Raw genomic sequence first — 122,423 nt, 5'->3', positions numbered from 1 at the left:
AGAAAGTAAACATAAAATATGATACACAAATATATTGCAATCATGATAAGAATATATATATATATATATATATATATATATATATATATATATATATATATATATATAAATGATTTGTTGGATATATATATTTAAATTTAAAACGTATTCAATTTCTTACTCATAAAATAATTTATAAAATCAACTTAATCCAATATCCATAGGGACAGACGTAAAATTTTATGTTTAGGGGAGAACTTGAACTTATAAAATTTCAGGAAGGACGAACTTGAACTTATAAAATTTCAGGATGGACAAAAGCAAATTTTTAATAAAAATACATAAAAAATCTAAAATATATAATAGTTTTAAATTTTATGTGGTGATTGTTCTCACCCATCCCATCTAAATTTGTAATACCCCAACTCGTACCCGACCCAGATACAAGTCCAAGATGTTACATTAACTTTTTAAAATAATATACTTACAAAATAATAGAACATTTGGACTTATATTAAGAAAATACAATAATATACGGTTGAATATTCGTTATAACAAATTTAAGGAAAGAAACGTTTTTATGAATAGTACTATACTGTATGAATAGTACTGATACTGTGCAAATAGTATTGTGAACAATAACGAACAGTACCATTAACAATGTAACCCCCTCAGACCGATGCGGATAATCCGATCCGATCTGGAGTGTCACATTAGGGCCACCGGAGCGACCCACCGAAAAAAATAGCAGAAAATTTAAAACTTTTCTTAAAACATGTAAACTCATAAAATCATTTATGAGTACAAAATAAAATTTATCAGTATGCAGAAATAAAACAGATTTTCAGACTCATATATAAACCAAAATACAATTACATGCCCTCTAATCACATGTATTATACTCTAAAAACAACACCGGAAGAACTCTCTTATTGATGTCGATAGCTGCACTGATACAATTCTTTTAACCTGCAATGTTGAGTAATAGAGTGAGCTTCGGAAAGCTCAGTAATACAGAACTACCAAATGATGGTACATGACATGCAGATAAATGGGAAGCCATAATTTCCTTATTGAATCATACGTATACCAGTGGGCGGAATAATCTGGGGTTCCCTTAGAAGTTCATCGAGTAGAAGCCATGAATCTCAGTTCATAAGAAACCTTTCATACTATCACGTTTTCATGAGGCCGAATAGGATGTCTAGTATGTTCCATATGTATGATAAAACCATAATAGGTACACTAATCAAATGATAGTTCAGTAAAATCCCATAAATCATACTGTAGTGAAGCTTTTTAAACTCGTATTTTAAAACCATCTTACAAAGAGTTAACCTAAGGGAACATCTTAGGGCCTGAGAGCCTACCCAAGATAGATTTCGGGGCCGTGGGGCCTACCTGAGAACACATCTTAGGGCCGCAGAGCCTATCCGAGAATGATCTCAGGGCCGTAGAGCCTACCTAAGAGTCACATTAGGTCCATAAAAATTTTCTAGCTTGATCAGATATGTACTTTACAAATCTGTATCTCCAAGATACAGTTTATACAATGATACAAATCCATAAGCCATCACCGTTAAGTCGGTGCATCCATAAAATAGTAACCATAGATTTCAGTGTACCACATGTTAAAACAATAAAACAATTTTTCAAAATATAAGGAATACACTAGAGAATCCAATTATTTTTCAGATACATTTTGTAGTTATCAATATGGATAACATGAACTTGTGCAATTTGATCGGATTCCAATAATAAGATCTTATTGAAGAGAATCGATTTCTGACCGATCTAATCAGACATTTCAAATTTATACTTTTAGAATTCCACTAAGTTTCTATATGCATCAGGAAAACGTTCATGAACCTTTATACATAATAATTCTAAATTCAAATTTACTGCGAGTGATTCCATTACCCCAACAATCAGGGGTATTCAGTAATATAATTTGAATTCATAGGATTTTAGCCCAATTGAACCAAATGAGGTATTCCGAATCTTTTCATTTTGCTGTAATTGCGTTTTCAAACATGACCGAAGTGATTTTAGATGAAAATATAGAATTGAAGATTCAAGTCATTTACAATCTATGACTATCGATCGTATTATCAAACAACTTGAGTTACACAACTCCCAAACTGATGCATGTCAACCAGTCAATTCATTATCCTTCTAATGTAATCACTCTTTAATACCATAATACAGATCTATAGATCATCCCCATAAGCATCGCTGAATAGATCTCCCAACTGTCTTTATTTCATTTCCATGTTTCAACGATATCAAGAAATACGGACATACTTGATTCATGGTTCATAACCCATAAAGACAATTCATCATGTAAGTTCAACAGTATTTCCAGACTCATCCAAATCACTTATTTAATCCTCATTCATTGAGGTTATTTAGTTCATTTAACAATCATGTCTATTCTTGTTACTTCAGAGTTTTCCAGAGTAATTCAGATGTTTCTGAATTCCAAATACATATTGCATTTCCATTCAGTTCAATTTAGTCATATACTAGAGTCATTCTAGTATTCGTGGTTGATTTATCTTACAGATATCCATTACTTACTATCGAATATGCTATAGCGTTGAGTTGAGTACTTCCAAAATTATCATCAATTCAAACTTGAGGAAACGAACAAGCATTCAAGTGGTTTCTATGCCATTCAAGTATTGATACAACACTAGCATTGGTTGACCGGCTTAAGTTGTGTTCCATAATCTTTAAGAGCAGTACAACATCCATGTTTATTTGAATTTTTTAAATAAAACATAAGGGTATTTTGGTAATTTTGGTGCTCAATGATCTTCCATTAATTTCAAAGCTTGATAATATCCATTCATTCATGGCTTGGTGATATTCTTTAATCATTTCCATTACAGGGGTATTTTGGTCATGTCACAGATCTAGAATATTTCAATCATTTCCTTCAGTCCGATATTCGAACTATTCCGACAAAATATCACCATCGATAAATTATTATTCTTCATGTACTTACTCAAGTCGGAGATTTCTAGGTTAAATGCCTTCTCAGATGTTACTAACGGATTATCAGGAATTTTCCATACAAAAATAGGATCTCAACAATTCAAATCAATAATTTATCGGTTTAAAAATAAATTCTCATGTTACTTCCTCATTCAGAGTCAACTTGGACTATTTTTACCTCTCAAGGGTATTTTTGTAATTTATTAACCAAATAATTTTGGTATTAACTCTTAACAAAAATAATTATACTTTAGAGATCCAATGGTTAATTGTTTTCCCGAACATTCTTTGATCTCAAAAATATTCCTTAACAGACTTCTAGTATATTGTACAAACACTTTTGGGGTTAAAAATCAGTTATCCAAATTTTCTAAGCAAAACTAGCATTTCTTTTGCACATCTTTAATTTTATCGGATCAATATATCTTTTCAGAGTTATTAACCAACTTTCAGGAACAATTATTATCATCTTACAACGTAAGGGTATTTTCGTAATTTTACCCTACTAGAGTATTCTCATAATTTCCTATCCAAGTACCTTTAACATTTAACCTTTGATTATATGCTACAAATCCATGATAATACCTTTATCACTAATCACATAACTCATAATTTAATTTTAACAGTCCATTCATTTCTTATATTAGTCATCTTAGCCATATTCATTTACCGAATTTTTACTGTATCTGAATCGTGTGTAGAACTTCATTAATTACACATATGAGACCAAACATTTTCATTCATGCATTTACCAATACCAACATGTTCCATAAAGCATGAAAAGGTAGTAATGTATTACCTCGATTTCCGTACAATACTGATCGACCATTAAATTCCATTCGAATGCCTCGATCTTGAAATCATCTTCTAATAATTCCTCAGATGCATATAAACAGAAATTACATCAAAACAGAGCTTAATTATGAAAAACGAATCGAATCGGGTGATTAATCAGTGAAAAACAGCTTATCGGGTTTGAATTTGGCGAAACAGACCTCAAAATCGAAACATCAACAAAACCCAAAATATTAGTCTTAAATTCCAGCTCAATAACTTGATTTCTAGTTTCCAATCTTTTTCTAAAGAACACGGATAATCTATCGTACAAATATGACTTCAATAATTTTCCTCGCCATAAAAATAACTTATTATGATCTAATTAATAATTTGGGGACCCAATTGTTAAAACTAAAAATCTTGTGAAGCCACTATACTACTTATTACTAAAATCAGGGACTAAATCGAATTAATTTAAACTATTTAACTAAAGATAAAATTATGTAAATACTTATGAACAAGGTTAAGTTCTCACCAATATCCAATGACTGAGCTTGCGATTTCCCCCCTTTTTTCTATCTACCTTCCACGTGATTTTTAATGAGATAAATCATTTTTTATCCTTTTCTTTCCCAGTTCTTTCCTTGTTACCATCTCCAGCTGGTTTTTCATCACCTAAATTCTTCTCAACTTCGTTGTCTTCTTCAGTCACCCGAGCAAATTCTTTAGTCTGACTTCCCCAAATTTCCACGACCAGAGCCTTCGCGTTTGAGATCATTTTCGCGTCCAGTCCCACTATGGCGTTCATACAACTTGCGGGGTCGCTCACCATCTCCAACTTCCCCGATATCATCATCACCCAACAAATCAAAGAGGTTCAAGCTCGTCATCTCTTCAAAAAAAACCCAAACCAAACCTCCTCCAAACCCTTTTCTTTCTCCTCCTAAAGATATGATCTTTGGTTTATCACTACAACGAAACCTCCATTGAGATTTTCCTTAAACTGAAATCAAACGAACCTTCGAATAAAATAGATCTAATCTCTATGAAAATGTATATGCAGTTCAGCTTCTGAAATATACAAATTATGCTTTTCCTTGGTGTTGGTATTTGCTTTACTAGGTGTTTGATTGGGCACAACGCGATTATAATAAAAACAATAGAAATACAAACTGAAAGTAGGAAACATAATTGCTATGGCCAAAACAGGTGGCCGACAAGCATTAATTGCCTTAGGTGTCCGAAAAAGACATTGGGCCTAACACACCTAACAAATTATCACTACCAACCAATATATATGTGGCCTTAATAATTGGGGTGTTACAAATAGTGTATCGATGCACTGCTACAGTACCGTGAATAGTATATCGATGCACAAAAAATATCGAACATAAATTGTGTACCGATGCACTACTACAGTGTACTGATGCACTACTATAGTAACTTCGGTAAAACATATATAAAATTCATAAAAACTTTACCTTTCATCAATATAAAATTACCATTTACGTAAATACGTTTAAACCATTACAAAACTCAATTATATGGTTTTACAAACCTATTAGAGCATATCATATTCAAATCCTTATTTACATGCCAACCACTATAAGTATTACAAACTACATACTATTAAACTCTTTTCTGATCTGATATTTGGAAAGGAGAACTGACCTGTCTTGCTTAACTTTTATCGTTCTTCTTCTTCTCGTAACCTACGTGTGAAACAATTACACGCTAAGTCATAGACTTAATTAGACATATAAAAACATATAGTAGAAACCATAAAACATTTCATATATCAAAATGCATACATAAACATATACCATAATTATCATAATCTCTATCATTATCAATATCATTATCATGTAATACATTTCATTCAACAATACATACATTATCACATATAAATCTTGTAACATATTTCATATAAAAAAAGCATATACATCACATACAGTGTATTTATTATTATCTCTTTATTAGCCCATGTATATTATTGAGAACTCAAGGTATGTGAGTACACTGAGGTTGTGCACACATATGCTGTCACCATAGCTCGTATAAATGTCCCGAAAGACCAGTCCATAGGTCCCGAAGAACCTAGGTAAACAGTCCATATGTCCTGAAGAACATAGGTAAACAGTCCATATGTCCTGAAGAACATATGTAAACAGTCCATATGTCCTGAAGAACATATGTAATCAGTCCATATATCCCGAAGAACATAGGTAACCCTCGACTCTTGGCATGTCAACTATACCACTAGCTCTCATATCACATAACATGGACATTATCATTTATAACAATTCATATCACTTGTATCATTCTTATATGATCTCATAGATCATTGTATAGCATTCTTGTATTCATATCGTTTCTGTTATAATCACATGTTCCTTCTCTTCTGTCACATACCACATGTATGTGTAAACATATATCTCATATCATATAACATGTATTATTCAAGTATATTCACATGTCACATGGCTATGTCTTCTCATAGACATATATTCACATATTCACCTATCTTATATTACATATTTCTATAATCAATTATGTCAATACCACATAGATTATATTATAATTCATATATTCATGTAGTTCAGTATCACATATCACATATCACATATACTTGTCATCATGTAGTTCAGTATCACATATCACATATACTTGTAATCATGTAGATCATGTCATATATAATAACATATACCCATTTTCATGTACTCATGCACACTTAAGAATCACAAATCAAATAACATTTTAATAGTCACTTCTTACTATAGTAACTCCGTCACTGGCTCATCACAAACCAATGTTTATTCAATAACATAAGTACAATTAAATTTGCACTCACCTTAGCCTTGCTTACTTTGAGTCGATCCTAATTCTTCGATCGTTCCAGAACGAAATTACGTTCTATATCTACATAATCACACATATAGTATACATATCAGCATTCCACTTGGCATACTCTAATATTTCATTTCTTAAACTAAAATAAAGATTTATTTCCATTTTCCCTTTGTAGTGTATCGGTACACACTATAGTGTATCGATGCACTCATAGCATTCGATGTTTTCATTTTAAGGGGTGTATCGATACACTTCCTGTGCATCGATACACACTGAATAATTTCTGGAAATTTATCCTTGATGCATCGGTACATGTTGAATGTGTATCGATGCACACTAGCCCAGAATTGTATTTTAAGCCCGGAAATTCATCCTTTTCAACTTAAATTCTTCATGTTTCATTCTCTTTTCTATTCTTAACTCAAGTACATATACTTAAACTAATTTCTACTTATTCAATACATCCTTAACCTCAAAATTCCATCTTTCATATGAAAATCAATAATCATACCAAATTTTCAAGATGCTCTAAATCCAATTCTATCACTTCATATCTCTTAATTAAGTTGATGACAAGTCAAATTTAGTTTCAAATTCAACTTATCAACTCTTTTCTAGAAATTCACTTAAAACCCAATTATCTTTAATCTTTCATAACTTTTTCATCTTTTGATTTTATGACAACTTAAGCTTTCTTTAAGCTTAAGTATCACCTAAGGATCAAAACCCACTCTTAAAATCAACAAATAATAAGCTAACAAAGAAACTCACATTTGGCTTTGGTACCTCACGTCTGAGGAAGAAGAAAGCAAGAAGAAGAAGAGAGTTTTCCAGATAACTCCCCCACATGATTTATTCTTATCAAGAGGAAAAATATATTTCTTGTCAAATGACCATTTTGCCCTTTAATTTCTTTGATAATTACTAACAATTTTCAGGAAATATTTCGAAATAAATCATTGAACTATTCAACTATTCCACTTTAAATCACCAGATTCTGAAATTTTACAATTTAGTCAGTAACCCGGTATTGAGAATGTTACAAAATTCATCTGTGAACATCCGTATTAAACTAAAATATTTTATCCCTAACTAAAAAGTTTATACCTTTTTATAAAATCATAAATTATCTAAATTCTTTTTTGTCCATAAATAAGAGGCTAATGTAAACTTAAGAACATTCAAACTCTTATTCTCATATGTTGTAATAGCAACAAATAACAATTAGTTAAGCTCAGCTTAATGCAACTTTTAAAAGTGTTATAAAACTAACTTTAAAAGTGTTGTATAAAAATACAGTTTAAAATTTAATTGTTTGAGATTTTTATTAAAAATGAGTTTAAAAAGATAAAATATATATTATAAGCGTTATGTTGTAAATTAAAAATATAGTATTTAAATTATATTTACACTTATTAATACTATGATATATAAAATATATCAACTTAAACTATAATAAAAATATAAAAACATTTTAAGATAACTCATTAATAATATTTTTATATATGAAACATTTTATTAAGAAAAATATATTATCAATACTTTTTAACACGTGGACATAAAATAATTATAAAATAATAATTTAAATACTTATTTTGACAAAAAGAATATTAAAAAAAACAATAGTAATTAAAATAAACTATTAAGTAATAAATTTATTTTAAGGATATTAGTATTAAATTATTAAATAAAATATAAATACATAATTAAGTGTAGCCCATACATTACTAAGGGTAAAATTTTAATTTGTTTCTAAACGCAAAGTTGAAATTGAAAAAAAATAGAAATCTTAGCTTTTGCGGTTGGTTTGAAACCATTGTTTCGACCATTTTTTTTTCATTTTTACCCTTTAGCATTGATTTTGTGGTCAAAACGAGTTTTTTTTTAATCCTAAGAGTGCTTTTAAAAAGTCACACCAAACAAGGAGAATTTCTAACTTTTCAGTTTCAACTTTGAGTTTGGAAGCAAATTATAATTTTACCCTTACAAATACATGTATTCCACTCAATTATGTATTTACATTTTATTTTAATAATTTAATACTAACATCCTTAAAAGTAATTTATTACTTAATAATTTATTTTAATTACGAATGTTTTTTAAATATTCATTTTGTCACACCCCAAAATTTTGGGTAAAAATATTAGAAATTCATTAAATTAATTAAACGAGTTAAATTGAATTTTTATTAATGATTTTAGGTTAAAATATAAACCAAATATGTTTCAGGGACTAGCCCCATAATTTTCCTATAACCAAAAAAATCATCTGACACAAAAATAAAATAAAATTGTGGTTGGAAGGCTTAAACCCGTAACCCTAGGGTCATGGCTGCCCATTCTCTAGCCCCTAGGCTAGACTTTGGTTAGTATTTTTATTTAATAAAAATATGTATTATTTATTTTGGCTCGGGATATACCTAAAAACAAAATCAGATACCCCCCATTCGTCAAACCCAAAATCAAACCCTCGATCTTTAAGATTTCTCCCATTGATCCATCACGCTCCAACAACTGTTATTGTGCCCTGTGGCCATCATCAGAACCATCGTCCTTCAACGACTCAACCCTGACCCTCAACTCACCCAATTGGTCACCGATTGTCACAAAACGAGGGGGAAACCCGTTCATCGCCCTCATCGTCACTCCCTACTTCGGCCGGTGATGTAGGTCATCACTACCTTCAATCGAAGCGTCAGTTCACTGCGAAGCAACCCCAACCAACCACTGACGCTAAATGTTCATCGTTCGTTGTGGATGGGCGTTTAAAGTTTCATCGAAAAGCCCTGTCACCTCGATTAATTGAGATTTCCGATATCCATCATTGTTTGTTTGTCTCACTGTTGGCGCGGTTGGATTCCTCATCGTCGTCAGCTCGAAACCCAACCCTTGGGTTGTAACTTTGTCGCCGTTTTCTTTGTTGTCGGTGTGGGTAAGCTCAGATTTAATTTTTGGTTAATTTTCTCTCGGTTTTGCTTGATTATTGGTTATGTTTGAGTTGTTTGAAGACTAAGTTGCACCCGGAGTACTCGACCGACTGACCCGACTCATTTTTGTCGTCTCACACGCCGCCACGCACCGACAGTATGAGCCTCTTCCTCCAATAATGGGCCTTCTAGAAATGGTCCAGGTAGACCGAACGGGCCCAACCCAGTCTGAACCAGGTTTGTTTGACCCATCCTAAGTCAACCTGACATGTTGACTTTGACCATTTTAACCATTGACTTTGACTAAAAAGTCAATTTTTTTTGAAAAGTCATATTTTATGTTTTTTGACATCCTGAGTCAAAATCAGAAGTTCATTTTACCAAATTCAAACACGAAAACCTCCGAATTGGCCCGTTAAACTTAAATATGCATATGTAATTTAAGTATTTATTTAAGTGATTTAATTAAGTGCATCTAATTTGAGGGTCAATGACTAAATTATTATGTCATTTAATTAAGGTACCCATGATTCTCCCGATCGTTCGTCTGCTCAGCCCGGTTCCGCCCAATCAGTTTGTCTATGAGAGCATGTGATTACTCGTATAATTTTGCAACCCTGTTAAATACTCAGTTTCGTGTACTACTCCGATAATAATTTTGTTCTGATATGACTTAGGTTCTTGTATAGTCGAAGAACGTAGTGAAGTTAGTGCTCAATAGATCTACCATACTGATTCTTTTTGTGAGATGTGTTCCTTGTGTGCTATATATATGTACTTGTTTTAAATACTTGTTTGAAATATCATGGGCACATGACTATTTTACCTGATTTGTAATATGGTAGCTGATCTGATTTAATTTCGCATGATTTATATGTTTCAAGCCTGATTTCTTATTTAATGAAGTTTTAAGTCTGCTTGTCTGATTCATGTTCTCCAGTTACTCTTTTATTGAATTGATATCTGTTTGAAATGCCATGTACACATGATTATTTTCTCTGATTTGAAATGAATTGTTTGCTCTGATTTAACTACTATATGATTTATCTGATTTAAGTATGATTCTTGATTTACTGTATTTTAAATTATACTTGCTTGACTCATGTTCTCTAGTTATTGTTTTTACTGATAAGTATATATATGTTTGAACTCTAATTTCCTGCTACCACTGGCTAATATCTGAAAAATGTTTTATTCATTTCTTACAACTTTAATTGATGGAATTAAACTTTAATGTTATCAACTATATTTTTAAAGATGTTTATTCATAATATGGTTTTAAACTATTGAAGAATGTTTTGAAAAAAATTATCGTAATATGTTAAATCTGGTAGTAATCCATAGGTCGGATCTAATGGGTTACACTTTTTGTCAAAATAAGTATTTAAATTATTATTTCATATTAATTTTATATCTAAATGTTAAAAAATATTAATATATTAATGAGTTTTTTAAAAATATTTTTATATTTTTATTATAGTTTAAGTTGATATATTTTATATAGGCAAAAGCTGTGTTAGATTGCCCTATTTTGCAATTCACACTCACTCGTATATCTGAGGGTAAACTAAATGTTTAGTATCTAAACTATTATTTTTATTTCATTTTGGTATCCAGATTTTTTTTCAAAATTTATATCTAACGTTTAGTTTAGGCTTCATTTTGATATTAAGTCATTAAAAATTTAACGGGTGATGTTGATGTGTCACCATAAGATAATACTACATCGTCATTGAAAAAAATTAAAAATACAAAATCAATAATTCTATTAATTTTTTAACAGTATATGACTAAATAAAAAATATAAACTAAATATTAAATATAATTTTAAAAAATAAAATTTAAATATCAAAACATAACAAAATAATAGTTTAGATATTAAACCTATAGTTTACTCTGTATCTTATCCACAAATTGGTCAAAAAAGAACCCCCCGGGGAAGAAAATCATAAAGCAATATCCTTTGTTAACTGTCTCTCAATTTTCAGCGAAAGCAGAGAGCTTACGGTAATGGGAAAGTTTCATTTTTTTTTCTTACGAATTCTGGGCTTTTGAGTGTTCGTTTCTCTTCATGAACACTGATATTTGATGGCATTCTAGTGTTTTTTTAGTAGCTATTATAATTCTTGTTTGGTGTTTTCAATCATTAATCCGTGATAAACCGAGAAAAAAAAGTTCCATTGAGTTTTTGATGAATCCATTCCGTACACAAACTTACTTAAAACCCTAAATTTTCATGCCAAAGCAAGTTATTATTTATTAACATCCCATTAGTGAAATTAAGAGGTGGGCTTGAGTTTCCAAGAAGAAACTTTGCAAGTCTGGGTAAAAATTCGAGTGTTAGTACTGGGAAAGGTGTTAATGATGATGGAACGGAAGATTGGGAATTGGAGTTCATAGGGGAGATTGACCCATTTGGTTATCAAGCGCCCGTCCAAAAAGAGGAAAAAACAAGAGAAATCTAGGGTTCTTGATGATAATGAAGGGATAGATTGGTGTTTGAAGGCTAGGAAATGGCACTCAAATCTATTGAATCTAAGGGGTTGACACATAAAGTCGAGGATTCGATAAAAAAGAAGAAGAAGAGAATCGCGAAAAAAGATGTGATTAGTAAAGAAATCAAGGAGATAGAAGAGGATTTTGATTTTGGAGAAGACAGTGACGATGAGAGGTTCGATGACCAGATTGATGATAATGCAAGTCAACTTCGAGATATGGTGAGTTCAATGGCAGATGGGATGTTTTTAGAGAAGAAGGAGAAGGCAATGGAAGAGCTTGTTCAGAAATTAGCTCAATTTTCGGGCCTGTCCGATCGTAGAAAAGAAGTTACTTTGAACAAAGATCTAGTTCAATCGCAAACTGCAGAAGTGTTGGAGATTACATCTGAGATGATAATGGCTGTTGGGAAAGGTTTAAGCCCTTCACCGCTTTCTCCATTGAATATTGCCACTGCACTTCATAGGATTGCTAAGAACATGGAGAAAGTATCGATGCCGAGTACTCTCAGGTTGGCATTTGCTCGACAAAGAGAAATGCCGATGCTGATTGGTATCGCGATGACAGCTCTCCCAGAATGCTCGGCTCAAGGTGTTTCGAACATTTCATGGGCATTGTCGAAAATTGGAGGGGAGTTATTGTTTTTGTCCGAAATGGATTGAGTTGCAGAGGTGGCTTTGACCAAAGTTAAGGAGTTCAACTCTCAGAATGTCGCTAATATTGTTGGTGCATTCGCTACAATGCGGCATTCAGCCCCGGATTTGTTCAAAGAGTTGGCAAAGAGGGCATCGGCCATAATTCACACTTTTCGTGAACAAGAGCTTGCTTAACTGTTATGGACGTTTGCATCTCTATACGAGCCTGCAGACAACTTGCTTCAAGCTATGGATACTGTTTTCAATGATGCCAACCAATTTAAATGCTGCTTAATTAATGAAACCAATGAAGAAACCGGTGCAGAAAACAGTAGAGATATTGAATTTGGAGGAGTTTCTGATCCTCCTGTGCTCACCTTAAGCTGGTATCAGTTTGGGAATATAGCTTGGTCCTATGCGGTTTTCGGAGAGCTGGATCGAACGTTCTTTTCTCATACATGGGAAACATTGAGCCGTTTCGAGGAGCAACGGGTTTTAGAACAGTATAGAGTAGATGTTATGTTTGCTTCACAGGTTCATCTGGTGAACCAATGTTTAAAGCTTGAGTACCCTCATCTCCAGCTATCGATTGGTAGTGAACTCTAGTCAAAAATCATTTGTTCTGCTCGGCTCAAGGTGTTTCGAACATTTCATGGGCATTGTCGAAAATTGGAGGGGAGTTATTGTTTTTGTCCGAAATGGATCGAGTTGCAGAGGTGGCTTTGACCAAAGTTAAGGAGTTCAACTCTCAGAATGTCGCTAATATTGCTGGTGCATTCGCTATAATGCGGCATTAAGCCCCGGATTTGTTCTAAGAGTTGGAAAAAGGGCATCGGCCATAATTCACACTTTTCGTGAACAAGAGCTTGCTCAACTGTTATGGACGTTTGCATCTCTATATGAGCCTGCAGACAACTTGCTTCAAGTTCAAGCTATGGATACTGTTTTCAATGATGCCATCTGAAGATACTAACTTTTTTATCCATTTTTATTTATTTATTTATTATTATTATTATAATAATTATTATTATTATTATATATTATTATTATTATATATAATAATAATAATAATAATAATAAAAATTACAAGCCCAAAATCGAAGGCCCAATCAATCGGCCCAGACCAAAATGAAACCCTAAACATTTAGGGTTTCAGTTAGGGTTTCTAACCCTAGCGTCGCAGCCGCCTCTCCAGCTGTCAGAGACCGTTGCCGACGGTCAGTTGCCAGATGCTCGAACCCACTTCAGCCACGACGTCGCCGCCTCGCTGAAGACTCCAGAAGCTTTGCTGCTTCAACACCCGCCGCCCACGTCGCAAGCTCTATGGGGTGAGTCACCACATAGCTCGGTGACTCACCGAACTCCACCCTTAGGACCGGTCCGAGACAAGCGCCGGTGATGGCTATAAAGCCATCACCCAACCTGCAAAGAAAAACCCACGACAACCAACAAAAACAGAGAACAAAAAAAAAAGGACAGAAAGCAAATCACTAAAACAACAAGGAAAGGAACGAGAGAAACTTACCATGGAAGACAAAGCCTTGATCGGAGTCACCACCGGCTTCCAAACGTCACCAAAAACCTTCGAAAACCGAAGGTATTTTCTTAGATTTGCTCCGATCGAGAGCTATTTAAAATAAAGGAACACCGGAACCGTCATTAGGACGGTCCGATCTACATTGTGGTGTAAAAATAAATTTTTTCAGCCACCGGATGCGGTGGCCGGCGGTGGGAATTACGGCGGCAGACGGCTGCCGCCCAGTGACCGGCTTCCCTCCGATGAGGGAAGCTAAGAGAAGGGAGAGCGTTTTTCATTCTCTCTCAGTTAGAGAGAGAATGATAAAGGGAGAAATGAGAGAGCTGGCCCGAAGGGCCAGCCGTTTCTGGCTTTAAATAGCCCTTCCCGAACGACGTCGTTTTAGGAAGGGCTATTTGTGTAATTTTTAATTGTTAAACCCCGTCCGTAGTCCCTCTATCTTATATGTTTTACATTTTAGTCACTGAATCAAATTTTTGATCCTTTTAATTTGGTTTCTACATTTTATTTATTTATATTTTAGCCATTAACCGTAATATTAAATATTTTAGATAAAATACGTATTTAGTCCATTAATTTTAATAATTAATATTTTAATCCCAAAGTATATATTTTTAATTTATTTTAATTTGATATTCGAATTTTATATAATTTTATTTTAGTCACCAGATTAATAAATAAGGAAAATAGCATGATTAATCCCTGTATTTTTAAATAATTAATTACAAATTAGGTATTTAATTTTATTAGATTATAATTTAGTCACTAATTTGAAATATTTTCATTTATTATAAAGTTTTACTGCTTTTAAATATATAGTTCTAATTTTATTATTGTTTATTTATGTTTTAATTTTACTTGTTTATATTTAAATATTATTATTATTATTTATTATATTTTAATATATATTTATTTTTCAATATCAAAGAAAATGGCAGTCTTAATACAACTGGATGTCATATTCTGGTATTTTAAAATTAAATATTATGATAAAAAATTTATAATTTAATTATAATATTTATTAATATCAAAGAAAAGAGCTGTCTTAAGGTACCTAGAAATCATTTTCTGATATTTCTAAATAAATAAATATTTTATTTATAAATATATATAAATTAATAGATTTTCTTTAAAATTATAGTAATAAATTTGAGATAACAGAATTATAAATTAAATATATTTGAATTCTTAAATTCTATTATTAGAGACAATTTATAATTAAAAAGTACCAATTTTGGGCGTTGTAGGGGTGCTAATCATTCCCTAAACGTAACCGACCACGAATCCCTTTTTATTATTAAAAAGAACAAATTTTTGGTTAAAACGCAGACTAGTTTATCTTTTAAATGATGTTTTCTTAAAAACTCTTTTAAAAGATGATTTTTTAGGTATTCGACCTACCTGACCCAAAAGGCCGATGGCGACTCCCAAAATATTTTTTAAAATCAAAATCATTAATTTATTCATATTACTTTTCCCGCCAAGTAAAATTTCGTGCCCGGACGAAAATCGGTTACGACAGCTTGGCGACTCCGCTGGGGATCCTGGTCATGCTTTGAAATTAATTATAAATTGTCTCTATTAATTAGAAATTAAAAATTTATTTATTTAATTTTTAATTCTTTTTTTCAAAATTTTTATTACTTATGATTTTCATAATATTTTTTATATTTTATATTTTTACTTTATTTTCAAATATTAAAATTTTCATTTAATTGTTTGTTAGAGGTTTGAACATTTTTCCTCACACACAACACTTGCATTGCATAACATAAATCTTTCTAATCAAGCTTGTCCCTTTTTAAGTGGGAGTGAAAGCGACGTCTTCGTGAGAATTTATTCTCCGTGTCAGACCTAGCAAGTAGCTTTCGGGGTTCATATGCTCTATGTCTTCGTGAGAATTTATTCTCCGTGTCAGGCATAAAGAAATGTGTCCCCTCGAATTGAACTCGATCCGCTTAAGTCTGTGATGGACTAGGATTGAGGGTTTGACAGCCCAAGGGGGTATCAACAAGGACAGTTCGAGTACCTTTACTCCTAGAACTGAAGCCCTGCATATATTAAACCTAGAAACTCTCCCGATCTGAAACCATGCCGAAATTTTGTCAGTAGGTATACACAAAGGAGAAATAAGTTCTAGGTTTTATTTCCTTTTCTTTTTTCTGAATAAATGTATGCAAACTAGAAATCATGCGGTTAAGCTAATTTTTCCAAACAAAGCATGGAACTAGAAAGCATGAGGTTAGGATTTATACCTTGATAAATAGATTTTTTTCCATTAATTGGTACTAACTATTCTATTTTTTCTTATTTCTTTTGCTTGCATTGTATGATCATGGCATAATCAAAAGGTGTTGACTTGAAAGACTGTTCATCAAATTGGAAAGAAATCGTAAATGGACAAAAAGTTTTATGATCAAACAAAATATGATGCGGCCAAGGAAAAACATCCTGAAGAAACTACGACGATCGAGGGAAGTTTTGTACATAGAGAACCGATTATATTAATACCAAAAGTGTTACACAAAGATCCTACCAGATTGATACCAAAAGCAGTCTATGGTAAGAACAACAGTCAGGGCATTCAGAGTAGTGGAGGTTTTTATGAAGCTCAAGCATGTTATTTGAAGGACTTGAACGACCAAAACAAGAAATTGAGCACAGAAATAAAAACCATGCATGAACATTTTCAGAAGATCAGTCAAGCCTTTCGAAATACTGGCATAGGAAACACCCCAGAAGAGTGGATCACAGGGGTCACCAAGCTGAAAAAGAACTGCAACATATATGAAGATCTTATTCAAGAACTTCTTGGACAGAAAGGTTCTCTTACAAGGGAAAATGAGCAACTCCGAGAAGTGACACAGAAGATGACAGAGAATGTCATGGAAGAAGCTGCAGTCCAGACAAGCAATATGACCCATAAGCTGATAGACCAACCTGATTTTACGAGGAATTGAAGCAGAATGATAATTCAACTATTGAGCATGAATGGAAATTAACTCGACTTTAGAGAAGTTAGGACTGAAAGATGTCCCATACATGTAAAAGTTTTGTTTGATGTACCGAAACTTTTGTGTTCAATGAAATCTGTTCTAAGATGATCACTCTTGAGAAAACACCTTTTCATACATACATTTGCATTTTGCATCTTTGCATTTTTCATTTTTGCATTTATACTTTTATGTTTGCTTTTGTATTGCACAATTTGCATTTTTATTGTTACATTCACATATTTACATTTGCATTTACATTTGCATTTTTTACATTTGTATTTACATTTTCATTTTTACATAATTACATTTTATTTTAAACTATTTTCCATGCATTTAATCATGACAACGTGGAATAATTCGTGGAGAATTCCATGACAGAATTTTTGAAATCAAAGTGGAGCTAACTTGGTCTTCCTAAAGAAGGATAATAGCTATGAATGAGATTTTAACAAGGGTTGGTAGAATTGAGAAATTGCAAGAGCAACTTATCAAGACTCAACAAGAGATGACTGATCATGCAAAAAAGTTTCAGGATGATTCAAAAGAGCAAATGACCAAGCTGATGAACCTGATGAATGTTGTGATCCATGGAGAGAAACCCTCGGAGGATCCTGTTGTAAAAGATTTGAATGGAATTATGAAGTATGTAGCTGATACAATGAAAACAAATGACCAGAATTTTGTCATGGAATGTGGAAATCCAATAAGCCACAAAAAGTCGGGTATAACCCTAGAAAATACGACAAAGATCAAGTTGAAGAGAAGCATGGAAGAAGTTTCAGTGCCATTGAAGAAAGCTAAAGAAAGCAAAGTAAACAGTTGTAATGAGACAGTGATGTCTGGAGAAATTTTACCCAAGTTTCCTTCAGTTTCATGCATCAAGATATATTACAAGTTGCTTCAGGCCCAGATTATTGCTCCATGTCGAGCTAAGCCTTTGTTGCTTCCATATCCAAGTTGGTATAATGAGAAAGTCTTTTGTGACTATCATGATGGAACCCGAGGACACTCCATTGAGAATTGTGGTCGCTTCAAACGACGAGTTCAAGACCTTTTGGTTCAGGGAATCATAGAAGTGGAGGATCAGTCTGTTTTGATCAAACAATCGGGAATCAAATCCCAAAATGGAGTTGGTAGTATCAAAACAAATGAAGTACATGCTGCAGGGGAAGAAGAAAATGAAGTATTTGAGCCAAAGATAAAACGTTCAATTTTCAATACCTCCCTAATTATAAATGATAAAAAAGTAAAAGGAGAGGTAATTCGAGACTGACCTATAGGTCTAAGAATGAATGAAAAAGATGCAAGTCTGAAGAAACCTCAAACACCTGTATCAGATTTTCTGAGAACAAGTGAGGTAGTGTACAATACAAAGAGTATGGTGAATACTACTCCAATTACAGCCGAAATATATAATCAGAATCAGGACAAAGCTGTCATCCTTAGTAAAAGTTGTTCTGGATCTAGAAATGAGCTCAATCTACAGTCAGGGGAGAAAAAGATGATGATGGAAACTATTCAGGAAGAAGGAAAGAGTTGTGTATCTGAAGGTTTATTGGGGCAAATAAGGATGAAAATCCTGGACCAGTTACAGAAAAGATGTGGCATGATAAATAAATAAGTGGAAGTTGTTATCTACCACTGTAGTACCTTTCTATTTTCAGCATTCTGTTTGAACTTGTTTTTGTTCCTTTCTCCGTTTTTTTTGCAATAAATAAATTTGTGTTGCTTTTAAGGTTATGAACATTGAATCAATTTTGTAATCTTGCAGTTCTTTGAATATCAACTGGATTAAAAATTTTGCATGATTAGAGTCGTAATCTTTGACAAAATATCAAGATTGAAAACCAGAAAAACAAGGACCATTGATCTTACCTTAGAAGAAATATACCCAAACAATATCCTATTACAAATATGAGATAACATACTCCTATTGAAAGGAATTACAAAAAGGCTTGGTATTTATATATAGGAGCGTACAACATGGGGCATCATTGGTGTATTACATTACAAAACTGACTAGAGTATTTTTCTATTGATGACATTAGATGATGAACATAATTTTTTATAAATAGGTAAATCTAGTTTAAATAAGTTTCTTGGGAATTGAACTCTAATGAAGAGATTTTCTGACTTCCTCCAAAACACCTAGACTATAACAGGTTCTTCTTAACAAGCTTAAGAAGTTTGAGATATATACTCATATTATTATTATATACAATAAAGCTTGAGTTATCCCCCTAAAGCAATTGGTTAATAGCCCTAGCTTTATGGATAATATTCAACTAGTCTGTTATGCTTGAGTTATCCCCCTAAAGCAATTGGTTAATAGCCCCGACTTTATGGATAATATTCAGCTAACCCATTATATTATTATATGCAATAAAACTGTTCCTCTAGAGCAATTGGTTAATAGCCCTGGCTTTATGGATAAGTTTCAATTAGCCTGATAAAGGTGATTATTTTATTATATACAATAAAGCTGAATTCAGCTTGCCAAAATGGCAAATGTGTTAAGAGATGGACTAAGGGAGTTGTGAAACACCTGTTATAGTCAACTTCACACAAGCACTCAGAAATTTCATTATTAGACCGATATTTTCGCACTAATTTGGTTAGATAAGCCTAAATGAAGGATTTCAGAGAATTGAAATGGAAGCGTTCTGAAAGGTCTAGTAATTGGTAATCCTAGTTGCGTCATTTTGTATGCATCCGGTTAAAATACAAAGTCCTTAAAGTAAGGCATGTGACAAAGTTCACAGAGAGAGAGGAGTGACATCTTAAATGGATGTAAACATAGAAGATAGGAAAGCCATCCTGAAATCAAACCAAATTTTGATACTTGTCAAAGAGCTATAATTCTCAAACATTAAAGAATTGTTGATTCTTTTGATATTCTTTGAATTCATGCTTATGATTTGATTCTATTATGAACCTGAGAAGGGCATTACTTTGAAAAATTCTTTCATTCTTCGATAAAGAAAGGATAAAAAAACATTTTCAAACAGGATAGTCTCAAATGAGAAAGGTCCTTGAAGCAATTGTTGCTTATTCTACCTCTGTTGTAGAAAAAGAATAAACGAGGCCAGAATGATAAAGCATTTCACTTTCTTGAAAGCAAATGGTCCAAGAAGCCGGAAAAGTCTGGAGAATGGAACTTGTAACACTCTCCTATGACATTATTGGCAATCCATCAAGAAAGATTATCGCTTATTTCATGCTGAGGTCGATAAGCATCACCAAACAAATTATTTTCCCCAGCCATCAATCCATGTTTATGGCAGATTACATCACAGAGATATAAGTCCCAGTAAGATGTATTATGGGAATGAACAAATCACTACATGTACTCTGGTTATACCGTGATGCTGGCTCAAGTCTTGATACATCATTGCTACTTCTTCTAGGCCGATCATTTTTTTCTTTTCAAGATGATATTCATTATGTCCTTCAGAAGATTGCTGAATTCGAATTTGAGAACATATGGCACAGAATAAGACATTGGAACAAATTCTACATTTGTATGCCTTTTATATAGGGTAACATTGGTTACAGGATTCCAAAAGTTGAAGATGACCAGTTTTACTGTCAACTAAACCGTTCCATGATTCGAAAAGAGTGGGATATATTGGAGTAGCTGAAGAGAGAGTTGTCGTAGCAGTCATTGCAAGAAAATGTACCAACAAAAAAATCTTATAGTTCATCCTGATGATGTTTATTTCTTCCAGTAAGGTTGTTACGCTTGATGCCACCGACAACAAGGTCGAGTCCGTTAAATCTACTCATCAATTTCTCCAACTGATTATCATTCAGCTCTTGCACATCTGTTTACAAAGATATGCCAAGACAGTAGAAGGCGACCTTTGCATCACTGATCCCAGAAAAAGACAGGACATTGATACCACCATGGAACATGTCTCTATACAGATCCTCGTGTATGGTTTTTAGGGAAACCTAGAAGTATTTCCACCTCATCAGGTTCAAGTGGAATCATTTTATTCCTTCCAACCCATACCAGATTCCATTTTCAGCACTCATCAAGAACATACTTCTGGACACTCAAAGGTGGCTTATCGTCATAAGCTTCAAGAGCCTTACAGATCATTTATGTCAATTTGGCACTTCCTGTACATATTTGTAAACAGTTCAACTTTGTTCTTGGATCCCAGGAAGGCCATCATTTCTTTGTCAATGGAAAAATATCATGTATAGTGCGTGGAAAAAACAAGATAAGAGGAAATCTGTTCTCAATTGGCAGATTATGAATATAGCCTTTTCAGTGTAGCAGCATGAAAATGCTTCGAATCTACAAATTCTGACTCTACATCGAATCTACAAATCATAGCCCAAGTTTCGCATTTGCTTGTAATTGGGGTCATTGTATAATGAATTCCTACCTTCTACTGGAAGAAATGCGTCAGCAACTTTAGCCATTTGATCAACACATATAAATCTGTCAATTCTGCAATTGATGAATCTAGACCACATCTCTCCATAGTTATTGAAGCCTCAACCTCTGAGTACCCTATTTTCGTCAAGAATAACAGTTTATTCTCCTCATCAGAATCAGAATTCAGGATTTCCTCGGTATCAGAAAGAACTATCAATATCTATGAAATCATCCTGAAAGATCGCTTCATAATCAGATGAGTTGTTATCAGAATCAACATGTTGCATGGGTGTGGATTTTTCAAGAGCATGTACCATTGTATATGTAGTCTTGCCAGTGCATCATATTACTGTTTGCATAAATTGGTTTCTCTCCTATGGAAAAGTATATTTCAGAGATGGCCTTCACTGAAAGATGATAAGCCAGTGTGTCAGCCTGGAACGGATTACCAAGCTATTTTTACTGCTCTGTCTGACTAGATCCCTCCAGATACAGAAAATGGTCACCTCATTCAAAAGACACATATCTCAGACGTTTCTGTCAGAATGATTGAGTACTTCTTAAGTTTGTGACAACATGAAGAGAATTTCTCCAGTTACTTGATGATACTACTATTTAGTGGCAACAGAATGAGAGTATTCAAGATAAACAGATTTGGGGCACGAATAAAGCTACAAGTACATACAACAGTTCATTGTCAAAATTGGACCTCGTGGGGATCATGACATTTCAATCAAACAGATGTCGAGAGTAAACCAGAAATAGAAAATTGAGGCATCTCGAAAGCCCAATTCAGACAGATCTAGAGGGACATCTTTAGGGCCCATTTCAACCAGAAATAGAATATTGGGGCATTCTTGGAGGCTCATCTCAACAAGAAGTAATGTTGAGCACACTTTTAACATATGTATCAGCAAATGTTGGGGCATTTTAAAGGTTCCTTCAGACAGATCCATGTGGGGTATTTTGAAGGCTCAGATTAACAAGAAGCAAATGTCGGGGCATGCTGAAAGCCCATTTCAATCAAAATTAGGATTGTTGATGCATTTTTGAACGTTCATATCAGCAATGCTGAGACATACTGAAGGCCCACATCATCATGTGTTAAAGATCATTGATTTTGAGCATATATTTCCAATCAGACAGAAAGATATGAAGAATGAAAAGGGTAAAACAGTGACAGTCGAGCTATCTATACATAATTGCTTCGTTCATCAGGAAGTTGCATTAGGGTCCTATTGTTGAACAAATATTTACTCAGCAAGTATGGTTTCAAATACCCAATCTTCTTAACCATGTGTCACATGACAGCATTTTCTTTAAATTTGGTCCCCATGCAAACCGTTCGATCCAGGGTTCAGTTCCTCAAGATCTAGACTTTGAATTTTGCATTCTGTGTGTCGGTGATGATTGGAAATATTTCTTTGAGATTCCTGGCAGTTAGTTTCAACCATAATGTTGAGATTATGAAGCTGTTTTTCACATCAGTTTTTGCTTACTTGATGACATTGAAAAGGGAGACTCGACTCTCACTTATATTACTGTTATTCCCGTTGTTATTAGGATCATCATTGCTAGCCAGGGTGAACTGAGTTTTCATCTATTTTGGTTTTATCATGGGTGTTTCATCCCCAGCGGCAAGAATTCCATGAACCTCTTTCTGGACATGGCCCCTATAGCTAATGTGTTTCTAATTCCTACAACGCTCATTACAGAAGAAAACGTGATCAATATCACACTTACCCTTGCCTGAGACAATATCAAGATCAATTGGTATCTCTTATTCAATTCATCACTAGCATATCTTGAGAATTTGATCAACTTTTTGGTCACACCAGCATCTCATTTGTATTCCTATTGAGTTTTGTTCTCAAGTGGTCTTGTGACGTTATACGAAAGTTCTGAGTGCTACGAAAGAGCCTCCCTGACCAGAAATCCGGGCAGAAGCCACAAGAAAGGAAGAAGGTGTTTTCAAATGTTTTACATCTCGACAGAAACCACAGGAAAAGATGAATGTATTGTCAAATATTTTACGAACTAGTGATTATGGTGTTGAACCAATGTTGCAATCATATGGTTTCAATTTATTGATCCAAGATGAAGTTTGTCTTCTTCAACCCCAAGATTAGAAGTGAGATATGATGAAGTTTTCTTTCCACAGAAGGAGAGCTGAAATTTTGAAAACAAGAAACTAGTGGAGCCAACTAAGGTTGAATGACGGGTTGTTGTTAAGCATCTCGACATGATATGGTCCAAGTTGCCTTATTCGAGATCTAATTATATGTGGAGACATGAAAGGAATTAGGATAAATCTTCCTTATGATCTGTTTCAAGAGTCAAATCAGAACAGACTCTACTCTCCTAATTAATCCCCGTTGAGTCAGACATATCTACATCTACACTCTTCAAAGATGATAGATTCTCTTTTTAAAGATGATAGATTTTCTTTTCAAAGATGAAAGCTTTATTGGATTTCTACACAAGTCCAAGCAAAGAAAGTTGGTTTTATCAAAGATAGAATGGTGCATCAAGATCATAGTTTGGACTACGACAAGAGTTCCATAAATGAAACATTTCCTCTGAGACTTTAATAAAGCAAAGAAGACACAAAGATACAAATTGATCAGATGATTCTGCAGAAATGAAAGCTTGATAGCATAAGTTGCTACATTCCAGAGGTAACCTTGGAAATAAATAATGAAGTGAAGGAAGACCAAGTTCACCACTTTGAAGTCAAATGAAGATTGCATCAACATTCATGCAATCATAAGAACATCATTTGCACAATAGATAATGCATTACATTGATACATCTGAGTGCATTCAAACATGAAGTTTTACAGATCTTCGTAAGAACAAGAAGATTCATGATGAAAATACCTTACAAGAAGAAGGTAGAATTCAAAACCACAAATACAGGAATCACGCAAACATCTGAAGAATATATGGACGTAATCCACAAGAATGAGCATTATCTTGAGATTGGGTCATATTACCCAGTCAACATGATATTTTGAACAATAATGAGAAAACGATTTCCATAGTTTCTCATTTTATCTTTTCGAAAATGAAATTGTTGAAAAGTAAGAAAACGATTTTCTTAGTTTTTTACTTAGTAAACTATTTCCAACAACATTATCTTGAGATTGGGGCATGTTACCCAATTAAGATATTATTTTGAAAAATAATGAGAAAACGATTTTCATAGTTTCTCATTCAATCTTTTCTGAAAATGAAATTGTTGAATAATAAGAAAACGATTTCCATAGTTTCTTACTTAGTAAACTATTTCCCATATCTGTAAGTCCTGCAGTGCATGATGTTTCCAAAAAACCTTCGGGAGCTTTTTGATGTTTTCAAAGCCTTAGGGTCATCTGTAAGTCCTACAGTGCGTGATGTTTCCAAAAAGCCTTCGGGAGCTTTTTGATGTTTTCAAAGCCTTAGGGTCATCTGTAAGTCCTGCAGTGCATGATGTTTCCAAAAAGCCTTCGGGAGCTTTTTGAAGTTTTCAAAGCCTTAGGGTCATCTGTAAGTCATACAGTGCATGATATTTCCAAAAAGCCTTCGGGAGCTTTTTGATGTTTGCAAAATCTTCGGGTCATCAGCATTACCAGGTAGAGTTCATAATGAGAATAACTCATCTGAAGAAGGAAGAAGAAGTTCATAATGAGAAGAGCTTGTTCAACCTTTTGCTCAAATCCATCACTTGATGGACCAGCATTTCCAGAGAAAGTTCATAATGAGAAGAACTTATCTGAAGAAGAAGAAGAAGTTCATAATGAGAAGAGCTTGTTCAGCGTAACCGACCACGAATCCCTTTTTATTATTAAAAAGAACAAATTTTTGGTTAAAACGCAGACTAGTTTATCTTTTAAATGATGTTTTCTTAAAAACTCTTTTAAAAGATGATTTTTTAGGTATTCGACCTACCTGACCCAAAAGGCCGATGGCGACTCCCAAAATATTTTTTAAAATCAAAATCATTAATTTATTCATATTACTTTTCCCGCCAAGTAAAATTTCGTGCCCGGACGAAAATCGGTTACGACACCAACCAATTTAACCAATTTAAATGCTGCTTAATTAATGAAACCAATGAAGAAACCGGTGCAGAAAACAGTAGAGATATTGAATTTGGAGGAGTTTCTGATCCTCCTGTGCTCACCTTAAGCTGGTATCAGTTTGGGAATATAGCTTGGTCCTATGCGGTTTTCGGAGAGCTGGATCGAACGTTCTTTTCTCATACATGGGAAACATTGAGCCGTTTCGAGGAGCAACGGGTTTCAGAACAGTATAGAGTAGATGTTATGTTTGCTTCACAGGTTCATCTGGTGAACCAATGTTTAAAGCTTGAGTACCCTCATCTCCAGCTATCGATTGGTAGTGAACTCTAGTCGAAAATCATTCGTTCTGCTAAAACTAAGAAGTTTAACCAAAAGACAACTTCATTGTTTTAAAAAGAAGTCGGCGTCTTCTTGTGAGCACTGGCCTTGATTGGGTTAGAGAGTACCCTGTTGACTGCTACACAGTTGATGCTGTTCTTGTTGATCAAAAGGTTGCTTTGGAGATTGATGGACCAACACATTTCTCAAGGAATACTGGGTAGTATTTTCGACAGTTCCTGTACTCGTATTGTGTTAGTGTATTCTACCATGTCATTATCGCATTGAAGGCGTTTTTATATTTATGTAAAATTTGATACTTCAATAATTCATATTATATAGATTTAGATTTAGCTTTTATAGCTCGAGCTTGGCTCGGCTTGATTACGCCCTTAGATTAAATTACATTGTTCTATAACATGTACTTTCGAGTATAATACACAGACTACATGTATACTTTAACCTGATCTTGATTCTTGATGCATCCAATGATCTTCTGAATCTCTGCAGGAACACCATTAGGGCACACCGTCTTAAAACGGCATCATATTGCTTCTTCTGGTTGGAAGTGCGTGTCATTATCTTACCAAGAGGTAACATTTATATTATTCCAACTTTTCATTTTGCTCAAAGTGTCTGTATAAAACATGTATGTCCGACATATTCGAACATCGGTTCGGGGATATGACTTCAATGATGTAGAAAAACTTAGAAAAGAATGCAACATACATGTGTTCGACATATATCCGAATCCGACACTTATCCCGAATTCGGATAGCATAGTTTGTAATTTGTATTAGACAGGGTATTTCTTTGATGCAAAAGAAGGTGATGGCAGGGTATATTTATTTGTTGTCTTTCTGTTTTCAGTGGGAGGAACTTGAAGGTGAAGTGGAGCAGCTAGAATACCTGAGGAAGATTTTGGAACTGAATTGATTTGAGGCTACCTCAATTTTATTTTTATTTATTTTCTATGAGATTACTCAAAATGTATTTTTTAAAAAACCCTAAAAAATAATTTCCAAATTGGCACATATTAATTCCTAAAATGATACTTTTTTCCTTTCAGCCAATAAAAAATCGATCTCTGGTTGATTGATCGTGCAACAAAGGATAAAGAAATGCCCCATCAGATGCATTTTCATTTTACGTGATACATCCTATCAATGGAAAAAAAGTGTTATTTTAAATATTAATTCGAAAAGAGTGCAATAAGGGGAGCATTCTATGTTCATCAAAACAAACCTGATTTTTGTGAGCTACACGTTGTATGTAGAGGGAAATTGGTGGTCCTCGGTGGAAACATCGATGAAGGGTACATGGGAAAATAATGTGCAGTAGCTTCAAAATTATTTCCAGCATTTGTTGTCCTGGTTTTTAAGTGAAAAGAAGAATGGAGAAGAAGATAACCCTTTTTTCTGTATTTTTTTTAAAATGTCAGTCAAAAGTTATGAGAGTCAAACGTTGGCAAAAGGGTTTCAGGTTAAAAGGTTTCAGGTTATTAGTGTATCGTGTTACATCTGATCCGATTTGTTACAAATCGATGTGTTAGTGACTAATTTATTATTTTTGAAACTTCAATAGAGAAGATGAAAATTTACTCAAACATTAGTGACTATTTATGTAGTTTATCCTGAATATTTTGGGTTTTTTTTGGTAAAAAAAGTCACAATCAGGCGACATATAAATATTTAATTATTTGGTTCATCCTATTTTATGGAAATATGTTATTGTTTAATCAATTGGTTTAATTAAAAAAATCCAAAATAAAATAAAAATTATTTCTGATTGGTCATGATTTTATAACTGAGATAATATATTTGATTTAATTTGATTGGTATTTATATCTTTAATTTTGATGCTAAAAAGTAAACTGCTGTAAAGCTAAAATTTCCATTAGAAAATGGAAATGAATATTGTAAAGCAATTTTCCTTGTCCTTCAATGGATTCACTCTGGCATTCATGGATTCCATTCTATATTTGATTCTATTATGATCCATTTTATGATTTCCAACCTTTTTTTTCTCACATACCAAACATAAATTCAACTTAAACCCCACCATTGACATTGACCAACCCCCTCCTTCAATTAAAAGGAAAACTTTGGTTCCCCTGTTTCAGCTACAAGATTTCAATCAATCTTTCTCACACCACCGTAAGTTTCTCTCTCTAAAAAGCATATGGTAGAATTGAAAACTTGTTTTTTTTATAAAAAAAAATCCTTATGGTTTATGCCAAGTAAATTTCATTAAACCATGAACATGGGTTTTTTTTTTATTTAGCCTGTTTGTGTGTTAAAAATCGTTGCTTTGCTGTCAAAGTTCTGACCTCTTACTTAATTTTTAATTAATACCCATCTCCTCTCATTAATCAGAATTCTTCAAATTCAATTCCTTTTTAATTTTTTTTGTTTATTTGTTTGACTTGTATTTAGTAAAAGCTTTTAATTCTTGTGTAAGTGGGTTGTTTTTTGTGTTGTTTTGACTTTCATGTTTGGTTATTGACTTCTAGTGTATGCCTGGAGATTGTTTGATCTCAATTCTGTAGGGTATGTTTTTAGTTTTTTTTTTCTTGCTTGAAAGTTTGATCCTTGTGGAAACAATGTTTAATTTTGGCAAATGCATTGATTTTTTTGACTGATTTTGATGAATCAGAAAGAATTTGTTTGGTCGTATACTCGTATAGAAATATGGATCCCTCGCATATTCTTCTTTTCATGTCTTTGATTCTTATATGGAGAAAAACTGTTCTACTTTGACGCTCCCACTCTTCAATTTTCTTGAAATACCTATGTTAGGCATGTTTTCACGTTCGACGCGTTTCCTATATATACTTGTATCTATTGTTTGCGTCCGAATCCGAAGAACATAGCTTTGAAATCTATCTTGAATTTTGATATGCCTGTGAGTTTTGGTTTTAGTGTTTCATCTGAGTAGCTGATATCAAAGTAGTACTTGATGTTATGATTAATGAAAACTTCGTGCTTGATTTCGATTTCATGTGGATTGCTCTAGATAGTTAACTTTCTTTGATTCTTCTGAAGCTGCTTTTCAAGATTTTGCTTTCTCCTGTAAGTCAACTAGAACAGCGGAACTCCAATTGTGACTTACGGGTATAGAGCTCAAATTTAAGACATTTGGAGGATTGGAGATTGGTGTCCTTGTTTAAGTTTGACTGCAACTGCCAATGATATTGTGAGAGAACATGGGAAGTCCTTCACTGCTCCTTATTATTACATTAGTTCTCGGGTTCTCATTTGCCACTTACAATCTGGTAACAATGGTAATGCACAATAGATCAATTTCCAAACTGATGGTAGACGACTCCGACGGTGGAATGTTTTTTGATCCAGTCATTGAGATGCCCGAAAGTGTAAAAAAAACAAAGAATGCCAAACTGCCTTTCCATGTTGCCTTAACAGCTACTGATGCTCCGTACAGCAAATGGCAGTGTCGGATCATGTACTATTGGTATAAGAAGCAGAAGGACATGCCTAGGTCGGAGATGGGAGGGTTCACTCGAATTTTACACTCTGGAAGTCCCGACAACTTGATGGATGAGATTCCGACCGTTGTAGTTGATCCTCTTCCAGCAGGACTCGATCGGGTATGTTTTTGGCATCACTATATTTTTAGTTGCACTAGTTGTTACTTTTATATGTGTTTAAAGGCTTAGAATAGTCTTAGACTTCTATTTCATTAGTTTGAGTCATCAATCTTGACAAAGTGAACTATTTTGTTGACAACGTAGTCAATTGACAACTACATTAGGGCATAATATTTTTGAGAACGAAGAGTATCATCATCTCCTTGAAAGGAGGTATTTCTTGGACATGTTTGTATTTTCGATTTGGTTGAGACTGGCTAAATAGTTGACTTTCTTAAGTGAGCCATTAATTATTGATACAAGCAAACTGAAATTTCTTTATATTGTTTTCTTAAGTTTCAGGTTCATATTTGTAGGCACACATGTGTGCTTAAATGGTTTCTCAAATTTAGAATACTTTTGAATCATTGGCATTATGTTCAAATGGATAACCTTCGAATCAGATGGACAATAAAATAAAGAGTCAGAGTAACATCGTTCAAAAGAAGCTGTGGTCTAATAATGGCACCCAAGGACTATATGCATTGATCCTATAGTTGGTACCAAAGCAAATTCTTGGATCAGCCCAAGAAATGTTATTTATCTGATATTCAGCATCATTTAGACTATGTTATGAGTGGGATTAGATTCCTCATAGGTTTGTCATGAACCTTAATTATCTCGAACCAATTATAGATCGATATAACTTGGAAGAATGCATTTGTTGTATGCATGGAAGTTTTCATATTCTGTATAAATGAATGCAGAACTTGTTTGTTTTTGGCAAAATTTCTTGTTTAGTAATTTCAGAAATTCCCTGATTGTCTTTATTCTATAATCCGCATCATGTTTACCTTTCCTGAAGAGACTCCTCTCACTTCTCAGGGATATATTGTCTTAAATCGACCATGGGCTTTTGTGCAGTGGCTTGAAAAGGCTACAATTGAAGAAGAGTGAGTGCTTTTACATTATCATGATTTTGTTATCAGTTTCATAGTAACTTAATCCGTTTGTAGTTATGTTACTTGGATTTGGGTGTGACTGAATTTTTTTCGAAGTTTCTCAATGTATTTGGTGTTCCTTGGAAGGTACTATCTTCATATCCAAATGTGTCGGACATAAGTACTTTGAGAAAAATGAAAATTCGGAGCAATATAGATATGTAAAGCATGCTAACCATTTTCCTTGATGCAGCTATATATTGATGGCGGAGCCTGACCACATTTTCGTCACTCCCCTACCTAATCTGGCGCAAGGAGGATACCCGGCTGCATTCCCCTTTTTCTACATAAAGCCGGTTGAGAATGAAAAACTGTTAAGGAAGTTTTTCCCGGATGAGATGGGATCGGTGACAAATATAGATCCGATTGGCAATTCACCTGTCATTATCAAGAAGGTACAAATTTCCTATTAACTGAGTTATAGTTGTTGATTTTCACTGAAACACTTTATTAGGTCTGTTCTGATAAGGTTTTCAACTTCGTACTTCCTGTTAGATTAAAACTATATATACCGTATGAATTTCTTATGCAGGACCTATTGGAAAAGATTGCTCCTACTTGGATGAATGTTTCTTTAAAAATGAAGGATGATCCAGAGACTGATAAAGCTTTCGGATGGGTGCTAGAAATGTAAGTATTGGCTATCTTACTCAGACTCACGCTAGAGCTAGAGTGTCGTATATGGGGTTGTGTCCGACACCCTCGAAAACTTTTTCAAGGTTTTTTTTTTTGCATATATATCTCCATACCATTGCCTGAATGCATGTTGGACACATATTTTCGGTACTGACATGTATGACAAACCGAAGGTATGCGTATGCTGTGGCGTCGGCGTTGCATGGCGTGCAACACATTCTCCGGAAAGACTTCATGCTTCAGGTATGTCACCTTATTTTCTAAACGTTTTCACTTTTCATGAAGCTTTCCTTTTTCGGTTTAGTGTTACATTGATGCTCCTCGTGGTGTTTTATTATTTGTTCGTAATTCAGCCACCATGGGATCTGGAGATAGGGAAAAGGTTCATAATTCATTACACCTATGGATGTGACTTCAACATGAAGGTAAACAGTTCCGAGTCCAACTTCAGACCTGATTTAGTTTGAATTAACTTGTTCCCACATTGCCTAAACTTTATTTATTTGTCATTTAACTTTCAGGGCAAGTTAACATATGGTAAAATCGGCGAGTGGCGATTCGACAAGAGGTCATTTCTACAAGGACCACCACCACGGAATCTCCCCTTGCCTCCTCCAGGGGTCCCTGAAAGTGTGGTATGTACGTTTAAGTATCAGTGCTAAGAAATGCTACGGACCATAAGAACCGATATAGTGTTTTAGGGTCCGATTCTCCCTGTACCGGCATGTATTGTGGTTTTTGTTCGCTTTGAGTTGTTCTTTGTTTTCTCGGTGACGGGTTCGTAAAGCCGAGGCAAGTCATATCACATTCTTTTTTTAGCTTGACTTGGCCAACCTAAGCTGAGGACCCGTCTGGTCCAAATGTAGTAAATTCGAGTTTTGTTCAGCTTCATAACCAAAGAAAAAACAATTAGATAGTTCAAAGCAAAGTCCGGGTTAGGTTACGGCTTGAATGTATTCGAGGGATTCTTCTTATCGAATACGTTCATTTTAGTTAGTAACTGATACGAACTCGTTTATGAATCGATTTTCCAAGTCCGCTTTAGCCGTCTTCTTTTGCATGTATTTATGCATTTGTAGTTTGATTCTGATACGGTTTCATGTATTCTAATTACCGTCTCTAGGTGACCCTTGTGAAGATGGTAAATCAAGCAACGGCCAACATTCCGAACTGGGATGCGGAATAAACGTAGACGAACACAGGTTGCGGAAAGTTTATTTTCGGTAAAGGACATTTTCTTTTATCGAACCGACCTCGAGACTCTAGAAAATCGATGTTCGAACACCTTAGCTCGATTGAAAGTTTGAGATTTCAGGATGAAATCTTACATTCTAATAGTTTAATGTCTCCAAAATGGTCATAAATTTGTTAAAAGCTATCCCATTTAGCATTAACATTGGTTTTGTTTAGTCAACAATTTTTTGATGAATAATTAGTTTGATAGCAAAATGACAATTCTTGAATCGCGCTCAAACTTAAAAGAAATTGTTTGAGTTTGAGATTCGGTCCAAGTTGAACTATTGAGAACAAATTTGTTAGTTATTTATTTTTGTAACATTTATTCTTGGTCTAATTATGTCTCTAGTCCTTCTACTCTTTATATACTTTTGAAATTTAGTCTCTCAGTTTTTAATTTTAGATATTTAGTCCCTCTTGTTTGATTTCAAAGTTAAAGTCTAATTGATAGTATTGTTAAATAATTTCTGTTAAATTTGAATGTATTTTCAGTTTGACCTTAATTTTTAAACGAGGTATCAAAATAGTCAATGAAATTATTGAAAAATATATTAAATTATTATTATTTGGACGTTATTTCAATGTTAATAGTTTGGATTATAATTTTCAAATCAAAGAATTCAAGTAGTGGATTATTATTTGTAGATAAAAAGAGATTAAATTTTAGGTTATAATATACCAATGATCACTTAATTATTAAAGGGTTTTAAACAATGTCAACCAAACCATCAATTAATTATTAATATTTAACGGAGAGGATGATATGATAATTAAAAATAAGTATAATTACACATTTGGTTTATATGATCTATATACTCTATTAATTCTTAAATATATGAAAAAATAAATTGAAGAAGAATGACATTGAGAGGAATTAAACCTCAAAGCTTGAGGTAATTTGGGTCAATTTGGTTTGGTTTTAATTTGGATCAACTATTAAATATCCGGGTCAACCATTGTTGTTGTTTTTTTCATTATAACTTTCAATGTTGTTCTTTATTACTTATAATTTAAGAATTTTATGTGAATATATATTATCACATCTCAAATTCAGAGGTTGAAGTTTTAATTGTAATCAATCGAATCAATAAATCTTTAAAATAATTTTTTTCTGTGAATATATATTATCACAGTTTAAATTCAGAAATAGAAGATATTTAATTAGATATAGAGATGATCTTTTAACCGAGGAAAGATTATTGAACCATTAAATTATTATTAAAAGTGATGATTAACTAGTAGTAGTAGTATAATATAAAATGAGAAAAAAAACATACATTATTTTACTATTTATCAAAACTAAAAATAGATAATAATAATAATAATAATAATAATAATAATAAATGAATTATTCATTCACTTAGACACAATTATTGAGTCAAAATTAGGTCAAAGTTTAGTTCAGATCAAATATGAGCAAATTAAATCCGAGTTACTTTCAGTTTAGATTTTTTTTTCGGTCCGGATCACTATCAATTTGAGTTACTTTAGATTTAGGTTAATTTCGGTTTGGTTACTTTTAGTCTAAAAAAAGTGAACATTAGAAAATGCAAAGTATAGATAATCTTAGACAAAAAGAATCTAAAAACAAATAGATCTTTAAATCCTTTTGTTTAATTACACTTTCAAATGTAAGTGTAAACTTTTTCTAATATGTGGAAAAGCAATAAATTTTTATAATTAATGAAAGTAGACGTGACCGAAAATAAAACGATGGATTCAAAGAAAATATTCTCCAATTCCACACAACACCATTAGTCTAATGGTAGAAACATAAACTTATGTCAAAAGCGCAATCTTATTAATAGTTCGGTGATTGTGGCTGTAGTTTTTTTTAATTATTAATGGATTTTTTTTCTTTCTAGAGAAATATTAAATTATTTTTATTGCCAATAAATTTCAAACTCCAATTATTTTTTCCCGCGAACCATGGCGGGCCTCAGCCCACTTGCCCCATCAACCACCACCATTTTAGCTCGCACTTCAAAAACCACAATCTCCAGATCTCGCCCTCTCTTTCTTTTCCCTTTCTTCACACAATTTAGTCGGTGGTAGCCAGTAACATCTACTTATGTCCACGGCGGATCCGCCGGTTTCAACAACCGGCGTCGGACTCGGTTACGGCATAGCCATTGCCGTTAGCATTCTTGCACTGGTCTCCACTATCATGCTCGCTTCCTACGCTTGCGTGAGAGTTAAAGCCAGCGGAAGCAACCACAATCGAAGTCGCCGAGGTAGCAACAGCGACGGTACGAATCGTGGCATTGCCGACGAGGAATCGATGGAGATTGCTGCGGTGGTTTTAGGCCTCGACGGTCCGATCATCGAGTCGTATCTGAAGATCGTATTAGGCGAGAGCCGGCGGCTGCCGGGGCCGAACGACGGGGCGTGTTGCATTTGCTTGACGGAGTATGAAGCTAAGGGTCAGATACGGTGCATACCAGATTGCAATCATTGTTTCCATGTTGATAGTATTGATGACTGGCTGCGGATGAATGCCACGTGTCCTTTGTGTAGGAATTCGCCGGCTCCTTCTCAGGGTCCCACACCTTCGGCTACCCGTTTGTCAGTGTTGGTGCCTTTAGCCGTTCATGGTAGATGATTGATTTTTGTAGTAATTAAGATAATTAATTAAGGTTTAATGATTTTTTTTATCTTTGAATTTATTAAAAATATTTTAATTTTTAATATTTTGTCCTTTTAAATTTTATTTTTTAAAAAATTATGTCAATTATAAACAAAGTAACATGAAGTCAAAAACTGACAATAGTTATTAGGTTTATTGAATCAAAATTTTTGTAATATTTTTAGAATTTATCATACTACATAAATAGGGATGAAATAAAAGTTTATGTTAGAGATGTGAATTTATAAGTCTTTTAAAGAGTAGACAAATTTGTAAGATTTTAGGGGAAAATATATTTTTAATAAAGAATATAAAAGTATCTAAAATATATAAAAATATAAAATTTTTAAAAGGGAGGAGGGGGACGTTTTCATCCACACACTCTCGACCCATCTCAATCTAGAGGTTAATTATCTTTTATAAAAAATGATTTATTAACAATTAAATATTTTTAGGAATTCAGATAATTTAATTAATGTTAATTTGATTAGATTATTTAATAATTGAACTGATTATTTAAACCAATATAACAATCTAGGTGAACAACAATATGTTTTGAGAAGAAAAAAATAACAGAAGTTGTTTAACTACCTAACCTAAACTAATTAACTTGTACATAGTTTAGAAATTCAAGCATGAAACACGTGTACGACTTCAAGATTTTATTTTAAGAGGTGACTTGAATTTATAAAATTTTATAGGGATGAATTTGAATTTATAAAATTTTATAGGGATGAATTTGAATTTATAAAATTTTAGGAGGCAAAAATATATGTTTAATAAAAAATACATAAAAATTTAAAATATATGATAATTTTAAATTTTTAAGAGTGACGACCGTTCCCACCTAAGCCCGTCTCTAAATAAATATGATATATGAATTATTAAAGACATATTTCCTAACATATAGATTTAGGGATAAATATGATATAATCACGTTACATAAAGAAAATAATTTACAATTAAATAAAAAAATAATCTACATAAACATTTTCAATTAATAACATTGATTAGTTTCATTGAATAAATAAAGAGAAAATAAATAAAATTATATTTTTAGAAATGAGATATTTATAAGAATTAAAGTATACTGATCACATTAGTAAATTATTCTCCATGAAATCATTAAAGATTACAAATTAATCTCCGAATAATGAAAGTAACATCATACATAAAAGGAAAAAAAAACTCGAAAATATAATAGATTCAAACAAATACTATTATTTACGGTAAATGATAAGTATCGCCAACACTATTACACTGACATAAAAATAAATATAACAATAATTACATATTGATTATAGACTTTATTACGACTCAAGCACGAATTATATAAGGTACTTGTGAACACCTATCAATATGAAGAACCAATCTAAAATTTTAAACTCTAGTTGAATATTCTTTTTTAGAAATCGTTACTTTTATTAAAAATAAGAGATATTCGTTATTATGAGCGTTTATAGAAACATAGAAATCTACGTGTGTTTGATCCAAAGAAGATGAAACGGACAACAGTCTATGAGCAAGGGAAAAGACTACAAACCCAAAGTACCCGGGCTAAGGAATCGACCATAATAACAAGCAGGCCTGATGTCCAACAACAAGCATCACGTTGGGAGGCTCCACCGATCGAATGGGTTAAAGTCAACATGGACGGGACAAAGGATTTAGCGAACGATTATGCTTCATGTGCGGAAGTAATCAAAAATAGCAACGGAGAATGGATGCTAGGTTTCTCTTGAACAATGGGAATTCGTACTGTAATCGAAGTAAAACATTGGGGGCACTAAAGGGCTTATCGCATGCACCGATCATAGGAGAAAGAAAGGCAATCCTTGAGGTAGATAGCGGGGAAGCATATTGTTTGCTGACTCGAAACACACAAGGAGGGACATCGCCGATCATACTTCAGCACATACAAGGGTTAATGAAGAGGAAATGGAGAGTAACAATGTCACAGGTATGACGCGGAGTAAACAGATTGGCCGATAACATGACAAATGACATATCCTCTCAAAGACTTCGACTACTATTAGCTCGATGCTCCATGAAGATAGTTTAGGATTAGTAAGATGATGGCCCCTTAGCTTAGTTTAAGCTCTTTATTCACCCAAAAAAAATTCAGATAATAATAAAAATTATAACCATAATCGTAACTAAATACATAAGGATATAATTCTATAATCATCAACACAAGAAATTAACAACTTAAGACTACACAAGGACCTTACAATGAAAACGTTAACACCTGTAGAATAGACTAGTGTGACCTTAGATATTATTCGGAGACTTAGGTTAGGCTTAGTAATCGACCTAAGGGAAGTTGTTAGCACAAGTGTTACTTTGATTTTGGAGGTGCAAGTTCAGAGACGTGTGAGGACCTTATGAGTATGAGTGGTTGTTCCTTGTTGAGTTGAAGGTCAACTCTAAGAAATGTGTAGTCGCCGAATCTACCATGTAATACTCGATTACTGTCCGGCCTAGTTTTCCTTCCCAAAGCCCAAACATTTTATTGAATCTGATTTTGAAGCCCAAGACATCAATCGACTTGCAACAAATTTTCAAGTAAGATACAAATGTTTCTAGGGTATAATGTCTTCTTAAGATATGATATACTTTCAGTTATCTTTCCATCACATTTTGAAACGCCTCAATCGGACGTTGGAAACTCAAGATATGCTTATTTTAGCGAAGACAGTACGTGCAAAAAATTAGATACGAGCCCAATACGTGAATTTTAATTTATTCCGATTTTTCAATTATTTTATTTATTTTTTGTGAATAAATTCACTTTTATAATTTTCATTATTTATTTAGGGAAATTTAAGATATTTTCATTATGTTAATATTGTTTTTTTTAATTAGTATATTTAAGATTTTTTGATTTCCTATAGACAGGCACACTTATTTTGTAACGAGGGGAGGACTTTTATTAGAGAGATTGTAACTTGGTAGACAGACAATAAGAGAAAACATTTGACTAAAGGTAATTCATTTTGTGTGTGTTTGTTTACTTTGTTCAAATTTCAGTTTTTTTCTTTCTTTTCTTTGTTTTTACTTTCTTAAAAAAATTTATTGGTGAAGAGAAAATCGAGGAACAAGGAAAAATGTTATCTTCATAGATTTCACATTTCTTGAGGTTTTCGGTGAAAATCAATAATATTTTTCTTTTTATTTTTACGGTCAATCACGAACTTGATTTTTCTAAAAATATTCGTTGAACGATAGAAAACCGAAGAACAAGAAACAATGAACAAAGGCCTTGAAATAAATCTTTATAGATTTAGCAATCCTTGAAGTTTTTCGATGAAAATCGATGGGGGATCTTGAATAAATTTATTTTCCCTTTATTTTACCTATTAATGTTGATCCCATTTTGATTTTTATATTCAATTAAATGATCCGAGGACTTGATTCATATTCTTATAAGATATGTATAATTTCACATGGATAGGAGATAATTACAACCTTCGTCTCTTTTTAAAATCTCATTTTGATCATCTTCTCATAATCTATTTTTAATTTATTTTAAATTAACTTTAACTTTAATTTTTTTATTTTAACTTTTTCGTTATTTTTAATTTCCTTTCAAATTTATTATTATTCTACTATCTGTTTTTCTAACTTTCATTTTTCATTTTTATTTTTTTTAATTCACTTAAATTTCTCTCATTTATTTCCATTATCTTTTTCCTTCTAATTTGATTCCTCCCCTTAATTTATGACATATTCTTTTTTTCCTTATGTCTTTTTATTTTTAGATAATTTTTTCTACTAAATCAGGTCTAATCTTCTTCAACATTTTTGTTTACTTTTAATTCTTTTTTATTATTATATGAGTTTTTATTTATTTATCTCTTTTGAAATCTTAATTTTATGTATTTGTGTTCATTTTTATTATGTGTATTCTTTATTTTTGTACATTTATTTCTTTGTTCTGTTAATACCAAATGATTTATAAATGAGTTATATTTTTTATAAATTGGTACCCTAACCCATTTTTTGTTATGTAGTATTTTTTAGTTATTTAACATTAATTTTATTTTTTGAGGAACACTTTTAAAATATCAAAAATTCATCAAAGGTAAGTAATTCAGATCGAACATTTAAATTTGCATCTAAACTTCAATTTTCACAATTAAGACAACCAGGTAATCGTGTGATACTGAAAGGGCAATTCGAGGGTACTCATCCTTCTTCGATTGCAATCGAATCACGAATCCGACAATTCTCTTGTAAGATGCATATCTGCTACATAGGTAAAACTTAGGTGTTTGATCTACCTAATTAGAAAACGATCGGTGAGGACTCCATCACATTAAATCCAAGTCGAGACGAGAATCCATGACCACCAGAAGAACCATTGTGACATACCACCCTTACGTGTTTCCTAAGGGAGTATCCTTGCGTGTGGTCCCGTTAGTTATGAGACTGCAAAGACGTCTTCACGTCATCAATAGAGGATTTATGTGATCGACTAGCAGATATTTAGTATTCTCAGGTTTACTCTTAGAGGTAGAGACCTCCATGAGAGTGTTAAGAATACCCAGGTTAATTTTGTCAGTGTAGCAATCACCTTGTTGCTAGAAATATCAAGATATGTCCAGCTAGTGCCAAGGCACTTCAGTTGCTAACTGGGCGTAGATGCCCCAAGTACTCGCGATGATTAAGTTAGGAGGGTGTATGTTCCTATGTAGTGGTCCCGAAATTTCATCCTATGTACTAAGTGTATTATAAATGCTATAGTGAGTTGTGAGTCTCGAGGTGCAGTGAACCTCGGATGTCACCATGATGTCTTCTTACATGAATAGTAAGTGAATTAGCTAAGTGAGTCACGCCTCGTCAGTGATGTCTTCGCGTTGGTATATGAGTGCGAACTATGCATAACATGTAGCAATATATAACATCGTATAGTATCATGGATCTTAGTGTTTCATACTAAAGGAGATCAAGTATGTTAAGCTTCATTTGACTAGCGTTAGTCGTCATTGAATAGCTCAGTGGTGGTAAGCGATAGTGAGTGCAAGACGTACAACTTCAAAATCCTTAGATCATGGTATGGTTGCAAGAGATCTCCTCTTTGCAAGGCGTACTCTCCAGGAAAGTCATATGTTGCTAGTTTCACTAGGCAAGTGGTCGATTTTCAGTTGTGAGCACCTTAGATGTATCCAGTAAAATGTATGTGAACAACAAGGCAAGTGAGAAACATGCAAGTAGAGTGAATGAGTATCGAATCAAAGTTACGCAGTAGAAACATAGAGATCGACGCTAGAAAGTCATAAATTGTCATCATATCTTCAGTGGACGACATCGAGGTCATGTATGGTGAGTGTTCTTAGGATCTCAACGTATAACATGTCGAGTTACCTATGTTCAACAAGTAAAAGAGGCTATAAGGTTATGCATTAAGTTAACTTGATTGAGTAAGTTTATCCAGGAAAGGGGTTAGCGGTAGCAGTTGAGTTTTGGGGCAGCGTTATTCGTTGTAAAACGTTCTAGGGATTCAGTGTTAGGACAAAAAGAGTAAGACTCGATGGTTTTACGCTTCTCAAAGATTGCTGCTTAAGGTTTGAAGTAGGTAGCGTCCTTAGAAAATCATAGATCAATTTTGCAAATTCCAAGTAACATGTCGAGTTGCAGGGATTTTTTCCCAAAGGATAAAGTCTGATAAGAGTCTAGGTGTTTGAGGCTTCTAAGTGTTTGACTAAAGAGTAAGTGTTAGTTTATCCAAGTAAAATTTAAGGACGTAATTTCTTTCAAGGAAATGAGAGTTGTAACACCCCGAATTATGGGCTAGTTTTTACCCGAAAGATAAGTGGACCTTCTAAAATTCATAATCAAAGTTGTTAAACCAAGTTGGCCTTAATTGGGTTATAATTAGGCCTAGTTAACCATAAAAAGGGGATTTTTAATTATAAGACAAAATGCGAAAGACCAAAAGTGTGATTATCTCATTTGAGAAAAGATGAGGGTTTTATATCCTCATTCATTTTTTTCTTTTCATTTCCTTCTTCTCCATCTTCTTCTTCAAGCTTCATGGATCAAAGATGATGATGATAATGACTTCTTCCATGTTTCATCTAGCTTTAAATCAGTATTTAAGTCTTCTAGTAACATCGTTTAAGGATTTAGAGCCTTGATTTTCTTGTTGGATAGAGACAATGTGTATAGATTGCTCAAAAGAAAATAAAGAGAAGAAAACATGTGTAGATGAAGAAATGAGCTTCATTTCAGATTACTAAGCTAAGGTAGTGTATTTCTAATCCTTTGTTGTGTCATGAAACTCTTAAACATGATGTCTTCTTGAGGATTTGAGCATATTTAGGTATTTTACTTGATTCTTGTTTTAGATGATGGTTTTAGTATCAAGCTTGTGTTTATCCTAAATAAACCCCTTAAGCTTTAGAAGTTGATTTATGACCAAATTAGAGTGTTTGGGAGGATTTTTGGTTAAGGTATCAATATTGGATGAACAATATCGATATTGGTTGAACTGGGTCGATTTTTGGGCCTTTTATAGTGGGAGTATCGATCCCTAAGGGGGTATCAATATTGTAGCCCTAGTATCGATATTGAGGAAAACAATATCGATACTTAGGGTAAAGTTTGCAATCCAGTAGCCATTTTTGGTACCGATATTTATAGGAGTATCAATACTTGATCCCATGGTATAGATACTGCAAGTAGAGTATCAATACTAGCCTTTTTGGATTGCTAGAATTGATCTCGTTAAGTCCCATAAGAGTTAAGGATGATCCGTAATGGTGGAACTTAGTCCGTGAAGGATATAAATGGCCAAAGAGGCCCAGGAAACACTCATAGGAGTGGGTTACAACTGAAGTAACCATAATAGATGAAATACTTCCAAGTATCTTCAATTGAACATAAAGGGGCCCAAAAAACACTCATAGGAGTGGGTTACAACTGATGTAACATACTAGATGAAATACTTCCAAGTATCTTCAATTGAACACGTATTGAGTAACTGTTAATGAAGGATCGTTTCGAGAGATGTGTCAGTGAGTGAGATGATGAACAATTTAACTAGCATGATAGATGGAAGGAGTACTACGTGAACATCCATAATCAAAGATGTAAGAGTTGCCATACCAGTTCAAGGGCAAACCAATGAGAAATGTGACTAGAGCGACTAGGGGGTCTTTGTCAATGGACTAATCCTCGAATAGAGTGTTGGGCTAGTTGTAATATACTAAGAAGGTAACAATGAATATGAATCACCTTAAGGGCATAAAACACTAAAATACTATTAAGATCTTACATAACATTCTAAGAGAGAGAACACACAAAATAGTAGTATGTGAGGGAGTCATCTCCCCTACTGGTGTTATAACTGATAATAATGATAAAATAACATCATTAAAATAATAGTATATGTGTGATAACTATAAGAAATTTATGAGGTAAGATTTCATAAGACTTGGGCCTTTGTTTGCCACTCGGGAAACAATGAGGACACCCGAGTTACTTGTGTGTGTGACGATCATCCAATTATCTAAGAAATATCTAGATATATCCAAATCAGTGTGGGGCACTTTAAATGCTAGTTAGATGTAGGCTCTGATGCTATGTGACCCAGAGACATCCCAAGTACTCTGAGGAATAGACTAGCCAGACAAAGTGGTGATGCTGTGTGGCATGGACCTAACCTAAGTTATTTTGGAGGTGGCGATGTTGTGTGACCCAAACCTCGCCTAAAGTACTTGGGACATGTTGATGATGTGTGACCCAGGTCTTGCCCAAGGTACCTCTATTAAAAAATAAGGGTGTGAGTTTTGTGATGCTATGTGACCTCGAGCTACACAATGATGTTACTTGTTGTTATGTGGTTGTACCTAGAGTCTTTGTGATATTGGGTACTATCATTGTGTTGCATGATGATGTATAGTAGGATGATAGTGAGGTTAGAGACCTAGTATGTGTTTACTCATGACGAGGCCCTTAGTAGAGACTAAGGGAAACATGGGACATATACTAAAGAGGTAAAACTGTCAAGCCTTTAGTAGGTAGCCCTTGATTAGGATCATGCTTGTACCTATTGCTTATTACCATGTTTTCTGGCATTCTTATGTTTATGCGATTTATATGTTGTTCTAGATCATCAGTTATACTACTAGTCTTTATAAGCTTAACGTTCGGATGTTTCCGTTCACAGGTTAGTAAATCGAGTTGTTCGAAGAGCGCCTTCACAGCATGACTTCCAGCATTCCTCACAGAGTATTGTTCTTCCAGTATTCTTCACAGAGTACTGTTTAGTTACATGTAATTGACATGTGTATTCATAGGACCCTTACTTATGTATTTGGGATTGTAAACTTGAGTTGTATTATTTTATTTAGATTATGTGTCATGGAGCTCCGATTTTATAAAAAGAATTTTATTATTGTATTTGAACTATTGATTTTAAATGATGGCTATGGTTATTGATTTTAAAAGAATGGTTAGCCACTTCAGTGGTTCAATGTGACATTCGAAACCTCCGGACTTCGGGTCAGATCGGATTAGGGTGTTATATAAACGAACTGTGCCAACAAGAGTCATGGAAACTATTATCTGATTAGGAAGTATAATGGTGCCAACAAGAGTAATAGAAACTATTATCTGATTAGGAAGTATAATGGAATTATTTTTAGTAGGAATTAAGGTTTCAAAAATAACTTTTAGAACAACAAATATGCACAAAAGCTCCTGAATCAATCATCTAATAGTTATAATTACTAGAAAAAGCTAAGCTATTTATGTAAGATAAAATATTTTCTTACATAGAAAGATTTATATATGTAGAAGGTACATCAGAACTTGGGGCAGTTTGCAATTGTGTGGTTAGCATGGTGATAAGTTGTTGACATTGTTGTGTGATTAAAGAATCAGTTGCAGCACCATTAATATTTTCAGTGCCATTGGTGTTACCAGTATTAATTATTAGTACAAGCATATCCTGAAGAAGATTAAAAAACGACATTAGTATGCGCAACATGAGAATTCTTAGAGCGAGTACCATAACTTGGAGGATACCATGCTTGTATGCCTCGACAAATGACAATGAGTACAATGTGGTCGTGACTTTCTTGCAAGGTAGAAAGCTTTAACAGCAAAAACAACTTCAAGAACAGGAGTAGATAAGGAAATCGATCTTTGATTTTCTTCTTGTAAAATCTAAAATAAAAAAATAAAAATAAAAACCTTAGCAATGGATGATAATAGATCCATCAACAAAATCTGAGCATGAATATGGGCATACGGCTCATGAAGCCCCATTAAAAATTGCATTGTTTCCTCTCTTTGACTATCATCTAACATTTTGTGAATACCATTAGCAGACAACGCTATTAGCATGGGGCGTTTCAAGCTATTGTAATTATCATTGGCTGATGGTTGAGTAACCGAAACCATTCCTAGATGATCAGACTGATGAAGATAGTAAGGATTTTCACTATTATCAAACTAATTAAAATCACCTATGATGAAGATCAAGAAAGCAAAGAAACAAAAGAAATGAAATACTTCTTTATAAACGCGAAAGCGGTGAAGAAAACAAAACTATCGATACCATATCAAAGATAACAAGTGAAAAAAATACTTCTTTATAAACTAAACTTGCTAAGTTTACAAAGAACTGACTTAAAAATTTAAGAGTACAAGTTTCCTACATATATAAGCGGTTAAACCCTAATTAACTTGAACTATCCTACTAAAATATTAGTTGTAACATCATATCAGACATGCACCCGAGTCCGAGTAACCTAACTACTTCCCTTCATGAAATTCTTGTTTTTGCTGCAATTTAAATCAATATGACAGGTGAGGCTTGATCCAGGATCAAAGACAGACTCGAAACCGTCTTGGATCGATTCGATTTCTCAAGATTTTCCAAGTTCCAAACTAACCTTCGTTAGGACTAATTGAAAGTCATAACATACGCTTACATACGTACTACCATCCTTAGACCTTAGTTGTGTTTTTCGTCAAATAGCTTTTTGATAGAGAAGACCTCGCCCATTTTTTCCTCCGAAATTATCGGAGAAGCTCGTTTTACTGTTTACGAGTATCTCAAAGGTGCAAAATTTGATTACAAGCTGTTTAGTATTTGTTTTCTTGGAGCACTTCGAGATGCTATTTGCAGTGAAAATATTCTACTGTTTTTCTCCAGCTGTTAAAGTTTTATCATTTTCTCTTTGTTTTTCCCCCTGTAATGGAGTTTTGTGTTGTATTCAAATAAATAGTTTACTCTATATTTTTTAGGGTAAACTACACTCATGACCAGTTCACTATGGACAAATTTTATTTTAACCATCTATAATTCAATTCTGTTAATCAAGCCACCAATCATTAATATTTTTATGAAAAATTAATATAATTACACATCTAATTCTTATTACTTACACATTCTATCAATCTTGCCATAATTTTAATTTAATTTAATAAATTTAATCTCTAATTAGATTATAACACAGTTCACCACTTAAATTAGACAGAAAAGAGGATTAAACCTAGATTTAGGGATAGCTTTGCACACACATCAACCATCGGTTTAAACTCTCTTTTTAGTAATGAATTACAAAATTTTACAATAATAAGGACTAAATATGTAATTATATTAGTTTTTTTAACATCCACGCCAACTCATCTGTTAAGTGTTAACGGTTGGTGATTTTAACAACACTTAAATAGTTAAGTGTTCTGAATAATAAAATTGAAAGATGGTCAAACTAAAACATGTCCATAATCAAGTGTCATGGGTTTCATTGACCCTATTTTTTTAAAAACCAAGACGAATTATTTCATGTTTAAATATTTAATTTTATATTTAAGTTATGCAATCAATTACTTAAAAAACTTTTTCAGAAGTATGGATTTGGTAGAAACAGTTAAATCAACTACCGACTATGCTTATCAAACAATTTGTTTTAGAGAAGTTGGAATTTTAGTTATTGATATTTAATTTTCGAGATTTTACATTATTTATTCAGTTTTTTTTCTTAGTGTATAAGCCTTGAATTGCTTACATATTAAGTAAAAGCGTTTGGTTCTTTGCTTAGCTCAGGCTAAAGTGTCAAATTCTAATTCAGAATAACGTGAATTCTTCAAATTCATTCGAAAATTTTTCTATATAAACCCAAATGCGAAAACCCAATTCCGTAATCACCATTTTATTCTCCATAGCAATCTCGATTCTCTTCTTCAACATCTCTGTGGAGTCAACCCCCAGTATTGAGCCCATGGCCACCATTCCCGGCCGGCTGTTCTCAGAACAGCGCGGAGGTCGAAAACCTCGGTCGCTTCGCCGTCGACGAGCACAACAAGAAATAGAACGGTGTGGTTGAGTTTGTGAGGGTTGTGAAAGCGGCCGACCAAGTGGTGGCCGGGACGCTTCACCATTTGACGGTGGAAGCCATTGATAACGGCAAAAAGAAGCTTTATGAGGCCAAAGTGTGGGTTAAGACGTGGATGAACTTCAAGGAATTGCAGGAGTTCAAACATGCCGGTGATGCTGCTGATGATCCGCCTTCTTTTACCGCTTCGGATCTTGGGGTCAAGCAAGGTTTGTTCATGACTCAAATTTCCTTTGATTTTAGATAATTCTTGTGGTAAATTCTTGGCATTTATGGGAGAAAGAAAATGAAGATTGATTGATGTAGAGAGTTGGTTATTCGCCATAGATTGAATTTGAAAATACAGATCGAGTACATACTCTTATTTAGTTCTTACCCTCGAAACTATTAAATGAACTAAATGGTAAAAGAAATAGAGAAAATAATTTAGTGACCAAAAATCTCATATAATATATGATTTTAACCAATTTTTTTTGGATTTGCTAAAATAATCAATAAAATCGTAATGCGATCGTTAATTCGCACCGCGATCTCCATTATCACAAATCAGTTTCCAGATTCGCAACGCGATTATGACTATCGCAATGTGATTTTTCAATTTCGCGGCTTCACCTTTTGAGACTGTTAACTTAGGTGATTTTTAAATGCAAACGTTGTATTATGTGTATTTTATGTGTGCACTTTTAACATTTTCAGTTAGACATGTATTAGTAACTTGAGTTTGAACATTGCTATGATCTGTTCAATTGTTATCACTTATTAGACATTCATTTGACTATCGCAACGCGAAAATGACTATCGCAACGCGAAAATGACTATCGCAACGAGAAAATCGCAATGCGAAATGAAAATCGCATTGCGATTTTCTCGTTGCGATTTTTATTTTGCATTGCGATTTTCATTTCGCATTGCGATTCTCTCGTTGCGATAGTCAGTTTCGTGTTGCGCTAGTCTGTTTTGCCTTCAACATAATGCAGATTGAAAATCAACAAATCAACTATTACATTTCAATCAATTAAACAAGCACAAATAAGAATTATGTACACATCAATTAAACAAATCAACATTTACAAATCATTTTTTACAAATCAATTAAACAATCAAAAAATAATAATAATTCTTATTTCCTCATCAATTATTGAATCAATGAATCAACTTTTGCACCCGTACATCCATTTCACGCAGCTCACTTAAGGATTAACCTGCAGAAACCAAACATTTGCTCAAACAAGACTTCCTACACATCTAAAACCTACAAACAGCAAATTATTGAATTCTAGGTACTTAACCAAACATTTTCAAACCAAAAGGAGTATATATGTTAACAAAACTTGCATTTGACTTACCAATTAACAATAGATACTTTTATAACGCGGATGCAGGTAGGCAGCGTCTCGAATATATCGCTCTAGCCATATAATGCCGAAACCACAAGCCTACTGCAGCTCTATCTCTATCGGTGGGAGGTAGAAACTCTATGCTTCCCGTCGTCAAACGCGCCAAGCACATGCATACGAGAGGACCACAATCCCCTCTGGCTCCCGGTAATTGTTGTGGCGCGGTCTCGTCTCTGACAACTGTGACATTGAACTTCTTTGGCTTCTTGTGTCCAGAATGAGTCCAATAATTAATCCCATCCAAGAATTTAGCCAAATGAGAGCTCCATCCCTTGATAATATCTCTCAAATCAGACAGTGATATGTAATTTATCATGCTGTCATATACTATTATCTTCAGGGATGGGAGCTGAAGTTGGACGAGAAGCCAATGACGACGTTCTAAAACAGGGATAAACACCTGCAATCATAAGTAATAATTCATTTATTTGCGCACTTATTTATAAACACCTTTAAAAAATTTAAAAAATAAACACTAACCTTATCGACCTCCCATCATGCAGGATAAAGTTTAGCTTGTCCATTGCCCAACGAAAATGATTCATCTCGTTGATTCTTCAAGTGAACTGCGTGAAAAGCCGCCGGCATTATTGTATATCGCGAATTTTTTTTTATTTTTCCTAAGCTTCCTTATTATTAGAAGACGTGACACCCACGCATCGATATGCTGTTTTACAAAAAAAGACATATATTAGTGAATTACATTAATTTTTAAAAAAACTAATCAAAATCATATATAAGACAAATATAAGACTTACCTCCCCATTGAAATAGCCACTGTCTTCAACCCCTAATAACACACCACACCAAGACCGATTAAGCAACAAATACATCTCATCGTTGAGTTTGCTTATGTCAGTGTAACACCCTTGGCTCCGCTCATGTAGATAAAAATCAACTGCGGTCTTAGCCCAAAGGGTATTATCCAGAATTGTTTCCGGTAGTTGTCTCCTCTCCACTTCAGATACCGGAAGGGTACTAGCCGGTAACTCATACGAGAGCCAATTCTCATCCATCATGTCCGGTAACGGTGGGGGTTTCTCAATAATTCGATATATTACCCCATGTGAATCGGGCTCTGGAATGGTGGGAGGGACATCTTCAACGATGACAGTGGCCTCTTGAACGGTGGGGGGGACTCTTGAGGGATGATAGGGGCCTCTTGAACGATTGGAGGGGACTCTTGAGGGATGACAGGTGAGTCGGGCTTCTTCTTGCGGAGTCTTCGCACCATTGGGGTGAACGGAGACGTAATAGCACGTGCACGCTGTCTGATGCGTGAACTCCGTCGTGCAAGGAAAACCCGACGTAAAGCATCCACCTTATCGGGCCGCTAAAAAAAATTAATACATAAATCAGTAAATAAACAGACATGATATTAAACAAAGACAAATATGTTTCAAACTTGCATTGTATTCACCCAAGTCATTATTCTATCATATTTCACAAAATGCATCAGATAACATTCCAGAAGTAAGCACTTATATAAACATTTAAAAGGACAACATATATAAACATTCCAAAAGAAGAATAGTTTACTTTCGCAACACGAAACTTACTTTCGCAACGCGAAAATGACTATCGCAATGCGGAAATGGCTATCGCAATACGAAATGAAAATCGCAACGACAAAATCGCAATGCGAAATGAAAATCGCAACGCGAAACACAAATCGCATTGCGATTTTCATTTCGCGTTGCGATTTTGTCGTTGCGATTTTCATTTCGCATTGCGATTTTCATTTCGCATTGCGATAGTCATTTTCGTGTTGCGAAAGTAAACTATTCTTTTTCTGCAAATTGAAACTTGAATGGATTGCATTACTTCAACCAAAAGACAAAAACAAAACCAAAAACAAATACTAACAAAAACAGTTTAGCAGTATTGGCAGTAACCGAATGAATTTATTAAGCAATCTAAGTGAAATGGTTAATCTAAGTGAAATTACGAGTAAATTTATCATCAAGTTAAATATGAAAAATCTTAAACTTACCTCGTTGCGTAGAGTATGAACCTCATTCTGCAACGATGCTACCATCTCACGTAGAGCGGCTACCTCACCGCGTAAAGTAGACACCTCAACACGCCATGCACCATCGTCTTTGCGTAAAGTACCGACCTCCTCACGCAAGACATTGACCTCAACACGTAACTTCCCTAACTCATCCCGTGGAGGTGGAGAACAGGGAGATAAACGTCGTGGCAACTTTGTCGGTCGTCTATCTTACGGTGATGGTGGAGAAGAGGCTCGATGATGTGACAGAATAGGTGATGGCTGTCGTTGTGGAGGTGTATAGTCGGGTCGATCAGGTGATGGCTCTGGGTGAGGTGATAGCTCTGGGTGAGGTGATGGCTCCCGAAGTGGAGGCTGCTCATCATCCGTGCCATCAAAAAAATACTTACTAGCTTGCCACCAATCAGTGGCAAGCTCAGCTTCCGTGGGTGTCAGCCTCTGTAATGGAGTATTGGCCTCCTAACAATATAAAAGCTCAAACAATGTTAAACGTGTACTAGTAATAACTTGTTTATAAACATATGGTAGTATTTATGTTAACACATTATTTATTGTCGTATACCGTAGTAAATCTTCCCATTGCAAGGTCCGTTTCCTCTTTCAGGAAATAGCCCTGGGAATATCATTTGAAGTTTTTATTGCATATGTCTTCATGGCGGGAAAGGCCTCAAATATCCAAATCTACAAACATTAGTAATTGTTAAATAATTACTTATAATTTTGGAAACATTATATAAAAATTCTTACCTTAAAGGCCCAAATAAAGCCTGTCAAAGTGTATTTGGAACCATCGTCATGCAAACTTTTTCGATCATCCAAGGCAGACGATAACTTATTCCATGTAGCTTTCCATAAATACGAGCCCCACGAAAACAGGTTCCACGCATTTAGGTCTTCTACCAATTTGATTAGATCATTCGGAATAGGTTGTCTGGCCTCTCTGCCTAAAAAGCCGGCATGCAAAAGTATTAGAAGGCATACTCGGACAACATCGACGTCATCCATCCGAGTAAAACCATCTTTCTTATTCAATAATCTCGTCAAGTCTTCCACGTGTAGATTCGGCCTCTCCAGCTCAGGAAAAACTCGGGATAACCATGATGGGCGGGTAATCTGTCTAGTGTACCGACCTACATCATCGTGTCCGAAGCGTAGACTAGTGATTAAGCAAAACTCCTCCCGTCCAAAACACGTATACGCCGGTAGAAAATCAAATCATATCTCTTCATCACGACGTTGTATAGTATCTGGTAGATCGCTAGTCATGGTTTGAAGAAACAGGTGTGTCAATATCGCATCTCCACCGGGATGTTGTACTTTCAGCCATGGCCCGAAGCAAGTATCCTCAAACATTTTTCTTTGTGCAGGTGAAAGCTTCGACGCAATTGTTTTGGCCAGGCTGACTTTATTTCTTAAGGTCAATTGAGCCGAATAAAAGTTCTACAAAAACAATAAACATACTAAGTTAGATATACCAAAAACTACACTGTGAAGATATACAAAAAACAATAATAAATATAAAGAGTAGTAGTTTATTCTTCAAACTTAAATTTGCAACACTGTGAATTTCTTATTTGTCTTTGTTTTTTTGTTGAAGTAATGCAATTCATTCAAGTTTCAATTTGTAGAAGAAGAATAGTTTCTGAAAATGAAAATCGCAACACGAAAATGACAATCGCAACACGAAAATGACAATCGCAACGCGAATTTGACTATCTCAACGAGAGAATAAAATCGCGTTGTGATTTTGTCGTTGCGATTTTCATTTCGCGTTGCGATTCTCGGTTGATTTAATAAGCAATTTAAGTGAAATGGTTAATCTATTATTGAAATTACCAGTAAACTTATCATCAATTTTAATATGAAAAACCTAATAATAATGCAAAAATTTCAAAAAGAAAATAATTAAAAAAACTAACCCTCGGTGGTTGATTTGGTTGATTTTCCATTTCTGATTGTGAGGGTGGCTCTGAGAGATGGAGATAGACGGATTTCGCCGGAGATGGAGACGGATTTCGTCGGAGATGGGTGAGAGAGTGAGAGATGGAGATGAGACTGAGTTGTGATTTTAGGTTTTAGGTTATGAGTTGCGATTACGGGATATACTGTGGACGGTTCAGTGTTCTAATATATTAATATTCGTGTTTGGAATTTGAAAATAAAATACGCTTTGCGATACTAATGCCACTTTGAAAATCGCATTGCGATTATGTATTATCTCGTTGCAAAAGTCAGTATCGCGTTGCGATTTTGTATTATCGCGTTGCGATAGTCAATATCGCGTTGCGATTTTCCAAATTCGCATTGCGATTTTCCAAATTCGCATTGCGATTTACTTATTTGCATTGCGAATTGGGAAAATCGCAACGCGAAATTGAAAAATCGCATTGCGATAGTCATAATCGCGTTGCGAATCTGGAAACTGATTTGCGATAATGGAGATCGCGTTGCGAATTAGCGATCGCATTGCGATTTTGTTGGTCATTTTGGCAAATCTGGAAAAAATTGGTTAAAATCGTATATTATATGAGATTTTTGGTCACTGAGATTATTTTCTCAAAGAAATATTGTTTGATTCGACTTTCGAGTTCAAGCAATAAAATTTATTTGCATTGTCAATAGACACGAATATGTTTGATAGAAGAATGATTAGACTTGTTTAAATTCTTTCCATATTCATTTGTACTTCGAGGATCTTTGAAGATTATATTTCATATCCATGCGTCGGACATAAACCAGATGTATCTTTTCCTATGCAATTAGCAGATTTTTTTTTATAGTACTGGGTGATTACAAGAATCTCTTTGAAATTATATGTGGTGTTTGGTTAATATGAATCTCTTGAAATTAGGAGATTTGGAATCTAATTTTACCACTTTCTCATGTTTGGTTCAAATTTTCCAAGGGAATTGGAATCCCTTCAATTTTCCATCAAATGAGGGAAAGTGAATTTAATCCAAGAATAGATGTAATTCAATTCTCTTGTTGGAGGGAATTGAAATTTGATCATACTACCCTCATCAATCTTTTGGTAACTTATTCATATATTGAATAAAAATATTTTTTTATTATTTCGGGTCGAATTTCTAATTCATATATTCGGGTCGGGTCGGGTGAAACTTTATTTTGGTCAGGTCGGATCATTTTTTTAAGCATGATATTCGGGTTGAGTTCGGGGTTTAGGGTGAAAAATACCCGACCCGAAAATATATATAATTTTATCTTATATATTTAGGAATAATTACAATAATACCCCTCTCTGTATATAATTTTTTTAATTAAGTCTTTTTTTATTGAATAAAAATAATTTTTTTATTATTTCGGGTATGGTCGGGTTGGATTTCTAATTCATATATTCGGGTCGGGTCGGGTGAAACTTTATTTTGTTTGGGTCGAGTCGGGTTTTTTAAGTTTGATATTCGGTTCTAGTCGGGTCGGGTTTTTTTAAGTGTGATATTCGGGTCGGGTTTGGGTTTAGGGTGAAAAAAACGGGACCCGACCCGAAAAAATATATAATTTTACCTTATATATTTAGGAATAATTATAATAATACCCCTCTATATATAATTTTTTTTCAATTTAGTCAATGTTTTTATTGAATAAAAATGATTTTTATAATTTATTGAAATGAATAATCAATCAATAAAATGAAAATTTAATATTTTTTATTTTTTATAACATATTACTACATGTAAGTTGTAAAACAAACTAAAATAAAGCAAAAAAACAAGAAAGACAATTCTGTCATTTTACATTACTGAAATCAAATTCATCTGACATGTCTGCGAACCAAACAGAATATAGAATTGGATTCCAATTTCATTTCTGCTAACAAAACAGAATATGGAATTGGATTCCAATTTCATTTCCTGCCAACCAAACAGAATATGGAATTGGATTTCAATTCCTGACAGATTTCAATTCCTTCACAGATTCCAATTCCCTCAGAAACATTCCAGCAAACCAAACGCCACCTTAATCCTTTGTCATTGAGGTCATGTTCGGACTCGAGACTTCTAAAATTAACAACTATCCTTTTAATGATCAAGGTCGCTTTCTTCATCTAACATTGATTCTTTCTATATGTATATATATATATATATATTGTTTCATATGGAACTCACATCAATTATTTGCTGTAAAATAGATGGTCATGGTCCTGGATTGCAATCTGTGCCTACGCATGATCCTGTTGTTCAAGATGCTGCGAATCATGCTCTCAAGACCATTCAGCAGAGATCAAATTCCCTTATGCCCTATGAACTCAAAGAAATCGTTCATGCCAATGCTGAGGTTTTTAAACTTCGAGTGTTTAATTGATTTAGATATGCGAAAAAAATTAGTATTTAAATTCAATGTGGATTCGGATAGTGATATTTAAGTCGCTTTCGTTGAACGTCCTACACAGGTGGTGGAAGATTTCGCAAAACTCGAAATGCTTCTCAAGGTGAAGAGAGGAGACAAGGAAGAGAAGTTCAAGGTGGAGGTGCACCATAAGAGTGAAGGAACTTTCCATCTCAACAGCATGGAACCAGATCACTCTTGAAGCTATTGTTACTCGAACTCAAGTGTCAGAGTTAGAAGCGTGTATGTGTCTGATATGAATATGTCCGATTTTCAGGATTATATACCTATATCCTTGTGCCATCAAAGCCTTATCTTACACTGGCAAGAATAATTTTAAACTATGGTTGTCATAAATTCACATGCATGAGAAGAAAGCTTGCAGTGCATCCATACATCTATCACAAACTAGGCAGCCAGGTTTTTGTTCCAACAACAAGGAGGGATCGGAATCACTCTTTTCTGCAATTCAGCAAGCAAACGGGTTCGTCCATTGCTGAACTACGTAAATCCGATTGAAGAAATGGGCAACACAAAGTTATTTGACAATCACAAAACTAAAGTTAATGAGCTAAGTAAAAAAAATGCAATAAGATCATAGTTACACTAAGGTGCCGTCAATTTATCGTTGCATAACGAGCAGGTTCCCAGACTAGCATCTTTCGGCGGTGAGAATCTACCATTTTAAAGTTATGTTAGCGAATGCTATAACAGAAAGTGAACGATGATGGATAAACAAATACAGAGAGAAGAGAAATGCATTTTGAGCCCTTGAGACCTACATAGGATATATTTTGCATATTGCAATAAGATCATAGACTATTTTTGCATTTTCTCGATCTTATCTACCCGGGGTGCTAAACTGATCTTGACTACTAAATTTTTCTAGAGTCCAGCTTCGGTGTTACTCACCCTTCCTCGTCATAATCTTCTTCGTCCTCGTCTAACCTTCCACCAAGCTGAGCGAGTTGAAGAGGATCGATAGCCATCTTGTCCATATCTGAAAGAGACCAACCTGGGTATTCTTCGTGTTTAGCTTCTGTTGTAGGCTCTACCGAAGAAGACTGAGCAGCTGCCGCTGTTGCTGTGAGTGCTGGTGCAGCAGCACCGGCTGACGCTGCAGGTGCAGTAACTTTAGCAGCAGCCGTGGCTGGAGGTGCAGCAACTCTAGCAGCAGTTGCTGAGGCCTTTGTATCCACGTTCTCATCTACCTCAGCATTCAGATCAAAATTCCTAATAGGTTGGTTGGCATCTTCACCAATTGTTTTCTCTTTTACTGGTTCCTTCAACTCGGAACCATCATCTATCGCCATTCCCGGGGTTGAATGACTTTTGTTGTCTTGCTGAAGCGTTGAGCATGGTTCCGGTTCTATTTCACGATGAGCATCTCTTTCCACATGTCGAGCTCCTCTTCCACGACCCCTGCCTCGTCCCCGGCCTCTCCCTCGGCCGCTGGTGCCAGCATGACCCACATCATGCTGCTGAATACATGAAAGAAGGAAGTCAGTTAGCGAAAGTACTTCCATTCACATGCACATAAAAAATGGCATGCTCCAGATAATGACACTTGAATGACAAATTAAAAATGTAATTGTTTAGCATAATTCATTCTATAGAGTTTCGACAAGTTCATCCTATGTTCTATAGGCTCATTGCTTGTATGTCCGTACATATATACACACACATATACTTGAATCGAAGCCATCTTACCATTCTGCTTCTTTTTGATTCTTCATCACTGTCATTGACCTCATCTATAGTAGCTTTTCTGGCAGAATGATACAGAAAAATATCACCAAAATAGTAAACTTTTTACAAATTGAGAAGAAACATGTGGGATCCAGGGCTTCTCCAACCTTCTACGGGAAATGGTTCGATCATCAGTAGCAGTGGCCTCAGAATGGCCATGACCATAATCGGGAACCCGGCTAACAATGTCCCTCAGAAAGTCAAAAACATTGTAGCTCTGTACACAATGTTTTCTGCAATTTAGATAGATGCTTTTGTTAGAACAATGCACAATACATAGAAAACACACAACACTATGGGTAACAAAGAATGAGATCCGAAGACACCTAATATGATACCAAGCTGATCACAACGCTTGTTAGTCTAAAAATGTAGCGTGATCGAGAAAGAATGATAAAATAGATCCCTTTCTCCCCAAAGTGTGATTCATCGTTTATACTAATCTTCATAGAGGATCTATAAGACTTTTGAACCCAAAAGGAGGAAATCCGGACCAAGACCAACATAAAATTAAAATCTTTGCTGTCCTTACAGACCAACAGAGGGTTCGCTTATTTGGGATTAGGAAAAATGTTTGGAAGCTAATGATTTAATGCAAGTAATTACTCAAATTTGATACTTCTGTACGTTCCTTGAATCTTTGGCGGTATTGGATCCATTTCTTGTCCTCAGTCCTATGGTGCTCTGACCCTTTAGTTCTCCTGAAATACGATAACCCTCCAAATACATAGAAAAAACTTTAAAAAAATTGAACATATCCGTGTAGGACACAGACCCACACCTGAAACTCCCAAGTCCAACTAACATTGCCTCAGGCCTCTCTGTCTCCCTCTATGCTCTTTTCCCCTCCTCACCTTTTCATCTTTAAATCATAAAGTGGACGATATTGCACGCTACAAAAAGAATAATGCTAATTATTTACTTACAAATGCAATGAATTCATGGTTTTTGCTCCTCTCTGGAGAGTAATCTCATACGTACGATCACAGAGGTCTTGAAGAAACAATTCCAATGCTTTCGCTGAAAAGTAATAGAAAGAAGCATGAGCAAGTAATATGCATGCATGGATTATTTATTTCAGTCAATCATGAAAGTTATAGCCACTCACAAACTAAAACAGGCACTGCTAATGCAATCTTCCCGACATCTTCATCTGCTTGCATAATCTTTTTAATACGAGCCTGAAAAACAAATATCTTTGGAAGTTTAGTTTCAGCTTTCATCACGGTTGACATCGGTAAATGTTACTATCATTCCAAGAAGATGGGTCATAGCCAAGGATGACAACACAACCCGTGGTCCTCAGGCATATAGGAAACATAGGAAAAACATTTTCTGTGGACTAAACCAACTTTCGAATCATTAAGTCACATGCATATTCACCTGGCAAAAAAAAGCTCGAAGGATGCAACTTTAAACGGAGTTGTGGGACCATAGACTTGTATATCTTAATTATAAGCGAATAACATTATCAACTAATACCGGGATATCCTAATATAAAACAGCAACCCCCAAAATCAGTAAGAAACCTGACAAGGACTATTACATACTGACAGAGAACACCATGAGAAGAAGATAGGATCTTTGACACATCGATGTCCTTATCGCTCATCATGTGAGGGCATAATTTGACATGCATCCTTGTAAGTTGCTGGTTTAATACCGTCAACTGATCAACATAACACAAGTTCCAAGTGCCAAGTGCCAAGTGCGGTGTGAGAAGATTTTGCTTAGTCTAAGCTACGTTATTCAAAACTTAGGCGTGTTTGACATAGGTTTGTTCAATTTTTTTCATGTCTAAGGCAGTTGGAAGGTCGGAGTATGGGGACATGATGATTAACAGGAAACTAAAGTTCCAGAAGTCAGTAAGCTAAACGTTCAGCAGACTAAGAACTACCAAATAATATTTGGGAAATTTAATCTCCATATCTACATAAAACCAACCGATTTTGAAGAACCATAAAAAATTATTAAACCAACATGAGGTTTTCATATAACATCCAAAAACAAAGAATCCTCCCTACAATAGCTCTGGAAAATACAAATCCAACAACATAGTCCGTGAAATTCCAAATAATAAAACCAATTCTAAAATAACTATCCAAAAAACCCTAAATATTGAACAAGGAATCAACTAAAATATGGAAAATTAATGACGACCCAGATCACAAAAACTATAGTGTAAATCGGAATCGCAGCAACAAAAACAACCACAGACTCGAAAAGCAAAGAGAACCCAGATTTCATTTTCCATCGAATCAATAGAAAATTAAATACCCAAATCAAATTAACATCTGATTAGAAAATGAAATTAAACAAATTCAATGAAAAGCAAAAGGAAAATAAGAAAAGATAGAAGCTTACAGCTGGGAAACGGGTATCGAGCTTCTTTCTCATGATTTGGGTGTCAGATTTGGATCATTAAAACATAAAAAATAAAAAACCTAAACGAAATCGAAATATATATATATATTAAAAAAGCTAATTCAGAAGAAAAAACGATGTTGTCCTAAGCATTTGAAATACGAACAATTCAATAAAATCTAAACTCACAAAAATTAACAACATTTCAGATCCGAAGACTGCCTCTTTTTTCCCGTTCTTTTAGTTCTAAAAAAACAAACATAAACAAGAACTCTTTGTTTCCAGGGTAAATCACATCCTTTGTTTGGTTTTCTTCTGATTTGGATCACTTAACTTTTAATTTTATGTTTTGATCACTTATATTACAATGTGCCATATTAAAAAGGTTTAACTTCTTATTTGATCCTAAACTTAATACAAAATATTAATTTAGACCTAAACTTTTGTTTCATTTATTTTTCACTTTCTAAAAAAAAACCTCTAATTGTTTTTCAATCTCTCTTTTAACTCATACGGTTGACATTCACTATCAATGTCACTCCAGCTATTTTATTCGACCAGTGATGACACTAAATCAAAATTTTATTTTCTTTACATTTTTTAAATTAATCTTTTTATTATTAACACTAATTTCCAACTAACATCAAAAAATAACACTAAAAGAAACCAAAAACAACTCTCAAAATAAATTAAAATAAAAAAAAAGATTTACATCAAAGAAGATGATCATCAAATAATGGGGATACCAAAATGCAAATCCAAACAGTTAATTGTAATTTAATCTTTTGTGTGTGTGTTTTTTTTTTAAAAAATATCATGTAGGCTATGGCATATAAATTTATTTGATCTCTCATATAAATTATTTTGAGTACGACCATATAATTTTAATCGCACTCAATACTAAGACATTAGAAAACACTTACGTAGAAATGACGAATCATATATCGGTCATGCATCTCTCGCTATATAATTTATGACATTCTAACAATTTTCTTTATAATATATCCTTATATATTAAACATTTGACTCTATCAAAATATATAATTTCTAACGTTAGAATCAAGGTGACCTTAAATGAAGAAGATCACGTATTATACGAATTATTATGACTTTCATAAAATAACTCAAGAAATATTTTCCTGAAAGACAATTTAACATATTTTCTAATATATATTCGTACCTTAATAGAACCGTGTCCATTGAATTATAAATTTTAAAAAATATTAAAATTATGATTTTTCATTTAATTAACTTAAAAGAAATAAATTAAATCATTATTTTAGTTAGAGAATTTAGCTTCATCCTCGTCTTAAATGACACTAAAACTAAATGTTTTACACAATATTTACTTAATACCTTCCAAAACTGTTCATCAATGAAAATTAATTAATTACCATTTAAATAAGCCATGATTTTTCTATGAAAATAATTAAGATATAAGTTATAGAAAAAATGAAGTTGTTATTCTTATTTTGGTCATAAATCATGTTTTAATCTATATAAGGAAGCTCTATTATATTCAAACAAGTTTACCATAAATTCAAATATCAAATTAGACAAAAAAAAAAAACTTAGGGTCTGTTTGTTTCCCATAATTGGAATTACGGAATTGGTTTTCCCCGAATTCCCGTGTTTGTTTCACGTAATTCGTTTTTCGGAAAATGTTTTTCCGTGTTTGTTTCATGTAATTTGTTTTCCGGAAAATGTTTTCCAGTGTTTGTTTCACGTAATTGGTTTTTCTGAACGTAATTCATTTTCCTAATAACAAAATTTCCTTTTTGTTTTCTGGAAAATGACTTACGGATTCATTTTCCGTAAGTCATTTTCCGAACTTTTCACTTCAAAGAATAAATACTCAAAATAATTTTATTTTATGAATTTAATATTAATAAAATATTTTAATATCATTTTCATCAAAATATTATTTATTAATTTATTAATATTTATAATAATATAATATTATATTTTTAATATTATATAAAATAATCAATTATATTATAATAATATAAGATATTATATTTTTATTTTAATAATATATAATAAAAAAAATTATATATTTAATAATGAATAATATTATTTATATATTTTTAAAAATTAATATTTTTAAAATATAATATAACACTATTACTTTAATAAATAATTTATAATATTTATAATATTTTTATTTCACTAAAATATACAAAAATTAATATTTTTATTAATAAAATTATAAAAATACTATTTAATAATAAATAAATTATTTTTAATAATAAAATTTTTTTATGATAAATAATATTATTTATTGTATTTAATATTTGTAATAAATAATTTTTAAAAAAACTCTTCAACTAGTGGAAAAAATGTTTAAATAACATCTTCCAAACATCATAAAACGTTTTCCAGATGTTTTTTAGAAAAATGTAATTCATTTTACGGAAAACATTTTCCGGAAAACGTTTTCCAGAAATGTAATTCATTTTCCAGAATTCAAATTCCAGTAATTCAAATTTCAGTAATTCAAATTCCAGTAATTCATTTTCTGGAAAACCAATTACAGCCAAACAAACAGACCCTAGATACAAATTGAATCTTGAAATTAATATATATTCAAAACAAACTTATAGAAAAAAATAAGTTATAGAAATTAATATATACACTTCAGATCTGAATTCTATATATATGAAAGCTTTCTCTATTATATTCAAACAAAGTTGACCATAAATGTACTCTATTGTTTTAATACTATAAATAATGTAATAAGATAGAACAAACAAAAGGAAGTTAATTTGGACAACTGGGATTTTTGAACACCTCTAATTACCATATGTTCATTTGAGGTACATGGTCATATGAGCTTCAACTTCATAGAGTTGCCAAATTTAGAGTGGTGCATAGGTGTCCAAATTTGTATTTTTACCGTAACAACTGAATATCATGGATTTGTTTATAGTAGTGCATATGTATGTATATCTATGTATGCATCAATAATTGAAGCACTATAATGAAATTATTCAAATTGACACAACTTGAAAATAGATATCTTGCCATAATTGAAACAGTCTCACTAACTCAAACCCTAATATAAATCAAACAACATCCCTCGTGATTTTTCCCCCACACCAAAATTCATATAGTTTAGTCAACCTGCTAAAGCATCTGAAAATGGTACCCGGCACTGGTGCTTTGCCATGCGAATCAAGGGTCGAGCTCAATCTTGTCACTCCTACGAACCCTATACCTCCTTGGTCGGAAAGACGACCCGGAACGGATGTGGTTTACAATTGCAGCAACTGCAAAAGAGCGTTCTCTACCTCTCAGGCCTTGGGGGCACCAAAATGCACACAAACAAGAACGTGCGTTAGCCAGAAGGGCTCGACGGATCGGACCGAGTGATTTTCTCCGTCCGGTCTTTCCTTATTACCCTTATTCGACCTTTTATTCAAACCCTTTTCTTGGATCTTTGAATCGATCACCCTTTGGGGTTAGAACTGAATCCATGATCCATAAACCATTGTATTCATTGGTGCCATACAGATCAGGCGGATATCGTTTCGGTCGAGGTTACACTAGGACAGCCATGATGAACCATCCTCAGCTCATTCTCGGTGGAAGATTCGGCGTCAATAATGGCGGATTCGCGGTCCCGGTGCCTTCAAGCTCTTCGGGAATCAACGGAATCGGTTCCGTTGTGAGCTTTGCTAACAATTCTCAAGTAGATGGTGCCGTGAATAGGCCGGCAGCAGGAAGTGATGAGAACAAGGATAGTTCCGGAATCGATTTAACCCTTAAGCTTTAATTTATCTTTAGTATTATTGTGCTTTAATAAGTTCATAGTTAAGTTTATTTCATGTTTATTATGATTAATATAACTTCTATGTTTATTTAATTTTGGGTAAACTACATCATGTATCATTGAATTTGATTCTCTCTATTTCCCTTATTGTGCTTTTAGTTTTTTTAATTTACTCACGAAACTCAAATATGATATACTATTTCACCCAAAATTTATGCGGGAACTTGAGTTCCAATTAAAATTAATGTAGTTTATTTTGAAATTAAAATCCATGCGGCAACTCGAATGTTATATATTATTATCGTGCGTAAAATAGCAAAATGTACTTTTAAATAAACTTCTTATTACATTTTATTATTGTATAAATCACTTTTTTAATCGCAATGCAAACACAAATATTCAAATTCGAATATTGAAACCATAAAATAACGATTTTAACACCACGGTACAATCGATTTTAAATTTCCGATACCGAGGGCTTATCGTCGGGAGGAGACAAGAAAGTAGCATCGACGTTCCGATCACTGCAATAAAGGCAAGGGTGTTGATCAATTCCTTGAGCCTCTAAAACCTTCCTAGCCATTATTACAACCTGTTTATTGCTCAATCCGCCGAAGTTGTCTTTGAGTACCATCTGGATGGCATTGCTAAACGCCCCGTAAGCCTTTCCGCCGTTCTCCGTCGACGTCATCGGGTTCATGTCGGCCGACGTCTCGTCTGCTTGGCATCCACTTAGGAGAATCCCCTCGTCGGGCTTCGAGAACTCGAATAGATCGGAATTGATTTGCGGTGCGAGGAATTTAAGGCTGGCATTGGAACCAAAGGATTCTAACAAATGGGTACCGATGTCGGATGAGTTAATCCCTGTTAGTGATGATAGGTGGTGAAGTATGGATTCGAAAGGGATGGTTTTGGGCTTGTAAGAAAGTGATGATGAAGTTGTCCTGTACGTAGATGGTCCGATTTGTTCTTTTTCTTTGTCGATGAGACCGCCACTGTGGCACGAATCCGACAGGATCGTGAAACTTGCTCCTTTGGGCACTCGGTTAACTAATTGTCTGAAGTCCATGCCTGCAATAATCATGCATCATCTAAATTTAAGTACCAAATCGGATAAGTAATTCATAAAGATAAAATTATCTTTAACATTTAATTAAATAATATTTTAATTTTTATCTTTTTAAAATATTTAAAGTTCAATATTTTAATATTTTATCGGGTGAAAACTATTACTTGACGGATGGTCAATATTTATCACTGACTAATCTTATGTTTACACAAATAATAATGTGGCATGTGCTATGTGCATTTAAGTAATGACGTGACATACGTTACATATATGCAATATGTATTATGTGTTTGAATCATGACATGGTACATGTAACGTAATGTAAGTAATGATGTGACATGTATTATGTGTACCTAAGCGATGATGTAACACATATCAAATGTTCAAAGTGACGTAGTATATGTCAAATGTTTAAAGTGATAACATAAAATATATTACATATATAAGTGATGATGTGACACATGTTATATACATCTAAGTGATTAAGCGGAATATATCATGTGCATTCATTACGTCATCAATTTATATGTCATTTTAGTGATAAATATTGATCATTAATTAATTAATAAATTTCATCTAATCTTTAGTAATTTTATTCTAAAATAAAATATTGAAAATAAATATTTTGAAAAAAAAATAATACTAAAAACGAATTAATTTTAGCCATGAAAATAAAATACCCGTGATGAGATTGAAATCAGAGGGCACAATTGCTTCATCTTGTCTGAAAACATGGGCAGGTTTCAAGCTAGGAATCCTTGTTCCATGTCCACTATAATGGAAAAACAACACATCACCGGCTTCGGCCTGGCTCACCATCTTACGCAATGCCGCCTTAATGTTGGCCCCAGTCGGCAAAATCACGGGCGACGATGATCCTTCTCCCGCTGCTGCTGGTGCATCCGTAAGTAGCTTGATATTCATCTGTTCGAACCCGAATCGATTAATCAGTACGTCTCTCATGGCTACCACATCGTTTATGCATCCATGCAACTCGTATTGGGTGTTTGGATAGTTGCAACCCACCAGAACTGCCAATCTCTTGTTAACTTTGGCCATTGATGCTGAGATTTCGAGCACGAATTAGACGATAGCGGACGTAACGGATGTTATCAAATATCGATGGAAGCAAGAATCGGAACTGCGAACTAAGGAGATTGTGCTTGGGATTATATAGTAAATGAAGTTCCATAGCTGACTTGGGAAATCGTTGAAGCAACCTTTTGGCCTTGTTGGATGCCTTTTAAGCGTCGGAAGAATGCTTCAACGATTTAATCTTTGCTAAACAGAGAAATAATTTCAACAAAAGAAAACTTCTAGTTTGGGCACAATGACACATTTAATCCTAAACTTTTACACATATATCAATTTGATCCTAAATCTTTCAAAAAAAAATTCAAATTATTATTATTTTAATGATAATGCTCACTAAAGTAATGAATTGTTAACAATTTTGTCATGACAGGCTGATAGTTCTTGAAATACACACAGACTATTTGTCTTATATGCTATTTTCAATAAAAATTTAAAAAGATAATTATAAAATAATAAAAATGAACATGAAATACACATTGACTATCACACAAGATTTCAACTCAATTGATCAGAATTAACATCTTAATTCAAAATATCGTTAAAATAGTTATTCTACAATTTTGAAAGATTAATGTTTAAATTGTACATAAAAAATAAGGAGTAAATTAATAAAAATTGAGGATTAACCTTATCAAAATGCTTATTTTTTGTTGTAAATGCAAAGCAATGTAATAAAATTCTTCTACTTTCTTGTTTTGAAATTCTTTCCAATTGAACATAGTTTAAATCCCAAACACGAAGATAATAAAATAATAATTCGTAGGGGCTTTCAACAAATATTTCCGATAGCCTTCACGGCGCTACCATCATGAGAATTTCAGGAGATGTTTTTCTCGTCATCTTCCAAGAGAAGAGGCAAAGCCTGGATTACTCCATGAATGATGATCAAACTATTCTTGATAAGTGGCTCTATAAGATAAAAGCATAGGGATGGACCGAAGATGTATTGAAGTGCGGTCGCACTTGTTTAACTGAAATAACTAATATATCTGCTGTTTGATGTTGAGTTAGAATATAGTTGATTTCTAATTGTTTTAACATCATTTTTTTTACATATCAAAGTGTAAATCCAAATCGACATACTTGCTTTTAACATGTAGAATTATATTTATCACACCAAATCTTGAAAGTTTATTCAAACTCTACTCACCTTGTAGAAGAATCTTAATAAGTTTTGAAACGACATCAGTCAAACTTTGATATTTTACTTTTGACATTGATTAGGAGATATATTTATGTTTCTTGAAATTAAATGAGAACCAATATATATACAATTATTTGGTATCCACATTTGTCGACACCGTTTTTCGTCCGGGAGAGAAAAAATCGATATCGACTCGAGGGTTTTCTCTTTGAAATGAATTTTGAAAATGTGAGGAGTCGCCTCCAATCATTTAAGGTGCGATTGAGACACCATAAAAACCGGGTGATTTTAATAAAATATTTTATTTTTATCAAAATATCGAGTTTTGAGGTCTGCAAAAATACAGAAATCAGGTTCGGAGTCGGTTACTCGTGGGGAATGATTAACACCCCCACAAGCGCCCAAAAGTTGGTATCTAGTTGATTATCCTATATTTAAAATCAGAAATTTTGAGTTCAATCTTTATTTAATTTAAAAATCATTAAGGATGCAGAGTTTGAAAAGGGTATTCGTTATTGAGACCGATAGCATTCGCCCCCGAGCGTAAATGTGGGAGATCAGCTATTATGTCTAATAACCGAACATTGCCTCGTTTTTAGAAAACATGATGCGGTTTTGATTTTGAATAATAATATTTAAATAATTAAAAAAATATATTTTAATTTTTAAACAAATTTATAGATTTAAATTTAAGATAATTTAAAAGTTGCACGTATTTTACCCTTTACTATTCCTAATCTAAATACTTAGAATCACAAGAAAAGGGAATGCAATTCTTTTAATTTGTTTGGTGAGAACTTTTATTAATACATTTTTTTGGGAGTTACCGTTTCAGATGTGAAAGGTTGAGTAAGTCAAGAGTCAAACACATGTTTTATTATTTACCGAGTTCCTCGAAGATTCTTTTAAAAAATTAATAATATTAATTGATTAGTAGATTAAATATCAACGATTATGTAAAAAATATTGAGATTTTAACATTATGATAATATGTTATTTTTATTTAAATTATTTTAATTGAAATTTTATTAAGGATGAACTCTTTAATTTCACATGATTTAAGTTTAAATCTTCTTTTATTTTCTATAATCGGATGATAATGTGTTAAATCACAATATAAATACATTTATAGGATCATTCATATTATTTTTTAAATAAAATATATTACATTTATTTAAGGTTCAGGATCATTCAATGAACTTCCCTTCCTCCCAAATCCCTTTCCCATCATTTCTCCTTTAAAAAAAAAATTCACCCAATGCTATATAAAATATATGAAAAATATTCACATATATAGTTTGAATGTGTCAACTCATCTTATTCTTCATAAATGAAGAAAAAAAAAATAGAGCCAACTACCAAGTAATTTTAATTTGCAACTTGCAAGCCTTTTGAACCTTATAAATACATGCAATTTAGCTCTCTCATCATTTCATCCCCTAAAAAATATACTGAAATTTGGGTTGATTGCCATTATTATTATGGTCAATAATGTTAGTTTTGCTGGATTATGAGTCTAGTTTTTATGTCTTCATCGATCGAATGATCATTAGATGCAAATGATAGAAAATTAGACTCATTATTCAACAAAACCAACGTTACTTCGACTCATCAACAATCATTTATTTAAGATCGAACATTAATCAAATATATAGATTTGACATGTATAAGGTCTTTCTCATTTCTAATTGCTCCTACAATGTGTACTTTACTAGTTTATGCATCTAGATTGTATGTATAGGGGAGATCTATATTCATAATCGAGCAAAGTTCACATTATCTTAGCTCTTAATCTCAATATTTTCGATAACTTCGAAAATATCAAATTCAATGGTAAGTAAAATGTTTCTTACTTAGATATCGTTTATTTATTTTTTGAAATTAGTCGATTTGATATTAGATATGATAATTTGTGTATTTATGATCTTTTATATTTTTTATTCATATGAACCCTCTAAATTAGAGATAACATTTTAAGTTGCGAGTTCAGATTCTTATGAATATTTCATTCAATTTTCATAGGTTCAGATATAATGAATTCAAATGTTAAAATTATATTTTTATAAACGGTAGAAGTATGATTAAATAGAGGCAATCATACAATGAGAAGACAATTAACATGAACCTCATTAAAAAAAAAATATCCCTTCATCTAAATGGAGAAAAAAGAGTATTCAAATTACTGTCTATAAAAAGGTTCTAACTACATTCGAACGATACATAAATATAACTGAGCATAATCAGCCCCAACAAACTACCTATACCCATTCAAAGTAGTATCTCAAACGAGCCAACCATGCCATCCAAAAGATCGAGCAGCAAACGGCTTCAATTCTGAATAATCCACGCTTCCGCTTTGCCAAACCAAAAGCACCAAACCTAAACTCGCACTCCAAAGCTTCTAACACATCATCCTTTTAAATATGTAACTATTTGAAAGATTTGACTATTTGATAATGTACGCGTAAATATCCTTACAAGTGTTGTGTTTGAACTCGAGACCTCTAAGGATAACAATCATCATTTTTAACCACCAAGATCGCTTAATTCATTCGATATTCAACGTACTTGAATTTGAATAACTTTGAATATAGATATCTAGTGGATATAATTTAATTTTTTTTATTAATCTGGAGCAATTACAAGATAATATTCGTTTAAAGATAATTCTCAACCATTTGACATCAAATGCTCACACCCTTAACATTTCTGTTACCTGAACCCGAGATCCCAAGAATAACAACAATTCATTTATCAGTGATGTCACTCACTTTGTGCATATAATTTAAATTTGAATAAAAATACTTAAATAGTTATAGATAAAAAATAAGCTTGAATTTTCAAACAAATTTAAATTTCAAATAATTTAAAAATTACATATATCCTACTCTAAATACTTGGAGAATTACAATAAAAAGGTAATGAAATGCCTTCAATTTGTTTGGTGAGAAGGACAAGGACTTAACTCGCTATTTGAGATGTGAAAGGTTGAGTAAGTCAAGAGTCAAAACATTTTTTTATCATTCATATTTGCATTCAATTTTGTTAATGTCACCGAGGCATTAGTTGATAATATTTTATTTTTTTAATTGAACGAATTCAGAAATCATAAATTGGATAAAAAATAATTTTAAATCAATTAAATTTTAGTTAATTAAAATAAATATCACACGTCTAAGTTTCTAACAAACATTTAAGAAAAAAAATCAAATATTATATAATTACAAAAATCATAAAGACTTCCACTTGGGGAAAAGAAATAGAAGCATCCTTCTATGTGACTTTTAAACATGATTCCATTTCCAATTATCACATAAATATGCATTCTAATTTTAAAAATAAAATATAATTTTGCAACAATCTTAAAAATATATCCTATGGTTCTAAATTTTCAAAATACCATCAAATTCTTATTAATTATATGCTACTGAGGAATTAAAAAATATTTAATAATTACAATTTTTGTCGTTCAACTTCCAATTTATTGTTATTTTGGCAACTCAAATGTTAATCATAAATAAAAGGATGACACGTTAAAATATATTACTTTTTATTAACATAAAATCTATATGACTATTTTCCCCCATTTTGTTTATTTTTTTATTTTATCTTTTTACTTCAAATATGAAAGTTTTACAGTTTCATCCTTGTATCATATCGGCACTACAATTATCATTCTCTGACATATTTTCTGATCATTAAAGATATCAACGAACTTGTTTCATTGTCTCTTACTACTTTATTAGTTATTTTTACTTGAATTGGTTTAAAATTCATAAAACTCAACCCTAAACACAAAACTCGTGAAACCTCAAACCACTCTAATCTACAATATCTACCATATGGTCTACGTGGAATCAAAATATACAACTCGCTTCTTCCTTCTCCACATCCCACCATTTAGGATTTGGAATAAGATGTTTTATCATCGAATAATCAAAGGGAATTTGAAACTATGAGAATTTTCACAAAAAATAGAATTATTTCATAATTTTTTATAAAAAAGTATCCAGTTAGAATGTTGTTATATATTCAACGGATCAACGACTAAAACAACAACAAATAGAAAGTTCAATAAATAAATTAAAAAATTAAACTTTAATAATTAAAATAAGAATAAAAAATTGAATAATGAAAGTTATAAGTTACACTTAAAAATGCATGAATCAATTACATAAATTTATAAGATCGCAATATACATAATTAATTTTCCTTAGATATAATCCAACTTAATATTTTAAAACCAAAATAAAAGTGAAATGAGTGAAAGTAAAGGAAGAATAAAGATTATTATTGATAAAAAGCTTGATGTTGATGTTTGCATACGTTTCACACACACACATATATATATATATATATATATATATATATATATATATATATATATATATATCGAACCAGCTCACATATGTTATATAAAACTTAACCATCTTGGTCTTTTTTTAATAGAATAATAAAAAAACATATATTTTATCTACGAAAATATAATATATTTTACCATTTATCTATGCACTTTTATTGGTTTATGAATCTAGTTTCCCTATTCGTCGATTTTTTCATAATCTTTTATAAAAATATGTATTTGGATGACTACAAACGACGAAAAGAGACTAGATTCATAAAAATATGTATTCGTCGATTTTCATTAATTTTGTACGAAAATATCTTAGATATTTTCATAAAGATAAAAGAAGGTATTGTAGATACTTAAATTTGAATCTCGAAACTAATGAATTTCCCCGTGTATGCTGTCTATATGTGCTGACCATGGTGATAGGTTTGACCAAGTTCGATATTTACATATGAGCTTATTTTGATTTAACGATCACTGATTTTTATGTGGAAGAAAAGGAAGAAACCAAGATGAGTTGTAAAATATATAACTAAATTAGGATTTTTAATGATTAGGTGCTTTAAATTGAGGGGTCCAACAATCAGCCACTTTGAATAGTTGTTAATGTTAGATCAACCAATTGTATTAACATTCCGTTAGTTTATGTGACAGTGGTTAATAGTGAGTGATCGATTTTTAATAAATCAATAATATTAGTGGTTAAATTGTTACTTTTAAAATTTTAATTTAAAAAAATCTACTTAAACATCATTTATATAATTTATCCTAAATTATACATTTTTATATAAAAATGTTGTAATTCATAACAAAGTGGAGATATTGACATAGTGGTTGAGGAGCCACCAAATTTCCCTCTAGCCTAAGCTTAATCTCCCTCTCAGCTAAATTATTTTAATTTGTTTTCCAAACCAATTAAACGATGATACATGTTACTATTCAATTGAGGATTAAATTTATTAAATTGAATTAAAATTAAGATAAAATTAATAGTATGTGTAAATATTGACGATTATGTGTAATTATACTATTTCTTTAATAGACACATCAATTCTTTGTTAAATGTTAACTGTTCGTGGCTTAATTGATAATACTTAAATAATTATGGAGATTGATTGAAAAGAAATTAAAAGATCAATAATCAAAATAAAATATATCCATAGTTAAGTGATCATGGATGTAATTTACCCTAAAACATATAATTTATTTAAAAATGTAATATTATGTCGAAACATGAATAAACCTACTTTGTTTTCTTTGTTACAAATTGAATATTTAGATAAACAACTAATCCTTTATTAATATTTAGATAAAATGGTATACAAAGTTTTATTACTTAAAAAAATTTAATGTAATTCTCGTACTATTTTTTTCTTTCAATATGACCCTCTAACTCAAAAAAAATTCAATGTGATCTTTTAACCAACATTAGTATAAATCATTCTAATGCAACATTCTAATGCTCTAAAGTCAACCACAAGTTTATGCAAAACCATCTCTATGATTTTTTTCTCTTCTCCTTTAACAATTGTCTATACAACCGAAAACTGATTATTTTTTGCCACAAACAATACTTTTTTTCGTAAATTTTTTAAAAAAAAACATCTACATTAACAGAAATTAATGTAGCTATTGATTAATGACAAAAAACAATGATTAAAGGTCATATTGAATTTTTTTAAGTCGAAAGGTCACATTGAGAACATTGAGAGAAAAAGGACTACATTAATTTCAAAAAAATTACAGGGACTCGCAAAGTCATTTGCTTAAAGTTTATTAATTCTAATAAAAATATAATTAAATTATAATCACAGATTCAGATTCATCAGTGTAATACCCTAATTTTGTCCGGACAATTTTAAATTCACTTGAAGATGATCGAGAATTAATTTGAGATTTTGTGTTTGATGACGAACTAATTCAAGTGATAAATCGTGAAAGCTTGCATTTGGAAATTTTTGGTGCTTAATTGGATTGATCGTATATGTTTCATTTTGGAGATTGAGAAACAAATTAAAATTCAACCCCAAATTAATTATCTAGAGTCCATCTCACAAGCTCAAACCAAATTACAAAATAATAGATCCAATTACAAAGCTCAGCAGTAATTACATTCAAACCCAGGCTTCAAGACCAGACCCGGTTTTGGCAGCTAGCTCCCAATTGAAGGCTTTGTTCTGTTCCACGTCACTCGGTCACCAGTTGTACAGATCAAACAGCAGTCTTGAGCACCATGCCAACAACAGCCCCTGTCGGCCACCCGTGAATCCACAACAGGAGACCGGTGCGTTGCAGCAGCCCCTGCCAGCTCGACTCCCCGGCTCGTGGTCATGTTCCACCGTAGCACCACAACCGAACAAGCTACACAATGCTCCATAACCTCCATACTCTGCACCATCTAAGACATCAAATGGAACCATTAACGAGGAATAAAAAAATAGTGAGGATCAGCAAACAGAAGGCAACAAACACGACAGAACAGGGGGTCACGGGCAGCAGTGAACAACGAGAAATCAACCACGAGACAGAACGAAAAACAGCAATCAGTATAGAATCACGGGGATGTCAATTAACAAAAGGGGGGCTAGCAATCAAAAACAGGAAAAAAGACGGGAGAAAAAAAAAGATATCAACCATCAAGGAAGAAATCCCGGAACAAGAGTCTAAAAAACCCATTAGGAAATCGAGAACCAAACAAAAAAAAATCATCCCTCAACAGCAAAGCATTCCAAGCATCCATCAGTGATCAATAGAACCAAAAACGAAAGTAAAAGAAACTAACCCTCTCGATCCAGTAGCTTCGTCGCCTTGGCTAGGAATCCATGCCCCGTCTGTAATAAGGTAAAACCCTTTGTCTCCAGTTGATTTCGAGTCGTGCATGTCGGTGTTAGGCCTGTGGCTTCAGGTATTTGAGGGATCCAGTATGTGGGGTACGAACGAAGTGGAACAGAACAGGGATCCCGAAGTAGTTTGGGGTTAAGTTTCCGGGCCAGGGGTGGGTTTTAGGTAGGTTTCTGGTTAGGGCTATCATCGGGGTCGCTTGGAGGTAGCAGCTACGGCGGCTGCTACAGCGGGAGGCTGCGGTGTCTGGGGGTTTCAAACAAGGCTAAGTAGGGTTGCAAAACGGGGAAGGGAGAGAGATGAGAGAAAACGGCGAGGGATTTGTTTGGTTAGGCTGAGAGAGTGATTGAATCAGGGTTAGTTTTTGCCCTAGTTTTCACATATAGATGAACCATGCGACGTCGTTTCATGTGGTGCCAAAACGGCATCACTTTGGTAACTGGGGATGAACCGCGTTTTGGGGTAGTGAGCCAATAGCTACATAGATCCTGTCATCTCTGATCCGTTTCATTTTGGTCCCTCATTCGAGTTTTACTGTATTTCTAATTTTGTCTCTCAATTTACAGAGTATTTTATTTTAGTCCAGTTACCTGTTTCGGGCCATTTATGCGCAAATTTGACTTTGGATATGTAATTTTGGAAATGTTCACTTTGATCCTATGTAGTATTTTAGTTATATTTTGCTTGGAGTACCAAAAAATGAAAATCTTATGAAAAGATCCTATGGTTTATTTTCTTTGTATTTTAGTCCTATGTTTTGTTGTATTTAAATCTTTGTTGTCTTAAACATTTGACATTAGTATTTTTTACATGTTGCATTTTGGTCCTGAGTGTTGTTATAGTTGATTTTTCGATATTTTAAACATTTGACCTTCAAGTTTTACATGTTACATTTTGGGCCTCAAACTAGGTTTTCTATGTTTTTAATTTAGTCGTTGTATGTAACGCATATTTAATCTTAGTCCTAAAGGTATGTTTATTTAGTTCCCCTTGTTTAGACTTTTAATCTCTAAATTGTTGTTTGTTTCTTTTAGGTCCAACTTACATGTTTAGGATTTAATTCATTATTAGTCTTTATTATTAGTGCTTTGTTTTAATTTAGTATTTGTGCAACTTGGTAATAATTGCATTTAATTTTAATCGTTATTTCGCTTGTAATTAAGATAATAAACTGTCTCTTAAATATTAGTTAGTCCCTATGCTAATAAACACATTTATTTTCTAAAACGTATGATTTGAGGTGTTATGTTCTTTGTTTGTTGTACCTAAGTTGCATTTGTGCATTACATATTAATGTTTACCTTAAAGTTATAATGTATATAATTTGTGGTATTAAAATATTTTGGTGTGACATCCATTTTACATAATAGGCATGATACCCTCACTCACATAACTCGAGGTATTTACATAATTTAATTAAGGGTAATATCCTTTTAATTTAAATTTGTTGTAAGTGGGTTGTCTTAACTGATTAGATATTCGCTTTTGACAATTTTAAATTAAAAGTATATCACATCAGTGACACCTAAGAAATTGATTTATCACTTTTAAAATTTGGGAACGGAAGAAAAAGAAATATTCGACTATTTAAATTTATAGAGAAATGATAGTTAGAATTTATCTAAGATCTGGTCTCGATTTTTATAAATAATCGAATATTTTTTATCTTTCTAAAGGCCCGGTAATTTTAATTTAATCTATTTTGGTACTTTTGAATATTGTAAAATTCATGTGTTGTTTTGTCGAGGATCATAAACCAAATTAAAATCGAATTTGTAAATTTCATTGCAAAGACATTAATTAATCGACGTGGTACCAATTTAAGGCGTTGTATGGGTGCTAATATTTCCCCACGCGTAATCAACTCCCAAACTCATTTTCTGATAACACAAACCAAAATTTGTTGTTTTAATTAAAATTATTTTTATTTAAAATGACAAAACATTTTGGGTGTCCAATCACACCCTAATCAAAAATTGGTGGTGACTCTTCGAACCTGCGTTTTTATCGTGAATGAATACCAAAATTTTTCGAAATGAGAGATTTTCTAAAATCACATTGTTTTTAATTAAAAATCAAACATAAAGATCATAATTTAAAAATGATGCGGTTTTCAAAATCTCGCCCCCAACTCTTTAAAAATCGTTTCGACAATCAGGAACAGCAAGAATCAACTGCGGATAGCCACTATTCATTGCCAAAAATGGTAATAACCGTTTTGTTATCAGTCGAACACATCGGATATGTCTCGAAGAGAGACTTTGTATTAATGCAGCTGTGTTCTTTGTTTTGGTTATCATATTGTAATGAGCTTAGTTAGAAAATCATGTTCAGTAATAACATCCAAAAGCATAAAGCATTGATACTTTCATAATCGATGAGTTAAAACATCGAAGGAGAGATCGTAACAAACATGGAGAGAATCAAAATTACAAAACCGAGATCGTTATTGTAACAGAAATGTACTCCCAAATGGTTTTAATAGTACACAGTAACAAGAACATAGCTAAAAGATAATATTACCAAAACAGGAGAAGGAAAAAACAAAACAGTAGCGGTAAAATAAGGGATATCTGACCTGAGGCACACAACTCTCATAAGCCAAATAAAAACTGCTAAGGAAACGCTCCAATTAGGTTGTAAGCTCCATAATAGCAGAAACAATGTCACCATCCGCAGCCTTGAGTGCCTTGACAGCCTTTGACCTGGACACTCCTGCTTGTGTCATAACCAATTCAATGTCCTTGGGCTCAACACCTGTCTCATCCACTTCTTCATCATCCTGGACATTGGTCGATGTCTCGGGTTTCGATATCACATTGCTTAGGTCCGGAGCTTTGAATTGCTCGGCAGCTTGAGTCTGTAGTTGCGAGCTTAAGTCCTCAATCTTTGCCTCTCCGAATATTACGTACGTATCTGATGCTGGGCTTTTGAACACATCTGGTTTTGAGATGACGAATAAGATCTGAAATCAACAAGGAGAATTAGTTATCAATATATATACATATATATCCAGCTGTGACTGGGGTCTCTTTTGAATCAAAAGAATCAGAGGAAAGAATGGAAATACGAGAACATGACCCTAATGTCATACTAGGATCGCCATTAAAACCAAAATTCTGTGACTGGGGTCTCTTTTGAATCAAAAGAATCAGAGGAAAGAATGGAAATACGAGAACATGACCCTAATGTCATACTAGGATCGCCATTAAAACCAAAATTGAAAAGGGGACTCACATTCTTGCTCTTCTTGACAGTGACACGACTGACACCAGGAATTGGTTTCATCCCAAGCTTCAACATAGCCTTGCGACTCTTCTTCTCACTTCTGCTTTGCTTTGACCTACCAAAAACGACGTCGCATGGGGGGGTATGTATCTACCAAAACGGCCCAGAACCCCTCCCCTGTTCTCATTTCTCACCCTGGTCTCTCTCTCTAAAACGAGAGAACTGGAACTCTTTCTGGCCTCTCTCCTCAAGGCGATTTCCGGCCGCCCCTCCGGTGGTCCCTGGTCTCACCCCAAACGCTCGTCTCACTGCCCCCAACCCGAAACTGAAACCTAAACACTCAAGAAATCCCCCCACCGGCGTAGATCTACGCTTAAAGCTTCGTCTTTTGCCTTTCTCGTCGGTGGCTTTTCGACTTCCAGCGTGATCTGGTTATTTACTAGTTTTGCTCTCCTTGCATGTGGGTTTTGAAATGTTTTTTTTGTTTCGTCTTTGGTTGGTTTCGTAGTTTGCTGTGGGTACTGTTGTTGTTGGATTTCTGTGGGTTTTGTGTGGTGCCTCGGTTGAGGTTTCTGTGTCGATGATATTGGTTGTGTTGATGCTTTTTCTGTTCGGTGCAGCCTTGATGATGGTGGTTTTGTGTTGTGATCTTTGTTCTCTGTTTGGGTACTGGTTCTCTCAGTGATCTCACGTTAACTATGTGTGGGCGTTTGTTCCCGTTGTGGGTTCTTGTTCCTGTCCTCCCCCTGTGTCGGTCACCGTGGTGGGGTATTTATACCCACCCCACCGGTGGTCTGCTCCGATGATAACGGGGTCATGAACGTTACTGCTGAAATCCCGGGATGGTTCAGTCCCGGGATCCTCGGCCGACGTCCGGCCGTTTCGTGTGACTCTTGACCTCCTGATTTTGGCGCTGTTGAGGGTGAATGAACCCTAGATAACTGCAACCTTGACCGTTGATCTCCATCTTGATCCAACAACTATGAATGTGCGGCGCTGGACTTAGATGAAACCTATCTTGCTACTGGGCTGGTTCAGGCCCAGTGTTTGGACCAGACTTGGACTGTTTGGACACTGAAACAAAAACGAAATTAATTAAAATGATAAAATGAAATGAAATAAAATATACTGATAATATAGACTATATATATATTCAAAAAAAAAATTAAACTATATATATTTTTAAAACATGTTTTCAAAACTATATCATATAGTTTTCAAAAATGATTTTTAAAAATATATATAAGTTTTTCAAATGTTTTTTTTAAACTATATATTATATTTTCAAAATGATTTCAAAACTATATATTATATTTTTCAAATGCTTTAAAACTTACGTATTGTATATAAGCTTTCAAAAACGTTTTAAAAAAAACTATATAATATAAATGTCTTTAAAATGTTTGTAAACTATATAAAAAATGGGACGAAAATGAGTGTCTACACAATGAATACTTAAATATTCTACCGTCTCTGATGCACTAACCTGAGATATTTAAGAATAACAATCATTTTTTTAATCATTGAGCTAACTTGATTCGTGTTCGTGAACTTAAATTAAAATAAAATTGACACATGATTATGCATGGTTTAAGATGTGATTTCTATATAGATTAATAATGTGACAACAGTTGTTGTTTATACAGATTAATGAAATAAAAGTTATTAAAAAATTTCTTCTAAGAGAATACCATAGAGTGATCAAATTATATTTTTATGAAATATTATGATTTGTTTATAATTTTACTCATAATACAACGACCTGTTCTGTAATTTAACAAAAACATATCCTTTGGCACACTTTCCTTCGAAGCGTAGCTAAGGGAACTTATTCTAGTAGCGTTGGACTTATCGGTCAATTTTGTAGCCAAAAAGAAAGAAGTTTGTGAAATCATCAAATTTGCTTCGATTTTTGATCCGGGATTTTCTTTTTTTCATATTTCTGATTGTGAATCAATGTTGGGTTTAGGCATATCAATCTTAATAGCTATAAAAGCAACAGCATGGCTATCATTATATCTGATCTTCACTAGATTTGGGTTCACAGTGTTGTCGATACCGTTTCTGTATGCATCGTTGATTTCATGTCTGGTTTCCATTGCTTCTCACCCTTCAATCAATCTTCCCATGCTCTTGGGCAAAAACCCAGATGGGACTTTCCCCATTTTGTCAACCAGCTTGTTCTTCCCGTATCTGTACTTCGTCAGAGCTTTTTCAATGGTGAGGAGATTCTTCAGTGGTGAAGAACCTTACACCCAAGTTTGTGAGGGTTTATACGTTGGTGGTTGGCCTGCTTCACCTCGCTTGTTGCCGCCTGGTAACCCTGCCATTATTGATTGCACATCTGAATTCCCAAGACTGAAGGAGTTTAAGGGTCATCCATATTTATGTGTTCCAACTTGGGACACTAGGGCACCTCAGCCTGGCCAGATTGAATCGGCTGTTAAGTGGGCTTGTCGAATTCGAGCTCGAAATCAGCCTGTTTTCGTCCACTGTGCATATGGTATGTTCTGCTGCTCAATTTGCTTGCTTTATCAATGGAGTTTCTATAGTAAGTGGGATATTGTTATTGTTTTGTGTTACTAGTTTAAATATGATATCTTGATTGATGTTTCATATGCTTGCAGTGTATTTCATCCAGATGAGTATGGTTAGATGTAGTCGTGTACAGGGATTTAAATTGTGGCTGCGTTGCGGTTTTCATGATTTCGGACATAATGGAAGCAATTTAGGTCATTATGGGTATCGCGGTCATGCAATAACGGTTTTGGAAAGCACCGTTACCGCTGTACAACGGCTGCTATTCCAATAGCGACCACTATTTATATCCCTGGTCGTGTACTCGTATTAAAGCTTAAGCCTTTACCTATAGTGGCATTGTTATTAGCTAGCAAGTGGGGTATTGTTACTGTTTTTCATTACCGGTTTAAATATGGCTTCTTGATTTATGTTTCATATGCTTGTACTGTGTGTTCATTTAGGTGAGGTTAGATGTAGGCACATACTCGCAGGATTTCAAATCGCGGTCGCGTTTTCGGTTATTTCGGATTTACCGTGATTGCGGCTGTCGCGGGCGCTATTGCGGCCGTCGTGGGTAACTCGGACGGCGGCGAAACCGCTATATCACGGCCGAAATCGCTGTCGCGGACCGTTTTTTAAAACCCTGCATACTCGTATTAAAGCTTAAGCTTTTGCATATGGTGACATGTTATTTTCTATACTAGCTTAAATATAGCATCTTGATTTATGTTTCGTATGCTTGCATTATATGTTTATCCAGGTGAGTATGGTTCGATGTAGTTGTGTGCTAGTATTAAAGCTTAAGCTATTACCTGATGTGATATTGTTATTAGCTAGCAAGTGGAGTATCGTCACTGTTTTTGATTACCGGTTTAAATACGGCCTCTTGATTTATGTTTCATATGCTTGTACTGTGTGTTCATTTAGGTGATGATGGTTAGATGTAGGCACATACCCGTATTAGAGCTTAAGCTTTTACATACGGTGACGTATTTTTTAAATTTTTTACTAGCTTAAATATGGCATCTTGATATATGTTTCAAGTGCTTCTGAGTATGGTTTGAGGTAGTTGCATACTCAGATTAATAAGCTTAAGCTCTTACCTTTGGTGTAGTGTCTTTATTTAATTGACTACAAGAAAGTGTGTAGTTTTTGTTTTGTTTGGGTAGTTGCCTTGTTTAGCTGTTGATGTCATGCAGAAGGGCAAGATGATTCTTGATTTCAACCCTTGATTTTAAGAACTTTGTTAACAATAACTGTGATAGATTTAGATACAAAGTGAGAAATTTTCTTTACTTGGATTAATATGAATACATATAGATTCTTGAAAATGATTCTAGTAGGACATATTGATGGTAGTTTTCAGAAATGAAATTTTTAAGAAAACAAGAAATTTGCGTCTAGAAAAGATATTTAAGCTTCACACTTATGAAGCGCCAGAACGAGATTGGACCCTCTCATACCAGTGTCTAACATGGACACACCACCATGGTGGAATATGTATACTTTGTGTTTGACATCCATAGGATGGCCATAGTGTTTAATGTCTACCCTTTTCTCCTTGTCCTCCTCTTGATTTCCCTATTGATTATGGATATTGTGTGTTTTTTGTGTCGGGTGAAGATTCTATGTTAAGAAGTCAAAATTATGACGGAAGTGAAAAAGAATCTTGGCTTTGGTAACAACTTGTCTTTGATTGGAAGTAGTATTCCCTAGAGTCTAGTAAATCTAACATAGATCCCATACTCTCTCCTCCAAAAATGCAGAGCCTAAGCTGCATATGATCGAGTTTGATTGCAGAGGTAAAAGAGAGTTTTTAAGCTATGTTTGTCAGACTCAGGAGTTCTGTTAAATAGTACTGGTTACGAGATTATTAGTTGACGTTTTCTTTATTGTTATCAGACCTATTGAACAAACTCCAACTTCTTTGCAGTTGTAATCATGTACTCCGATCTACAGCTGACTGAAAAGCAAAAGACACTATTGCAGTAAATAAGTGAATAATGTGACCACCGGATTGAACCGGTTTTTGACTGGTTCGAATTTTTCCCAGTTGTTAAATAGCTTCCAGACTGCCCAAGCTACTGGATCCGTTCAATCCATTCAACTGGCCAGTCTGGTCCAGCTTTTTTATCCACTTCATATGTAGGGTAGATTTAGCCAGCTCAATCATCAACTCAGCCTCAAGAGGCCTAGTACCAACAATTCATTACCTTTAGCAAAGAAGAGAATAAAGAAAGTAAAAAGAATAAAATATAAAAGAGACGGGGGAGAGGATATGGAAGAAGATGAAAGTAAAAGAAAATCCAGAAGTTTGTTTATTAAAATATATTTCCCACTTGGTTAATGCTACGGAACTTCATTTATTATATTACTTTACACCAGTTTAGCAAGCAAATACTCCATGTCCCATATTTGATGAGCTGATTGCATTAAACAAGTTTATATTCTTGGTTGAATGTGATGAAAGTTGGATGACTTGAATGCACTCTAGGATTGAGTTCGATGACATTTTTGGGTGGTATCCCTTAGAGTGCACATTCATGGACAAAAATTTTCCCCGGGGCAAATTAGTCTGAGCCGGAGATAGAAGCAATTGTATCTCGACATTTTCTAGATTTGTAGAAATTAATCTCAATTCTTTAGTAGCTGACACATGAACGCATAATTTGATTACCATTTAAAGGTGACTCAATAATGGTATTGTGAGTTTGATCATGCTATAACATTTTCTATAGCCACTTTTAAAAATTGATATCAACCAGCAGTTGTCTTCTTCTCATTCATTACTTTTTTCTTTTTCCTGTCCATATATAATTTGTTTTCATTTTGTGGTGCCTATACTATTCCATTAGCTGTATGTTTTACTTGGACTTGGAAGCATCGGATACGGGTATGTGTCTAACACTAATATTTTTGACTTTTTTCCAAGTTTTTCCTTGTACTTTGAATGTCCTTTAAGGTTAGATTCAATATCCATGTCTGAAAATGTGTCGGGCATTAGTATAAATACCCATATTTAGTGCGGCATGTATGAACTTGAAACGCATGTATATGTTGATGAGTTCCCTTGCATGGTATGCTATTGATAAAAAAACAAGTGTCTACACCAAGTATAACTATTTGCAAGATCTGTGGGATTTGTACTTAAATTGTTTATGTACTTTTTGCTTAAATGTATTTGGTTTCAACTTTTGGTGCATTTAGTGTTTCCTTCGAGTTAATTTCTACAAACATAAAATGAAATACTAAGCTACAATCAACCAAGAATTTAATTAGTCATCCTTCTTGTAGGTCATGGGAGAAGTGTTGCAGTGATGTGTGCATTACTGGTGGCTTTAGGCATCGTCGAAAACTGGAAAGCCGCTGAAAAATACATACGAAAAAGGCGACCATATATCAAAATGAACTCTCTTCACCACAAAGCTTTAGAAGAATGGTCTAGTTCTAGACTATCTCCACCAAAGAGAAATGAAGAGCTGGATGTAAATTCATTTAGTCAATCAAATCCCGCTGGTAACACAATGCCTTCAATTGTGGAAAGCAAAGTTGAATGACCTTTTTTTTTCTCTCTAAAATGTACTTTTGGTTATTATTTCCTATCTTACTGACATTGTCAATGGCTGTATGTATGTTATGTGATGGTTAAAGCTCGCATGGATATGATATTTTGTAATGATATGATACTTATAATCAATGTTACTTTGAATCTCGTGTCACTGTTGAATATGGTACATGTATGTTTAATTTTTTTTGTAGTGATTTCAATGAGTTATCTCGACGATAAAAAAATATTATTTTTCAGAGAGGATTTAGATTTGAACACTTAGAGTGTGTGTTTTGTAAATAGAATAAAAATATTTTTAAACATATTTTGTCTTCTAATCATTTTACACTATTCAAAGAATATATATCGAAAAATATAAGCAAAAGATATAACAACATATTTCTTGGTTTCTGTTATGTTGGCTTTTCATCAAACAAATTGATGGTCGTGGTACCATTGACATTTTTTTAACTTCCTATATAAGGTTTATTGATCGATTAATCCAAATCAAATATTACAGAGGCGCAGACGGCCCTCCCAATTCAATTTGTTCTACTCTGAACTGCTAGGATTGAATTTCTAAAATTATTTAAAAGTTCTAGTGTTCCATCTCACTAGACGAACTGTTTATTGATACATAAAATATATGATCATAAATATAGATTTAAATAAATATATATTTTAATTCACAATAAAACAATATATCTTTTTATCACAATTTATAATCTTAAACTCTAAACTCCAAAATCTCAAACCCTATAACTCCAATTTTAAATATCAAACTTTAAATCATAAACCCTAAACCACACGTCTCAAATTCTAAATCTTAAAACTTAAAACCTAAACATTAAATTCTAAATACAATCTTAAAATAATTATTTTTATTGAAGTCACTTATTCGTGCCAATTTTATTATATTTAGAGTATCTTAATACGTGATAATATAGTTTGGTCTATACGTAACATGTACACGTTATTAATTAGGAAACAAACACTTCGTCTTGTACCTAACATGAAAAGTCTCCTATAAATTTACTTTTTTTCCCGAATATTTTATGTTTTTACATTTAAAGACACTTTTAATATTTATGAGAAAATTTGATGCCACCATTTAGTGGAATAAAAATTTATATTGTTCACACGATTTAATCGCATAGGAGATTTCCAAATTAGTTTTTAAGTTTTAAAATATTTTTTTTATAAATCCGTAAATTGAAACTCCATTTTAAATTAGCTCCTAAATTTTAAAACATTTTACCTCTCCTCTAACTATTAATATCATTTTATTTTGATTTTTACTTTAACCTGTCATTAATTTTATTAGTTAAAAAATTTAAAATGTTTTCAAAGGTCCTATGAATTGAACTCATAATCTAAAATTTTTCGAAAACCTTGATAAAAATAGTTTTAACTAACAAAGTTAAGGATACATTAACAAAAGGATTTAAATAGAATGATATTAATAATTTGAAGACTGATGTAGAATGTTTTAGAGTTTAGGGACTAATTTAAATTGAAGTCATAATCTAAGGATAGTCACCAATGTACATCGATATAAAAGAAGATAAAATTTATCAATGATCATTAAATTATGATGAAAATGATTTTGTATTAAAAAAGATTGTTTCAACATAGTTTAGTGACCATTTAAAAAATTTACCCTATACAATTAAAAGTGTATATCAATGTGGCATTTATTCTAGAATTTTCCTTAAAATGAATAAATATTTCATTCAAGATGAATATAAAGTTTACCACTATATTTATAAAATATTATTTATTTAAATTTTTTTATTTAGTTTCAATATGGTTAAATGATCATTGTGTTATGTTTGAGTAGGAAATAATTTAAAATAATAAAATATTATTTATTTATGAAGTTAAATAATTTAGAATACATTGAAATATTAAACCAAGATGAACATAAATTAAAATAAAAATGAAATAAAAGATAAATATAAAGTGAAACTCAATATTTATTGAATTTTATTTATTTAAAATTTTAGTTTTATTAATAAAAAATAGTTTTACTATTTATTTTTGAAATACTTTCTTATGTTTAAGTAAGAAATAATTTATTGTACTCGTTAGTGAATATTTTATTGTGCTCATTAGTAAGTTTGATAATTATTTTATATGGTTAAAATTATGTTTGTTTAATCAGTTATTTTTTAAAATATTTTAATAAATAATTAATTGTTTTTCAATAGATTTTTTAATATTCATGTAGTCTCCAATATTGAAATTAGAATACACATTCAGCACAATTAAAATTAAGTCGACCGAATATATATACACAAAACAATTATAGTAATTGAAATAGAGTATCACTCAGCATGTGCAATAGCAGCATGTAGTCTTCAATACCTACGCCGAATGTGCTAAACCGCAACGCTCAGCTTCGGCATCGATAATAAGTTAGCCACTAGTATCGCCCAATGCATCGTCCCTCTACGACTTTCTCAAACTCTTCAACAACAAACGCCACTCAACAGAAACGGCCATGCTGCAAATTCCGATACATTTTGCCACCCTTTACCGGAAACATCCGTTCATCGGACAGATAATAATAATACCGATTCGCTCGTAATACCAGAATCTGGAAACGCCGTTGATGAAGATTTTTTCAACGACATTATGGCTTATGAGCTTAATGATTGGCAACAAAACAACAGCAACAATGTAGCAGGACAAACCCTAGTTGATAATCCAAGTGATTCGACAGCCGTTGATTATCATGGAGGACTTTGGGATGACGACGTATTTGTTGTTGATGATGATGATGATGATATGATCTTCGAAACGGTGAGATCTCAGGGAATTTATGAATCAAAAAAACCCATTTGGATCAATTGATGATAGATTCCATAAACAATAGCAGTGATGTATTTGTGCATGTGATAAATGTGTTGTGAACTTGTCAGGCTTTATGTTTCAGCGAATTGCTTGTGTTGTGTTGTAATCTGAACTTTTGTTAGGAGTAAAACGATCGGCTTATCAAAAAAATGTTCTTAGCTGATACGTAATTTTTTTTCACTCGGCAATATGGAACTTTTGTTACGAATAAAACGATCGGATTATGCAAACTGATTGACATTCCGATGAGAGACAATAAATTCTCTTGGTTTGGTCCAGCCTATAAGAGAAGTAGGCTAGATCGTTTTTTAGTGGATGAGAAGGGGTTCTTTGATGATGGAAATTTTGAACAAATTGGTCTTACAAGAGCTGTTTGTGTGGGTTTATTGGTTCGTAGTAATGGCTGGGGTGGGGTTATTGTCTGGTTGTAATGGCTGGTGTCTTTCTCAACAGCTTTATGTTGTATTTGGTTGAGTCGGAATGAAGAGGTTTTTGATGAGAAACGAAGCTCTTTAAAAGACTTAGTATTCTGTTCAAATTTTTCGAGCCTAAAATTTATTACTATCGAAGAGGAATAGTGATTTAATCCAAGGCATTGCCTTTCGGCGTCATTTTTTCCTGTGTTGCGCTAGTCCCCAGTGGTAGAGGCAGTCTGGTTTTTCGGTGTCTGGTATATCTAAAGGGGAGTGGGGTGGGTTTGGGGTATTATGAGATCACCCCCTGGTGCCTTAAGGGCCATGTTCTCGGGTCCTTCTTCTAGTGTTGGTGGTTGTTCGGATATTATAGCTTTTTGCTGGTGTTGGACGTGTTTGAGGAAGCGTCATTGGTAAGGGTGAGTTCGTTGGTTGTGGAATCATCCTCTAAGGTTGCTTTGTTTTGAATTACTAATCTATTTGTCACGGCCACCGATCTTGTGGCGATCTTGGGTAAAATTGATGAAAAGGTATTAGCTTTTGGTTCAGTTTGCTTCAAGCATGTTATTCCCTCTCGTTGTCTATTTACGGATTGGTTGGCAATTGCTGGATTGTCCAGATATGAGGTTTTCAAGTCTTGGTGGTAGAATGTGCCTCCGATGCTTTAGTATAGGAGCCTTATCTTCTTTATCTGCAGCAGTCTCGTATTCTGGTTTGGTGATATATGTGCTTGGGTCCGCTTGGGTGGGGCTAATTTTAGTGCTCTATTAGTTTGGTGTCTTCTAAATTGGTTTGTTTCCCTTATTTGGCTGCACTGGTTTGCTTAGTTTATGTTTGTGCTGGTTGGTTTTCTTTTTGTTCTGGTTGTTGGGTTCCTTTTGTTTGCATATGATTTAGCGTGCTCTTTTCCTCCATCTAGGTTCAGGAAGATTTTTAACCAGGCTTTAAATCAAATAGTATCCTCTTTCTAATAAAATTTTTATCTTTGCCGATAAAAAAATATAGATTTTATTAAGAATGAAACCTAAGTTAGAGGCCTTATTAAAAATCTCCCTAAGCCTAAAGGGAGGAAAGAATACCCTAACTAGGTAGAGATACAACACCCCTAAAAGATAAAACAACACGCCTAAACTCAAAGCATAGACCCTGATATGTGAACTAAGATAAAGATTATTCAATCCCGCAGGACCTTGGTCTGACACCAAGCTTATGCGATGATGTTACTAGTAGGTTACTACCCTACTACAACATATAAGACAACCAGCAACACATAAAACAGTAGTTAAAGCTGCGAGCAGATAATTACAAACAAACCACCTATTTGATTTCAACAAGGGGTACCACTACCATGGAGCAGAAGGCCCAAAACGACTGTTGATCTCTAAAACATCTAGCTTTACGACCCACTTCTAATACTTAGGAACACCAACCCCGGGCAAAACTACAAGGAGTCAACGAACGCCACTCCTTAATCAGTCAGCCCCAAACCAAGCTGCAGCTACACTACGATATAAGCATCCCTCACACTCTCCCCAGTTTCGACACTTACCCAACACTAACAGGTCTGATATCCCTCTTATTTCAACTGGATATGCAACACAGAAATCTCCCATAGATCAACTTACTACCACGCCTTAAATAAATCTACCCTCCTACCCCCATCACAAGCTAGCCAAAATGTCATGCCGCTGTAATTATTTGATTTGTAACGAAATTGCACTTTTTTAATCACCCTTATCGCCTTATCGATTTTCCGAAAATCTACCACCAGCTCCATGGTCGTGGCATTGGGATCCTCAATCCATCTTACTACTGCTCTAGACTCTGAGATCACTATTAATTCTGCTTTTCCTTCCCAACCGGCATCCAAAAATACATCCAATCCACAGTTTATGGCACTCACAGCAGCGAAATCCAGACAATTTCCTGACAATGAGCCTGAAAACATTGCTCGAATCACTTCACCATACGAGCCCATGAACCCCCCCCCCCCATATCCTACTTCCCCATCTTTCACCGTTGCACTTGTCATGAATATCAATGCACCAGGCGAAAAAGGTGCCTTCCTTGATAATCTCCTCGGATCCATCCCAAAACACTTAACCGGCTTCTCCCACCAACTATCAATGTTCACTAGAGATTCATCCTTAAGGCTTTTATCCATGTTAATGCCCTTAGTTTTGAGTTAAACCACCAATTTCGTTTTCAATTTTCTTATCAACGACATCTACCTGAACTTGAATCATATGAGCCATTGTTTTCAAGAAACTCTCAACCTCAGCAACCCTACCCTCAAATGCTGTCAATCCCATTTCTGCCCAACGCCACTAACATCCTCTGATTTCAATGCCAATCTCCTAATAATCTGCGCTAAACCAACCAAGCAAAAGCGCTAAATTCTTCCAAAAATACTAGCCGCAGTCAACCACCGATTTTTTCAGTCTTGTTAATCGCTCCTTTCCGCGACCGCCTCTGCAGGCCTTTTGAGTTTTGGCCCACGGCGACCTTTCTAGCTTGCATTGAGTCCTTTGACGGTTCGGCACGAATCGAATGGTGGCCCAGATCTCTAGTAAGACCCGCAGTGGCAGTGGCAATTAGCGTTAGGATCAACGACCACTGCTTCAACGTTTAATCTCTTCTCGGCGACGAGGGAACGCCGGCGAGGAGTCGCCGCCGCTGGGTTGGCAGTGATCGAGACGGTAGATGCGGACATTATTTTCCTCGAATCAAATCAATCCCAAAAATCGATATTATTAAACCTGAAATAATAAACAAGAAATTAATTATGTATTACGATCTGGGTCACCGACGTGTTGAGGGAGATATATACAAAATTCAAACGTCGCCGTTATACAAGTTGATAATTTGTATTTTATAATATAAATTTAATTTAAAAAAAATTAGAGTCGAGTTTAAAAAATAGTGTCAAGTTATTCGAGTTTTTATACTAATTTTATTATAATTATTTATAATATTATGACAAGTATTTATCTCAATTTTTTGACTTTCTCTAACCACATAAAATATAGATATTTTATATATTTTTTCATATTAAAATGTTATTTAATATATCAAATACAATTTAAAATTAAGAAATATATTCATAATATTATATTTTATAGAAATTATTTTGAGGCAAAAATATTGATGACGATATAAATGAGTCAAAGAATTGATGAGAAGAAAGAATTTATAAATAATTGTAGCCAAAAGACCAAATTGAGTAAAATGCAAAGTTAAGGGAATAAATAAAAAGAGAGATATCACTTTTGTAGTAAAAAAGTAAGAATTGAAGTTACATAGATATTATATTGTAGTATATGAACATTTAGTTCAAATTTGGTAAAAACGGACTTAAAATAAAGGATAAGGAAATTATACAAAAATTGAAGGATTAAATTGAAAAATAAAAAATTTGTTATCAAAAAATGAATTGAAAGTACACATGTATTACCCCAAATTTTGGTTAGTGGCCAAAACATAAATTTTAAAAGTATAGTAGACAAAATAAAAAGTTAGAAAAGTTTAGGGACTAAAAGGGTAATTTTTTAAATTAGGTATTTTGACCTTGTAAATGAATAGTTCAACAAGAATCAAAATTTTGATATGAAATTTGTGTTAAAAGCTTTAAAGTAGTAAAGTCCAAAAGAAAATCGGATAATTTAAAATATGATAGATAAAGGTTAGAAATATTATTTTCAAATTTTAGAACAGTGAAATTAAATGTGGATCAGTGGAGTTGAAGTCGATTTTACATATTTAGCTGAAATTGGAAAATTTAGTGACTAAATTATAGTTTTTGAAAATTTGCAAGGGAAAAGGTGAAAAGTGAATTTTTATTTGTTCATCTTTTACTTTGGAATATTAAAAAGGAATGCAATGGCAAGTTGAAATTATCATGTTTCATTAAGGGTAAAATGATAATTTCACATTAAATGAATTTTAAATTTATTTATATTAGATTGAGCCAAGTGTATTATGTTTTAATTAAAGAAAATCAGAAATTTTCAGTTTCTTCCAGCCCCAAAACGTGCACCGCCATAACTACAAGGTAAGAATTTTATTTTTTATTTTTAAGCTTATTCGATTAATTTTGGATTAAGCTATTAGATAGAGAATTAATTCCTTGAAATTCTCTATCATTTGGTATAAATATTAAATGGAGATCATGCTTATATGATGAGTTTGGAAGTTAGTGTTTATATAGGATTTGTTGATTTTGAGGATTTGATGAAAGATTTTTATGTTTTTGATGTTGAAGATTAGTTATAAAGCTTGTATGCTGATTAAAACTACTTGGAATTGGGTGAAATTTCATTTGGCCATGACCTAGGGTTTTGAGAAAATTGTGATTTGGTTAAATTATGTTAGGGCTTTGATTGTAGAAGCCTTGAAATGTTGTTTATAGGTGAAATCCATGCTTGAAACAAGTGAAAATCAAAAACCCTAACCACTGTGATATTTGGCCCTAAGGAATTAATTGGGGAAAATTTGTGAAAATTTTCCCTAGCCTTAGATATGATGTTTGAAAGATTCTACAAGCTTTAGAAAGTTGTTTTTTGTAATTTATGAAAGTTGGAGGACCTATTCGATAATTATGCAAAATTATGGGGTTTATGTGCATTTGTTAGAAATATGATGTACTATGCTGAAATTGAAATTTAGAATATTGAATTTGATGTTAGAATGTGAAATTTGACTATTTTGGAAAGTTGACAAAGTTTGAGTATTAAATAGAAAATATTGAGAAAGTTAGTGACTTAAGTGGTAATAGTGGAGTTGTTGAGGTATTGAGTTGAAAATTAGATACTGGAAATTTAATTAAGTTGTTTGAAACTTGAATTGAAGCTAAAAGACAAAGGACTATATGAATTAAAATGGAAAGTTGAAAAATGTTATGTGAAGTTTGGGTGAATTTGGATAAAAATGGATTTATTGGTTAATTTGAAATATTAAGGTCAACATTGATGATGTGATATGAAATTCGTATCAAATGAGCATCGAAAGGTTTTTTTAGGAATTTGTTTTCTATTGTGTGTCTATGTTAGTAAGATTCGAATACATGGTTTGAAATGTATATGCTATGTAAATGGTGTTCGTTTATATTATAAAAAATAAAGATCAAACAATGTTAAAGCTAAGAAGAAACTTAAGGACATAATGTGAAGTGCTAGGAAAGTTTACAAGCTAATAACAACATGTGAGTGCATATTTAATTTGTATTTGTGTTATCGAACAAACATTAACTTGCGATGAGCCAACAACTTCTAACGATTATGTGAATTGTGATTCATACATATATGTTCAGTTAATATGCTAATACATTAGTGAATAAGCTGAAAATATAAGTTAGTAAAATCTGCCTAGATTTGTGTTCTGAACAGTAAGTTTAGAAAATCATAATAAATTATATATAAATGATTAGAGAACGATTTTTACACCGTTAAATTTTTATATCAGTCTATTTTCTTTTAAAATGAACGGATATTGATTTCGCTAAGTATACAAAAAGATATGAAATTTTAATTGAGGATAGGTTAGAAAGCAGGGCAGCATATTTTGCTCAAAACAACTTCTCTAGGTCAACTTTGAAAATTCACTATAAATTGTATAAGATGGACTAGAAAAAGTGCCTTATATAGTTAGATTCATATTCGAGTCTAGTTTATATTGGTATAAATAGAATAATTTTTATGTGTGTAGATTAATATAGAATAATATTTCTTTGCAAGTAGTGCATATTGTCAACATATAAAACTTGTCATAAATTATGTTTTCATTTTACTCCTATGTTATAGGTTATTATAAATGCTTGAAATAATTCAACTTTATTACAATTGGTATGGTAGTTATGATATTTATTACATGATGAATATGTTGTTTATATGTTAAAGAAAGATAATTGACGATGATAATGACATATAAATGTTATGTGGAAATGAAATGTTTAGGGTATGAACTATCCATTATGTTATGATATGAAGAGTTGGATATGTTGATATATTGATATCTTTGATAATTGAATAATATATAATAATTAATGGAAAAAACCCACTGTATGTTACATTGAGAGTCATAGGTACATTTGGCATGCATTGAGTTGAGTAATATAACACCCCAATTTAGGGGTTAAAATTTAAGAAATTATAAAGTGGTAAATTTAATTGGAATTTTGGAAGAAAATTGAAGATTAAATTGTAAAATTTCAAAGTTGACAGACCATTTTAAAAAAGTGCAAAAAGTTCAGTGGCTAAACTCATAGTTTAACCATTTTTCTTTAGGAGAGAATTATAAACTCTCCCCCGTGTTGCAGATGGCATTTTTCCAGTTTTCCTCTTCCCCTCAACCTCTCTTTGAACTCCGATTTACTCACCGTTCAGCATCCGATCGACGAACTGAAACCACCATCGTATTCGTTGTCGATAGAGGAACAAAAACACTCAAACCTTTCGTTGTGAATCGTCGCCGTTCATCGTTAATTTTAGTCGGAAGTATCGTCGGTAATAACTCGATTTCAATTGGTTTTTCATCGATTCACGACGATCTGATGATCCGTTTACGACACCTCCTGCAACATCGTGTTCCTTGCATCATTCCGAGTCCACCGATGTCATCCTTGGTCTCCGTCGACGGTGGCGCGTGAGGAGGTGAAGCGGTAAAAGTTTTCGATTTGTTGAAATCGAGCTCTCCGCCGTTCAAAATTGTGAACCGAGCTTTGTAAGTATCTCGAAATCGCTCAAAATAATTTTTAAGAATTTTTCCGGGAATTTAGCACTGTTCACGCGCCCCACGCGCCGCCACTGCGCGTGGGGAAGGAAAAGTACCAATTTAACCGGTTTTGGAACTGTTTTGACCGGTCATAACCCGACCCGACTCGTTGACCCGTTGACCGTTAACCGACGTTGACCACTGTTGACCAAAACTTTGATTGGCTTTGACCGGGCATTAAACGACCTTTGACTTTGACCGAGTAAACCTATCCTGACATTTTTCGACGTTCCAAATCTGATTCCGCAGTCCGTTTTTCGAAATTTAGACCCGAAGGCCTCAAAATTGGCAGTCAAACCCGTTGTTTTTTATTTTGACCGAAAATTCTAAATTTTCGAAAAGTCATATTTTGTGCTTTTGACGTCCTGAATCCGAATCCGAAGTCCGTTTTGCCAAATTCAAACCCGGTAAGCTGTTTTTATTTGATTTATCACCCGATTCGATCCGTTTATCGTAATTAAGCTCCGTTTTTTATATAATTTATGTTGATATGCATCTGAGGAATTATTGGAAGTTGAATTCAAGATCAAGGGGGTTCAAATAGAATTTATTGGTCGATCAGTATTGCACAGAAATCAATGTAATACTTTACTACCTCCTTATGCTTTATGGAACATGTTGATATTGGTAAATGCATGAATAAGATAATGTTGGTCACTTTTGTGGAGTTGATTAATTTATACACTCGATATGAATGTGATAGAAATTCGGTAACCGAATATGGATCGAATGACTAATATAAGAGATTGAAAGATTGTTAGAATTAAATTACAAGTTTGTGATTAGTGATAAAGAAATCAGACATTGATTTGTAAATTATATTTTATATCATCAAATGTTAAATGTTAAAGGTACTTGGATGGGAAATTATGACAATACTTTGGTAGGGTAAAATTACGAAATTACCCTTATATTAGAAAATGATAAGAATTGTCCCTGGAAGTGGATTAATAAATCTGAAAAGACATATTGATCTGATAAATATATTGATGTGCATAAGAAGTGTTAGTTTTACTTGGAAATTATGGATAACCGATTTTTAACCCCAAGAGGGTTTATGCAAGATACTAGAAGTCTGTTAAGGGAATTATTTCAAGATCAGAGAGTGTTCAAGAAAACAATTAATCATAGGATCTCTAAATTATATTATTTTCGTTAAGAGCTAATATCGAAAATATCTGGTTAAGAAATTACGGAAATGCCCTTAAGAGGTAGAATAGTCTGAGTTAACCCTGAATGAGAAAATACTTAGAGGATTCATACTTAACTCGATTAAGTATAGATTTGATTGTTAAGATCCTGACTTAGTGCAAGAAAATTCATGATATTCCGTTTGTAAAATCTGAGAAGGCACTTGACCCGGAAATATCCGAGTTATGAGTAAATACCTGAAGAACAATTTGTCAGGGTGTTCTGTTGTCATAATTGTTCGAAATGACTAAAATAAATGATAAGATTGAATTTAATAGTAAGATCGGACGGAAGGAAATGATTGAAATACGTTGAATCTGTAAAATGATCAAAATACCCCTGTAATGGAAATGGTCCAAGAATATCACCAAGCTCAAGAATGATTGGATATCCTTGAGCTCTGAAGTGAATGGAATAAAACTGAATACCAAAATTACCAAAATAACCTTATGGCCTAAACTAAGTAAATGTTTTGGATTAATTAAGGAATCCAAATAAGCATAGGTACTAGACTACCTTTAAAAGTAATGGAAAACAATTTAAGTGAGTAGATCAACCCTAAAGCTATGTCAATACCTGAATAGCATATATATTACTGGAATACGTATTCGTCCTCTCAAGTTTGGCTCGATGACAAATTTTGGAAGTATTCAGCTCAGCTTAACTCTAGATCGCATTCAGTACTAGGAATTGGACGTTTGTTCGATAAATCAACCACGAAGAACAAATTGAATTGAACAAAAGTACAATATGTATCTGAAATTCAGAAACGTTTGGATTACCCTGGAGAACTCAGAAGTAACTGGAATGGACTTGACTACTAAATGAATTAAGTAACCTTAAGTACTATGGATTAAGTAAGTGATTTGGATGAGTCTGGAAACGTTAATGAACATACATGATGTAATGTTCTTATGGATCATGAACTACAAATCAAGCACGTCAACATTTCATGATATAGTGAAAGCGTGAAAATGAAATAAAGACATTGGAAGATCTATTCAGTGATGATTTCGAAGATGATCTATGGATAAGAATTTTTGGTATTAAAGTGTAAATACCCTGGAAGGATAACGAATTGACTAGTCGATAAGTATTAGTTCTGGGAATTACTCATCTAAGTGTTGTTCGATAATCCGATCAATCGACATAGATTGTAAATGTCCTGAACCTTCAATTCTTCCTTATCAGCTCAAGTCTCATTCTGAATAACTGATGATTCTGTCAGTTATTGATCTCTTCCAACAGTGACTTTAAATTTCAACATTCTATCGACATACTGAAGATATGTGTTTTTCTGTTTGATAAGATTATCCAGTATATCTGAATAATATCTGTAAACTTTGGTGTGTTCCCTAATTATGTAAATATTTTATCTGATTTCCGACTTGAATTCTGTTCTGATTCATTACCTGAATTCTGTTCTGGTTTCTGATCTGGATTCTGTTATGATATCTGATCTGAATTCTGTTTTGATTTCTGATATCTCCGTTTACCGACGGAGAAATGTTTTATCTGGGGGGGTTTATTGTTGGAGGAAGATTATCTGCAGGCTCCTCGGCTTTGTGCTGAGAGCCTTACTGTTCGTGACGGGGAAGAATACTTGCAGGTTCCTTGGCTTTGTGCTGAGAGCCTTACTGTTCGTGACGGGGTTGAATACTTGCGGGTTCCTCGGCTTTGTGTTGAGAGCCTTACTGTTCGTGACGGGGAAGAATACTTGCAGGTTCCTTGGCTTTGTGCTGAGAGCCTTACTGTTCGTGACGGGGTTGAATACTTGCAGGTTCCTCGGCTTTGTGCTGAGAGCCTTACTGTTCGTGACGGGGAAGAATACTTGCAGGTTCCTCGGCTTTGTGCTGAGAGCCTTACTGTTCGTGACGAGGTTGAATACTTGCAGGTTCCTCGGCTTTGTGCTGAGAGCCTTACTGTTCGTGACGGGGTTGATTACTTGCAGGTTCCTTGGCTTTGTGCTCAGGGCCTTACTATTCATGACGGGGTTGTATGGTTATGGAGAACCTACACATTTTGTTCGTGACGGATGGGGAAATTACTATGGTTTTTGAATAAAAAATATGTTTTAAAAGATCGATATCTTTTCACTGGTTTTGAGGGAACACACTAAATAACCTATTCTGATCTCTTGAACTCAATCATCCGAAATATTTCTCTGAAATGAAAGCTCATTGTCCGTTACCCTGAAATATCTGTAGGATCTTCGCTCAGCATAAAAAAATTTATAGATATCTGAATCAATAAGGAAATATATGTTTATTTGTATTTGCACGTTCTTTAGCATCATCTGGTAGTTCTGTATTACTGAGCTTTCCAAAGCTCACTCTATTACTCACCTTTTCAGGTTAAAAGAATTGTACCAGTGCATCTATCGACTTCAGTAAGAGAGTTCTTCCGGCGTTGTTGCAGAGTATGGTACATGTGATTAGGGGGTATGTAATTGTATTTTGATTTATATACGAGTCTGGAAATTTGTTTTATTTTTAAATAGTGACAACTTTTATTTTGTACTCATAAATGATTTTATGAGTTTACAAGTTTTAAATTTTCCGCTATTTTACAATGGGTCGCTCCGGTGGCCCAAATGTGACACCCCGGATCGGATCTGGTTACCCTTATCGGTCTGTGGGGGTTACATTTATTTCCAGTTAAGTTATGGTACATTCGTGTACATCATGATCTGCACTGTTGGTGCTCATGTTATGATTGCACTTGGAGTGCATTATATGTTTCGGTTAAGATTGGCACTGTAATGTGTTATGTTCTATTCACGTACCTTGCATTCTCATAAATATGCATAGGGCTATGGATTTGAAAATAAACTATGAATCTGACAATAAACTATGATTCTTTTAAAATGAACGGACATTTAGTGAAATGAAAATGAGAATATTCACTTCCAAAACTCGATGTGTTTGCTTTTCTGTGTTTAGATTTTACATCAATGGGTGGTGATCAGATGTTAAAGTTTTATCGGAGATCTTAATCCTTCTTGCCCTCGTTGCATTTGAGTACATTAAGAATTAGTAATGAAGGGAAAGGGGAATGAAGAAATGCTCTTTGCTGTTTTGAAATAAGATCTTGAATCATTTTCCTGTAATTATATTTGTCAATAGGTCATGTTTGACTAAGTTTTTTGTGCCATGAGAGTAAATAGAGGGAGGAAGGTAGAAGGAGAGGAGAAGCTGATGCACAATGGTATTTCTCTGTTCTTTTTTATGGAAGAAAATTTGCTGAGGATAATGTATAGCAGCGGCAAAATGGATTTTGTTGCATTGCATGCAGTGCTTTTTTCTCCTTGATAATCAAACTAATGGTTGAGTACAAGGAAGACAAAGTTGACATGGTTGAATGGTGTAGCTGTAACTTATGAAGCAGGGGCACAAGGAATCTAAGCTAGTTGTGGTTAAAAGTTGAATGTTCAGAAATTGTTTGCTTTGATAGCTTTGAAAGAAGCAAAATGAGTTGTCCTATCATTTCCTTTGATGCCTTTGTACTAGGCAATATAGTTACCTTGTGCTAGCATGTCTAGGAGCCCGTATTTGTAATGCAATAGGCAGAAAGAAGATAGATCGTTTGATTGTAGCTCGCTTTCATTTCTTTTCTTCTTCTCCCTTTTTTATGCTTTTTTCTGAGAAAAAAAATATCAAATAGAATGGAAGGATGGTCGATTATTTTGTTTTTGGTCAGAGTTTTGAATATTCAACTATACAAACTAAAATTTCCAGTTCCTTTATCCCCGACTCTCTTCTTTTGATCCTTCCTTGCTTTCTCATTCTACCTCTGTTTTTTCATGGGGAATTTCGTCATGGTAAATATCCTAACTTATAAGCTGAATTTTATTTTTTCTTCGTTTTGAAAAAGGTAGGTTTGTATAGTGGCTTTGAGTGGTTGGCCTGGGGGAGAATTTTTGGTATGGCAGCGAAGTTTTGACAGCTTTCTGTAAAGGTATTTTTGCCATGTATTTAATATTATTTTAGAAGGCACTTTACCCGGAATGTTGTACTCTTAAAAAACATGAAAGCTGTATTACGTGGATATACTCCAGATATGAAGGCATTGAACAATGCTGTAGGTATGCTGTCCATCTTAAACAGCAAGCAGCCTAATATGGTTGGTGCCTTACAAGAGTACCCTTGGATGATGACTGGGTCTGGGAGGCCACCATCGGTTTATGATGTCTGGAGACCATCTGAAATCATTTATTTGGAAGGAGGGGGTGCATTGTGGAGAGGCCTTCATTCAGGAGTTGCTCGGGACTCTGTATTTGGTGGCATATTCTTCTCTACTCGGGAATGTTTGCACCAAATTATGCTTAATTGGAAGGCGGCTGGGATGGATCCCCCACCCAGGTGCTTTTTTGAGCCTTGAACTTGTCATTTGATGCATAGAGTTTCCATATTGAATTCTTTAGTTGATTATATATGCAAGCAAATTGTCTAGTTTATTACATGCAACTTTTAGACATTGTTCTAACCTTTTCTACTCAAACTTCTAGTCATATTGGACCGCAGTCTCAATAGGTAAAGATACAACTCTTTATTCTTTTAAAGCAAAGAGCATTTAAACATAATGTTTTAGTCCATCTAAGGTTTAGCATTTTGTAACCTTTTGAGCTAGTCCTATATTCCCATGTAATGTATGGTGTTAAGTTTGAAGACTATCTCAGGTTTCTATGATAATTAATATAATCAGATCTTGTGACAGTTTTCCTTGTTTGAAGTCTCACAAGGTTTGTCGGCTGTTTGACCGTTCAACTTTGCCATGGTTGTATAAGGCACACATGAAATCAAAAATTTAGATGGAATACCATTACATGGAATTATGTGAAATTATCTGCGAGCGTTGCCTGAACTTTGAGTGGGATTACAATTTTAGATTTTAGATGCTAGTTTGTGTGGCTAACATTTGAAATCCTTTTGTTTTCTTCCCTCAGGTATGATGAAGAAATCGGTCCACTATCCCCTTTAGCTGTGAGTCTTGCGGCAGGGTTTTCGGCTGCTGCTGCATCTCACGGTTTTGATACCGCCAAAAGTCGATCACAATGTAAAGTGTTGCCCTAGGTATTTCTTCTCTTTGGCACCACTGTCTCTGATGACCTTAGCATATCGGCTTTGCTCATCCAATTTTACCTTTGCCATCAGCTTTTGAGGTAATCAGTTTAGTATGTCTTATTTTTATGCCAATTGCCTTCATGTAGCCACTTATTTCCATGCAGTTCATTTCAATGGAGAGAAAGCTTCTCAAGTGGAAAACACCGGGGAAAAGATCCGAGAAACTCACCGGCATCCACCCTGCAGATAGAAATCTCTTGTTCCGTGGCATTTGGTTACGGATGGCTCGCAGCGGGATTGCATCGTTCGCAATCGTGGGGAGTTATTACTTTTCCATTGCTAACCTTGTTCCCGGTAATTGATTCTCAAGAGCTTTGGCATCAGTAAATTGTGGTTTGCAGATAGTTTCTAAAACCTATGTTAGCCGAACACTTCTCGTTTTCTCCAAGTACCCGTGTTCGACAAGTCTGATACAGTATGTTCAATCTTTTCGTTTTACCTATGTATTTGATTGATCATGTCCGTATATAGTCCGAATACATGCGTCAAGTATATATATACTTTAATAAAAACGAATACGATGAAGAGATCAACGGCACAGAAGCTAATAGCTGTGTGTAACAAAAGTTGGCTTTTAATATTTCACTTCCGCGAGCAAATAGTTAATTGATCATGAGGTGCAGCTGAATATGATCGATCATTCATGCATCTGTCTTTTATGTTTCTAAGGGCACATTTTTATATTTCTGTTCTTTTAATGATTATTCATGTAAGGGTAAAATAGTAATTCTGGTAAAGTAGAGTTAACAATTATTACAACCGTTCCTTGAATCTTACCTCCAAGGAGGCAGGGATCGATTCTTATAAGTTTGATTCTTTTTTCTTGAAGTGGTGATGTCACCATCTTATTGATAAAAAAAAGAAAAAATAATCTCAGTGACCAAAAATCCCATATAATATACGATTTTAACTAACTTTTTCCGGATTTGCCAAAATGACCAACAAAATCGCAATGCGATCGCTAATTCGCAACGCGATCTCCATTATCGCAAATTCGCGTTGCATTTCGCGTTGCGATGGTCTACAGTATCGTTACGATTTTCCCAATTCGCAATGCGAATAAGTAAATCGCAACGCGAATTGGGAAAATCGCAATGCGATATTGACTATCGCAATGCGATAATACAAAATCGCAACGAGATACTGACTTTCGCAACGCGATTCTGACTTTCGCAACGCGATTTACATAGCGCCATTCGTATTAACGCGTATTTTTTTTTCAAATTCCAAACACGAATTTTTTCTTAATAAATCGGAAACTGAACCGTCCACAGTAATCGCAACTCATAATCTCAAACCCAAAATCACAACACTCAGTCCCATCTCCATCTCTCACTCTCTACGGCGAAATCCGTCCCCATCTCCGAAGATTTCCGTCCCCATCGCCGGCAAAATCCCTCACAACCATTCACAGTCAAAAATCCCTCACAATCATTCAGAAATGGAAAATCAACCTCCGGGGGTTAGTTTTGTTTTATTTTTCTTTTGAAATTTTTGCATTATTTTAGGTTTTTCATATTGAGATTGATGATAAGTTTACTGGTAATTTCAATAATAGATTAACCATTTCACTTAGATTTCTTATTAAATTCATTTGATTGCTGCCAATACTGCTAAACTGTTTAGCCTGTGAAGTTAGTATTTGTCTTTGTTTTGTCTTTTTGTTGAAGTAATGCAGAAGAAGAATAGTTTCGAGAATGAAAATCGCAACGCGAAATAAAAATCGCAACGCGAAACCAAAATCGCATTGCGATTTTCATTTCGCGTTGCGATTCTCTCGTTGCGATTTTCATTTCGCGTTGCGATTTTCATTTCGCGTTGCGATTCTCTCGTTGCGATAGTCATTTCGTGTTGCGATAGTCATTTCCGCGTTGCGATTCTCATTATCTCGTTGCGATTTTCATTTCAACCAAAAGACAAAACAGTGTTGCAAATTTTAGTTTCGAGAATAGACTACTATTTATGTTTATTGTTTTTGGTATATCTTGACAGTGTAGTTTTTGGTATATCTAACTTGGTATGTTTATTGTTTTTGTAGAAATTTTTTTTCGGCTTCATTGACATTAAGGAATAAAGTTAGCCTAGCCACTACAATTGCTTCGAAGCTTTCACCTGCACAAAGAAAATTGTTTGAGGAAACCTGCTTCGGGCCATGGCTGAGAGTACAGCATCCGGGTGGAGATGCTAATTTGACCCATTTGTGGCTTCAGACCATGACTAGCGATCTACCCTACAGTATACAACGTGGTGAGGAAGAGATATGGTTTCATTTTCCACCGGCGTATACTTGTTTTGGGCGGAAGGAGTTCTGCTTAATCACTGGTCTACGATTCGGACACGATGATGTAGGCCGGTACACTCGTCATATCACCCGCACATCATGGTTATCCAGGGTTTTTCCTGATGAGTCAATAGATAAGCCGAACTTACACGTCGACGACATGAAGAAATTGTTTAATAAGAAAGATGATTTTACTCGGATGAATGACGTCGATGTTGTCCGAGTATGCCTTCTACTACTTTTGTATGCCGGCTTTTTAGGCAGAGAGGCCAAACAACCTATTCCTCAGGAGCTAATATTATTGGTAGAGGACCTAAATGCATGGAATCTGTTTCCGTAGGGTTCGTATATATGGAAAGCTACCTGGACTAAGTTGTCGTCTGCCTTTCATGACCGCAAAAGTTTGCGGGGCGATGGGTCGAAATACACTTTGTCAGGCTTTGTTTGGGCCTTTAAGGTAAGAATTTCTATATAATGTTTTCAAAATTATAATTAATTATTTAACAATTACTAATGTTTGTTATTATATTGTTTGTAGATTTGGATATTCGAGGCCTTTCCCGCCATGAAGACATATGCAATAAAAACTTCAAATGATATTCCCAGGGCTATTTCCTGGAAGAGGAAACGTCTGTTGGATTGGGAAGACTTAATACCATATGCGACAATAAATAATGTAAGTTAACACAAATACTATCATATATAAACAAGTTATTAATAGTAGACGTTTAACTTTGTTTGAGTTTTTATATTTTTAGGAGGCCAACATTCCATTAATGAGACTGACACCCACGGAGGCTGAGCTTGCCACTGATTGTTGGCAAGCTAGTCAGCGTTTTCTTGATGGCACGAATGATGAGCAGCATCCACTTCCTCCACTTCGAGAGCCATCACCTCACCCAGAGCCATCACCTGATCGACCCGACTATACACCTCTACAACGAGAGCCATCACCTATCCCGTCACATCATCGAGCCTCTTCTCCACCATCACCTCATGATATGCGACCGGCAAAGATGCCACGACTTCTATCTCCCTGTTCTCCACCTCCACGGGATGAGTCAAGGGAGTTACGTGATGAGGTCAATGCCTTGCGTGAGGAGATCGGTACTCTACGCGATAACGATGGTGCATGGCGTGTGGAGGTGTATACTTTACGTGGTGAGGTTGCCGCTCTACGTGAGATGGTAGTATCGTTGCAGAATGAGGTTCATACTCTACGCAACGAGGTAAGTTTAAGATTTTTCATATTTAACTTGATGATAAATTTACTCGTAATTTCACTTAAATTAACCATTTCACTTAGATTGCTTAGTAAATTTATTCGGTTGCTGCCAATACTGCTAAACTATTTATTAACACTGTGAAGTTAGTATTTGTCTTTTTGTTTTGTCTGTTGGTTGAAGTAAATTTATTCGGTTGCTGCCAATTCTGCTAAACTGTGTATTCTTTAACACTGTGAAGTTAGTATTTGTCTTTGTTTTGTCTTTTGGTTGAAAGTTTGAAATATATTTGTCTTTGTTTTCACTGTTTAAATATCATGTCTGTTTATTTACTGATATTTGTATTTAATTATTTAGCGGACCGATAAGGTGGATGCTTTACGTCGGGTTTTTCTTGCACAACAGAGTTCACGCATCAGACGGCGTGCACGTGCTATTAAGTCTCCGTATACCCCAATAGTGCGAAGACACCGCAAGAAGAAGCCCGACTCGCCTGTCATCCCTCAAGAGTCCACTCCTATCGTTGAAGATGCCCCTATCATTCCTCGAGAGTCCTCTCCCACCGTTCAAGAGGCCACTGTCATCGTTGAAGAGGTCTCTCCCACCATTCAAGAGCCCGATTCACATGGCGTCATATGTAGGATTCTTGAGAAACCCTCTGACGTGCCGGACATGATGGATTCAAGTTGGCTCTCGTATGAGTTACTGGCCAGTACCATACCGGTATCTGAAGTGGAGAGGAAACAACTACCGGACACAATTCTGGATAACACCCTTTGGGCTAAGACCGCAGTTGATTTTTATCTACATGAGCGAAGCCAGGGGTGTTTCACTGACATATGCAAGCTCAACGATGATATCTATTTATTGCTTGATCGGTCTTGGTGGGGCGTATTATTAGGGGTCGAAGACAATGGCTATTTCGATGGAGGGGTAAGTCTTATATTTTTCTTATATTTTAAATTGATTATTTTTTTGTAAATTTATGTAAGTTACTAATATATGTCTTTTTTTTAAAACAGCATATCGATGCGTGGGTGTCACGTCTTCTAATAATTAGGAAACTTAAGGAAAATAAAAGAAATACACGATATACAATTATGCCGACGTCTTTTAACGCCGTTCACTTGAAGAATCAACGAGATGAATAATTTGCGTTGGGCAATGGACAAGCTAAACTTTATCCTGCATGGTGGGAGGTCGATAAGGTTAGTGTTTATTTTAGATTGAGTTTAAAGGTATTCATAAATAAGTGCGCAAATTAATGAATTATTACTTATGATTGTAGGTGTTTATCCCTGTTTTGGAACGTAACCATTGGCTTCTCGTCGAGCTTCAGATCCCATCCCTTAAGGCAATAGTATATGACATCATGATAAATTACATATCATTGGCTGATTTAAGAGATATTATTAAGGGATGGAGCTCTTATTTGGCTAAATTCTTGGATGCGATAAATTATTGGACTCTTTCTGGAAACAAGAAGCCAAAGAAGCTCAATATTACAGTTAACAGAGACGAGACCGCACCACAACAAACGAAAGGACCCAGAGGGGATTGTGGTCCTCTCGTATGCTTGGCGTTGGACCGTTTGATCACAAGAAGTATAAAGTATCTACCTCCCACTGATATAGATAGAGCTGCAGTAGGCTTGTGGTTTCGACATTATATGGCTAGATCGATATATACGAGACGCTGCCTACCTGCATCCGCGTTATAAAAATGTCCATAAACAATTGGTATGTTTATAGGCTTGTGGTTTGAAAATGTTTGGTTAAGTACCTAGAATTCAATAATTTGTTGTTTGTAGGTTTTAGATGTGTAGAAAGTGTTGTTTGAGCAAATGTTTGGTTTATGCAGGTTAATCTCAGAAGTGAGCTGCGTGAAAATGATGTATGGCTGCAAAAGTTGATTCAATAGTAGAAGTGTTAATTTCTCTAAGAATTATTGCTTATTTTTTTATTATTTAATTGATTTGTAAAAGTTGATTTGTTTAATTGATGTTAACATAATTCTTATTTGTGCTTGTTTAATTGATTGAAATGTAATGGTTGATTTTTTTGATTTCAATCTGCATTATGTTGAATGCAAAAAGTACTATCGCAATGCGAAATGAAAATCGCAACGAGAGAATCGCAACGCGAAATGAAAATCGCAACGCGAAATGAAAATCGCAACGCGAAATGAAAATCGCAACGAGAGAATCGCAACGCGAAATTAAATTCGCGTTGCGATTTTCATTTCGCGTTGCGATTCCCTCGTTGCGATTTTCATTTCGCATTGCGAAATTAGCGTTGTGATTTTCATTTCGCATTGCGATTCTCTCGTTGCGATTTTCATTTCGCATTGCGATAGTAATTTCCGCGTTGCGATAGACATTAAGATGATTGCCTATTAAGTGATAACAACTAAACATATCATAGCAATTTTCAAACTCAAGTTACTAATACATGCCTAACTGAAAATGTTAAAAGTTCACACATAAAATCTACATAATACAACGTTTGCATTTAAAAATCACCTAAGTTAACAGTCCCAAAAGGTGAAGCCAGTTGTGATTGGGATTTTAAATATGATTGCGATTTTGATTGCCTTTTTCTTGACACCATATGAGCTTTGAATTTTGATGATGATCCATATTTTGGTAGAGGAAAAGATGATTGTGATGGCACTGGTGATCCACATGTCAACCTTGTATGACCACTTTCCTTGCACCGACTACATGTCGATCTCTTCTTCTCTTCACCCTTAGACGGTATACGATCGTGACTTTTTGGTCGGCCAGGTAGCCTTCTGTTCATGGCTGGTGGCAAAACTGTTTGTAAGTCATCTGGTATGTCCCACTCAGAAGGATGTGGAATAGGGTAGACAATCTCGGCATAAGTCTGTCGATATACTTCTGTAGTGTAGCAATCCATAGCGTATGTGCTTGAATCATCTTGGTTTAGATGAAGAGCAACTTTTATAACATGGCCACACGGATAACCAGATGTTTTCCATTTTATACAACTACACGTCCTTGCATTTAGATCGACAAGCCCATTTAAGTTATTATCCAGTACTTCAAACAAAGTGTTTGAACATGGTTCAACTCTCCATGACGTTGACTTCACAACACGTTTCGTTATCTTTTTTTCAGTCCATGGTGTAACACGATGTTCCAATGTTCCTGTAAATTTAAATAAATAATACTTAGTAAAATATATGATAAGTTACGAATTCAAAGAAATAATACCTCCATGGTTTCTTTTCTTGTAGTACCACTGTTGAATAGAGGCTCGAAAAAACTCCATTAACATAGTAATGGGTAATTTCCGGGAATGACGACTTAGAGCGTTGATTGATTCTGCACTATTAGACGTCATGAAACCATATCTTGCTCCAAGTTGATGTACTCTTGACCATCTTTCAAACCCGACATCTTCTAGTGTTTGAGCACACTGAGGCAAAACACGTCTTAAACAGTTTATATGCTTATTGAAATCCACTTCCCGATAAGCTTTTACAGCCTTCCAGTATGTCCATTTGTGCTTTTTTATACCAGCAGACCTTGATTTTAGATTTCTATACAAATGAACACCACAAAGTCCATGAAAAGCATCTGGGAAACACCTTCTAACAACGTTGTCAATTGAGTTTGCCCTATCGAATATGATTGTCAGATTGCTAATAGGACCTATACAATCCCTAAGATGCCCCATAAACCATTTCCATGAATCAGAGGTTTCAGATTTGCCAACCCCGTAAGCTATTGGCAATATCCCATTGTTAGCATCCATGGCTACTGCTAATAAGTTTACTCCAAGGTATCGACCTTTCAAATGTGCTCCGTCAACTATAATAACTGGGCGCATGCAAGTAATAAACGAACGAATCTACAAAATAATATACACAAGAAATATAATCATTTAAATGTGAAATACATGTAACTAACATAAATGAGTCAACAGAATTATATTGATTTACTAACCGCAGCACCAATGGCGATAAACACCAACTCAAAGCGTCCATCTCTATCTGTTTTGATATGAGTTACCGACCCAGGATTTTTCAGCTTTAAATTGTGACAATAAGCCGGCAGTTGGGCAAACGATGCTTCTGGCAACCCCCTCAACAATTCCAAGGCATAACATTTGGCTCTCCAAGCTTGAGAATATGATATACTAATCTTGAACCGAGCATTCATGTCAGTCATAATTTCATGTCCCCGATATACCCTGCCATTCAAAAACATTAACTCAGCCAGAAAACCACCCAACATCTTTTTGTTTGCCTGTCTATGGTGAGGAAAAACTTGGGTTCTTGAACATGTATGTTTATCAATAAAAGTCCTAACTTGAAACATTTCGCAATCTTTTATCCTCTTTGCAATCATACGCCACGTACAGTTTTTGTCAATCATACACCTTGTTTCGAAACGATCTTTGCTTGATTTGTTAACTTTTAGTTGATAGTCATCTTCCACACATTTCGTATACAAAGCTATCTTCAAGTCTTCCTTTGTATCAAAACAATCATCTTTCTTGATACGAATAACTTTTGTGTAACAATCAACTGCTTTCTTTACCAACTCTTCTTCCGGTATCTGAAGTAATTCTGGCATATTCCAGTTATACTCCCGTGGCATTTTCTTTTCTTCGGGGACTTTTTCTTCTTCTTTTTCTTCTTCTTTTTCTTCTTCAGGATTATATGAATTCCAGAATGGATGTTCAACATATTCATTCACAGCCTCCACTTCCTCCTCATTATCATCAACAACATCTTCCTCTGCAACGGTTGTTTCATCATCAAAATTCGGGTATTGACCAATATCAAAATCATTACACGCATGGTCTGTTTCTTCTTCTGAAACATCATCAAAATCCGAGTATTGACCAATATCAAAGTCCGGGTATTGACCAAGATCAAATTTCGAATATTGACTAGTACTCACAATTTTTTCTCTTGGCTCATCATCGTCTAATTGGTCAATACGAAAACCGGAATTTGGTGCTGAAAGTTGATTGGGATTTGGATTAGAGAAAGGTTGTGGGTTTTGAGAAAAACTTAGTTGATTACTACCCGCTACTGACCCAACATTACTACTTCTAGGTTCAACAACATACAATGTAACATCATCACTTGAAACACTAATGTAAGCAATGAATCGTTCAACATCTTCATTGTCGGTTAACAAATAAACTTTACCATTCCTCTGATAAGATAGCCTAAATCCACTTAGGGGCTCTAAATTCAATTTCTTTGAAACACGTAATATTAGAGTTTCATAAGTTAACTTTTTTAATGACAGTTTTAGTTGAAGATTCATGGGTAAAGGCATATATTGTAAAACACCATGAACATTCTCCCATGACCCTCCAAAACACAAATCTATCCAAACATGATCAACATTAGATGATTTCATGGTTGTAAATTAATTTACTAAACAAACGAGCTGTGAAACTAAGACATGTTGCCGGATGGGGAAGGATGTAGGAACGGATATAGGAACGGATGTCGCCGGAGAGAGTGATAGATGGAGATGGAATGAGTTGCGATTTAGGGATTTAGGTTATGAGTTGTTGCTTCTGCTTAGATATATACATAAAAAATTTGTGTTGCGAAACTAAAACCTATTGCGAACTTTGAAAATCGCATTGCGATTCTGTATTATCTCGTTACGAAAGTAAGTATCGCAATCATCTTCAAAATCCCAATCACAACCGGCTTCACCTTTTGGGACTATTAACTTAGGTGATTTTTAAATGCAAACGTTGTATTATGTGTATTTTATGTGTGCACTTTTAACATTTTCAGTTAGGCATGTATTAGTAACTTGAGTTTGAACATTGCTATGATCTGTTCAGTTGTTATCACTTATTAGACATTCATTTGACTATCGCAACGGAAAAATCGCAACGCGAAACTGGCTATCGCAACGCGAAACTGGCTATTGCAATTCGAAATGAAAAATCGCAACGCGAAAATGGCTATCGCAACTAGAAAATCGCAATGCGATTTTCTCGTTGCGATTTTCATTTCGCATTGCGATTTTCTCGTTGCGATAGTCAGTTTCGTGTTGCGATAGCCTGTTTTGCCTTCAACATAATGCAGATTGAAAATCAACAAATCAACTATTACATTTCAATCAATTAAACAAGCACAAATAAGAATTATGTACACATCAATTAAACAAATCAACATTTACAAATCATCTTTTACAAATCAATTAAACAATCAAAAAATAATAATAATTCTTATTTCTTCATAAATAATTGAATCAATGAATCAACAACTTTGTGACCCCGTACATCCATTTCACGCAGCTCACTTAAGGATTAACCTGCAGAAACCAAACATTTGCTCAAACAAGACTTCCTACACATCTAAAACCTACAAACAGCAAATTATTGAATTCTAGGTACTTAACCAAACATTTTCAAACCAAAAGGAGTATATATGTTAACAAAACTTGCATTTGACTTACCAATTAACAATGGACACTTTCATAAGGCGGATGCAGGTAGGCAGCGTCTCGAATATATTGCTCTAGCCATATAATGCCGAAACCACAAGCCTACTGCAGCTCTATCTCTATCGGTGGGAGGTAGAAACTCTGTGCTTCCCGTCGTCAAACGCGCCAAGCACAAGCATACGAGAGGACCACAATCCCCTCTGGCTCCCGGCGATTGTTGTGGCGCGGTCTCGTCTCTGACAACTGTGACATTGAACTTCTTTGGCTTCTTGTGTCCAGAATGAGTCCAATAATTAATCCCATCTAATAATTTAGCCAAATGAGAGCTCCATCCCTTGATCATATCTCTCAAATCAGACAGTGATATGTAATTTATCATGCTGTCATACACTATTATCTTCAGGGATGGGAGCTAAAGTTGGACGAGAAGCCAATGACGACGTTCCAAAACAGGGATAAACACCTGCAATCATAAGTAATAATTCATTTATTTGCGCACTTATTTATGAACACCTTTAAAAAATTTAAAAAATAAACACTAACCGTATCGACCTCCCACCATGCAGGATAAAGTTTAGCTTGTCCGTTGCCCAACGAAAATGATTCATCTCGTTGATTCTTCAAGTGAACTGCGTGAAAAGCCGCCGGCATTATTGTATATCGTGAATTTTTTTTATTTTTCCTAAGCTTCCTTATTATTAGTAGACGTGACACCCACGCATCGATATGCTGTTTTACAAAAAAAAATACATATATTAGTGAATTACATTAATTTTTAAAAAAAATTAATCAAAATCATATATAAGACAAATATAATACTTACCTCCCCATCGAAATAGCCACTGTCTTAAACCCCTAATAGCACACCCCACCAAGACCGATCAAGCAACAAAAACATTTCATCATTGAGTTTGCTTATGTTCAGTGTAACACCCTTGGCTCCGCTCATGTAGATAAAAATCAACTGCGGTCTTATCCCAAAGGGTATTATCCACAATTATTTCCGGTAGTTGTCTCCTCTCCACTTCAGATACCGGAAGGGTACTAGCCGGTAACTCATACGAGAGCCAACTCTCATCCATCATGTCCGGAACCGGTGGGGGTTTCTCAATACTTCGATATATTACCCCATGTGAATCGGGCTCTGGAATGGTGAGAGGGACCTCTTCAACGATGACAGTGGCCTCTTGAACGGTGGGGGGGACTCTTGAGGGAGGATAGGGGCCTCTTGAACGATTGGAGGGGACTCTTGAGGGATGACAGGTGAGTCGGGCTTCTTCTTGCGGAGTCTTCGCACCATTAGGGTGAACGGAGACGTAATAGCACGTCCACGCCGTCTGATGCGTGAACTCCGTCGTGCAAGGAAAACCCGACGTAAAGCATCCACCTTATCGGGCCGCTAAAAAAAATTAATACATAAATGAGTAAATAAACAGACATGATATTAAACAAAGACAAATATGTTTCAAACTAGCATTGTATTCACCCAAGTCATTATTCTATCATAGTTCACAAAATGCTCAGATAACATTCCAGAAGTAAGCACTTATATAAACATTTAAAAGGACAACATATATAAACATTCCAGAAGAAGAATAGTTTACTTTCGCAGCACGAAACTTAAAATCGCAACGCGAAAATGACTATCGCAACGCGGAAATGGCTATCGCAATGCGAAATGAAAATCGCAACGACAAAATCGCAATGCGAAATGAAAATCGCAACGACAAAATCGCAATGCAAAATGAAAATCGCAACGACAAAATCGCAATGCGAAATGAAATCGCAACGACAAAATCGCAACGCGAAACACAAATCGCATTGCGATTTTCATTTTGCGTTGCGATTTTGTCGTTGCGATTTTCATTTCGCATTGCGATTTTGTCGTTGCGATTTTCATTTCGCATTGCGATAGCCATTTCCGCGTTGCGATAGTCATTTTCTTGTTGCTCAAGTAAACTATTCTTCTTCTGCAAATTGAAACTTGAATGGATTGCATTACTTCAACCAAAAGACAAAAACAAAACCAAAAACAAATACTAACAAAAACAGTTTAGCAGTATTGGCAGCAACCGAATGAATTACGAGTATGAAAAATCTTAAACTTACCTCGTTGCGTAGAGTATGAACCTCATTCTGCAACGATGCTACCATCTCACGTAGAGCGGCTACCTCACCGCGTAATGTAGACACCTCAACACGCCATGCACCATCGTCTTTGCGTAAAGTACCGACCTCCTCACGCAAGGCATTGACCTCATCACGTAACTCCCCTAACTCATCCCGTTGAGGTGGAGGTGGAGAACAGGGAGATAAACGTCGTGGCATCTTTGCCGGTCGCCTATCTTGCGGTGATGGTGGAGAAGAGGCTTGATGATGGGACAGAATAGGTGATGGCTGTCGTTGTGGAGGTGTATAGTCGGGTCGATCAGATGATGGCTCTGGGTGAGGTGATAGCTCTGGGCAAGGTGATGGCTCCCAAAGTGGAGGCTGCTCATCAACCGTTCCATCAAAAAAACGCTTACTAGCTTGCCACCAATCAGTGGCAAGCTCAGCTTCCGTGGGTGTCAGCCTCTGTAGAGGAGTGTTGGCCTCCTAACAATATAAAAGCTCAAACAAAGTTAAACGTGTACTAGTAATAACTTGTTTATAAACATATGGTAGTATTTATGTTAACTTACATTATTTATTGTCGTATACCGTAGTAAATCTTCACATTGCAAGGTCCGTTTCCTCTTCCAGGAAATAGCCCTGGGAATATCATTTGAAGTTTTTATTGCATATGTCTTCATGGCGGGAAAGGCCTCAAATATCCAAATCTACAAACAATATAATAACAAACATTAGTAATTGTTAAATAATTACTTATAATTTTGGAAACATTATATAAAAATTCTTACCTTAAAGGCCCAAATAAAGCCTGTCAAAGTGTATTTGGAACCATCGCCATGCAAACTTTTTCGATCATCCAAGGCAGACGATAACTTATTCAATGTAGCTTTCCATAAATACGAGCCCCACGGAAATAGGTTCCACGCATTTAGGTCTTCTACCAATTTGATTAGATCATTTGGAATAGGTTGTATGGCATCTCTGCCTAAAAAGCCGGCATGCAAAAGAATTAGAAGGCATACTCGGACAACGTCGACGTCATCCATCCGAGTAAAACCATCTTTCTTATTCAACAATCTTGTCAGGTCTTCTACATGTAGATTCGACATCTCCAGCTCAAGAAAAACCCGGGATAGCCATGATGGGCGGGTAATGTGTCTAGTGTACCGACCTACATCATCGTGTCCGAAGCGTAGACCGGTGATTAAGCAAAACTCCTCCCGCCCAAAACACTTATACGCCGGTGGAAAATCAAACCATATCTCTTCATCACGACGTTGTATAGTCTCTGGTAGATCGCTAGTCATGGTTTGAAGAAACAGGTGTGTCAACATCGCATCTCTACCGGGATGTTGTACTTTCAGCCATGGCCCGAAGCATGTATCCTCAAACATTTTTCTTTGTGCAGGTAAAAGCTTCGACGCAATTGTTTTGGCCAGGCTGACTTTATTTCTTAAGGTCAATTGAGCCGAATAAAAGTTCTACAAAAACAATAAACATACTAATTTAGATATACCAAAAACTACACTGTGAAGATATACCAAAAACAATAATAAACATAAAGAGTAGTAGTTTATTCTTCAAACTTAAATTTGCAACACTGTGAATTTCGTATTTGTCTTTGTTTTTTGGTTGAAGTAATGCAATTCATTCAAGTTTCAATTTGCAGAAAAAGAATAGTTTCTGAAAATGAAAATCGCAACACGAAAATGACTATCGCAACGCGAAACTAAAATCGCGTTGCGATTTACATTTCGCGTTGCGATTCTCGGTTGATTTAATAAGCAATCTAAGTGAAATGGTTAATCTATTATTGAAATTACCAGTAAACTTATCATCAATTTCAATATGAAAAACCTAATAATAATGCAAAAATTTCAAAAAGAAAATAATTAAAATAACTAACCCTCGTGGTTGATTTTCCATTTCTGATTGTGAGGGTGGCTCTGAGAGATGGAGATAGACGGATTTCGCCGGAGATGGGGACGGATTTCATCGGAGATGGGTGAGAGAGTGAGAGATGGAGATGGGACTGAGTTGTGATTTTAGGTTTTAGGTTATGAGTTGCGATTACGGGATATACTGTGGACGGTTCAGTGTTCCAATATATTAATATTCGTGTTTGGAATTTAAAAATAAAATACTTGACCAGGATACTAATGGCGCTTTGAAAATCGCATTGCGATTATGTATTATCGCGTTGCGAAAGTCAGAATCGCGTTGCGATTTTGTATTATCGCATTGCGATAGTAAGTATCGCATTGCAATAGTCAGTATCGCATTGCGATTTTCCCAATTCACGTTGCGATTTATTTATTCGCATTGCGAATTGGGAAAATCGCAACGATACTGTAGACCATCGCAACGCGATTTTCAACTATCGCAACGCGAATTTGCGATAATGGAGATCGCGTTGCGAATTAGCGATCACATTGCGATTTTGTTGGTCATTTTGGCAAATCCGGAAAAAGTTGGTTAAAATCGTATATTATATGGGATTTTTGGTCACTGAGATTATTTTCTCTCAAAAAAAACTATCACTGTGATATTGATGAAAGAGAAGATGATGTAAAATTTAAAAATATATTTAAATAGATCGCATCATGTTATGTTAGCATCAATCTTAAAAAAGGGTAAATTTCATATTTACTACTTTAACTATTATTTTTATTCTGTTTCGGTCACCTAATTATTTTTTATTTCAAAATCTTAACTTAACATTATGTTTTAGTTTCATTTTAATCATCTATTGTTAAAAAATTAATGATGATGTTGATGTGTCACAATAAAGTGATGCCACCTCATCATTGAATTTATTTTAAAATACCACGCCAACAATTCTATATTTTTTTAACGATAGGTGATCAAAATGAAACCAAAACGTAACGTTAAGTTAATTTTAAAAAATATAATAGTTAGATAACTAAAATAAAACAAAAATGATAGTTAAAGTACCAACATATAATTTAGCTTGAAAAAAGTCAATGAAAATCAAAACATAAACTAGATATAATTTTAAAAGAAAATAATTAGATAATCAAACAAATAACATAATAGATGGCCGACTAAATAAGTGGTTTACCTTAAATTTTATCATCCCATGAATAGATTAAAGTAATAATTTTACATGGTTAACCAAACCTAAATAGAACTTTTTATCTATAGTTTGGACCGACTCGAGTATCAGCAAAGAGGAAATTCGTTAATAATAAGATCAGGTTCAGACCAAACCCAAATTTTATCAACGGAGTGTTTGAATTCTACGCAGATTTGTTTTAATTTCTTCTCCATTTGCAATTCAGATCCCCACTACTCGCTTTCACTACCATGGTACGACTTGGAATCATCGGATTCAGCAACCCTATGCATGTTCCGGGCCATCTATCGGAGAATTAGCCATGCCATTGATCAAAAGAACAGCATCTGAATGTCTCACAGCCGTGCATTCGGTTCTATAGTCCCCGGAGAAGCCGAGTTTTCTTTTCTCCCTCTGGAGGTCAAAACCTCGGTTTTTGCTTGAGAACTAAGGTAAGACAATGACTGCAACCATGAAACTAAAGCCGGCTTGCGAGTGACATCATCTGATTCAGCAACTTGAGCATATAACTCGTTAAGAACCATGATCTGACCTGTTTTTGGCAGTTGGATAATAAGCTGTGCCAACGACTTCATTAGAGCTGGTAATACCTACATAGATGAGTAAAATTCAATACCATTTAGTATGTCATTGCCCAGAGTTTCAGTTGTAATTGTTAGATATAAAGGTATGTTTCAGGCACAAATATGTTAAGTTTTCCAAGCTTATATATATCTTTGGAGGGTCATTTCTTGGTACCTATATCCGAGAATATCTCGGTTATAGGTGTTAGGCATACAAGCATGCGGACTACATGGGGTATGTTCAACTTTTTCCGAGTTATTTCATGCATTTGGAAGGTGCTTGGTGGATCATATCCCCGTAACCGTGTTGGAAGATCGTTTCTTTTGGAAGATCGTTTCTTTTTACATACGTCTCCCGTAGATGCCAGACAATTTCTTCAAGAAAAATAGAGTGGGACAACTTAGATTTTAATTAGACAAAAAGAACTGTGAAAAAGTATTAACCTGTATATCGACAAGGGAAGTAAGTCGCAAAAGCAGCTCGAGGATTTTTTTACAAGGTTCCGGCCTTCCTTGCCAGTTTTTCCAGTCATCGTCCTTTAAAGTGGTCAAATCACCTAAGATATTATTAGCTTTATCAACAAGACAGTGAATGCAATAATATGTTGCCGGGCTACCAGCGGGAAGATGTCGAACCAAGGCTGCAACTCCGGAAGCCATGCCCTCAAAAGGAGTAATGCCAGGATATTCCTATATTCATAACAATGAAGAAGATTAGTTTAGTCCCACAAGTTTGATACCATGTTTTGGTATTTTGCTGTCGGTTTCAATGAGTTTTATGTACCTCTAGAGATCTTTGCATATAATAAAAAACAAGTTGCTCCTTCAGCGACACTCGTTCTTCATCAGGTTCTTTTCCTTAAGACATGAATGCTACAAACATCGAATGTGAGGCTCGAGCTACTTTTTCGTTCGGATGTCCCATGTATCTATTCACCATTGTTATCAGGAACCAAAGTTTATACAGTTTAATATGAATCCTAAGCTTTACAAGTAAAAGTAATCATGTATTTTAGGATACAGAAACATAGATGGAGCGACCACTATCCTAAACACGAGAGTAGGCACTAGTTCAATGCAAGTCGGAATAACTCGGACATAAAACAAAACACAAGCGGTTTGTACCTCATCCTTGGACCATTCATACTCCATTTTCAGTTTGGACGAAAAGTCTACAAGATGAAATTCAAATCGACCTAAAACTCACAGTTTGTAGCACAACAACGTGAAAGACATCTGAGAACTTTAAACTGTTGCAAATTACTTGAACTTAGTAGCATAGCTCTCAATTAAAATGCTACGTAAACATTGGCTTCTCATGAACAAAAAGAAAATACCTTGCCAAGTGGTCAAGTCAATGTAGGTGGGCATTGATTCCACAAAAGAGATGCAGGCAGACTCGTTTTCCTGAACACATGCAACAACTCTTCGAATTGTATCCATATATTCCGGCAAACGTATTCGTCGGAAATATTCTAAGCAAGAGAAAGAAACTAATATCTGGACTGAATGCTCCCTCTGTGCCTCTTGCGAGAAGTTTGAATTTAATCCCTGCTTTGTTACGGCCAAAGCAAAAACCGCAACCATCATGTGTCTTGGTCTCACCCTCCAAAGGGCTTTATCAAGTTGAATGTTGATGCGGCAGTGACTGCAGACTGGAGGAAGAGTGGTGTTGGGGGCATCCTAAGGGCTCATGATGGTTCGGTGTTGGGTTCCTTTCGAGAGGCTGCTGGTCCAGGTCCTCCTATTTTGATAGAACTTAAGGCTATTAAGAAAGGGTTATCCTTCTTTGCGCCGTTTCAGCAGAGTTTTAAGGACAGGTTAATTGTTGAATCAGACAGTAAATTAGCAGTGGAATGGGTCAAGAGTATTGACCGCTGTCCCTATGTGTACTTAGACATTGTGACAGCTATTGCCAATACGATTAGAGGTTTGAATGGTAGTATTAGATGGGTTGCTAGGTCAGCAAATGTTGAGGCTGATAGTTTAGCTAAGGCTGGTATTGGATAGATATGATGTTTTCGTTTGGTTGGTTAGTTTATTTGTTAGGCTTTGGGTTGGTTATTGGCAAGAGAGATTGTATGGTTGTTTTTAAGTTTTTGTAATTTGTGGTTATTAATGAAATTTTTAGGCACTCTTTCCCCCTTCCGCTGATTAAGGAGCACCTTGTGATCCTTTAATCATGAAGGGGGTTTTAACGAGGCCTGCCATTCCTACAAAAAAAACCGCAACCATAAGAAAAGCAGATTTCGCAATTTTCTCCAAATTAACTACTAGCTCATTGTTTCTTTCATTAAGAAACAGAGCAACCTGTCGGTGACCAGAGTAAACATCCCGACAGTAGTCCCATATAAGACTCTCCAAAAAACTTTTGCTCTCCTCATCTGTAGAAAACACCAGTTATGACACCTGCTTCCTTAAAAAGAATGCCGTCTAGATGTCTTTTAATCTCATTGATCCCAAATTCAGACCCACTACTATGGATAAACTGGAGAATCTGCATATATAAGTGCCTTAGGGGAAAGATTTCCCTTAACAATGCCGATGCAAGGCACAGAAGCACAGGGGCAGAGAATGACACTGCACCACTTCGAGCCAAGGCTAATGACAAACATTGTCGAAGAAGACTATTTGCGGGCTCATCATCTGATTTTATAGATCCTTTAGTTTTAGAAATAAACTGTTGTGCTACAAAGGCTATCCGACTTTCTGCAGAAATCCGTAGTACGGAAACAAACTCTAGCCCTTGGCCATTGGCTGCATTTCTACTAGCTCTCAATACTCCAGCCGCAACCATAACAAGAGCAAATGGAACATAGCTCACCTCCAAAGTCCCCAAAGTCCGCTGTGAAAAGGCTTCAATTTTGTTAAGGGAACGTGATTTTATGTAACCAGAAACAACCCATTCAACCAAATGCAAGATCATTAGAGCAGTAGGAACTGTAATACGAGGCTCATCTTCCTTTCCCCAAATTCCCAGCAAAGAATTCAAAACTCTAACAAGAAGCACATCCACAGAAGAATATAATGCATATTCGAGCCCAGCCAGCACATCCGGGATAATTTCTTCTCCTAATCTAACCAACTCGTAATCTTCTTCCAACAGCCTACAAAGCAACTCCAAACACGCTATTTTTGAGTTTTCAGACACAGAAGGCATAAATGAAATGGCCCCTAAAATAAGAATACCTTCAGCAAGAAAAGAAGGGCTTTTCTTCGAACCATATTCAGTAGCAAAAATACTAGATATGACATCCACAGCTGAATCAATGAGCGCAACAGATGGCCTGACAGACTTCCTGACCCAAATATAAAGAAGCCTGAGCAAGATAGGGTATGATTCAGAAGAAAGATCGAAACTTTGGGATGAAAGTACAGATATAAGAAGCTTGGCTTGAGGATCGGCAACGTGGAGAGAAGCTTGCGAGTTAAGGAGGGTTTTCAATGATTGGAGGATACGGGGATGAAATGTTTGGTTCTGAAGTGAATCTCTGAGCTCAGACCAGGCTTGGATGATGGCACGGGCAGATGAAGAAGACGACGAAGAAGAATGTCCGGAGACAGTTTGGTTAATGCCACCAACATTAGTTCTCAACCATTGTTCAAGAAAAAGGGTATTACTTTGTCTTGCCATTTTATCAAATAGTCATCCCCAAACTGCAGAAACATAAACAGCAATACAATTAGGGTTCAAAAGGACAATCTCAACATCATTTCTCCAATTAATAGCTTTAATAATGATTTAAAACATGCAATTAAATCTTTATTACGAATCTAAAATTCCAAAATAATTAACCCAACGCAAGTCAAAGAACAATCGAGTGCAATTATTTTGATCAAATTTTCAAGCTGTAATTCGAAATTCAAATTTGTCTTGCCATCATTTCAACTATTCATTCCCAAACTGCAAATACAACTAGAGTTCAAAAGTTCAATCTCAACATCATTTCTTCAATCAACATGATTTAACAATGATTAGAAACCTAGTTTTTGATCTTCATTACCAATCAAAAATTCCAAAACTAGTTAACCAACACAAGTATAAAATTTAGTTCTGGGAAGTCAAAAATTTGATCAAATTTTAAAGCAGTAATTGGAAGTTCAATTGCCTGAGAGTCAGCTAAAAGCCCAAAGAAAGAATCAAAGTGAAAATGAGTTTTTCATCACTTACAGTGAGCTTGAGAATGGGAATGTTCAAATTATTGGATAAGGAAACTATTGATGCAAATAGCTCCACTTTTGCTTTCCCAAGGTGTTCAGGTACTTCAAATTCTTCTTAAAAAAAATCAAAATCAAGAGCCAAGAAAACGTAGTTTCAACGCTCAGCTGTGCCTGTGTTTATATTTCTGCCCCTAATTAATTTCATTTTATACACAGCACGTTGCGGTGTTCTTCTTCTCCAATAATACTAGTAAATCAGATTTGAAATGGTCTAATTAAAAATTTGGTTCTTCTATTTTAATTTATTACAATTTAATCCTTATATTTTAAGAAAATCGAACCATTTCAACTTAAACTATTAATTTTTGCTACTTACTTACATATTCATGGTTAAACTAGTAATTGTTTCTATTTTTATGTAAAAAATATTAATGTATTGTATATATTATATAACTTATTTGACGAGTTAGATATCTAAACATATATCTGAAAATTAAATTTCTTTGGACTACTACTTTTTGTACTCAATTAGCGGGACAAAACACGTAATTTTCCCATTTGAGAACAAAATTTCATTTTAGAAGGTTGTAACCATCAACAGTAAAACACCTCTCACATTAGAATTGAGATCCAATTATCTTGATCCAATTAATATAGGGTAAATTATGCCCGTTAGTCACTCAAATTTAAGTTTTATATTGATTTTAACATTTAATTTTAAAACACTTCAATGTAAGCTTAAAAATTTAATTTTAGGTTTAATTAGGAAAATGTGCCATTAAATCCATAATAATGTGATGAGAAGGTCATTTTTTTATGGTAGAAAATAGTTAATTCCATGAGTTATTATTGTCGGCCAATCATCATCCATTACTAATCATTATTCTTGACAAGATTAATATCAAAATATTTATATTTTATTCATATTTCTTCTTAGAATAGATTTTTTTTACAAAACTTTCTCAAAATCATAAAAAAAATAATCTGAAAGGTCATTTAGATTTTCAAACAAATACACTAAATGTTTATATTCAAGAAAGCCTCTAATCGTTAAAAATGATTTTTTTTTAAATTTAATTTTATGAATTTTATAGAGATTTTAAGAAAAATTATATTAATAAAATAATATAGAATAATGAGATTAATTTTTTGATATTTAGAGGGATGGTAAAAGATGCTAAAAATGACGGTTTTAGATAAAATAAGTAAAAAGTTCAAATTTAATGAAACAATTGATAAATTAAAATAAAATATATGTTTTAATTTTTCATGTCGGCTTTATTAAGGAGATGATGAAAAGGAAGTTGGTAAAAATTAGGGATCGCAACTCAACTCGAATCCGACGGGTTTCGATCCGACCCGATCCGATCGGGTCGAATTTTTTTTAAAAAAATTCGGGTTCGGGTCGGGTCGGGTCGGGTTTTTTTTAAATGTACTGTTCGGGTCGGGTCGGGTCGGGTTTAGGGTGAAAAAAATCCGACTTGACCCGACCCGAAAAATATATATAATTTTATCATATATATTTAGGGATAATTATAATAATGTCCCTCCATATATAATTTTTTTCAATTAAGTCACTGTTTTCATTGAATAAAAATTTTTTTATTATTATTTCGGGTCGGGTCGGGTCGGATTTCTAAGTCATATATTCGGGTCGGGTCGGGTCGGGTGAAACCTTAATTTCGCCGGGTCGGGTCGGGTCACGGGTGAAAAACCCTTTCTTCTCGGGTCGGGTCGGGTGGCCCAAAAACCCGACCCGACCCATTGCCATCCCTAGTAAAAACGTCAAAAAGAGTCCTTTTACCTTCCTTTTACAACATTCGTTGCACTTATTTGGCCATTTTTCACTTTCTTTGATTATTACCACCGACTCAGTGAGAAAACTCAAACTTTCTTTTCAACTCGGGTTAGTGAATCATGTTGACTCGTCATTGACTCGGTGTGATCAGATTTGTTTTACATTTTTCACTCTCAGGTAGTATTAATCTTATCTTTTCAATTTTGTGTTTCCCCCCATTTGATATTGTTATTTTCAATTAAATGAATGGTGCTACTGTAAGACTAAAGCTTTGCTTTTTTTCCCTATCAGATGTTTGGAGAATAGTGATAATGGAGAACCCTAAACCCCTAGAAACCCTAGGAGTAAAAAACCAGATTTGGAACTCTTAGAAAAAACTTCTGGTTGGCTTACTTTTAGTGAAAGTAGTAATGGGTTATACTCCATTTTGGATACTCTGATTCAAGAAAATGGTAATGCTCTTGGACTAGATAGTTTAGCTATGGATGTAAAAGAAAATTGTGGCGGTCTTATCGGCATTGTAGAAGGTTTATTGGATGATGGAGTTGATGAAAATAAAGAGGATCATATCGGTTTCGTAGTGCCCGGGCCAGATGAGAGGCTGGAAGTAAGATTAGATAGTGGAAGTGATGACGGTGTGTTTGTAGAAATTGATAAGAACGAGAGGTCAAAGGAGATAGTGGAAGTGAGGACAATGTGGCTATAGGAAATGATAAGAATGAGGGATCGAAGGAAGATCATTGTTTGGGGATTAATGGAGTTGATTCAGTTAAGAGGATTGTATCGGTGTAGTAGGGGCTGGATCAGATGAGAGGTTGGAAGTAAGAGTAGATAGTGGAAGTGAGGGCAATGTGGTTGTAGAAAATGATAAGAATGAGGGGTCAAAGGAAGATCATTGATCGGGGATTAATGGAGTTGATTCAGTTAATAGGATACGAGAGGATCTTATTGCTGTCATAGTGGCCGGATCAGATGAGAGGTTGAAAGTAAGAGTGAATAGTGGAAGTGAGGACAATGTGGTTGTAGAACATGCTAAGAATGAGGGGTCAATCGAAGATCATTGTTTGGGGATTAATGGGGTTGATTCTGTTAAGAGGATACAAGTTTCTGGAGACAACATATCACTTTATGTCAACTTTTCAAGTTTTTTATGTAGACTTATTGATGGAGTTGATGAAAAGATAGAGGATCATATCGGTGTTGTAGCGGCTGGATCAGATGAGAGGTTGGAAGTAAGAATTGATGGTGGAATTATGGACAATGCGGTTGTAGTAACTTTTAAGGACCAGAGGACAAGAGAAGATGATCGTTCAGGGATTAACGGAGTTGATTTGGTTAAGAGGATACGAGTTTCTGGAGACAACATATCCCTTTATGTAGACTTTACAGGTACTTTAAATGAAGTAATCAGTAGTGGGTTAATGATACATGAGGAATTGCAGGAACCTAGAAATGAGGAGTTAATGCTTGATGGGCAGGAGCATAAGGTGATATTGTTTGGATTAGAATCGAAAGTCGGAGTTGGTGGCCCGGAAAGATTGTTGATCATTCAGAGGAGCCGAACTATGCTTTGGTTGGTGACGATAAAAACTGCTTGCTAGTTGGGTATTTTGGTAGTCGCCATGTTGCTAGGTGTCGCCCATCTTAGTTGAAGCCTTTCCATTTGAACTTTGATCAGATGATTGGAGAGAACAAAGATAGAGCTTTCTCAGTGCAGTTGAGAAGGCTATGGATGATTTAGAGAATCACCTGAAATTGGAGATGACATGTCCTTGTGTTCTGAAAGAAAATAAGTTATTATATGGTAATTCCGCTACTAACGAAGGAGCTTCTATGGCAGAATGCAAATCTAGTCCATTGGGGGTGCTTTCTTCCGTTCAGTTTGAGCCTCAGAAGTTTCTTTATCAAATAAAAGATCTTGCACAGGTTGTTTCTAAGCCTGGTATGCTCGAGTTTATTGTCCTACAGAACTATTTGTCGGCCTTTTACCACTCCATGTGATATTGCCAATTGCCTATGCATCAACTTTGGGGACCTACATATGATGCAGACAGTGCTGGTGGCAGTTAAATTAGTGGAAAAGATGTCAATGTTGGTTTAGCTGAAGAAAATAACTTCTCATTTGAGTTCTTGCCCGAACAATCTGATGTAAGAAAGAACGAGATTTCCGAGCTCAAACAGAATGAGGTGTTGGCCAAGATCTCAGATGAGAATGGAGGTGCATTTCTGGAGAACTGCTCAAGCAAATGGGCTTCGACTTCAAGGAAGAGAAAGAGGAAAATTTATTTTGAAGTGACAAATAACAGCATTCAGTTTGAAGGGCTTGACCGGAGCTTTGAGTTAAGAGAACGAAAGAAGAGCAAGTATTTGTCATATCCCTACGTTAACCAGGAAAATAAAGGTGTAAATGAAACCGAAGATCATATATTATAACTTTGAAGTTTCCTCACGAGGGAGTAAATAAATTCATCGGGTCTCCTTCAGCTGTCAAAAGAAGTGCAAAGAGGTTCCAGAAATCATGGCATATGAAATTCATCACAGCAAG

At 34.4% G+C, this 122,423-nt stretch overlaps 10 protein-coding genes, 2 long non-coding RNA genes and 1 pseudogene across 15 annotated transcripts; 6 read left to right on the top strand and 7 right to left on the bottom strand.

Moving 5' to 3' along the window:
• The first annotated feature begins 11,790 nt into the window (after window positions 1-11,790).
• On the top strand, window positions 11,791-13,604 carry LOC120119511 (RAP domain-containing protein, chloroplastic-like). Its single transcript, XM_039139328.1, has 2 exons — window positions 11,791-12,619; window positions 13,300-13,604. Exons 1-2 carry the CDS (start codon window positions 12,046-12,048, stop codon window positions 13,458-13,460), a joined length of 735 nt encoding a protein of 244 aa, XP_038995259.1. The 5' UTR covers window positions 11,791-12,045; the 3' UTR covers window positions 13,461-13,604.
• A 12,449-nt stretch (window positions 13,605-26,053) lies between these two features.
• On the bottom strand, window positions 26,054-34,184 carry LOC120119513. Its single transcript, XR_005515837.1, has 3 exons — window positions 34,174-34,184; window positions 30,818-30,821; window positions 26,054-26,183 (listed from the first exon to the last, which is right to left on the bottom strand). It is a non-coding gene; the product is annotated as an uncharacterized LOC120119513 (long non-coding RNA).
• LOC120119509 (hydroxyproline O-arabinosyltransferase RDN2-like) lies at window positions 27,993-53,557 on the top strand. The gene is made up of 14 exons (XM_039139322.1): window positions 27,993-28,123; window positions 29,012-29,574; window positions 30,439-30,506; window positions 30,748-30,949; window positions 31,087-31,184; window positions 31,364-31,433; window positions 31,544-31,615; window positions 31,712-31,825; window positions 32,314-32,378; window positions 33,369-33,374; window positions 35,170-35,178; window positions 41,459-41,469; window positions 43,522-43,526; window positions 53,546-53,557. Exons 2-9 carry the CDS (start codon window positions 29,173-29,175, stop codon window positions 32,374-32,376), a joined length of 1,089 nt encoding a protein of 362 aa, XP_038995253.1. The 5' UTR covers window positions 27,993-28,123; window positions 29,012-29,172; the 3' UTR covers window positions 32,377-32,378; window positions 33,369-33,374; window positions 35,170-35,178; window positions 41,459-41,469; window positions 43,522-43,526; window positions 53,546-53,557.
• On the top strand, window positions 34,341-35,041 carry LOC120119512 (putative RING-H2 finger protein ATL69). Its single transcript, XM_039139329.1, has one exon. The coding sequence runs from the start codon at window positions 34,498-34,500 to the stop codon at window positions 35,026-35,028; it is 531 nt and encodes a 176-aa protein (XP_038995260.1). The 5' UTR covers window positions 34,341-34,497; the 3' UTR covers window positions 35,029-35,041.
• A 1,228-nt stretch (window positions 53,558-54,785) lies between the features above and the next one.
• LOC120119510 (dr1-associated corepressor homolog) lies at window positions 54,786-58,553 on the bottom strand. 4 transcript variants are annotated; one of them, XM_039139325.1, is made up of 7 exons: window positions 58,527-58,553; window positions 58,272-58,340; window positions 57,016-57,088; window positions 56,834-56,927; window positions 56,015-56,140; window positions 55,869-55,926; window positions 54,786-55,639 (listed from the first exon to the last, which is right to left on the bottom strand). In XM_039139325.1, the coding sequence occupies exons 2-7, from the start codon at window positions 58,302-58,304 to the stop codon at window positions 55,067-55,069; spliced, it is 957 nt and encodes a 318-aa protein (XP_038995256.1). In that variant the 5' UTR covers window positions 58,305-58,340; window positions 58,527-58,553; the 3' UTR covers window positions 54,786-55,066. The 4 variants fall into 4 exon arrangements, with proteins under 4 accessions (XP_038995256.1, XP_038995254.1, XP_038995257.1 ...); XM_039139323.1 differs by lacking the exon at window positions 58,527-58,553 and having other exon boundaries at window positions 58,272-58,520; XM_039139326.1 differs by lacking the exon at window positions 58,527-58,553 and having other exon boundaries at window positions 54,786-55,636; window positions 58,272-58,520.
• A 2,965-nt stretch (window positions 58,554-61,518) lies between these two features.
• LOC120119986 lies at window positions 61,519-62,046 on the top strand. The gene has a single exon (XM_039139761.1). The coding sequence runs from the start codon at window positions 61,519-61,521 to the stop codon at window positions 62,044-62,046; it is 528 nt and encodes a 175-aa protein (XP_038995692.1).
• A 454-nt stretch (window positions 62,047-62,500) lies between these two features.
• Window positions 62,501-64,193, bottom strand: LOC120119985 (metacaspase-9-like). Its single transcript, XM_039139760.1, has 2 exons — window positions 63,793-64,193; window positions 62,501-63,114 (listed from the first exon to the last, which is right to left on the bottom strand). The coding sequence occupies exons 1-2, from the start codon at window positions 64,169-64,171 to the stop codon at window positions 62,501-62,503; spliced, it is 993 nt and encodes a 330-aa protein (XP_038995691.1). The 5' UTR covers window positions 64,172-64,193.
• Window positions 64,194-71,753: 7,560 nt separating this feature from the next.
• On the bottom strand, window positions 71,754-72,882 carry LOC120119944. Its single transcript, XR_005515874.1, has 2 exons — window positions 72,485-72,882; window positions 71,754-72,100 (listed from the first exon to the last, which is right to left on the bottom strand). It is a non-coding gene; the product is annotated as an uncharacterized LOC120119944 (long non-coding RNA).
• A 2,093-nt stretch (window positions 72,883-74,975) lies between these two features.
• LOC120119984 (nascent polypeptide-associated complex subunit alpha-like protein 1) lies at window positions 74,976-76,738 on the bottom strand. Its single transcript, XM_039139759.1, has 3 exons — window positions 76,670-76,738; window positions 75,781-75,921; window positions 74,976-75,508 (listed from the first exon to the last, which is right to left on the bottom strand). The coding sequence occupies exons 1-3, from the start codon at window positions 76,736-76,738 to the stop codon at window positions 75,176-75,178; spliced, it is 543 nt and encodes a 180-aa protein (XP_038995690.1). The 3' UTR covers window positions 74,976-75,175.
• A 925-nt stretch (window positions 76,739-77,663) lies between these two features.
• On the top strand, window positions 77,664-81,854 carry LOC120119508 (uncharacterized protein YnbD-like). Its single transcript, XM_039139321.1, has 2 exons — window positions 77,664-78,274; window positions 81,586-81,854. Exons 1-2 carry the CDS (start codon window positions 77,728-77,730, stop codon window positions 81,846-81,848), a joined length of 810 nt encoding a protein of 269 aa, XP_038995252.1. The 5' UTR covers window positions 77,664-77,727; the 3' UTR covers window positions 81,849-81,854.
• A 15,238-nt stretch (window positions 81,855-97,092) lies between these two features.
• On the top strand, window positions 97,093-98,511 carry LOC120119983 (annotated as a pseudogene).
• Window positions 98,512-113,557: 15,046 nt separating this feature from the next.
• On the bottom strand, window positions 113,558-115,753 carry LOC120119505. Its single transcript, XM_039139320.1, has 5 exons — window positions 115,257-115,753; window positions 114,941-115,091; window positions 114,704-114,848; window positions 114,364-114,609; window positions 113,558-113,946 (listed from the first exon to the last, which is right to left on the bottom strand). Exons 3-5 carry the CDS (start codon window positions 114,719-114,721, stop codon window positions 113,692-113,694), a joined length of 519 nt encoding a protein of 172 aa, XP_038995251.1. The 5' UTR covers window positions 114,722-114,848; window positions 114,941-115,091; window positions 115,257-115,753; the 3' UTR covers window positions 113,558-113,691.
• Window positions 115,754-116,151: 398 nt separating this feature from the next.
• LOC120119503 lies at window positions 116,152-118,246 on the bottom strand. The gene is made up of 2 exons (XM_039139318.1): window positions 118,091-118,246; window positions 116,152-117,576 (listed from the first exon to the last, which is right to left on the bottom strand). The coding sequence occupies exon 2, from the start codon at window positions 117,551-117,553 to the stop codon at window positions 116,300-116,302; it is 1,254 nt and encodes a 417-aa protein (XP_038995249.1). The 5' UTR covers window positions 117,554-117,576; window positions 118,091-118,246; the 3' UTR covers window positions 116,152-116,299.
• Window positions 118,247-122,423: the final 4,177 nt, after the last annotated feature.

This window comes from Hibiscus syriacus, unplaced genomic scaffold (genome assembly GCF_006381635.1).
Source record: "Hibiscus syriacus cultivar Baekdansim isolate YM2019G1 unplaced genomic scaffold, ASM638163v2 tig00110332_pilon, whole genome shotgun sequence".
NCBI lineage: Eukaryota > Viridiplantae > Streptophyta > Magnoliopsida > Malvales > Malvaceae > Hibiscus > Hibiscus syriacus.
This window is presented reverse-complemented; position numbering and strand designations above follow the sequence as displayed.

What these genes read in the sequence shown, in the direction of transcription:
- LOC120119511 (XM_039139328.1), top strand. Translation starts at nt 12,046, where the DNA reads ATGGCACTCAAATCTATTGAATCTAAGGGGTTGACACATAAAGTCGAG. An exon ending in CCCAGAATGCTCGGCTCAAG is followed by an intron (nt 12,620 to 13,299) that starts GTGTTTCGAACA and finishes GCTCGGCTCAAG; the next exon opens with GTGTTTCGAACATTTCATGG.
- LOC120119509 (XM_039139322.1), top strand. Translation starts at nt 29,173, where the DNA reads ATGGGAAGTCCTTCACTGCTCCTTATTATTACATTAGTTCTCGGGTTC. An exon ending in TTCCAGCAGGACTCGATCGG is followed by an intron (nt 29,575 to 30,438) that starts GTATGTTTTTGG and finishes CTCACTTCTCAG; the next exon opens with GGATATATTGTCTTAAATCG. An exon ending in GATGTGACTTCAACATGAAG is followed by an intron (nt 31,616 to 31,711) that starts GTAAACAGTTCC and finishes TTTAACTTTCAG; the next exon opens with GGCAAGTTAACATATGGTAA.
- LOC120119512 (XM_039139329.1), top strand. Translation starts at nt 34,498, where the DNA reads ATGTCCACGGCGGATCCGCCGGTTTCAACAACCGGCGTCGGACTCGGT.
- LOC120119510 (XM_039139325.1), bottom strand. Translation starts at nt 58,304, where the DNA reads ATGAGAAAGAAGCTCGATACCCGTTTCCCAGCT. An exon ending in TCGATACCCGTTTCCCAGCT is followed by an intron (nt 57,089 to 58,271) that starts GTAAGCTTCTAT and finishes TTTGTTTTTCAG; the next exon opens with GCTCGTATTAAAAAGATTAT. An exon ending in CGAACCATTTCCCGTAGAAG is followed by an intron (nt 55,927 to 56,014) that starts GTTGGAGAAGCC and finishes TCATTCTGCCAG; the next exon opens with AAAAGCTACTATAGATGAGG.
- LOC120119986 (XM_039139761.1), top strand. Translation starts at nt 61,519, where the DNA reads ATGTGGTTTACAATTGCAGCAACTGCAAAAGAGCGTTCTCTACCTCTC.
- LOC120119985 (XM_039139760.1), bottom strand. Translation starts at nt 64,171, where the DNA reads ATGGCCAAAGTTAACAAGAGATTGGCAGTTCTGGTGGGTTGCAACTAT. An exon ending in TGATTTCAATCTCATCACGG is followed by an intron (nt 63,115 to 63,792) that starts GTATTTTATTTT and finishes TGATTATTGCAG; the next exon opens with GCATGGACTTCAGACAATTA.
- LOC120119984 (XM_039139759.1), bottom strand. Translation starts at nt 76,738, where the DNA reads ATGGAGATCAACGGTCAAGGTTGCAGTTATCTAGGGTTCATTCACCCT. An exon ending in AACAGCGCCAAAATCAGGAG is followed by an intron (nt 75,922 to 76,669) that starts GTCAAGAGTCAC and finishes CCGTTTTGGTAG; the next exon opens with ATACATACCCCCCCATGCGA. An exon ending in CTGTCAAGAAGAGCAAGAAT is followed by an intron (nt 75,509 to 75,780) that starts GTGAGTCCCCTT and finishes TGTTGATTTCAG; the next exon opens with ATCTTATTCGTCATCTCAAA.
- LOC120119508 (XM_039139321.1), top strand. Translation starts at nt 77,728, where the DNA reads ATGTTGGGTTTAGGCATATCAATCTTAATAGCTATAAAAGCAACAGCA. An exon ending in TTTCGTCCACTGTGCATATG is followed by an intron (nt 78,275 to 81,585) that starts GTATGTTCTGCT and finishes TCCTTCTTGTAG; the next exon opens with GTCATGGGAGAAGTGTTGCA.
- LOC120119505 (XM_039139320.1), bottom strand. An exon ending in CTTCCCTTGTCGATATACAG is followed by an intron (nt 113,947 to 114,363) that starts GTTAATACTTTT and finishes TCATCTATGTAG; the next exon opens with GTATTACCAGCTCTAATGAA.
- LOC120119503 (XM_039139318.1), bottom strand. Translation starts at nt 117,553, where the DNA reads ATGGCAAGACAAAGTAATACCCTTTTTCTTGAACAATGGTTGAGAACT.